We start from the raw sequence: 144,179 nt of genomic DNA, 5'->3' as shown, positions 1-144,179 counted from the left end.
GATAGATATCTGAGTAGGGTTTTTGTTCAAATGGTCAATGACGGAATACTCCTTTGCTTGTATTTTTCTCCACAGGTCATCTGGCCCTATCTCAATGACGGGCTACCTGGTAGTGGCATCCTTACTTGATCCCCCTAAATGTTCAGGTGTATAGACTCTTCCAGTCCTAGCCATTCCTTGTGCAGCATCAGATTCCTCTACCTTCGCCTTCCCTTTTTGCCGAGCTTCGGCAACGTAATCCCAGGGTATTGCTTTCGAATCAAAAGGATGTGTGGTTGACACTGTCACTGTGAAAGGTGTGACCACTTCTACTTCAAATGGAGTGGGGGTGGCCGCAGGTGGAGCTACCTATACCTCAAATGGAATCGGTACAGCTACCTCGACCTCGATTGGTGACTGAGTCTGTACCACAATAGGAGTAAGCGTGACTGAAACTTTAAAGCCATCGCCTTCTCGAATAAGCCCAATTGACCACTTAGGGTCCCATTCTTCGTTCGTCTCTATCACATGTACCCTACCACCTCTATGATCTGGGAGAGGGTTGTTGCGGACATTGAGTGCGGCCTCTTTTGCCTGTATGACCTTGTTGTCGATTAGTGTCTGGATCTTATCCTTCAATGTTTAGCACTCATAAGTGGTGTTCCCCTTCTTACCAGAATGGTACACAAAAGTTTTGTTTGGATTGACCCATTGGGATAGATTTTCTAATGCCACAACAAGAATAGGGGTGATATAACTAGCGGCTTTCAACCTTTCATACAGTTGGTCGATGGGTTCAGCAATGGCGGTGTATTGTCTGGGTGGCTTGCAATCGAAATTGGGCTTGGTCTTGGAAAGTTTTGGCAAGTTGGAGGTGACTGGAAATGAGATGGTTGGGAATTATAGGTGTGATAGACAGTGGTTGGTTGAGGATATCTAGGAGATGAGGGTTGATATGTAGGTGGAGGTTTTTGGTATGTTGGTGTGGGTGTTTGGTATGTGGGTAGAAGTGCTTGGTATGTGAGTGGAGATGTTTGGTATTTGAGTGGAGATTTTGGGACCTGAGCCACCATTACTACCCCGACGTCTTTCTTTTTTGATATGCCGCCTGATTGTAGTGCTTTGTTTATGTCCTGTAGTACCTCAAAGTTTGTTACCGTCCCAATCTTGATGCCTTCTTCGATCCTTTCACCAAGTTTGATAATATCATAGAATTTATGGTTTTTAATAACCATCAACCTTTCATAGTAATATGAATCCTGTACTCTGACGAAGAACTTGTTCATTTGTTCTTCGTCCAATGTTGGCCTGACCTTGGCCGCTTCCGACCTCCATCGAGTGGCATACTCACGGAAAGTCTCGGTGGGCTTCTTTTTGAGGTTATAAATGTAGAAAACATCCGGTGCATTTTCTGTGTTGAACCTGAATCGGTCCATGAAATCAGAAGCCATACTAACTCAGTTGGACCACTTCTTAGGATCTTTGCTGATGTACCAGGACAAAGCGTCTCCTGTAAGACTTCTCATAAAAAGTTTCATCCGGATCTTTTCATCATTTCCGACCCCAACAAGCTTGTCACAATAGGTCCTTAGATGAACCCTTGGATCACCTATATATCAAACATCTAGAACTTGGGAGGTTTGTAACCTTCTGGCAGTTCTACATCCGGCTATATTCATAGGTCTTCATAATTCAAACCCTCTATCCCTTTGCCTCCTTCGACACCCTGAACTCGACTTGTCAATTTCTTGAGTTCCTCAGCCATGTTCTTGATGTGCAGGTCCTTCTCAGTGGATTCTGGTGTATAGGAGGTTGGTTGAGTAGAGTGAGGTACAATTTCCACATACATAGGGTTGTTTTGGTGAGTGCTAGGAACCTGGATGTAGTGGTGGTCATTGGTTGAGTTTTGAGGATCGGGAATGGGTTGTGATGTGTTCTAGAGAGTGTGATAAGTAGCAGTTGGTGGGTACTGGATTGGTTAATGGTGATGTTGTGGCGAAGTTGGTACTGGTAAGGGATTGAGATTTTGGGGTAGGGTCGCGTATTGATTCGGTGCATGAGGATTTTGTGGGTGTTGGTTTTGTGGGTTTTGGGGAGGTGTTAGGTTCTTTGTGTTTTGTTGGTGAATGTCGGGGACATTTAGGGTGAGTGACAAGTTTGCCATGTTGCGGACCTGCTCAAGTTCTCCTTGCAATTCCAATATCTTTTGTTCCAGTCTCAAGACTAGATCATTTGGGGCCGGAGTACTACGATCATCTGAAATTTCTGCGTTCTCAATATTCTCCTTTTGGATACCACTTAAGTCGTCCATTTTTGCTTTTCCTCTACCTTTTGTATTGCTTGGAGGAGGAGGAGGTGGAGGGCCTCTAGATCTGGTGTGGTATGTTGATGAGGCCAGTATGAGCAAACCAACCTAAGGGGATGGGAATAATCAAAATAAGGAAAAACAAAAAGGTAACAAGTCAGTGAGGATTCTGAAATGTTTGCAGTATTTAAAAATATATTGCGGGAATGTAAATTCATGTCCTAATTTGGGGAGGCCTCGTTGTGCCCGAGGTAGGACTAGAGACAAGTAGATTTGGAGAACTTTAGATGCTAGTAAATACTTCATTTCATAATGAAAAATAGACGAATCCCAAAATGACACTAAGATAATAGAAAAATAAGTTACTACTGGCACTTGGCCTTAATACATTTTAAGAAAGCAAATAAATCTAGCCTATTTGGTCCCAGAAGGACCTTCCCCAGATTCGATCTTCCTAACTCCATCATACAGGTCCCCCAGCTTGCGCAGTCCCAGTAGCAAGTAGGCTCTGGCCAGATGTCCACCTTCAGTTCCTTTAGCGTTCTGGCAATCCTCGATCCTCTTTATGACTTTACCTTCCAGCTCCACTATTCTTCGCTCTAGATATTCCAACTTTTTGTTGGAAGTGACTACCATTTATTTCCATTCTTCGATCAGCCTCACATTCCTCTCATGTATTTCCCGATGCTCATTCTCAGAGTTGTGGACCCTCTTGCGCAGTCTGTTGTATTTGACTTGAGATTCAGCTTTTTCGTCTATGATTCTATTCCCTTGACCGGCTCCTGGCATCACCATTCCTTTTAGATTGTCCTCTAACCATGCTGGGTAGAGAGGTTCACACCCCGAATGATATATATCTGGCTCAATGATGTTCTTTTCCGCAATGATTTTGTAGTGCCACATGTGTTGAGCTTGGCACTTGTAAGGGATGTCGTCATCTTGAAAGTCTACCCTGAAATGACTCATCTCAGCAACCCTTGGTATAACCTGTTTCCTGCCTTCTTGCCTCATAACTCAGATAGGGACATAAGTGTATATCCCTCTCAACCCAATCAGTACCAGGTGTGGAGCGTCCTTGGATCCGTCTGTTGGGAACCATTCACATCCAGTGCACCTGTTCCTCTGTCAGATTGTCAAAGAACTCTACCCATTTCTTGGCACTTTTCGGCTGAGCAAACCTATATGGAATGTAAGTCATCCGCTTGGAGTGATGGAAGGCAATATGGTCATTCCAAGCCCTTCGCGGAAATTCTTGGCGATAGTGACCCTTTTGAAAATGTTCTAACAACCACAACTGCAATAACAAGTTACAACGCTCGAAATGCTTGACCTCTCTTTGACAGTGCTCAGAGCCCTGTAGATGTCGGCTATGATCATGGGGACTATAGTGTATGTCTGTCCATTGATCCCTTCCATCAAAGTCTTGGCGCCATGGCCAACCTAGTGTGGATTCTTTCCCTTTTTATTGGGAATACTATCAGGCCTAAGAAGCATACAATGAACATAAACACTGTACGGTGGATATGGACCAGAGAAGTGAGAGAGAGCTCATCATGGTAGGTATGGTAGGACTGGCTATGGCCATACCTCTCATACACATATTCGAAGGGTATGTAAGATTCCTTCAGGCATACTAGGTCAACATTTTTCTTCAGCCCCATCATCTTTAATAACCCTTTACAGGTACAGTTCTCCGGCACCAATAACCCGGGACTATCCCAAGTCAATCCCGCAAGCCCTCCAATTTCTTCTAGAAGTGGTGTCATTTCTATGTCGCCGAAACGGAACACAGACCTCTCACTGTCCCAGAACAAAGTGGCAACCTCGATCAACTTGTTGTTTGGCTCAATATCTAGCAGGGAAGGCAAGTTACCCAGGTATTTTCTTACATGTTTTTTGTCACTTGAGGAAAGGTCCTCCCACCAATCTAGTAGCAATGGTGGAATGTTGCTAACCATACCGAATCTGGGGAGCTTATGCCTCATTTTCTACAAAACAAAAAGGTTAGGCCCTTCTCCCCCACCAGATTCGATTATTTATACATTCATGATTAGCATATCGACATTTAGTTCTCCAAATTAATGCACAGAACGTGGTTGTGTCCGTTGGGATTATGGAAACCCTGGTGGACTTTTGGATAAGGCTTATCTTAGAGGATTATTATGTGGATAACATATTAATCCGACTAGGTTTGACCATGATGCATGCACAATTATAATCAGAGTAAGGTTACTATGAGGGTCTAGACTGGTACCCTCAAGCAGACAACTTGAGGGGGAAAGGCACGGAACCGTTGACTGCACCGCTGATCGACTAGTTTTACCGCAAATAAGCCCTTTCAAATTTAAGGGTAATAAATAGGAAGAGTGCAACCACTCATCAAGTGTTGCTATAGGATTTGATATGCATGAGTGGAGTATGATGCGGAGCATGATTTATCCACCAATAAATAGCATGTAGTCAAGTATTTGCACGTAAGAAAATATAAATACAGTATTTAAATAATTGAAAGACAGTTACAGAAAAAAAGAACAAGGAGACAAGTTAGTTTCAGGAATAAAGGGATCATAAATGCTTGAAAAATAGACAATTAAGTGCAAATAAGGGAAATGGTATGGGATAAGGCATGCTTGGACTAATTCATAAAATATAAGTTCGTTATGGTAAGAGCTTAAAATTTTTCCAACAGAGTCACCATGCTGTCGCGCCCCCTTTTTTTCCCTCCGCTGGGGAAAGAAGTCCGGGTTCTGACATTCATGGGGGGTAATAACTCATTTCCCTTTGGGAATTGGGTATTTGAAGAGTCGCCACCTAACGGATTATGGTGCGTCAGGGCACCTAGAGTAATTAACTTTTGTAACTAGTTTGCATTACTAGAGATTAGGGCAAGGAATCGAAATAACCTTGAAGAGAAGGTGTTAGACACCTCTCGCAGTCCACAACGGTGGGTCTGACCGAACATATACTTATGAATTAGTCTAAATAAATAGTTTAAATACATAATTGTAAATAAGGCATGTCTTTGACATTATATGACTCAAGTAAGGAGACAAAAGGAGAAAACAAATGGCATATATAGAGAAAAGTAAAGTTTAAATATCAGGAATTAGAAAAGAGGGGTCCTAGGTTGGTTAGCCTACATGATCACCCCACGCAATGCCCGGTAAACACTCCTCAAGGAGGGTCTACACGTGACATTAATGTGTATTCAACATATCCTTACTACCCAATTCCCTCCTCTTTGGTTATAGCCTAAAGCGCTCTAGCAACCTTGAAAATGTCCTATGCGTGCACTACCCGTCCCTTCCTCGTGGCCCTAGAGGTATCTTCAGACCTCTACTTTTGGATAATTCTAGACCATCCTAAGGTTTTAAAGGATAAAAGTCTAGGCGTCAATCAAGAACAATTAGGAATGCACTTGAAGAGAACAAATTACAGGCTCACAGTCACCTACACAAATATAACAAGTAAATGCACGTCTTCAAACAACAGTCAGGTATTTAAAAAAAAATCCTAGAACATGATATCTAGGTGAGCAGGGATTATACAGTATTGGATTAGGAAAAAGTTTCAAAAACCTATTTAGCTTGCCTACTGATTTAGACCCATTAAATCTGAACAGTTTTAAATAACAAAGCACAGTTTTATAGCTGCAGAATTTAAATTGCCCTAGAGGCTTGCCTAAACGCATGACAGTGACGTCCTAAAAGCATGATATCTACTTTGATTAGGGATGCAGTAAAATAGTGGACAGTTTTTTAAACGAACAACTTGAGATCCTATAGAGATGTTTTTTAGAAGTATTAATTTAAGGTAGTGTTTGAAAACTCATTTAGAGAAACGGACAGTTAATTAAACCAATTCAAACATGAATTAAACTGATTTTTTAACTAAACTAATTTTAAGTTCTATAAGCATGATTTCTATTAGAGCTGATTTTAAACCCTATAGGCATGGTATGTGGTTATTAAAGTTGACACTTGAACTTATAGGCATGATATCTAAGAAGATGAATGTGAATTTATGCTATAACAAAAGCTGAACTTCAATTACTTTATACTCTATAGGCATGATATCTAATTATAAGGCTGATTTTAACCCTATAGGCATGTTTTCTATTATTAAAACCATTTAGATCCTATAGGCATGGTTTCTAATATTGTGAAAGTATAGCAAACTTAGCAAATACGTTTGAATTAACACAACCCTATAGGCATGGTATCTACCCGATTTACCCAACATATATATAACTACCCACCCCTTTTCACTAATCATCCCAATGTTGTTTACAATAATTATTATAGACCAATGAATTAAAATACATAAATGGACAGAAGTTAATCTATAGGGAGCCTGCAGTAGGCCAAATGACTTCCAAGCCTCCAATAGCCTCAAATGCCAAAGTTCCATAGACAATCTCATGTCTAGGTGTGTCAAAGTTCCCTAAGGACCTCAAGGATCTCGGGTAGTGCTCACACCTAGACCCTTTCTCAAATAACAACTGATTTAGGCGCAGTGTGGAAAGGCCAACTCTAACATGCTAGAGTTCAGAGAGATCTCCAGGATCTCAAGGTAGTACACATGTCAGAGGGACAGAACTTAATATTTTAGGAATAATATGAGAGTGCATGATGACTTTGAAAGAGTTTGGTAAACAATAGAAAGAAGGTTTTAGTAATAGAAAGAACTTTATGAAAATCAGAACATAGTTAGAGTAGAAATAGTTTGAGAAAAACATGAAGAACATTTTTTTTAAAAAAAAATCAGAGATCAAGTCATAGAACACACAAACTTTATCCAAGGGAAAGGGTAGGGGGAACACTTAGAATGCACCTTAGTGATGACAAACAAATGCAAAGTTAAGTTGAGAACACATAGGTTTAAGACATAAATAGGATCTCATTAGTGAGATAGAACAAACTGGACTAGACAAACTCTTCATGAAATATTCAAGGTTTTTAGAAAATACTAATCATATACAGAACAGGAAGGATTTGGTCATGCTGGGTAAAATCATATACACACAATGCAGCTTGGGACATGCTGGTGAACCAATTATTTAAAGCAGGATTGGTATGCCAAACAGTATAATAGCTATAGCCTTTAATAGAATAAGCTTAAACATGCTTTGTGATACAGTGATCTAGGCATGCTGATTGCATATTAAGTAGAATAGCACATAGAACTGGAAATCACAAATTAATGAAATGCAACAACAAAGGAAACACATAGTTTGGAATATGAATTGAATCAAAACATACCAATTAAGGAGAGTATACATAATACAGAGTAGAGATGATACCAGTAGCCAGCCTTGGCTTACAACCAGCTGAACTAATAAGAATTGCAAGGAACAGAAGAGAGTATAGAGCTTTTGAGAGTATAATAGTGTAGATGAACTAGTGTTCGTTGTCCAGAACTTAAATAAAAGGGGGGTTTATATAGTAATCAAAAGCTTAACAAAAAAGGTAAGAGATTAATTAAGTAGCAAAGTAGGGAAGTCACATGTAAATCAGCAAGTCTTTCCCTTAATCAAGGGATAATTAAATTAACGGTAAAAGCATGCTAAGTATTTAAGGAAAAGAATCAAGTAAGGCTTGGTATAGAGTATGTAATTAGGGGTAAATGAATCGGGGTTTCAATTAAGGAAACAAATAAGTATGAATCAGCAAAATACAAACAAGGCAAGGGAAAATTAATTAAGGCAGGCAATTCAGTCAAATCGAGTAAAGAGGTAAAAATCGAAAGTTTAAGGGAAAATGTTCAAATTAAACCAGGAAATAAGGAATTTAGAATAATCAAGGGTTCAATCGAAGAGAAAGTCATGAAAGAGTCGTCAATTTTAGCACATAAAATAGAGCAAGACATGAATAGTCAGAAATCGACACATAACTTTAACAAAACAAAGGTTAAACGATACCGATTCAATGTGAAAAGTACAGGTCTTGACCTGAATGGTCAGGATGAACACAAGCATATAGAATCAGTGAAAGGATTGAACTTCGAGATTCAGTGGAAGCATATTAAGAAAATTACGAGAAATCACAAGAACCCAAAGAAAGAATATAGTCAGATGTACCAGTACTCAGAAACCAAACGAAGAATCCTAAAAATTAGGGCCTTCAGCACAAACGAGTTAAGGTTGTAGTAGACTTACAAAATCAGTCAAAATATATGAGAAGCATAAGATCAAACACAAAAAGTCATCAAACAATTTGTAAAAAGAAATTCCGGAAATCCTAGTTTAGAAAAAGATGAGAATCACTTAAAAAATCACTTGATTCTTGTAAAGAATCTCAAGGCTGTTGTAAAACTCACATGAAACAAACCCAAATCATTTTAGATTTGTACAGATCTAAGAGGTTTAGAAAAGAAATTAGGGTTTCGAAGAGAACCATACAGAGGTGAAGAAACATGCTTAGAAAACCATAGATCATAGTCAATATAGGACGATCTTACTCGGAATCACACTGGAATGACCTGACACAGGTGAGAGAGGAACCACAGAAAACCAACTAGCCCTGGTCCCTTGAGAGCCCTAGAGATGGCAAGAGTAACGTGAGGGAGGCTATTGGAGGCCTGGGAGGTGGTGAGAAGTCATCGGAGATGGCCATGGACGAGGGTCAGTGAGGTTTGATTAGGTTTAAGTTGAGAGCTTTTGAGAGATGAGAGGAACAGATGACGGCGGTGTTGGGTGGGAAATGAATTAGGTTAGAGGGGGGGTCGTTAGATTAATTGTGGTAAGAACGAATACGGGCCGTTGATCTCAGAGATCAACGACCAAGATTAGGGGGCCTGGGTCGGTTCTAATTGTATTTGGCCATGGGTAGGTTTAGGTTTAAAAGTTGGGCTGGGTATTGGGTAAGAATTAAGGCTGAAATTGAAATAAAAATAGGCTAGGTTTTAAATATCCACTTTTAATCCTATACAATTTATAAAAATAATAAATGATTTCTAAAAAATATTTCCGTGTACTAAAATGATTTAAAATAGTTGTTTAACATTTTAAAATATAAAATATCATTTTATGCATCAATAACGTAATTATGCGTTAGTATGGCTATTATTGCAAAGATATGCAATTTAGCCTAAAAAATATTAATGTAATTATAAAAAATGCACTAAATATTTAAATAATATTTTGGCATAATAAAGAATTTAGATGACTGAATCACCACAAAAATAATTTGAAGGATAATTATTGGAAATTTTATAAATAAAAAGGGAAGAAATAAATCAATTTGGAGCTTTAAAAATTATAGAAAAAATAATAAAAATGCTTATGCACGCTTATAACTGCATATGTGCTAATTTGAAAGTATATATATATATATATATATATATATATATATATATATATATATATGTTAAAACATATGAGGAAGAATTGGGTATCAACAGGGGGTATTGCGTCTTATGGAAAGAAAGTAGGTCCCGCGCTCCAATATGTCCCTAAAAGGAAGAAAGACGAGTGCGAATCATCTAATCTCCAAACTAACACGCTAAATGAGCTAACTCTTTCGGTAAAATGAATTGAGGCAGTAAAGTTGTCCTCGAAGCCGTTTGCAGGGTTTGTAGCCCAAAATCGTTTACAGAACGGGGCACTCCTTACAAAGCGAACAGATGAAGGTTTTGACCCTAACGCTTACAAGCTATTTGCAAAGATGGATACAATCCCAATGAGCTGTTAAAGTTAGGGAAACTCCCATCAGAAGCTGCAACGAGGCAACCACGTGAAGGTTTGGGATAGAAGCAACCGTCACCAGTGCGCATCTCCATAAGAAGGTCAAATAGCAATTATATCACTGTTGAAGACGAATCTGCGGCTTCCAATAAGCCTTCTGTCTTTGATCGACTTATAAAATCACCTGTGAGGACCTCCGTGTTTGAAAGATTGGGTCTATCAATGAAGGGGAACAAGTTTTAGAGAAATTTTCAAAGCATAAGAATACCCCCTTCACCCAAAATCCAGAAGATCTCTAAGGATTTCCAAAGTTTGGTTCCTTCTAGAATGAGGCGACAAACAAAACTTGTGGTTTCATGTAAAGAGGTACTGAAGGTAAATCCATATTCTGTGGTCTACACTAAGGAGCGCGACAAAGATGAAGAAAGTGTGGGTTATTCGTATTATGTTACTGTACAAGGCAAGAATGGTGTTCCATCTTCAATGGAGGATAATGCAGAATTGGAGGATGTTTCACCATGTTATCACATATCCTTCAACGATGGGGACCCTCAAGAAGATGAAGATGCGAAACACACTCCACCTGAACTTGAAGAAGGAGTGAAGACGACATTTGATGCCTTAAAAGAAGTTAACCTTGGCACCGATGAGGAACCAAGACCCACCTACCTAAGTGCTTTACTAGAAGCTGATGAAGAGAGCACTTATATTGAGTTACTCAAGGAGTTCAGGGATGTCTTCACTTGGAGTTACAAAGAGATGCTTGGCTTGGACCTGAAAGTAGCAGTCCATCACCTTGCAGTAAAAAATGGTGCTCGCCTTGTTAAACAGGCTCAAAGGCATTTTATGCCGGACTTGGTTCCCTTGATTGAAACTGAAGTTAACAAACTCATCAAAGCTGGCTTTATTCATGAAGTTAAATACCCAACATGTGTTTCAAGTATTGTCCCTGTAAGGAAGAAAAATGGCCAAATTCGAGTATGCGTTGACTTTAGGGATCTTAACAATGCATGTCCGAAAGATGAGTTCCCGCTTCCCATTCTAGAACTAATGATCGATGCTACTACTGGGTACGAGGAAATGTCATTTATGGAAGGTTCATCAAGCTATAACTAAATTTGCATGGCGCCAAAAGATGAATAGTTTACTGCATTCCGTACCCCCAAGGGTATTTACTGCTACAAGGTAATGCCTTTTGGTTTGAAAAACGCTGGTGCTACTTACCAAAGGGCTATGCAGAATATTTTCGACAATTTTCTCCACAATAATGTCGAATGCTATGTTGATGACTTGGTGGTAAAATCAAGAGAGAAGGGCGACCACTTGAAAGACTTAAGAATGTGTTTGAGTTGCTCCGGAGGTACCAACTTAGGATGAACCCATTGAAATGCGCCTTTGTAGTTACTTCCAAAAAGTTCCTTGGTTTCATTGTTCGACATCAATGGATTGAAATTGATCAAGCCAAAGTAGATGCAATCTTGAAAAGGCATGAGCCTCGGGACATTCACGAATTAAAAAGTCTGCAGGGAAAGTTTGCGTACCTTAGGAGATTCATCTCAAACCTAGTTGGGAGGTGCCAACCATTCAGTCGCCTTATGAATAAAGGTGTCCCTTTCAAATGGGACCAAACGTGTAGCAATGCTTTTGAGAGCATTAAATCCTACTTGATGAAGCCTCCAGTTTTGGCAGCCCCTATACTTGGAAAGTTGTTGATACTATGCGTTTCAGCACAAGAAAGGTCTGTTGGAGCGCTGTTGGCCCAAGAAAATAGTGAAGGAAAAGAAAACTCCCTGTACTACATGAGTAGGATGATGACACCAAATGAGATGAATTATTCGCCAATTGAAAAGTTATGTTTGGCGCTAGTCTTCTGAATCCAAAAGTTGAAGCACTACTTTCAAGCTCATGTCGTTCATTTGGTTTCTAGAGCAAATCCCATCAAGTTCGTGATGTCAAAACCTGTCGTTAGTGAACGACTAGCAAGGTGGTACCTCTAGTTTCAACAATTTGAAATTGTGTAAATCCCTCAAAAGGCTATAAAAGGACAAGCGTTAGCGGACTTCTTGGCAGATCACCCTATACCTGATGATTGGGAGATAACTGACGAACTACCTGATGAGGACGCCATGGTCATCAAAGTTCAGCCTCTATGGAAGATGTACTTTGATGGTGCTGCACATCGCGGAGGAGCTGGTGCTAGTGCTGGTGTAGTATTTGTCACTTCTCAAGTTGAAGTTTTGTCCTACTCTTTTACGTTGATGTAACTCTGCTCTAACAACATTGCTGAGTATCAAGCACTAATACTTGGGGTCGAAATAGCTGTCAAAATGAAGCAGTTGCAATTGTAAGTCTTTGGTGACTCTCAGTTAGTGGTTAATCAAATTTTAGGTAGTTATGAGGTCAAGAAGCTTGAACTACGCCCATATCATGATTACGCTAAAAAGTTAATGGGGTGGCTCGGTGATGTGACTATTCAGCATGCGCCAAGGAAAAAAACAAGAAAGCGGATGCTTTAGCTGCCCTAGCTTCATCTTTAACCCTGCCTGATCAAGCACAAGTTACTGCTTGCCAAAAATGGGTAGTACCGCTGCCAAACGAGGCTGAAAGTGAAGAAAATGAACTCAAGCATCTTGTCGCTGTTTCTAAAGTCGATAAATAAGAATGGAGACAACCCATTATCGACTACTTGTGCTATGGGATACTTCCAAAAAATCCGCGGAGAAGAACTGAAATTCGTCGTCGTGCACCTCGCTTCCTTTACTACAAAAATACCCTATACAGAAGATCATTCGAGGGAGTACTCTTATGATGATTAGGGGAATATAAAGCACTTCAAGCTTTGCAAGAAGCGCATTCTGGGGTATGTGGGTCACACCAGTCTGGACTAAAGTTCCACTTTCATATAAAAAAGATGGGATATTATTGGCCAATGATGGTAAAAGATTGCTTGGACTATGCTCGAAGATGCAAGGCTTGTCAATTCCATGCGAATTTTATTCATCAACCTCCTGTAGTGTTGCACCCGACTGTTGCATCCTGGCCGTTTGACACTTGGGGATTGGATGTTGTTGGACCACTGCCAAAGTCCTCTGGTGGGCACCTATACATCTTGGTTGCAACTGACTACTTCTCAAAATGGGCTGAAGTTGTTGCTCTTAAGGAAGTAAAGAAGGAAAATGTTACAAGTTTCATCCGAGTAAACATTATTTATCGCTTTGGCATTCCTCGTTACATAATAATGGATAATGGAAAGCCATTCGATAATAGGTTGATGAACAATATTTGTGATCTCTTTGGCTTCAAGCAACGTAACTCTTCGATGTACAATGCTGCCGACAATGGTCTAGTTGAGGCATTCAACACAACTCTATGAAACTTGTTAAAGAAAGTCGTCTCCAAATCTAAACGAGATTGGAATAAACGTATGGAAGAAGATCTATGGGCATATAGGACGACTCACCGCATGGAAACACAGGCGACTCCTTATTCATTCATTTATGGAGTCGAAGCCATCTTGCCACTTGAGCCTTAAATACCTTCGTTATGACTGGCTATTCAAGAAGGGATCACTGATGAAGAAAATGTTCGACTTCGATTAGAAAAGTTGGAGGCTCTTGATAAGAAAAGGTTGGAAGCTCAACAGAATCTTGAATGTTATCAAGCTCGATTATCTCACGCATTTAATAAAAGAGTTCGCCCGAGATCCTTTCAAGTAGGAGATCAAGTCCTTGTCGTACGAAGACCCATAATTACTTCCCATAAACCTGTAGGGAAGTTCACTTCAAAATGGGATGAGCCATATGTCGTACAAGAAGCTTACTCAAGTGAGGCTTACAAGTTAGTTGATGCATATGGCATGAGAATCAGCCCTATCAATGGCAAGTTTTTAAAGAAGTATTATCCTTGAAGTTGCAATGCTCCTTGATGAATGAGCCTAAACTGCATGTTGCTACACTCCTGGCCCGCATGAGTCTAAACTGTATACGACCCATACAAAAAAAGGAGTCCGCTAGGTTGAAAACTTCGAAAGAGGTGGCCTAGGAAAAGTTAGGACATAAAAAAAATAATAAAAAAAAAATAAAAAATCACCCAGTCTAAACTACGGTATGACTTGATCCTCTTCACTGAGGTACGTAGGTAGCTTAGAATTTTATTCTAAGTTCAGTCGCATAAGTTCAAAAGATACATACTGCCCCGGTTGTTATTCGAAGAAAGTATGAAGGAATGTAAGATCAAGCTGAAATGCCATCCTCCTATTGAACTTTGATCTCATTTGATTTAAAGGGGTAAACTCTCCATGGTAAATTGATATCTTCAATGGGCCGATTTTAGGAGGATATCAAGTATTTGCATTGAAGTCCAGGGATTCTCTATGTCTTTATGTTCGCCAAACCTTCAAGTTTTTTAGTCTCCAATTCCGCCCTTTGCCTTAAAAAAAGGGGGGAACAGAAGAGAGGCATAAAAAGGAAACACAAGTATAAGGAAAAGATTGCTTGAGTCTCATTCTTTAATGCGGACGGCACTTGGGGTGCTTGTTGTCCTAAAAAGCTTACTTTTCTCCTCGCAACTGGTCTGAAGCTTCCAAAGGTAACATCGAGGATGCTTTCCACATCAGCGTAGAACCTGGAGTTAGCAACCTTGGTGGAAGTTGAACCGGAGTTGATTTTCTTTGAAGCCATTTCAATGTTCTCGGACTTTGGTGATTGAAAAGTTGAGATGAGAGGTAGAGATTGTCCCACTGGGCATGCCAGAATTTGTAGAAAATAAATTGCGTCTAGAAAATAAAATCAAGACCGAAAAAAATTGCAACAATCGTAGTATTTTATTTCAAATATTTGAGTGTTACAATCTCTATGGATCCTCTGATTCTTCTTTTCAATAGTAAATAAATTCAAGGGCCTTTGAGCTTGATCTTGAATCTATATTTGTTGCCACGAACGATGATCTTGTTCTTGAGCTTGAGCTTGATTGCTTGAACTTGACCTTGATTCGTTCTTGAGCTTGAACTTGATTGCTTGAAGCTTGAAACTTGTAGAGAAATTTGCGGCGTTTGATCCACCGAGCTCTTTCTTGCTTCTTGTTTGGTGTCTTTTTTAGGTTATGAAGACCCCTATTTATAGTTGTGGAAGGTAGGAGTTGTGATAAAAACAAACTCTTTCCGACCAATCAAATTGAAGTGTGACATGACCACATTTGATTGGCCAGAACATGTCACTTGCACACGTGGTGCGATTTCACTAGCCTTTTAATGTGACTTGGCATGCCTTGTCATTTTGACACGTGGCATGATCCTATTGGCTCTTCCGCTTGACTTGGCGCGCCACGTCATTTGCCACGTGGCACCAAACTGGGCCTCTAGGAAGATTTCATCTTGGGCTTGATAAAGTGGGCTCATTACTTTAGCCAAATTAAATGGGCTAGCCCAATGGATTAAGACTTATTTATTTAACCCATATGTATTGGACTTATATAATTAATTCACTTATATATTAACCCATAATATTTATTTCGACTAATATATCTTGAATTTAAAATATAGTCCAAATTATTTTATGGATTTAATTTTAAGTAAAATTTATATGCCTACAATAATCAAACAAAACTTTTTGCTTCAAATTTTCTATTTAAAAGTAAAGTTAAAATAATAGATAAAATTATAAAATAAACATTAATTTGCAATTAATGTGTGTTCAAATACCTTTATAAATCAAACAAAAATTCTTAAACTTGCATTTGATAAAGATTCAGTATTTTGCAATACAAAACATATAATAATCATATGATATTAGCGTGCAACGCACTTCAGAGAGACTAGTCTATCTATATATAACAGGAGAAGCAAATTCATGTTATTGTGCCAAGTGTCAACACATAAAATGAACATTTGTCCAATTTCAAGATAAACCTCCAACTAATTTGGAGGTTCAAATTTATTTTTTATAAAAAACGTAAAAGACACATTTTTTTATTTTAAAATTTCAAAATAATAACTAATTCTACATGGCACAATTAAACACGTTTTTTCCTCTCTAAAATCGAAAATTAGTTTTAGTTTATTATTTATATAAAAAAAAAAACTACCAATTCAAATTGGGGATTGTAGACAATAAATTTGCGTCGAGAAAATAAGATCAAGACCGAAAAATATCGCAACAATCTTAGTATTTTATTTCAAATATTTGAGTGTTACAATCTCTATGAATCCCCTGATTCTACTTTTCAATAGTAAATAAATTCAAGGGCCTTTGAGCTTGATCTTGAATATGTATTTGTTGCCTCGAACGATGATCTTGTTCTTGAGCTTGAACTTGATTGCTTGAACTTGACATTGATTTGTTCTTCGTTCTTGAACTTGCACTTGATTTCTTGAACTTGAACTTGAAGCCTGAAACTTGTAGAGAAATTTGCGGCGTTTGATCCACGAGCTCTCTCTTGCTTCTTGTTATAACTTCTAGTCTCTTTTCTAAGTTATGAAGACCCCTATTTATAGTTGTGGAAGGGAAGAATTGTGATAAGAACAAACTCTTTCCGACCAATCAAATTGATGTGTGACATGACTGTATTTGATTGGCTAGAACATGTCACTTGCACACGTGGCGCGATTTCATTGGCCTTTTAGCGTGACTGGACATGCCTTGTCATTTTGACACGTGGCATGATCCCATTGGTTCTTCTGTTTGACTTGGCGCGCCACGTCATTTGACACGTGGCACCAAACTGGGCCTCTAGGAAGATGACATCTTGGGCTTAATGAAGTGAGCTCATCACTTTAGCCCAATTAAATGGGCTAGCCCAATAATATTGGTCTTATATAATTAATCCAATTATATTAGCCCATAATATTTATTTGGACTAGTATATTTAAATATAGTCCAAATTATTTACTGAATTTAAATTCAATAAATTTTACATGCCTATAAATGCCCCCTGCTTCAAGACTTATCGAGATATCTAAACTTTTGAAGACTAGGCTTGAAGTATACCCAATAGACATATTTGTCTTCTAAAAATTATCTCGTATTGACTCTTTACTTTCCTCAAGCTAAGAAAAGAATTTCCATGTTACTATTGGCATGTATATGTACACATAATGACCAAACCATCAATCATCACGTAAGACAAAGTATTCATGAAACGTTTCTACACTTTAAATTCCATTCCTTGCATTAAGTATACACAACGTAAACGTTTTCCATTCTTTGTACTAAGAAAAGTTTCATTTGTCATAACAATTCTTTATGTGGCCATCCAGAGTCAAAGGACTCCTATTCATATAGGAATGCCGCTATCCGCACATCACCAAGCAAATAAGGAGTGTTTGATAGTCTTCAAATCCCACTTGAACTTGAAGTAGCCAATGACTAACTAATCCTTTTAGGAGACAAATTGCATTACTGACTCCCACATCGTTAATATGTCCTTGCAACCTATCCTCGACATCTATATATATAGATGCATGCTCTCCGGTTGTGAATATCAATTCGCAGTATTTGTAAGCCACTTGAGTCTATTTTTTGTGGACTCAGAAGCATTAACGCGAAGGTAATTTCTTCTTCTTTTCTTGTGCTTTCTTCTTTGTTGTCTTTTTTCTTTTTTTCTTTTTTTTTTCTTTTTTCTTTTGTAGGTCAAGCGAGAAAGATATGTTTTTCTTCAATAAGATGATCCACGCATGAATAAGACAATCTTGGGGTGTGAGGGGATGAGTATTCATCTTTGCCCGAATATCGGAGAGATTACTCTCATGGCCCGACTACCGGAGAGATTACTCTCAAAATGGCCCGATTCTTGGAGAGATTACTCTCAATGTGGTCCAATTCTTGGAGAGATTACTCTCAATATGGCTCAACTATCGGCGAGGCCAACTTAAGGTGCAAAGGGACTTATATGTCCACCTTAAGATTGGAAAGTTATAAAGCTTCAACTCGAAGACAACATCGACTTGAACACTTGGAAAACTTTGAAGATTTGGCGAACTTTGCAGACTACAACTCGAAGATTCGGAGGGCTTGAACAATTCAACTTTAAGATCGACGAATTTGAAGACTGAAACTAGAAGACCGACGAACTTGAAGACTTCAACTTTGAGACTTGGAACGCCTAAATATTTCAACTTGAAGATCATCGAATTTAAAGACTTCAACTTGAAGACCGACGGACTTGAAGACTTCAACTTTGAGACTTGGAGGGCCTAAATATTTCAACTTGAAGATCAACGGATTTGAAGACTTCAACTTTGTTGATTTCAAGAAAACTAGACTTAAGTCTCACTGAATTTGAAACGTTGTGCCAAGCAATCCTTTCCTTAGACTTGTGTTTCCTTTTGATGTCTCTCTTCTCTTCCCCTTTTTTTAAGGCAGAGGGTGGACTTGGAGACCAACAAACTTGAAGGTTTGGTGAACTTAAAGACATAAAGAATCCCTGGACTTTAATGCAAATACTTGACATCCTCCTAATATCGGCCCATCGAAGATATCAATTTACCATGGAGGGTCGCCCCCTTTAAATCAAAAGAGGTCAAAGTTCAGTAGGAGGATGGCATTTTAGTTTGATCTTACATTCCTTCATACTTCATTCGAACAACAATTGGGGCAATATGTATCTTTTGAACTTATGCGACTAAACTTAGAATGAAACTCTAACCTGCCTACGTACCTCGGTGAAGAGGATCAAGTCATACCGTAGTTCAGACTGGGTAGTTTTTTTTTTATTTATTTTTACGTCCTAACTTTTGCATAGGACGCCTCTTTCGAGATTTTCAACCTAGTGGACTTTTTTTTTGGGCCGTACACAGTTTATACTCTTGCAGGCCAGGAGTGTGGCAACATGCAGTTTAGGCTCATGCGTCAAGGAGCATCATGACTTGCAGTTTAGGCTCGTACGTCGAGGAGCGTCATGACTTGCAGTTTAGGCTCGTACGTCGAAGAGCATCATGACTTGCAGTTTAGGCTCGTACATCGAGGAGCATTATGACTTGCAACTTCATGGATAATACTTCTTCAAAAACTTGCCATTGATAGGGCCGATTCTCATACCATCTGCATCAACCAGCTTGTAAGCCCCACTTGAATAAGCTTCTTGTACGACATATGACCCATCCCATTTTGAAGTGAACTTCCTTAAAGGTTTATGGGAAGTAATTATGGGTCTTCGTACGGCAAGGACTTGATCTCCTACTTGAAAGGATCTCGGACGAACTCTTTTATTGAAGGTGCGAGACAATCGAGCTTGATAACATTCAAGACTCTGTTGAGCTTCCAATCTCTTTTCATCAAGAGCTTCCAACTCTGATAATCGAAGTCGAGCATTTTCTTCATCAATGATCCCTTCTTGAATAGCCAGTCATAACGAAGGTATTTGACGCTCAAGTGGCAAGACGGCTTCGACTCCATAAACGACTGAATAAGGAGTCTCCTATGTTGGCGTGCGATGAGTCGTTCTATAGGCCTATAGAGCTTCTTCTATATGGTCATTCCAATCTCGTTTGGATTTGGAGACAACTTTCTTTAACAAGTTGCATAGAGTCTTGTTGAATGCCTCAGCTAGACCATTGGCGGCAGCATTGTACATCGAAGAGTTACGTTGCTTGAAGCCAAAGAGATCACAAATCCTGTTCATCAACCTATTATCTAATGGCTTTCCATTATCCGTTATTATGTAACGAGGAATGCCAAAGCGATAAATAATGTTTACTCGGATGAAACTTGCAACATTTTCCTTTTTTACTTCCTTAAGAGCAACAACTTCAACCCATTTTAAGAAGTAGTCAGTTGCAGCCAAGATGTATAGGTGCCCACCTGAGGACTTTGGTAGTGGTCCAACAACATCCAATCCTCAAGCGTCAAATGGCCAGGATGCAACAGTCGGGTGCAACACTTCAGGAGGTTGATGAATAAAATTCGCATGGAATTGACAAGCCTTGCATCTTCGAGCGTAGTCTAAGAAATCTTTTACCATCATTGACCAATAATATCCCATCCTTTTTATATGAAAGTGGAGCTTTGGTTCGGACTGGTGTGACCCACATACCCCAGAATGTGCCTCTTGCAAAGCTTGGAGAGCTTCTTCTTCTTCTCGGCATCGCAAGAGTACTCCCTCGAACGACCTTCTGTATAGAGTATCCTTATAGTAAAGGAAACGAGGTGCACTACGATGGATTTCAGTCCTTCTCCTCGGATTTTCTGGAAGTATCCCATAGCATAAGTAGTCGATAATGGGTTGTCGCCATTCTTCTTTCTCAACTTCAGAAACAACAACAAGATGCTTGAGTTCATTATCTTCACCTTCGACCTCATTTGGCGGCGGTACTACCCATTTTTGGCAGATGGTAACTTGCGCTTGGCCAGGCAGGCTAATGATGAATCTAGAGTAGCTAAAACATCAGCCTTCTTATTTTCTTTCCTTGGTACATACTGAATAGTCACATCGCTGAGCCACCCTATCAACCTTTTTGCGTAATCATGATATGGGCGTAGTTCAGGCTTCTTAACCTCGTAACTACCCAAAAGCTGATTGACCACTAACTGGGAGTCACCAAAGACTTGCAATTGCAATTGCTTCATATCAACGGCCATTTAAAGCCCAAGTATTAATGCTTGATATTCAGCAACATTGTTAGAACAGAGTTGTGTCAAGGTGAATGAGTAGGGCAAGACTTCACCTTGAGGAGTGACAAATACTACACCAGGCCCGGCTCTCCCATGATGCGCAGCACAATCAAAATACATCTTCCATGGAGGTTGAACTTCAACGACCATTGCATCCTCATCAGGTAGTTCATCAGTTAGCTCCCAGTCATCAGGTATCGCATGATCTGCCAAGAAGTCTGCCAATGCTTGTTCTTTTACAGCCTTTTGAGGGATGTACAAAATCTCGAATTGTTGAAATTGGAGGTACCGTCACGCTAGTCGATCACTAAGAACAGGTTTTGACATCACGAACTTGATGGGATTTGCTTTAGAAACAAGACGGACAACATGAGCTTGAAAGTAGTGCTTCAACTTTTGAATTGTGAAGACTAGCGCCAAACACAACTTTTCAATCGGCGAATAGTTCAACTCGTTAGGTGTCATCATCCTGTTCAAGTAGTAAAGAGAGTTTTCTTTCCCCTCAATATTTTCTTGGGCCAACAGTGCTCCAACAGACCTTTCTTGTGCCGCAATGTATAGTATCAATGGCTTTCCCGGTATAGGAGCTGCTAAAACTGGAGGCTTCATCAAGTAGGTTTTGATACTTTCGAAGGCATTGCTACAAGCTTGATCCCACTTGAAAGGAACGCCTTTCTTCATGAGGTGACTAAATGGTTGGCGCCTCCCAACCAGGTTTGATATGAATCTTCTAAGATATGCTAGCTTTCCTTGCAGACTTTTCAATTCATGCTTATCTCGAGGCTCAGGCATTTTCAAAATGGCATCCACTTTGGCTTGATCAATTTCGATCCCTCGATGTCGGACAATGAAACCAAGGAACTTTCCAGAAGTAACTCTAAAGGCACATTTCAATAGATTCATCCTAAGTTGGTACCTTCAGAGCAATTCAAATACCATCCTCAAGTCCTTCATGTGGTCGCCCTTCTCTCTTGATTTCACCACCAAGTCGTCAACATAGCATTCGACATTCTTGTGGAGAAGATCGTCGAAAATATTCTGCATAGCCCTTTGGTAAGTAGCACCAACATTCTTCAAGCCAAAAGTTATTACCTTATAGCAATAAATACCCTTGGGGGTGCGAAACGTAGTAAGCTCTTCATCTTTTGGTGCCATGCGAATTTGGTTATAGCCCGATGAACCGTTCATGAAAGATATTGCCTCGTAACCACTAGTAGCATTGATCATCAACTTTGGAATAGGAAGGGGGAATTCATCTTTGGGACATACATTATTGAGGTCCCTGAAGTCAACGCATACTCGAATCTGGCCATTCTTCTTCCTTACAGGGACAATACTTGAAACCCATGTTGGGTATTTAACTTTCCGAATAAATCCAGCTTCAATGAGTTTGTTAACTTCAGTTTCAATCAGGGGAACCAAACCCGGCCTAAAACGCCTTTGAGCTTGTTTAACAGGGCGAGCACCATTTTTGACTGCAAGGTGATGGACTGCTACTTTCGGGTCCAAGCCAGGCATCTCTTTGTAATTCCAAGCAAAGACATCCCTGAATTCTTTGAGTAACTCAATATAAGTGCTCTCTTCATCAGCTTCTAGTAAAGCACTTAGGTAGGTGGGTCTTGGATCCTCATCGGTGCCAAGGTTAACTTCTTTTAAGGCATCAACTATCGTCTTCACTCCTTCTTCAAGTTCAGGTGGAGCATCTTCCACATCTTCATATTCTTGAGAGTCCCCATCATTGAAGGATATGTGATAACACGACGAAACATCCTCCAATTCTGCATTATCTTCCATCGAAGACGAAACACCATTCTCGCCTTGTACAATGACATGATACAAAGAACCTACACTTTCTTCATCTTCGTTACGTTCCTTAGTGTAGACCACAGTATATGGATTTACCTTCAGTACTTCTTCACATTAAACCACCAGTTTTATTTGTCGCCTCATTCTGGAAGGAACCAAACTTTGGAAATCCTTAGAGATCTCCTGAATTTTGGGTGAAGCAAGTGTTCTTGTATTTCAATGATTTCTCTGGAACTTATTCCCCTTCTTCAATGGACCCAATCTCTCAAATACAGAAATTCTCACAGTTGATTTTCCAAGCTGATCAAAGACAGAAGGCCTGTTAAAAGCGGCAGATTTGTCTACTACACTGATATAATTGCTACTCGCCCTTCTTATTGAGATGCGCATTAATGACAATTGCTTGTATCCCAGACCTTCACGTGGTTGCCTCATTGCAGCTTCTGATGGGAGCTTTCCTAACTTTGACGGCTCATTGGGATTGTATCCAGCTTTTGCAAATAGCTTGTAAGCGTTAAGATCGAAACCTTCATCTGTTCGCTTTGTAGGGAGTGCCACATTATGCAAACAATTTTGGGCTACAAACCCTGCAAGCGGCTTTGAGGACAACTTTACTGCCTCAATTCGTTTTACCGGAAGAGTTAACTCCCTTAGAGTCTTGATTTGGAGATTATGTGATCCACCATCGTCTTTCTTCCTTTTAGGGACATATTGGAGTGCGGGACTTACTTTCTTTCCATAAGACGCAATACCCCCTTTATGAGATTTATTCACGTTGGAGGGTACCTCCTCAGTAACAGTTTTGGCTTTACCTATAGTCACATCAGCTCTTTTAGTTATGGGTTCGTCATTCTTGCTTTTCGTACCATCATCAACTTTCAGCTCCTTCACAATGCAGTTCTTCAAGTAGAACTTTGCATCGGCAAAGTGTGACTCAGCCTCGGTGAATGGCTCATCATCAGCGACTACCGTCTTCTCGACTTCACCTTGGTAGTATTTTAAACATTGATGGTAGGTAAACAGAACAACTTCATTCTCATGTATCCAAGGCCTCCCAAGAAAAACATTGTATGAAGTCTTCACGTTGATCACATGCAGCCATGCACTTGATTGCATATCTTCAATAGTGATTCCCAGCCTGATCGCGCCTATGGCTCTTTGCCCCCCTTGGTTGAATCATTGGATCATCACACGACTTACTGAGAGTTCGTTCATGGGAATACCATGTTATTTCACAGTATGTATTGGCAAAATGTTCACTGAGGATCCTTCATCAACCAAAATCCGATTTACCCTTTCATCGTGCATATAGCCAACCAGGTACAATGGGCGGTTATGAGGAGTGTCACCTAGCAAAAGATCGTCATTTGTGAACGTGACCTTTTCCTCACAAGCATTAACTTCTTGAGGAGTGGACTCGATGGGCTTTTCCGAAGATGGTGCCAACGGTAGGTCATCACTCTTTTCTTCCCCTTTGTCAGCATGGCAACAAGAGGCATCAATGCCCATGGAAAATCTTCGTGCGGAACCAACTTGGTAAAAACTCCTCCAAGGTCACTGGATTTCGTGGCTTTTGAGGGTGGTGCATCTTCACTTTTGCTTTCTTCAAATGCGTAACTAGATTCTTTTTTATTGGTTTTTTTACCATCATCTTCCTTGTTGTTTGTTCCACTGATTCTTTTTGTGGGCTCCTTTTATGGTGCCTACGACGAGTCACCAACGTCCAACCTTCATCATCATCAGGTTGGTTGACTTCAGCTTTGTCGCTCTCCAGTAATTCTTCATTTTTGCTTTCTTTAAAATCATATAATTCATTCGGACAGAATGAGCCAAAGGTGATAGAGACTTGGTTTGCGTTTTCTTTCTCATCTTCAAGAACGATCTTCTTTCCGCGAGTCAAGTCCATGACTTTATCCTTGAAGATAAAGCACTTCTCTAGAGGGTGGCTTACAAGTCGGTGATATTTGCAGTAGTTTAGGTCATTTGTTTTCCCAGCTTCATTTGGTCGTTTCATCTTCGGAAGCTCGATGAGTTTTAACTCGAGGAATTCTTCGAAAATGGCTGGCACATCAGAATCCAGGAATGGGTACACTTTCTCTTGCATTTCTTTTAAAGTCAGCTTCCCACTTGTCTTATCTTGAAACGAAGTGGATTTCATACTCTACTTCTTGCTCTCCTTCGTCGTGAACTTCACAAGTGACGTATTGACATTCATAGCCTCTTTGCTATCAGACTTGGGTACGAACTTGCCCCACTTCCTGATTTCTTGCTTGTCATTCACTTTGCGAGGTTCATAGATGGGCATCCTTTCATTTCCAGTGGAGGCCATGCTCAATTCCATGTCATGGGCACGAGTTGCAAGTTCTTCAAATGTGCCAGACTTGATACCTTGCAAGATGTAGCGCAATCCCCAATGCATGCCTTGGATGCACATCTCTATGCCCGAAGCTTCACTAAGCCTGTCTTTGCAGTTGAGGCTTGAATTCCTCCATCGATTGATAAAGTCAATAACTGGTTGCCCCTTTCGTTGACGAGTATTTGTAAGTTCTATCATACTCACAGTACATCTTGTACTATAAAAGCGATTGAGGAACTCTTGCTCTAGTTGATCCCAGCTGTCGATAGATCCATCCTCGAGGTCTGTGTACCAGTCAAAAGCATTTCCTTTTAGCAAGCGAACAAACTGCTTGATGAGGTAATCTCCATAAGTCCCAGCATTGTTGCACGTCTCCACGAAGTGCGCAACATGTTGCTTTGGGTTACCTTTACCATCAAACTGTTGAAACTTCGGATGTTGATAGCCAGCAAGCATCTTCAACATATCGACCCTTGCAGTGTACGACTTTGCATATGTAAGGGAAGATTTGGCAGCAACTTCATATTTGTTCTTAATGGTTCCTTCGATGAACTCCTTCAGTTGATCGATTGGAATCATCCCTTCAGATGAGACAGGGATAGCCTTAGTGGATGCTGCTTGTCTTGGAGGAGAGTCACTCTCTAGAACTTCTGGGAGCTTGCCAGATGCATGGGTAGATTCTTCTTCCATCAATATTCCCACCCTGTCTGTTAGCTTGTCAATTCTAGCCTCTTGATTTTGCATGCATTTGGTCAAGCCAGCGATTGCTTCCGTCAAGTTTGCCAACTGCTCCTCCATGAAGTGTTTGTCACCCTGGTTTGCATGATTGTCGCGGATGATGGAGAGTAGCATGGATTTTCACATAGATTGATCCTTGACTGGCTCACGCTATGTGGTGTAAGTGGGGAGGATTCATCGCTTGAAGCATCATCATCTTCCTTCACAACAGAGTGCTTGGAGCCGAAGAGGTCAAGCAGAGCAAGAGTTTTCTTGATCTTTTCAGCAACATCGCTTCCTCCTTCAGATGCGTTTGTCGAAGATCTTGCTCCTTTTGAGGATGAAGATCCGAAAATAGGGGTTGATGCAGACGGTACTTGGGGTGCTTGTTGTCCTAAAGAGCTTGCTTTGCTCCTCGTAACCAGTCCGAAGCTTCCAAAGGTGACATCGAGGATGCTTTCCACATCAGCATAGAACTTGGAGTTAGCAGCCTTGGTGGATGTTAATCTGGAGTTGATTTTTTCGAAGCCATTTCAATGTTCTTGAAGTTTGATGATTGAAAAGTTGAGATGAGAGGTAGAGATTGTCCCACTGGGCGTGCCAGAATTTGTAGACAATAAATTTGCGTCGAGAAAATAAGATCAAGACCGAAAAATATCGCAACAATCTTAGTATTTTATTTCAAATATTTGAGTGTTACAATCTCTATGAATCCCCTGATTCTACTTTTCAATAGTAAATAAATTCAAGGGCCTTTGAGCTTGATCTTGAATATGTATTTGTTGCCTCGAATGATGATCTTGTTCTTGAGCTTGAACTTGATTGCTTGAACTTGACCTTGATTTGTTCTTCGTTCTTGAACTTGCACTTGATTTCTTGAACTTGAACTTGAAGCCTGAACCTTGTAGAGAAATTTGCGGCATTTGATCCACGAGCTCTCTCTTGCTTCTTGTTATAACTTCTGGTCTCTTTTCTGAGTTATGAAGACCCCTATTTATAGTTGTGGAAGGGAAGAGTTGTGATAAGAACAAACTCTTTCCGACCAATCAAATTGAAGTGTGACATGGCTGCATTTGATTGGCCAGAACATGTCACTTGCACACGTGACGCGATTTCATTGGCCTTTTAGCGTGACTGGACATGCCTTGTCATTTTGATACGTGACATGATCCCATTGGTTCTTCCGTTTGACTTGGCGCGCAACGTCATTTGACACGTGGCACCAAACTGGGCCTCTAGGAAGATGACATCTTGGGCTTAATGAAGTGGGCTCATCACTTTAGCCCAATTAAATGGGCTAGCCCAATAATATTGGTCTTATATAATTAATCCAATTATATTAGCCCATAATATTTATTTGGACTAGTATATTTAAATATAGTCCAAATTATTTATTGAATTTAAATTCAATAAATTTTACATGCCTACAGGGAGTACTTTCAAGTTGGAGTTTCAAAAATAATTTAAAATATAAAATCTATCTATATATAATAAGAGAAGCAAATTCATGTTATTGTGCCAAGTGTCAACACAGAAAATGAACATGTGTCCAATTTCAAGACAAACCTCCAACTAATTTGGAGGTTCAAATTTATTTTTTCTAAAAAACGTAAAGGACACATTTTTTTTCTTTCAAAATTTCAAAATAATAACTAATTTTACATGGCACAATTAAAGGACACGTTTTTTTCTCTCTAATATAGAAAATTAGTTTTAGATTATTATTTATAAAAAATAAAAATAAAAAATAAAAAACTACCTATTCACATTGGGGAGTACTTTTAAGTTGGAGCTTCAAAAATAATTTAAAATATAAAACAGGTAAAAAAAAATTAAAAGTTGCCAATTCAATTAACATCAAGAGTCCATGTTCAAAAAATTGAAACCTGCTAATTCAATTAACATTTTAATACCAAATCGTTATCCCACTTTTCTGGGCAGTTTTTTTAATTTATTAATTATACTTGAGAATTTAAAATTTAAAATTAATTTAAATTATAAAACAAGTTCATAAATGTAAACCTGTCAATTCAGTTAACATGAAGAGTTCCTCCCACGTTTTTTCGGGTAGATTTTTTAATCTATTCAAATTGAGAACAAATTGGTATATTATTTCAAAGGAGGGAACATTTACGTGTTTTGGGACTGAAAAAGAAAAATCCAACTTTTACTGTACGGTTAAAGCTATTGAAAAAAAATAATCTTATCCAAGCTCTAGATAACTCTGAATTTTAAACGTGTGGCTAAAATTCTGAATCTAAAATAAAATTCCTATATACAGTTGGTTTTCTATACAATTTTTTCAGCTTTTACACTGTCCAACTTGAAAATAGTAGTAGAAAATTTTAAATATTGGTTATGTTGGAGGATAAAATAGCATCATCCATGGCGAAATCGTCCTGAATATTTCCTAAAGAAAATCACAAAAGATGGACCGAATCATTGTTGCAAATTGGAATTCAAATCGAGAATGCACACTAGAAAGATGAAAAGATATAATTAATTAGATATAGATCTACATGTGTTTATAGTTACTTTAGTTTTTCTGGAGTGTATTGTTATTTAATTTTTCTGTCCGTGTTGATAGAAGTAAGAACAGTCCAATATGTTGAATGACCCTAGTTTACGAATTCAAGGAGCCAATAAATAAGGTATGGGATGGATCTCTCACTCTAAAAAGAAGATTACATTCAAATCTATCTCTCCCGAAAGAGTTGCTAGAGGATTGCACATACAAAATAAAAATAAAATATTGAATATAATTTATTATATACAATAGTGGTATATTTGTAATTTAATATAAGAGATCATATTTACTCAAATTATTGTGGTAATCAATCAAAATAATTTAATCTTATATATTAAGTAGTTATGAAAGAGTCGCATAAGTCATGTTAATAAGAATTCAAATTATTATCAAGATATTATATTAAAAATAAAAGAGAGAAAAAATTTAATTTCTAATCGTACGAACTGTTACAATAATAAGTATTAGAATAATGCTAAAAATTTCATGAAAGGTTTCTCTGATAATAATTATTCGTATAATATAATACGAAAAAATTATTAAGTCTAAGTTATATATATTTATATTTATAAGGGTATGAACTGTTATTTTATTCCCTAGGGAAAATGCAAATATTGAAGAGAAGAAAAGGATGATTTTCTTTTTTTAAAAAATATAAGTTATTTGCAAATAATAAAATAAACAAAAAATATAATAGTCTACTAAATAAGATATGATTTTCGTTATAAAAAAATATGTTGGACAAAAAGAGATCATCCTTATCATAACGCTAACTTCATCCGAGTCAAATACCTTCTAAATTCAAACGAAGATTATTTTCTATCACATTATTATTTTATCATTATTATAAGTCAAAACGAACCATTATCTCATATTGGACTATTTCTAAATAAATATATTTTACAAATGAATTACTTTATGATTTTTACCACGAGTTACAAGTAAAAAGAAAATGATGATGATGAACAAATATCAAAAGAATTAGAAAAATAATAACTAAAACTTTTACTATTCACTCAACAAAAAGAGTAGCTGTATTGAAGTTAAACCAGGTGGTAACCTAATAAAATAAAAACATAAGGTAATAGAAAGTCACTAGGCAATTTTAAGACAATATCTATTAGGTTATATAATAAAAAATAATTTGAATTGAAGGATAAACTTTTGAATCTATTGATATAGTTTTTGAATTTGATTGAAATATAATTTTTTAAAATAAAAATATGTATATTAATTTTCTACCGCATTATTCTTTTATCATTATTATAAGTTAAGATGATTATAATCTCATATGGGACTATTTCTAAGTAAACATGTATTTATAAATGAATCACTTTATGATTTTCATCACGAGTTACAAGTAAGAAGGGATTAAAGATTGTAATGACGATGAAGGATAAATAACAAATGAAGCTAGATAATTAGTAAATAAAGAATTTTTTTATTCATTTAATTATAACGTATTCTTATTCGTTTTGGATCATGCTATATTTTCATATTATTTGTAGCACAACTTATATAATTACGATATTTGAGTAACATTCAAAAGTTATTCCATAATTATATGATTCGTTTAATTTAATTACATTGAACTTTCATTATTGAATAGATACGACAATAAAAATGATTTAGTTAAAACGTAACCTAACGTGCTCAAATAAATCAGATTATACTCTAATATGACTAATATTCTTTGATAATATTCACACATCGTACGGGTACTAATACAGTTTAATAAGCAGAATAAATTTTGTTTTATAACTTATTGGAGTTTAAATAGTATTGTAATAAAGTAGTTATAATAACATACGTAGATCTATCTATATAGAATAACAAAAGCAAAACTATAATAGGATGCCAAGTGGAATACCCACAATTCAACACATGTCAAACTTTAAGACAAATCTCCAATATAGTTGGAATTCAAAATTAATTTAAACTACAAATCAGGAAAATAAACTTGCAACCTACGAATTTCAGATAGATTGTATACTTCCTCCAATATTTTGGCAGTTAATGTATTATACTTGGAAATTACAAAAAGAAAAAAACAACTCCCACTTTTTTTGTTGGCCGTTTTCTAATAAAAACTACCCACTCAAATTTGCCAATTATTTTTATAAAGAAAAAAGAAAAATTAAAACAAAGAAAACAGTATCCTAAACCTCACGACTGATCGTGTCCCACGATTGAGTTTTTGAGTTATTCTATTCAATTATTTATTATTTATTATTACACTTACCTATTAAAAATAGAACTCCTCCCCTTTTTTTGATTGGCTTTTATAAAAAAAATAAAACCCTCACACTTTCTTAGTTTTTGTTTTTTAATCAGCAACTGCCCACCACTGAGAAAAAACGCAGGAAAGCAGTCAGTTAAAAACCCACGACTGATCGTGCTCCCAAACGTGGGCTTCCAACCAAAACTCCCTATTCTATCTACATTTCCTTAACTGATTGATTTGTGCACTTTATATTTTTGAATCCTTTTCAACTTCCTATTTTATCTACTCAGTCTGATTAAAATTGCTTTGCAATTATGGCTACACAACTTCATGATATCAAATAAATTTCAGGCAACTCGATGCAATGGAATCTCAAAGTTAGAGTCGTTCGAATGTGGATAATCCCGGATCGATTTAAGCCAGAAATACCGCTTTCAATTGAATTGGTTTTACAGGATTCGAAGGTAACATGTTATTTTTGCCTCATTCTTTTACTTACTTTATCCATATTAGTGAACGGTGTCTTAATATGAAAAAGAAAAAAATAATGGTCTTGAGATTTGGAAATACAATATTGAGGATGAGACGGAGAGAACATCACTAACTTACAAAAGTGGATGCTCCTCGAGAAGGGTAAAGAATGGCTTAATTCAACCTGAGAAGAGAAGTCAAATGAAAAGTTGCAATAGAGAGGATGGTTGTTTAACAAAGTTTGAATGTAAGATGAGATGTTTTAGGAAAATAGATTTTTTTAAGCAATTATCAAAAAATACAATTGTTTTCTCTTATGAGATTAGATAACTGGAAGTGACCCAATTATTCCCTATAATGAAGAAGGCTTTCTTCCTTTAATTGGTACTAATAGTTCCAACTTTTGTTATACATTTACCGAAATTCAACATGCTCTAAATGACTAAGACAACTTTAAAATCTTTATGGGACATTTAAAACTATATCAACTTGGAATTTTGGAAAGTATCTAAGAAGATGAATTTAACAAAGTGCGAAAATCTTTATGGGACATTTAAAACTATATCAACTGGCATATATATTACATATTGGTTGCTTTGCTTAGACTATCATCAGATGAACATACATAAACTACGCTTATATGTGAAATATGTGTACTACAAGTATTCATCTTTCTGTCTCTTAATGTTGGCTTCATAATTATGCACTAATAAGGAATATGATTTTGTAGGGTGATCGTATACATGCTTCAATCGGAAAGTATGTTGTTAAGTTTTTTAGGAACAAGATACAGGAATTTCGCTTATATCGTATGAGCTACTTTGTTGTCGGACCAAATAATTTTGAAGTTGAGGACTACAACACACAACTTGAGGCTGACATTTACACAAAAGACATTTGTTGAGGAAACAACTGATCCTGGATTTCATATGAACATCTTTAACTTGCGTCCTTTTGACCAACTAACAAATCAACATGATGTCGATGAGACAGAATTATTCGGTAAGTCTTCTTTTCCTTTTTATTTAAATGGTAGGTTTTGTAAAACTATGTTACTAACTATTATATTTATAGATGTTGTTGGCCAGGTTGTGACCTATGAAGATGTTAAGACCTACAAACAAGGAGACGACCAAAGTGTCTTTATTAATGTTGTACTCGAGGATGATCAGTAAGTCATTCGCAAATAAAAATAATACTTTACAATAAAACTACATATATTGTTGTTGATTAAGTTTTACCATAAAACGTATAGGAGGAATAGGATTTTGGCAACCTTATGGAGTGAACTTGTGGATCAAATTCAACATCACTTGACTGAATCTACAGATGAACCTTTGATTGTTGTTTTCCAACATATGAAAGCTCAAAAATTTCGAGGTTTACCATTAATTGCATGTATTTTTCAATTTTAGTTTATAAATATTATATAATTTCAGATTTATAATTATAGTAAATCTGATACACAGGTAATTACTCAGTGCGTAGTTGTTGGTATGAGACAAATATATGGATTAATCCTACGCTGCCGCAATCAACTGAGTTTAAATCCAGGTTTGTCAAGTGTACAATCCTTTTCTATATGTACAAAAAATATAAAAACAGTATTGACAAATAACAATTTTCGACTTATGCAGATTTCCGGCAGTACGTCAATCAAACTTTGAGCCGATTACTCAGACAAGTTCACAGCAAAGTTACTCTGTTAGAGATGAGTTAGACAAAGGAATTATACTGTTTAAAACTATTAGGGATTTAGTTCAGTGTACGCAGGTGAGTTTAATTTAGTGTTATAATTTTATTTACCTTATGTTTTCTGTTTTGCATTTACAATGACAAAGGAATTGTACTGTTTAAATAATTATTTAGTTAAGTGCATGCAAATGAGTTTAATTTACTATAATATTATATGTACCTTATGTTTTGTTTTGCATTTACAATAATTTTTTCTTTATCTTAAATAGGAATGTAGCTATTGAATTGCGGCAAAATTGGTGAATTTGGAACTTGACCGAGGATGGTCATACTTGACATGCAACAAGTGTACTAGAAAGGTTGACAGAGTTGGTACTACATACTTTTGCAAGAAATGCAATGAAGAAGCATGTTCTATTACTCACAGGTAATAGGCTTCAAGTTCATCTATGTTGACAAAGTTGGTACTACATATATGTATATATATAAATATGCATAAAGTTAATCAAAATTGAGTTGCAGGTATAGGCTTCAAGTTCGTGTTATGGATGGAACCGCTTTTATCTCATTATTGCTTTGGAATCGCGATGCTATGCAGCTTATAGGGAAGTCCGCAAAAGAACTTAAGGAAGGATTAGTTGAGGTATAATACTAAACTTAATTTAGTTGTCAATTATAATATTTCTAACCTCGGAAATTTGGTGTAGACCTCAATTGGGGATGCTGATTGTTCTTATCCAACTGAACTGGACGATATTCTTTATAAAAAATTCATGTTCAAGGTTATTGTTAAGAAAGAGAATATTGAGTCACAGGTCGAAATCTACAATGTTCTTAAGATTGCTGATGATGATGAACTTCTGGAGGAATACGGAAAATTCGACGACACTATCACTATAAACATTGTTATTCACAAACCTGTGAATACAAAATTAAACTATAAATATTTTTACACTCATAAGATGAATATTTTTTTGGCTTTATTTTTAACAGGATCCACAGTTTTTTGATGGACAAAGCTCAAGTGAAGAGAAGTTTTTTGGGGTAAATTTCATGAAATTAAAACTTTTATGAGATGGAGAGATCTTCCTTATCCTTTCTTTTAAGAAGATGAAAAAGATATTAGTTTAAGACACTGGTGGGCTAGGTGATGTTCTTGGTGAACTACCACCAGCCTTGGCAGTACGTATCAATATTTGGTATGGTTTTTATCTTGATCAACGGTGTGGTTATTAAGCAATGGCACATATATGATAACACAAGACATATTGATTTATGACTCCAAAAGTGATATCAATAATTAGAAAGACATACCCTAGCAAGACACTTTGGAAAAAGACAGCAGAGTCCAACCCCACATGGTCAATAAGCTTAGGTTCAGGCATTTTCAGTCCATCTGGTATCCAGTTCATGAACCTTATATACGCCCTCCAATCAACATTACTTGCTAAATTTTTTTTAGTCAAAATTATGCAATCAATGGTGGTATTGCTCTCCAACTGCTATTAAATAATGTTTACTATTTTGTAGGATGTTATGGCCGAAAGTGAGATGAAGTCTGTTTTACAAACTCCCATTGAGAAAAGTGTGTCAGAAAGTGGATCGTCCGTGTTAGAAGATGGTAATGCTTGCAATGCAAAAATATCTCCTTTGAAGACGTATGACAAGAGGAGTAGATCAGCTAATAAGGCATCAACAGTAGGACAAGATGATGACTTCAATTCTCAACTCTCTAGCAACAAGGTTCGCAAAGTCATTAAGAAAGAAAAGAATCCATGACTGGCTACTGAAATGCCTTTAGCTATGCAATTAAGAAAGTAAAGATTTTTATTATTTGCGCAAGTTATATGTGGAGACAAATCGTCTAAATATTGATCTACATTCATCTTTATTAATCATGAATTTAATCAGTAGTTATTTCAATCTTTCTATTAAGGTTTTTGATGCAACACATTAGTTACTTCAAGTTAACTGAACTTTTATGGCATGACATTAAAGGTGCTGATGATGAGGCAGCATTGTTAGCACTTCAAATTCGAATACATCATAGTAGCAGTAAGCCAAAAATATTCAATGCAATTACAGAAATAATTTTATACATCTAAAGTAGTCCCAATAGAATATGATAAACCTGGAACTCACTACTAAGAGATGAAAGGAATGCAGCAACCACTTTTACATGTCATAGTTCGCAAATAGAACACTTCTGTCAATTTTCGCGTGCTGCTACTATATGACTTCATAGCAGGCTTGAAAATAGGCCTAATACACTTGGCTCTCAGCTTTCTTTTCATCTAACGCAATTCTCAAAGGAACTAAAGAGGATGCCTTCTTCAAACAAGTTTCATAACATGGATGGGAGCAAATCTGGTGTTCTTTCAATTATAAATCATATATTCTTTCAATCAAAAACTTTATACAACTGTTTCCAAACATTCTAAAAAAGAAAATTATTATGCTATTGGAAGGTAATTATTATATTTGTAACAGTTTCTGTTTTCCTACACATGAAACAAAGAAACAAAATATACACAAACTGGACGAACATTCAGTCCAATGCCAACCATTTTTCATGGAAGACTATACAATATATGTGCAAAAAAAAAAAGGAATTATTAAAGCCTCATGCTATATATTGTATTAACAATTGTCTCTGTATCAATGACCTAAAAGTTAGATGAATTATAGAATCGATAGTGTACCATGATGCAGATTAGTGGTGAGTAAAGATATATATATATATATATGGACACCACACAATTTAGATACAATTAAAATTATCAATCAACTCTGCGTGTGAGGTGTTCATAGGTGCAACAAGGGCATCTTTCCCTTACATCCTTTCCCAAAGGTCCAGATAATTGATGCCACATTACTTTGGCTAATTACATGTTTGAGTGGAGCAGCTACAATTTTGTTTAGGCTTGATGAAATTTATACTACAGAGCACACTAAATTCACGATACACATACATAATTAGTTGGAGATGTACATTGCTTTCTCTTCACCACAAAAATAACTCAACTTCTGATGTTGCAGAAAGCTGAAATTAACGGAGACATAATACAGTAGTTAATAGTTGCAGCTTATAGCATTCATATCTTCTTCTTGCTTCCAATCATCGTACTTCGCAAATTCAACATTTCCATAAAAAAGAAAACTAAATCAACTGAAATTAATCTCTGCAGAGCACTTTGTGCACTTGAAGTTGAATCAGAACATTTCTATTCCTCAGTAGTCTGCGCAAATTGAACTATAATCATGTAGATTACCATTTATACATCACAACAACAACAAAGGCAATTCACGTTAGCCACAAAAAATAAAAAAAGGGACGTTACTGTTGATGAGCAGATTACTTCAATTTAACTAACAAAGGTAGTCAAAAAATAGGCCAAGAATTACTATCTAATCTGAAAAGGACAGGGGACAAGTATTCCAAAAATATCATCTTGGACGTCGTGGAACCAATGGAATACGTTGGATTTGTGAGTCCATGTGAGGCAAGGCACTCTCATATTCTTTATACCCTTTAAAAATACTTTTGATTGTTTCACCAACCTAAAGCATGAATATAGAGTAAATCAAATGATATTGAAAGAAAAAATATGAAAAAACTAAACCATATAGCCAATAAAGCCTATACAAAGTGAAATAACATTCTGTCCAACTGATCCAACCATTTTAATGGATTTGGACAGAATGGTATGTGTGTAAAACTTCCCGCGAAATTATTGAAGCCCTTTGTTATATATTCATGAACAACTGTAGATATGAAGACAAAAGTTAGATGAATTATACCATCGATAATGTGCCATCACTAGATAACCTTCTATAAATTTGCAAGGTATTCCAAACTCTTCTATGACGATTTCAAACTGTCACGACCCAAAATCCCAACCCGGTCGTGATGGCGCCTCTCGTGGGGACAAGGCCAGCCAACAACAAAATAATACATCTCTTTATAATTACTTAGCAGGAATAAGTCTAATTCGCAGATAATATAATCACAAGTGCGAAGTAAACATGATAGAATAATGGAAACCATCCCGACTCAGCCCGAAATCGGGGTGTCACAAGCCACGAGCATCTAAAGATCTAAATACTAATACAAGACCAGCAATATACAGAATGGAATTTAGAATCAATGAAGAAATATGGTGTCGTGAACGCTGACGGTCACCTTGCTCAGCTACAATAGTATACCTTCAGTCCGCTAATAACCCGCTACCGGGTGAACAGTACCTGCAACTGCACGCGAGGTGCAGGGAGTAAAGTGAGTACTTCCAACTCAGTGGTAATAAGAGTAAATAATAACTGAGCGATAAGAAATCACGTAAGAACACTTCATCATGCTATCTAAGACGGTACAACCCTTTTTGAAAACAGTAATTCCATGAAAATCCTTTATAAAATATCTGACTCAGTTTTAAACCTCTTTTGAAAATAATCTTTTTAACAGTTGCAAAATAATTCCAGCCATCAGTGTCACTATGCACAGAAACCTGCCCCTTGGGCAATATCTTCGTTCCTGGTCAACCACTCGGGCCCCAATACTCAAGGATCAGATAGCACCAGCAAAAGCAGATAAATATCTCCAGAAATATCACAACAACAAATAATGAACAAATGCATGAATGCAATGCAATGCATATGATGGTACATTCCAGTACCCACTGCGGCGTGCAGCCCGAGCCATCCATATTTATTTATCGTCGACGGCGCTCACTGGGGGTGTGTACAGACTCCGGAGGGGCTCCTACAGCCCAAGCGCAATATCTTGGTCAGTCATTGTTACCTGACCGGTCAGCCATTGTTACCTGACCAATTTATATCATACAGTGCCATTGTTACCACTGTTCAAGTATATCATCCAGTGTCATTGTTACCACTGTTTCAAGTATATCACACAGTGTCATTGTTACCACTGTTTCAAGTATATCACACAGTGTCATTGTTACCACTGTTTCAAGTATATCACACAGTGTCATTGTTACCACTGTTTCAAGTCACTTTATAATCAGTCCAGAAAATAATATAATAAGCCCCTTGGGCATTTACAAAATCGAAGTTTCCAACCCGAAATGCATTTAAAATATCATTTAAGTTTTCAAAACTTAGAAATACGACTGGGTTTGCAAAACAGCATTTAAAACCTTGGACTGAAGTTAGATGATATGCAAATCATGCTAAGCAGTAATATCAATCCTCGAAGGATTTTACAAGTCGACACAAGGCCCCAAACATGGCAATCAGCCCAAATTATGATGATAACAAGTAATTTCAGTCAAATACGCAGTAAAATCAACAACCGGGACGGACCAAGTCACAATCCCCAACGGTGCTCTACCCCACGCTCATATTCGGCATGCAAGTCACCTCAATACAGCACTATGATGTGCAAATTCGGGGTTTCAAACCCTCAAGATATCATTTACAAGTATTACTCACCTCGAACCGGTGAAATCTCTAGCCCGCGACGACTTTGACCATTAAACCGGCCTCCACGTGCGTCGAATCTAACCAAAATCAAAGCGAATACAGCACAATATGCTAAGGGAACAATACCCAATCGAAAACAATCGAGGAATGTCGAAATTCACGAAATTTGCAAAACCCGAGCCCCGGGCGCACGTCTCGAAACTCAGAAATTTTTAAATCAATACGATCCTTATCTCGCCACGAGTCTATACATACCAAATTCATAAACATCGGAGTCTATTTGACCCCTCAAATTACCATTTTAGAATTTCAATCTCAAGCCCTAATTTCTTATGATTTGGCTATGTTTTCATGGATTTCAAGGATGATTCTTCAATAAAATCATGTATTTAACTCATATAACTTACCTCTAATCGATCTCAGTTGAAACTCCTTTCAATCCCCGTCCAAAAGCTCTAAAAAATGACCCAAAATCGGGTATAAACTCGCTGCCCAGATTTTTCGGAATTACTGTTCACCCGCGTGATTACTGTTCCCGCGCGTGGTCACTATTCCCTATTCACCCGCGTGATTACTGTTCACGCGCGGGTACTGTTCACTGCTGCAGAAAATACAGCAGCTTTTTAAGAAATTTGCAGCACAGCCATTTTTCACTAAAATGGCTCTAACTCCATCATACGAACTCGGAATTATACGATTCTTGTTCCTATGAGTCACAAATAATAATATGAACACAACCCTTCAATCGAAACTCAATTCGGAGCTCGTTTGCCTAATTCAATACCCATTTCGCTCGTTAAACAATTAACTCACATTTCGCGTCAAAAACCCAATCGCAACTTGATAAAATTAAACCAAAATTTCCAGATCAGTCCTATAATTCATGATTTAAATTCTTGAAGTCTCGAAATCAAATTTGGATCTCTATAACTAAAAATGAACCTTTAGATCATTACATTTATGCTCAAAACGGCAAAAATCTTCCAAAAATGACCCGTTGGGCATCCGAAACACACCCGAGGCCCCCGGGACCCCGACCAATAACACCAACCAGTCCCAAAATACATTACGGACTTTCTCGAGGCCTCAAATCATATCGAACAACGCTAAAATCATGAATCAACCTCCTATCCAAGCTTTATGAACTTTAGAACTTCCAACTTCTATTTTCGATGCCGAAACCTATCAAATCACGTCCGACTGACTTCAAATTTTGCACACAAGTCCAAAATGAAATAACAAAGCTACAGAAACTCTCGGAATTCCATTCCAACTCCCGGATCAAAATTTCACCTATCAACCGGAAATCGCCAAAATACTAACTTTACCAAAATAGGCTAACTTCTTCACCGGACCTCCAAAATTACTTTCGATTGCGCTCCTAAGCCTTAAATCATCACCCAGAGCTAACCGAATCATCGGAATTCAATTCTGAGCCCTCTAACTCACAAGTCAACATCCGGTTGACTTTTCCAACTTAAGCCTTCTTAAAAGAGACTAAGTGTCTCATTTCTTATCAAAATCATTCCAAATCAATTCTAACGCACCCCATACCGGTAATGAAACATACGAAAGCAGAAAATGGGAAGAACGGGGTAGTAAATCATGAGACGACGGGTCGGGTCATCACATTCTCCCAACTTAAACAAACGTTCGTCCTCGAACGTGCCCAGAGTTGTTCCAAAAGCCCATAAATCATAGAACTACCTTTTTGCTTCTGAAACCATCGATATGATCAAAACCTCACACCTATACATTGAATAGTCCCAAACCAGTTGTGATAAACCATACTTGTACCCTCGGGTGAAATCATAGGTTCTACCGCGTAATCCAGGCACTCGAAACGATAACTTCTATTCACAGTAGTTGCCCACAACCACAAAATAACGATAGAAAATCCCTTATTAGCTAAAGTCTTATTCCAACACTTTCATATACTGCCAACGATAACTGAGACTCGCAGCAAACATAACCATCTCTCAGATCAACCACTTATGAAGCCACTCCCCTTTTGACTAATACCACAACAGATTTTCGAGTCGAACCTCGATATTATCCTTCTAACGAGCCGAAATCAAATTTGTTCGTATTCGTCAATGATCCTAATGATCACCTCGAATCCAATACACCACTCTGGTGATATGACACCTCAATACAGGCCTAAGCCTCAACTTGTGTTATACGTGCACCAATAAGAAACGGTCCGAACATACTCAAAGCAAGAAAATTATTCAACTGAGAGAGTTGTACCTCAAATTCACTAGTACTGCCACAACACAAGGTTGAGACCCTGTCTCACATCACAGAAATAGGATACACAAATTTGACCCGCAAGGTCATGTTTCCACACTTCTTTATTGCACGCGCGATCCCATCCAAATACTTATTCCACGTGAAACACCTCTGCACTGACATCCACCACGAAGGCCCAATTAAGAAGCAATCTTTCCCAGCTGTCCGCTGGTTCCTTGAAATATAAATCATTCTGCTAAAACATATTCTAACGCACTTCACCACTTAACCTGTGACATTTCCGGCGTAGCCCCTAATGCAATAGTTCAAAATTACCCAACACTAAAACAACCAGTCTGAATTTCAACATCACATCCAAAATATAACACACCAGCGAATAAAGATCCACCACCACCACATAGCCTGTACATTAGAACTCCATATAGCACACAAATCATCATACCTGATCCCAGTTTCCACTGTGCAATACACGCACATATTCGATACTCTTTCATTCCATGACAGATACTAGATACTTACATGTTCTTCCGAGCAAACCCGAATACCACTAGTGGACCCAACAAGAACATGCCGCAATACTACTGAAATATAATCAGTTTAATCACATTACCTTTTTCTGAGACATATACTCTTATCAAATCACTTCCACTTAGCAATATCATTTTCCCAAATCATCCGAAGATCATTTATCTAATCACTTAGGAGGAATCACTACACATTCCATGCTCTGCATGACATACATAGGTCTTGTTCAAATTCTTACAATACTGACACGACGGATGAGACCTGTACACATTCATAACTACTATCGAAACAACAATTCATTAGTTATATACTCTTGGCAAGAACTATCACCTCATTCTGAGCCAAACAATGGTCTTAGCTCTTTAATTTACTTCACATACTCAGATTGCACTGATCTCAAATTCAATGATCTCTCCCCGCCCAGCATGAACTGCTCGGGCAATAAGCCACTCAAGACATAATTAAAAGTCGCATATGATGCCCCAATGTGCCAATAGGATACCAGTTCGAACGCAATACAAAAGAAAACGAGCTCTGGAAGGAATTACCAAATCCTACGCACTAATACAGACTTTCCTTGGAAAACAGGAAGCAAGGCATACAAAGATAGCATATGAGAAAACTATACCTGATTTCACACTATTGCGGCGTGCAACCTGATCGGATAACATACCCATGGCGGCGTGCCACCCGATCCACATATAGATCTCACATAAGGAGATGCACATCGAGCCAAGTTTGCTCATTACAATAAGATACCGAGTATCGGTCGTAAGCATGCTAAGTGCATAATAATATCTCTGAGGGACTTATAGCGTTATAAGTTACAAAACTCAAGCACAACTGAGGTGCGATGTACAAATCTAAATTTTCAAGAGCCAAGATGCTCATATAGCGTCATTCCTACACAGATTCTCAACACATAGCAATTTCTCAAATCGCCTTACAACTCACACGGCACAATGCATCACTACGCGAAATATCTGACAATGAAACATCAACCTAACTACTCCTCCATGAGGATTGTGTCACTAAAATGCACACATCTGGACTGATATAGAGCCATTATTCACATTAAATCTATTTATCAACTTCAAGCCGATTCTGATCACACTGGACTAGTCTGATAAACTTTCAAAGGTCCATAATAACTTCTAGTTTCTTCTAAAAGCACAATAACAACCATCACAATCGGAGTAATCCTTCCCGGCTCACAACCCAATATGCCAAGTGCCCTCCAGGCATGAATCTTTAATTTAATGACACTATCACAAACTTCCTACTTGGTTTACATCTTTATTCAATCAAGTGATCACATGCCACACTTATAAAATCTTCCAGTGGGTCACACTCCCACACCCTACCACAAAATATCTGGAACGTACCTCCAAAACACCGATCGCACTAACGTTGCAGAGCGATAGAGAATCATTAACCAGGACGTAAAACCCTTTTTACAAGACACCGATCTTAGGTGACGCTGAAGACAATGCCAACTTACCGTAAACATCGAAACTTATCTCCTGCTCATCCGAGCTCATGACATCTTGTCAAAAAAAAAATTCCTTCACTCGTGCCATTCTCGGCGAAATTTCCACAACCAGAACTGACTCATCAGCATGCATCAAATTGGAACTAACATAGTACATAACCGTACAATCCGCTAACCAATAGCAAGCTCCCCAACTTGGCTCAAAGCCATAGATCACAATACTTATACTCTATTGCTGTCGTAATACCATAGTGAGATTAAACTCACTCCTTCATAAGTTCGTGGAAATACAAATCATCTGGAATTTTAACTTTTCTGCAATTCTTGCATTTACTCACACAACAGTTAAGCCCACTCTTTAGGCGACAAAATTTTTACTAAGTCCCAAATTTTTCAAAAATTTCGGCAGAGTCTCCTTTGTAATTGGGCATATCCACCTGCCAGAGAATCAACAAAACAATCCTAACAACACGTCCACAACTTGACAAAGCATCACAATGTATATCAACAACATTAATCTCAATACTACATGTATTATATTATCAAAATTGATACATGGACATGCGTTGCACCTACTTGAATCATAAGACATAGAAAAATACATTTCAATCCTCCATTATTGGGCTATTCAATTGAGTAAGAAAATATTCTTTATTTAATGTTTTCGACCTTCAAGGTGGTCTCCTTGACTCAACGATTTCGTCATAATACATTTACAGAAGCGATCTCAGCTCCCAGACTCATCTCACGTCATATAGAAACATCTCACAGTACTAACATACCCTCACGTAGCTATCCAGCCATGATTCCCACTAGTAGGGACAATACCAAACATAAAGGTTCAAAACACTTGCTCGCACAATCAGCACCTCGGTGCTCAAGCCATTGGCAAAGATTCGGCCTCAAGTCCTCCAGACTGGCCTAACGTCAAATTCACAGAGATTACACCTCGCCCCTCAATCGGGGAATCAAAAGCCATTGAGGCACATCTGATACTGAGTGCCCGTTCGTGCATACGATCACGCGGAAAGAATTTCAAGAGTTTCCTTTCAAGCTGAATCAAGGACGCACGATAAGAATTCAAGAATGTGAAGTTTTCCTAAAGGTTCTGCAGCCTCTCGAGGATAAATACAGACGTCTCCGTACCCATCCGCGAGACTCTACTAAACCTGCTCATGACTCGTGAGACCTAGTAACTTAGGCTCTGATACCAACTTGTCACGACCCAAAATCCCAACCCGGTCGTGATGGCGCCTCTCGTGGGGACAAGGCCAGCCAACAACAAAACAATACATCTCTTTATAATTACTTAGCAGGAATAAGTCTAATTCGCAGATAATATAATCACAAGTGCGAAGTAAACATGATAGAATAATGGAAACCATCCCGACTCAGCCCGAAATCGGGGTGTCACAAGCCACGAGCATCTAAAGATCTAAATACTAATACAAGACCAGCAATATACAGAATGGAATTTAGAATCAATGAAGAAATACGGTGCCGTGAACGCTGACGGTCACCTTGCTCAGCTACAATAGTATACCTTCAGTCCGCTAATAACCCGCTACCGGGTGAACAGTACCTGCAACTGCACGCGAGGTGCAGGGAGTAAAGTGAGTACTTCCAACTCAGTGGTAATAAGAGTAAATAATAACTGAGCGATAAGAAATCACGTAAGAACACTTCATCATGCTATCTAAGACGGTACAACCCTTTTTGAAAACAGTAATTCCATGAAAATCCTTTATAAAATATCTGACTCAGTTTTAAACCTCTTTTGAAAATAATCTTTTTAACAGTTGCAAAATAATTCCAGCCATCAGTGTCACTATGCACAGAAACCTGCCCCTCAGGCAATATCTTCGTTCCTGGTCAGCCACTCGGGCCCCAACACTCAAGGATCAGATAGCACCAGCAAAAGCAGATAAATATCTCCAGAAATATCACAATAACAAATAATGAACAAATGCATGAATGCAATACAATGCATATGATGGTACATTCCAGTACCCACTGCAGCGTGCAGCCCGAGCCATCCATATTTATTTATCGTCGACAACGCTCACTGGGGGTGTGTACAGACTCCGGAGGGGCTCCTACAGCCCAAGCGCAATATCTTGGTCAGTCATTGTTACCTGACCGGTCAGCCATTGTTACCCGACCAATTTATATCATACAGTGCCATTGTTACCACTGTTCAAGTATATCATCCAGTGTCATTGTTACCACTGTTTCAAGTATATCACACAGTGTCATTGAAACAGTAACTGTTTCAAGTATATCACACAGTGTCATTGTTACCACTGTTTCAAGTATATCACACAGTGTCATTGAAACAGTAACTGTTTCAAGTATATCACACAGTGTCATTGTTACCACTGTTTCAAGTCACTTTATAATCAGTCCAGAAAATAATATAATAAGTCCCTTGGGCATTTACAAAATCGAACTTTCCAACCCGAAATGCATTTAAAATATCATTTAAGTTTTCAAAACTTAGAAATACGACTGGGTTTGCAAAACAACATTTAAAACCTTGGACTGAAGTTAGATGATATTCAAATCATGCTAAGCAGTAATATCAATCCTCGAAGGATTTTACAAGTCGGCACAAGGCCCCAAACATGGCAATCAGCCCAAATTATGATGATAACAAGTAAAATGGCTCTAATTCCATCATACGAACTCGGAATTATACGATTCTTATTCCTATGAGTCACAAATAATAATACGAACACAACCCTTCAATCGAAACTCAATTCGGAGCTCGTTTGCCTAATTCAATACCCATTTCGCTCGTTAAACAATTAACTCACATTTCGCGTCAAAAACCCAATCGTGACTTGATGAAATTAAACCAAAATTTCCAGATCAGTCCTATAATTCATGATTTAAATTCTGGAAGTCTCGAAATCAAATTTGGATCTCTATAACTAAAAATGAACCTTTAGATCATTACATTTATGCTCAAAACGGCAAAAATCTTCCAAAAATGACCCGTTGGGCATCCGAAACACACCCGAGGCCCCCGGGACCCCGACCAATAACACCAACCAGTCCCAAAATACATTACGGACTTTCTCGAGGCCTCAAATCACATCGAACAACGCTAAAATCATGAATCAACCTCCTATCCAAGCTTTATGAACTTTAGAACTTCCAACTTCTATTTCCGATGCCGAAACCTATCAAATCACGTCCGGCTGACTTCAAATTTTGCACACAAGTCCAAAATGAAATAACAAAGCTACACCAACTCTCGGAATTCCATTCCGACTCCCGGATCAAAATTTCACCTATCAACCGGAAATTGCCAAAATACTAACTTCACCAAAATAGGCTAACTTCTTCACCGGACCTCCAAAATTACTTTCGATTGCGCTCCTAAGCCTTAAATCATCACTCGGAGCTAACCGAATCATTGGAATTCAATTCCGAGCCCTCTAACTCACAAGTCAATATCCGGTTGACTTTTCCAACTTAAAGAATTCAATTCCGAGCCCTCTAACTCACAAGTCAATATCCGGTTGACTTTTCCAACTTAAACCTTCTTAAAAGAGACTAAGTGTCTCATTTCTTATCAAAATCATTCCAAATCAATTCTAACGCACCCCATACCGGTAATGAAACATAAGAAAGCAGAAAATGGGAAGAACGGGGTAGTAACTCATGAGACGACGGATCGGGTCATCACACAAACTCTTCTAACCAACTCATTCTTGGGGTATCAAATAATGCAGGAACAATGGCTCCAACCACCACCCGTTGCATAACCATGACGATTTGCTCATACGACAAATGAACAACAATTACAAATTCTACCTCTCTTCATCTGAAGACTATTTAGCCATTATGTTTCTATTTGGCAATCTAAAAATCCAAAAATATGTAATTTCTTATGATATTACATCACATATAACTAGACCATATGTGCGATATGTTAATAAGATAAGAAAAAGGAAAAAACATACATATTCCAAACATACTCTTACGATCAAATTTCACAACCCACACCGGCTTTAAAATATGAAACATGGGAGACGAATTTCGTTCCTCCTATGGATATATGTACATAGACACAACGATTTGTAAATATTCACAATATTAGTAAAAATGTTAATTTGGTAAAAGTTGGAACTTGCTAAGAATTAATAACAATGGGCTAACTCATTCTTCAATGAGTTTTAAATATATTGGTAATATATAAATTAAGTTTCCTGTTGTACTTTAATTTTTAATTATTTCGAAAATACATTTATGGGATTAGGATTTAGGGGTGACTAGACGTATAGTAAACTAAAAATACTACTGCACAAAAAAAAAATTGCGAACAAAAAAGAGGCGCATCAGATATGCCCTCTTTTCGTCAACTGCTTCTTTTGTTGAAGTCTCTTCAATTTCTCAAACCTAATTCAGTTTCTTACCCCAATTTTCCAACTCCTGCCTGCCTCAGCGTCAATCATCTCTATAACAAGATGTATGTCGTAGTCCTGCTTTCATGGTTTTACGTTTGTTTACATTAGTTTTTCTTCTAAAATTATTGTAGTCAAGCCTGTTGTGGTTGCTTCAGAAATTTTCGACTTCGTCCTACACTATCAGAAGAAAATAGAGTTTGTTTTTCATCGGAATCAATAGACTGAGGGGTTGCCAAGAAGCCCTATAAAATTTCTGATAGAATTGCGAAAGACTCTACAACTTCTCGGAAAAAATTCTGTTTTTACAGCATTTTGACATGGAACAATAGAAAAAACTCGCAAGAAAAAATCGAATATGCATACAGAAGCAGAAACAGGCTAAATTTTCCTCGAACGGTATGAAAATTTAATATTATATAGATCATGAGCAATATTGCAGTTCTTAAAATAATTTGACGTAAATTCGGTCTCTTACTAAATCTTTTTGTTCTACTATTTGTTCAATTTCATAGATGCATTGGATGCTGAAATTTAAGTATATTTGTTCTACTATTTGTTCAATTTCATAGATGCATTGGATGCTGAAATTTAAGTATAAGTATAAAAAATTATGTGTCTTATATATCGTAAGAACTTTCTGATTCGTACACCATATTAGTCTCTATTATGTTGTATATCGCCTTTCTTCCGAATATGCATTATTTGATATATCATTGCATAAATTTAAAATATATTATGTCATATGTTTTATCATTTTTTATATGTTTACCCATCCCATACATCTTATGCATTTTTAAAAATTTAGAGCATTTGTAATTTTTAGGTACTTTTGATGATTAGTCGTACAGGTTTATCATCTTTATTAGTCGCTTTTATACCTGCTTTACTCAGTTGCAAGTAGAGAAAAATCACAAATCTAATCAGCATATCAAATCTTATATACTAACCTTTAATTGTGCTTTCTGAACTGTTTGCCAAGTTGGTAAAAGTTTTCGTTGGTCATAGTTTTGGATTCTATGAATTTTGGACATTTCAGCTAGCAGTCACTCCTAAGTTTTACAGCTTTATTTTTTCAATTCAGCATATCAAATCTTATATACTAACCTTTAATGATGGTTATTGCCCTTAAAGATTTGATAAATTATTTCATTATATTGGTTTTGATAGTTTCCGTACCTTTTTCCACTTATAACAGTTACCTCTTTTTTATTTTATGGTTTACAGATTGTGTCCATTCTACTACTATCAGACGGAATGCTATTGAAAAAGGAAAAACAAAACAATCATTAATGGACATAACAAATCGTCTGAATTTCCCTGAATTATATAGTGCACCCATAAAGATCTGTGAACAAGTTTCATCATCTCATTCTCAACAACAAAATCCAAATTCAACGCAACAACATTTGCGATATGATTTTTCGCCTTCAAAATTGCAAAATGATCATCTTTTACCAGATTTAAATGAGCTACCATTATTGCAAGGTAAATATTTGTGTAAATTTTGTTATATCTTAAATGAAAATTTGAGGAAGTCAAACTTCCGTGTTGCTATTCCGGCAAATAACAAAAATAAATTTTCTTTAACTTATATACTTTTATCTGATATGCGTAATGGACTGGCCAGTAGAATAATTTATAAATTAAAAGGTTAATGTGATGCTATTATTTGCTTTTGTTTATTTTATTATAAGTAAAAAAAATTTGTTATAAATATAGAATTATAATTTTTATGAATTTTGCTTTTTGTCGTTCTACTTTTGAAATTTTTATTAAGCGATTTATCTTCTCTTTTACGATGTTTATTTTTTTAAAAAAAAATATTTCTTTGGTTGATTAGCCTTAATATTTACAATACTTTTAAATGAAGATTTGTTAGCCATCTAATTTAACATGTTGTTTGATAGGCAGTTTATATTTTCATTGGAAGTATGACTAATTAAAGGCGAAGTAAGATTTAATTCATGTGATTAGTTATGCGAGTTTTTAGCCAAAATTAACCGTTATTGATGGGAGTCGGTTTGTATTTGACTTCTATATACACTCTTGACCATCTTTAATTCCATAAGTTTGCTAAGGTATTACCTTTAGTTTAACTTAATGGAATGAGGTTGAAAGTAATGATGAAACTGTTAAAACACAAAAGTCAATAATTATTTTTTAAGCTAAACCCAGCTATAAAATTATTTTTTCAAGATCAATATTGCAATAAACTTAAACTTTATCTTGACCACCATGAAATAAAAAAAAATGCTACATGTTAACTTGGTTTACATACAATTTAGTATATAAAAATTGGTTTGATAGTTTTCCTATCCTTTTCTACTTCTAACAATTAGTTTTTTTTTGTTTTTATTTTATGGTTTACAGAATTGGTTGATACTACTATCATAGGGAATGCTTCTCAAAAAGGGAAAACAAAACAATCATTAACGGACATAACAAATCGTCTAAATTTCCCTCGATTTAGTAGTACCCCAATAAAGAGTTGTAGACAAGTTTCATCATCTTATTCTCAAGCACAATGTCCAAGACCAATGCAAGAGCATAATTTGCGATATGGTTTGTCGAGTTCAAATTTGCAGAAAGAACATCTTCTACCTGATTTAAATGAGATACCATTATTTCAAGGTAAATATTTATGCTTAATTTATTTAACTTATTTTTGAAATTTGAGGAAGACAATTTTTTGTGCCCCTATATACATGTCCACATAAATAATGAAGTTTTATTTATTTATACACATATAACTTATATGCGAAATTTGGGCAACATAATTATTTAAAAAAACTAAACATTTATTTGCTTCTCTTTATTTTCTCAAGTACACCATGTTTGTTATTTTACAATTCTACTTCTATGAGTAATTTTTTTTTTGGGTTATACTTTTGCAATTTTCATTATTTTAAATGCACCCCTATAATTTCAAATTCAGTTTTGCAATATAATTTTTCTTCAATATGAAATTGAAAAAAGGCTAACAATTAATATTTATGTTTAGAATTTGAAGATGACAATATTGATGCTGATATACCAGGTATGCCATTGAACTCACCACAACTCATACTCATACATACAAGTTTACTAATTTTTAATTTATTCATCAAGGTCATATGCAATCCGATGTACAAATTCATGATGCAAATGAAGATGACGATGTTTTTGAAAGTATTCACATATAACTCATCAATGTTCGATAATATTAAAATGTATTAACAATTCCCCTTATATTAAATTTTAAATTTTAAGCACTAATTATTATTATTTTTAGATGATGAAGTAGAGAGCTGGATGACCAATGAAGGTAAATATGACATAATTTAAAGTTACATATACAACATACTTTTACTTTCTCTATAATAAGTACTTTAACTTTATCTCTTTATTTTACTCTCATAAAACCAGAATATTGGGATATTGGAGATGGCAATTATGAATGTGAATATTGTGGGGCATATTTCTGGTTTGAGGAAAGAGTTGACAAGAAGTATAAAAATAAAAAACCAGTTTTCACTTTGTGTTGCGGTCGTGGAAAAATCAAGCTACCAAATCCAAAGGAGCCTCCTTCGAATTTGAAGAATTTATTATTTGGATCAGGTTAATAGATAAATTCATTTTATTAAAATAACGACACTATAATTTTTGCATATATATACTATAATTTTTGCATATATATATCTTCTTTAACCTAACCTAATTTCATGAAGGTGCAAAAAGCAAATATTTCAGAGAGAACATTCGAACATATAATTCTATATTTGCATTTACATCAATGGGAGGAAAGGAGGATTTCTCTGTCAACAAAACAAAGGGACCTAAAACATTCAGATTGTCTGGGCAAAATTATCACCAGATTGGAAGCTTATTGCCTCCGGAGGGATCTTCTCCAAAATTTGCACAATTGTATATCTATGAAACAGAAAATGAGGTGGAAAATAGAATTCATGCTATCAGGTTAGCATAGACAATTGCTTACTCAAAATATTTTAAAATTATATTTTTTTATAAGACATAAATTGTTAGTTGAATTCAATATTTTTCTTTACAGCCGTGCTGAAATGAACAATCAATTTCATGCTGAAATTGTGAATGAGTTGAAGCAAATGCTTGATGACAACAATGTTCTTGCAAAGTCATTTAGAATGGTAAGAGATCAATTTCAAACAGATGGGACCTCAAATGTTAGACTTAGACTGATTGGGAAAAGAGGATCTGATGGAAGAAGATACAATTTACCAACAGTTTCAGAGGTAGCTGCTTTGATTGTTGGAGATTTTGAACAAACAAGGTCTGACAAAGATATCATAGTTGAAAGCCAATATGGACAACTACAAAGGATAAATGAATTAAATGCAGCATACTTAGGTTTGCAATATCCATTGCTATTTCCATATGGTGAAGATGGATACCGAGAAGATATTCCTTTAAACGATATTGATGATTCAACCGGTGGAAGGAAATATGTTAGAACGCGTGAGTACTTATCATATAAAATTCAAGAAAGGAAGGATGAAGATCCAACAATTGTGTCAGCTAGAAGATTATTTCAGCAATTCTTGGTAGATGGTTATACAATGATGGAATCTTCTCGATTGAGGTTCATTAGGCTTCATCAAAAACAATTGAGAGCACACTTTTATAAAGGGTTACAAGATGCTGTTTTATATGGGGACATAGAACCTTCTTCTCAAGGACAAAGAGTTATACTCTCTTCCATCTTTACGGGAGGTGCACGTTACATGTTGTAAAATTATCAAGATGCCATGGCAATTTGCAAATGGGCGGGGTACCCTGATCTGTTCATAACTTTTACTTGCAACCCAAAATGGCCAGAGATTACTAGATTTGTGGAGAGTAGGGGATTATCTCCAGAAGATCGTCCCGACATTTTAACAAGGGTTTTCAAAATCAAGCTGGATCGCATGATAAAGGATTTACGCGACAATAAAATTTTTGGAGAAGTAAAAGCAGGTACAGTTTTTATGTTCTACAAAATTATTATGCTTGCCCATTAATTTTACTATATGCTAATATTAAAAATAATTAATATATAAATTTAATGATCTAATTACATCTTTATTCTTCAGTGATTTATACAGTTGAATTCCAAAAGCGAGGCTTGCCTCATGCACACATCTTGCCTTTTCTTCTGAATAAATACCCAAATGTCGGAGATATTGATGGAATAATTTCAGCAGAATTACCAGATAAAAAAGTAGATCCTTATTATTATTGTCACACCTCCTTTTTCCGCACCCGAGAGGGTGAAAGGGAGTTTTTTCCAATTAAAGGACAATCGAAAAGGGATTGGTTTATTTATTTCAGAGTCGCCACTTGGGAGATTTTAGGGTGTCCCAAGTCACCAATTTTAATCCCGAATCGAGGAAAAGAATGACTCCATATTACAGTCTGCGTACCAGAAATCCGGATAAGGAATTCTGTTAACCCGGGAGAAGGTGTTAGGCATTCCCGAGTTTCGTGGTTCTAGCACGGTCGCTCAACTGTTATATTCGGCTTGATTATCTGATTTTATACAAATATGAACTTATGTGCAAATTTTAACTCTTGACCGCTTTTATTATTATTTTTTACGAGAATTGCAACGTCGTGAAAATGTATCTCGAACCACGTTACATCAATGCACCCGTGGTTATTGACATATCTCGACTCGGTTGAGATTTGGATTTGGGTCACATAAATGTGCACCCGAATTAAGGAAAATAAATTATTAAGACGCGCCTAAAGCAACTAACGTATTGTTATTTTGGGGAAGGCCGCAAAATTTGCTAAACGACCTGTCCCGAATTCTAAGTGTTTTAATATATACATTTAGAGGGCCCTGCAGCTTGTGCACTTTTGTTTGTCGAGGCTCGTCTCATTTATTATTAAAAGGAATTTACAACGTCATGGAAATGCATCTCGGGCCACGCCACAATCAATGTGCCCGTGACTAGAGACATATTTCGACCCCGTTGAGATTTGGATTTGGGTCACATAAATGTGCACCCGAGTTTAGGGAGATAACATTGTTAAAGGCGCGTCCTAAAGAGACTAACGTATTGTTATTTTAGGAAGAGGCCGTGAACGTTCATTAAACGGCCGAATCCAAAGTCTAGTCAATGGTTATGTATTTTATTGAGGGCCCCGGCGATGTGTGATTTATTTAGCGAGGCTCGTCTCATTTTTTATTTTAAAAGGATACCCTATAGCGGCTATGTTTTCTTGTCACATTTGTCTCTACTAATTGAAAATCAAATGATCCTACTCAATTATGCTTGCAGGTTATTTATAACGGAATTCCGAAGACCTTTGCAGAATAAGAAAACATGGTCACGCACATGGGCAGTTAATCGAACATTATGGGCCCGAACCCCGCTCATGCAGGATAGGCCAAGCTTGGGCCACGACTTTTCCGATGAAAGCCTACTTAGCGTTTCGGCTTGGGCCCGACCTTCGTGAGGTTGAGACTGTAACTTTGTGTTCTTTGTTCTGAAGATGGGGTTTGTTCGTTGTAACGGGGCAGACTATTAAAAGGGAAAAAATTAACTAACAATGGATAGTTTCACATTTTGACATGCATTAAAGGACATGCTAATCACAAACATAGCTAACTATCAAAACATAGCCTACTACATTGTCAATCATGTTATCTATCAGCCTATACACACAATATGACATTAAATTACCCCCACATTTACATTCACTGTGTGGGAAGGCTAATTCCAGTATCCAGGCAAAAAAAACGTAAACCATTATACATTGCATGATATTTAATGTAACAGACTATGTGTAAAATAACATCTTCAACTCTTCTCTTTGCATTCATGCTCAACTTCAAGTTACATTGACAGTATTAATTGTGTACCTGGTTGGGAAGACAAAAGTAGAAGGAAAATGATCAGCTAAGTAGTACACAGCAAACACAGCAGCAGCAGATAAACAACAACAACCCAGCAACAAACAACTAGCCACAATGATGAAGTTCACCAGTGGTCGAGCAACAAACAAGCAGTCTCAGAAACAGAATGATGAAACAACCAGAAAGCCAGAGTACTCAATATAACAGCACCAAGCAGTTCGACAAACACAAACAGCTCGGCAAATAACCCACAAACAATTAGTAAAGACAGCTTGGCCAACTTGAACTCCTAAGCAGTTTTCAGACAATGTTTGGTTACAATATTCTGAAAATTTCTTTTGTTTCTTTCTTTTTCTGAAGACTAAAAATGTCCAGCCCCCTTCTTCACTAAAAACAACTCTATTTATAACTGAATGAGAAACCTTAAGGGCTGCCTAGAACTTCACAGCCTCAGTGACTGCCCATCCCCTTCATTTCCCATGCCTAAGCATCTTCTTGATGCAAGTCATTTTGTTCCCCACGCCTGGCCTTTTGCCCTATTCAAGAGTCATGGGTTCATTCAAGTATTAAACTCCCATGCTCTTATGTTTTGTCCCCACTAATACATTAGTTTAATCCTAATTTAGCACCCTATTTGTCAGCCCACTTAAACTAATTATTTCTGTTTTTGTTAACACCCAAACTACCCTTGTTAACCCTGGTTATTACTGTATTAACTCATTGCAACAGTAGGGCATTTTTGTACTCCTAAAAGTTCAAATTCAGAGCTGCCCTGGACTGAATCTTTTCAGTTGTTTTGCAATGCAAACAAACTAATTTCAAACAATGTCGGGCATTCAGTCAATGACAGGGTTCGATCAGTCATGTGAAGTTGTTAATCCATTTGATCATTCAGTCATAGAAAATTAATCGACGACGTTTATCAGGTCGACTATACTAATTATAACCAGGTATAACAAGTCGATTAAATAAACAACACGTACGGGATCCTGATTAACTTCAGACAACTTTGCACAATATTGGGAGGCCATATGAATTATTTATGCGACGACTAATCTAATCGAACATGTATATCACAGAATGCATTCAGACATGCACAGAAAACAATCGACCAAATAAAAGGCCTTACAAAGACGAAAGAAATTGGAATGAAAGTACCAGAAATACCAAACAATCACAACAGAACATGCTAACAAACTTAATCAGTACTCAAATAAAACAGAAAAGAAAAAGGAAAACTTACTAAAAATGTTCAACCAAAGCCGACCCAGGTCTGAACTAGATTTGACCATTTGAGGCCGAACAAACTTTAATCGGGGTGTTCTCAACCGAGAACCCCTTGATTAAAGTCTACTAGACCTCAAACCCCTATTAAAACTGGTCGGATTCCCCAGGTTCTTGTGTTCTAGGGTTTGGATCTTCAGATTTGAGATTCTAGGAGTTGTGGGTAGATTTGGACCAAACCAGGCTTGGTTTGGTCACAAGGGTAGTCAGGGGACTGTCTAGTGTGAATCAGGGGTGGTTTGGTGTAGATCGAGTCTTGTCTCGAATCTTCAAATGAAGATTCGAGAAGGTGGGGGAGGATTCGAGCCAAGCTGTAAGTGGATTTGGATTCAGGGGGTTGAGGTGCCTCAAGGGTGTAAAGGGGGTGGTCACCGGCATCCTTGCCGCCGGCTTTAATGGTGAGGGAAAAGGGGGCGGCGTTAGGGTTTCGTGGGGTTCGGGGTTTGGTGAAGAAGACGATTGAAGGGGTGCTTGGATAGGGGCGTAGGGTGTGATGAGGGGTTTATATACGCTTTAGAGTTTTAGATCCTGGCCGTTGGATCAAGGGAGATCTATGGCCAGGATCTATTCCTTTAGGCAAGACGTCATCGTTTTGGTGGGAAGGGGGGTGAGACCGGGTAAGGAAATGGGTCGGATCAAATTAACGGGTCTTGAGGGAGGTCCTGGATCCGTTGGATCAAAGGGATTGGACGGCTCAGATCAAAATGCCCTGAACGACGTCGTTATGATTAAATGGGCGGTCTGATCAGGACCGTTCATTTAAATCATATCAACGGATCTAAACCAAGGCGCCGATACTTAGGCAGGCCTGATTTGGACTGGGTCTTTGCCTGGTTTTGGGCCTCATTTTGGGGCCCAATCTGATTTTCCCACAACCCTTTCCCTTTCTAATTAACCAAATTTAAACCAAATTCCTAAATAATTTGTAAAATTATAAAAAATTAAAAAGAATTACACACACATCGGTTAATACCTAACACACAAATTAACATTAAATACAAATCCCTCAATGACAAAGACATATATTTTTTGATTTTCTTTTCTTTTTGGAGTAACTTTTGCGAAGCAAAAATCACGTGCTTACAGCTGCCCTCTTTGCCCGAAGACACAAAGGGTCTTCGTGCAAAGACAAAGTGAGCGATTTTTGCTCATCCGCGTACTCCGTGTGAAGCATTTTTGAAAAAGATTTGACCGAACCTTTGCTTCAGAGGTTTTCTACATATTCTGGGCTGAACAGGAATCAGGTCAATGTAGTTCGGGAAATTTTGGTAGCTGGGACTACCGTGTGACTGTAGTGTTTGCCGTTGTTGTGTGCTGCTTACATGCTGCTGTAGGATGTTACCGCTTACCGATCTCCTTGTTACATTGTTCTAAAAGGAAAAATAAGAAGCTAAGCTAGAATGTGGATCATAAGATCTCATCTATCTTCAACTTGTTCTTGTCGCCTTGCTTTCTTGTCGGCTTGCGTTTTCCTCCGATGCTTTTATTTTGTGAACTTGAGGGATGGTACTAGCCTTTTGCTCTTCTGAGTACCAGTTTTCATCATTTTTCTTGGTCCGCTGGGGACATGGCCTTTTTCATTAAGCTTTTTAATGATTCCTTCGGTGGTACGGCTTTCTTCATCAGATTTGTTATGCTGGGGATGGTCTAATGTTCACAAGCCGCTTCTTTCAAAACGCGTCCTTTCTTCCTTTTGACTCGTGCGCCTGAGTTTGCAACCTTCTGCTTCCCGGTGCTGGGGATTTTTATTGTTTCCTGCTGGATATTCCTACTGTAACCTTCGGCCTTCCGGTGGGGTTACTGCTCTCAAAATCTGAAATATTTAAACTAAAACATGAAAAGTATTCCTCTCGTTATACAAGTGGGCGCCTATTTAAACTAAGACATGAAAATATTCCTCTCGTTATACAGGTGGGCGCCTATTTAAACTAAGACATGAAAATATTCCTCTCGTTATACAGGTGGGCGCCTATTTAGACTAAGACTGAAAATTATTCCTCTCGTTATACAGGTGGGCGCCTATTTAAACTAATACATGAAAATATTCCTCTCGTTATACAGGTGGGCGCCTATTTAGACTAAGACTTAAAATTATTCCTCTCGTTATACAGGTGGGCGCCTATTTAGACTAAGACTGAAAATTATTCCTCTCGTTATACAGGTGGGCGCCTATTTAAACTAAGACTGAAAATTATTCCTCTCGTTATACAGGTGGGCGTCTATTTAAACTAAGACATGAAAATATTCCTCTCGTTATACAGGTGGGCGCCTATTTAATCTAAAACTGAAAATTATTCCTCTCATTGTACAGGTGGGCGCCTATTTAGACTAAGACTGAAAATTATTCCTCTCGTTATACAGGTGGGCGCCTATTTAGACTAAGACTGAAAATTATTCCTCTCGTTATACAGGTGGGCGCCTATTTATACTAAGACTGAAAATTATTCCTCTCGTTATACAGGTGGGCGCCTATTTAAACTAAGACTGAAAATTATTCCTCTCGTTATACAGTTGGGCGCCTATTTAAACTAAGACATGAAAATATTTCTCTCGTTATACAGGTGGGCGCCTATTTAGACTAAGACTGAAAATTATTCCTCTCGTTATGCAAGTGGGCGCCTATTTAAACTAAGACATGAAAATATTCCTCTCGTTATACAGGTGGGCGCCTATTTAAACTAAGACTGAAAATTATTCCTCTCGTTATACAGGTGGGCGCCTATTTAAACTAAGACATGAAAATATTCCTCTCGTTATACAGGTGAGCGCCTATTTAAACTAAGACTGAAAATTATTCCTCTCGTTATACAGGTGGGCGCCTATTTAAACTAAGACTGAAAATTATTCCTCTCGTTATACAGGTGGGCGCCTATTTAAACTAAGACATGAAAATATTCCTCTCGTTATACAGGTGGGCGCCTATTTAGACTAAGACTGAAAATTATTCCTCTCGTTCCTCCGAGAAAATTTTTGACAATGGCAGAAAATTTTCTGCCCCTGCTTTGGTGACCTTTCTGGTATTCCGTCCTTCTTCCTTCATCAACCTTTATTTTCCTGCAGCAGGCAACATGATTTAGTTAGTTTTAATCACGGTGGGGCAACGGTGACTTTTCCGCTGGGGGATGATTTTTCCCTTTTCTTTTCCTTGCTCTTTGCACCAACAACTGGTTGGTGGACGACGTTGCTTGGTGGTTTTCCATTTATCCCCCTTTCTGCTTCCTCTGTGGGAGTCTGCTTTTAATTCCGAAATTACCCCCTTCGGGAGTTTACTTCCTCCCGGAACTGCAAGGCATAGAATTGCATTGCCTGGGGATATCTTGCACTGGACTGCTTTCCCTTTCTTGTGGCGTCTGACCACTTTGGATTTGGGTCCGGGATTTATAAACATTCTGCGGGGAAACCTTCTCGGAATTTGGTCCCCAAGTCCTTCACCCGTCATTTTCTGCTCTCTTTACGTCACCCTTCTTTCTACTCAATTCGTCATTTGGTTTTGCAGCCGATGCCTTTTGTCTTATTGCCTCGGCTCTTGGCCTACCCTTTTCATATCTTGCTTTTGTGCCCCTTCGGCCTCTGGTAGTAAACTTTGAAAAATCTTTTTCAACACGAATTCTTAAAGAAAAATAAAAGAGATAGAGAAAGGAGGAAAATCTTTCTGAACCAATACTTGGTGGAAAAGGAAAAGAGAAAAACTTATCTGGACGACATGACTGGTCCTTGTGATCATGACGTGCACCATAGATTCCCGACCCAGTCTATTTGTATCAATCAACTTGTCTGATGACCTTACTTGCTGGGGATAAATGGGTGTCCATTCCATTGCGAACGCGGACCCTTTTGTCGATCTATCGTGTCGCCTCATAGTGCCCTTCGAGGGGTTTTCACTAATGAGACTCTCTCTTTTCTCTCAGCTCCCGTCGCCTTATGGTGCCTGTGAAGGTTTTCACCGATAAAACTCTCTCATTTTATTTCTTCAACGGAGAATTGGAGTGTCGTCGATATGATCCTCTCTTCGGAGGTTCCTTTGGACTATCAGTTCATTTCCAGTTTTATGATCTTCTTCTTCGCCGGGGATCAGAGTATTATTCTCGACTTTATTTGCCTGACTTGGCACCTCTTGGATATTGATCGGGAGGTCTTTTGGGCGTCGATGTTGGTTTTGGTGTAGGGCTAAAGAAAGGCTATCAAAAATGAAATAACTTTGATTGGTGATCATCTACAACTTTTGGAATCAAACCTTTTGTTGGGATTTTAAAACATAACCTCTGCCCCAGTTTTCTTGCTTGGGGGATTTTATTTCTACTCTATGTTGAGCTATGTGCGTTCGCACACTGTGCCTATTATGCGTACTTGTGTACACTATGCACACTATGTACACTATGTACACTATGATGCACACTATGACCGAGCCGTGAGGCGCCTACGTATCCTCTTTGAGGAATCAGGTCGAACGTAGTTCCCACCGTGTGTGATTTTTATCTTCTTCTTCTTCTTCTTCTTTTTCCTTCTTTTTTTTCATTTTCTCTTAAAAATTTTCTTTTCTTCTTCTTTCTCTTATCATATCTTTTCCGTTAGTGATTCCAAAAGAGGGGTATGAAAGAATAACTTAAGGCTCAAAAGGGGGAAACAAGGGTAAAAAGTGTTTGGATAGAAGAAAGAATTGTCTCCGTCATTTCATTATCCAATAAGTACCAAGTACAAACAAACGAAACAATAATGGCCATAATCAAAGAAATTACGCATAATATCTCTTGACTGCATCCGAATTGATAGCCATGTCAACACATCTTCCCTCGATATCCGTCAAACACAAAGCTCCATTGGATAATACTCTGGTCACGATATAAGGCCCTTGCCAATTTGGGGCGAATTTGCCTTTTGCCTCGACCTGATGTGGGAGGATCTTCTTCAATACCTGCTGCCCTACTTCAAACTTCCTGGGGCGCACCTTCTTATTATATGTTCTTGCCATTCTCTTCTGGTACAGCTGACCATGGCACACTGCTGCCAATCTTTTCTCATCTATCAGGCTCAACTGTTCCAATCGAGCTTTGACCCATTCATCATCATCAATCTCGGCTTCAGCGACAATCTAGAGGGACGGAATCTCGACCTCCGCCGGTATTACGGCCTCAGTTCCGTACACCAACAAATAAGGAGTTGTACCTATGGAAGTCCGGACGGTAGTGTGGTAACCCAACAAAGCAAAGGGTAATCTCTCGTGCCATTGTCTGGACCCTTCCACCATCTTTCGCAGTATTTTCTTGATGTTCTTATTGGCTGCTTCGACCGCTCCATTCGCCTTGGGACGATATGGGGTGGAATTGCGGTGTGTAATCTTGAATTGTTGGCATACCTCTCTCATCAGGCTGCTGTTAAGATTTGCACCATTATCCGTGATGATTACTTTTGGGATCCCAAATCTGCAGATGATATGGGAGTGCACAAAATCCACCACTGCCTTTTTAGTTACCGACTTGAAGGTTTTAGCCTCAACCCATTTGGTGAAGTAGTCAATGGTTACTAGAATGAACCTATGACCGTTGGATGCTGCTGGCTCGATAGGTCCAATGACATCCATGCCCCATGCAACAAACGGCCAGGGTGCTGACATCGTATGTAACTCTGTTGGCGGAGAATGAATCAGATCTCCATGTATCTGACACTGATGGCATTTCCTCACGAAAGTGATACAGTCATGTTCCATGGTGAGCCAATAATACCCTGCTCGAAGGATCTTCCTTGCCAGTACATATCCACTCATATGTGGCCCGCAAACTCCAGCATGTACCTCTGCCATGACCGTCGTGACTTGACCGGCGTCTATACATCTTAACAATCCCAAATCCGGTGTTCTTTTGTACAACACTCCTCCGCTGAGGAAGAAACCATTTGACAAATGCTGAAGGGCTCTTTTTTGGTCTCCAATGGCCTGTTCCGGATATATCCCCATTTTGAGGTACTCCTTGATATCATGAAACCAGGGCTCGCCATCTGCTTCCTCTTCTACGGCGTTGCAATAAGCGTGCTGATCACGGACCTGGATGTGCAGAGGATCAACATACATTTTGTCAGGGTGGTGCAACATCGATGCTAAGGTGGCCAATGCATCCGCAACCTCGTTATGAACTCTCGGGATATGTTTGAACTTTACCGACCGAAATCACTTGCTCAGATCGTGCAAGCATTGTCGATATGGTATGAGTTTCAGATCCCGCGTTTCCCGTTCACCCTGAATCTGATGTACCAAGAGGTCCGAGTCTCCCAAGACCAAAACGTCTTGGACATCCATGTCCGCCGCCAATCGCAGACCCAAAATGCAAGCTTCATACTCGGCCATATTATTGGTGCAATAGAAGCGTAGTTGAGCCGTAACAGGATAATGGAGTCCTGTTTCAGAAATGAGTACTGCTCCTATTCCAACCCCTTTCGCGTTCGCGGCTCCATCGAAGAAAAGCTTCCAACCTGGTTCCTCGGGTAACTCCAGCTCATTTGTATGCATTACCTCTTCGTCGGGAAAATATGTTCTTAAAGGCTCGTATTTTTCATCAACTGGATTCTCTGCCAAATGGTCGGCCAGCGCCTGGGCTTTCATGGCTGTCCTGGTCACATAGACAATATCAAACTCTGTGAGCAGAATTTGCCATTTGGCCAACCTTCCTGTGGGCATAGGTTTCTGAAAGATATACTTCAATGGGTCCAAACGGGATATGAGATAAGTAGTATATGACGACAGGTAGTGTTTCAACTTCTGAGCTACCCAAGTTAGGGCGCAACATGTTTTCTCGAGTTGAGTGTACTTGACTTCATATACTGTGAATTTCTTGCTAAGATAGTAGATGGCCTGCTCCTTCCTTCCTGTGTCATCATGTTGCCCCAGTACACAACCAAATGAATTTTCCAGGACCGTCAGATAGAGAATTAAGGGCTTCCCTGGCTTAGGCGGGACCAATACGGGTGGATTAGACAGATACCCTTTGATTTGGTCGAAAGCCTCTTGACACTCTGCCGTCCAACTTACCACAGCATCCTTTTTCAGCAGCCGAAATATGGGCTCACAAGTTGCTGTGAGTTGAGAGATGAACCTGCTGATGTAATTGAGTCTACCCAGCAAACTCATTACCTCTGTTTTGTTCTTTGGCGGTGGCAAATCTCGGATGGATTCGATTTTGGATGGGTCTAACTCAATCCCCCATCGACTGACGATGAATCCTAACAGCTTTCCTGACGGAACCCCGAATGCGCATTTGGCCGGGTTAAGCTTGATATCATACCTTCGGAGTCTTTGGAAGAATCTCCTTAGGTCTGCTACATGGTCTTCCTGACGCCAAGACTTTATGATCACATCATCTACGTACACCTCAATTTCTTTGTGTATCATGTCGTGAAACACAGCAGTCATTGCTCGCATGTACGTTGCCCCGACATTTTTCAGTCCGAACGGCATTACCCGATAGCAGTAAGTTCCCCATGGCGTAATAAAAGCTGTCTTTTCCGCATCTTCCTCGTCCATTAGGATCTGATGATAACCCGCATAGCAATCCACGAAGGATCCAATCTCGCGCCCGGCGCAATTATCGATCAAGATATGGATGTTGGGTAATGGAAAATTGTCCTTGGGACTTGCTTTGTTGAGGTTGCAGTAGTCGACGCACACCTTGATTTTCCCATCCTTCTTTGGAACTGGTACCACATTAGCCAACCACTCGGGATATCGAGTGACCCGAATGACCTTCGCCTGCAACTGTTTAATCACCTCCTCTTTGATCTTTACACTCATTTCTGTTTTAAATTTCCTTAACTTTTGCTTGACCGGAGGGTATGCCGGGTCAGTGCGCAATTTGTGAACCACTAAATTGGTGCTTAATCCCGGCATATCGTCATATGACCATGCAAAAACATCTTTGAATTCCGCAAGGGTTTTGATCAATTCTTCCCTGACATTCGGCTCAATATGGATGATGATTTTGGTTTCTCGGACATTATCAGCGTCCCCTAGATTCACAGCCTCAGTGTCATTTAGGTTAGGCTTGGGTTTTTATTCAAATTGGCATAGTTCTCGGTTTATCTCTTCGAAGGCTTCATCTTCGTCACATTCAGAGTCATCTTCACAAACGACCTCTTGTATCATTGAGTCGGATTCAGATTGATTTATTAGACTAGGTTGAAGATCCGATGTGCATGCCATGTCATTAGAACCAGTAAAAAGAGAACTGTTCAGAAAGAAACAAAACAAAATTAAAATGAGACAAAAGAAGAAAACTTTATTGAACTTGCGGGATAAAAAGGGTTCACACTCTTACAAAACAGAAGTAAAATTTGGATTACACCCTGGAATAATCCGAACAAAACAGAACAAACAAAAACATAAATTAAAGCCTACTACCAAGACTCCCCTCGGACAGGAAGAGGAGTAACTGTCCAATTGTTGGTTTTGGCCTCAGGCCCCACAAACTGTATCTCTGCTCTGCTGGAACCTTCTCCAGCTTCTACCATACTGACATCAGCGAATAGCCTCTCGAAACTCTGATTCAGGTCTCCATCCATACCAATCAATGGTCCTAGAATCTTTGGGACCGGTGGCCCTTCGGCGCTTGCTCTGACAAAAGATCTTGAGAGACGTGACACGGGTTTGGGAAGATACCAGACTTTCTTCTTCATTTTCCGCGCTTGTTTTACATATGCTGCGGTTGGTTTGAACCCCAATCTGAAAGTTTCCAGATTTTTAGGCAGGGAAACAGGTTGGACAATCCCCTGAAGCTCGACTCCCAGGTCCTTTCCCGGCACAAATCCATTACCCAGCATTTCCGAAACCATCATGACTGTCGTGGCAGCTACCCTAGGGTGCGGGATGCTTTCTCCCTCAGCAATTTTGTTGGCCGACCCTGTATCAAAAATTTGGTAGACCCAAGGACCTTTGTCATCATCGGTCTCTATGAAAGGTACAATGGCGCCACCCATGGTGCACGTCGTGTCCTCACCGTGTAGTACGACCTCTTGTCTTTCCCACTCGAACTTCACCATCTGATGTAGGGTGGAGGGCACTGCTTTGGCTGCATGAATCTATGGTCGTCCTAACAGAAGGTTATAAGATACTGTGGCATCTAACACCTGGAACTCCATGGTGAACAGGACTGGACCGATGGTCAATTCAAGTACAACATCCCCTACAGTGGCTGTTCCATTTCCGTCAAATCCTCGAACACAGATGCTATTCTTGCGGATTTTTCCGTGGTCGATCTTTAACTGGTTTAGAGTGGATAATGGGCAGATATTGGCACTTGAACCGTTATCCACCAATACCCGAGTAACTACCGAGTTTTCATATTTGACAGTTAGGTAGAGAGCTTTATTATGCTCTGTACCTTCCATCGGTAGGTCATCATCTGAGAATGTTACCCTGTTCACCTCGAAAATCTTGTTGGAAATGGTTTCTAGGTGGTTTATAGAAATCTCGTTGGGCACATGAGCTTCGTTCAATATCTTCATCAAGGCCCGACGATGCTCCTCAGAATGGATCAGTAATGACAGCAGCGAGATCTGAGCCGGTGTTTTCCTCAGCTGTTCGACCACAGAGTAGTCCTGCACTTTCATCTTTCTCAGGAACTCCTTAGCCTCTTCTTCGGATACAGGTTTCTTGGTTGCAGCTGGGTTGGTTCTCCTTAACTCCACCGGAGCAAAACACCGACCTGATCGAGTCAGCCCTTGCGCTTCGCAACTAACTTCCTCCACTTGTTTTCCTTTGTACATCACTACTGCCTTCTCGTATTTCCAAGGCACAGCCTTGCTATCAATCATTGGCAGCTAGACTACGGGCTTTATGGTGACCAGTTCTCTGTATACCCCTTCAGCACAATTGCGGGTGTGGGCGGAGTCCCCAACTTGTTTGGCTCAGGTTTGCTTGTTTTGGCGGGTGGGCTCTTTCCCTATATTACTACTGGCTTGACGCCTTCTCCCTGCGAATGTACCCCCACTCCTCCACTGGTCGATCCTTCTCTCGGAGCGGCCTGGATCATCATCACTGTTTGCGAGGGCTTTCTCAACTCTCCTCCCTCATACACCAACTCGATCATATGTGTCTCGTGGTGCGCCGGCAGTGGGTTCTGATTGATGTTAGGTGCCTCCGGTGTCTGGACCTCGATTTTGTTAGTATCAATGAGGTCTTGTATTTCCTGCTTCAGTCTCCAACATTTTTCAGTTTCATGTCCCAGCATCCCTGAGCAATATTCACAGCTTATCGTCCTGTTCACATTTTGAGGCAGGGGGTTTTGCTCTCTGGGTTCGACAGGACTTACCAAACCCAAACGTCTCAATTTATGGAATACGGCGGTATAGGACTCTACCAACTCAGTAAAGGCTCTATGTTTCTGTAGCCTATCATTTTTAGCTGCTTGACTCCCTCGAAAACCTGTCCCTAGAGGGTTCCTGTATGCTCTGGGTGGAGGGTAGGTATTTTGTGGTGCTGGGTATGTATTGTGGGGAGCCGGCGCACGCCATTGTGGTCGAACCGGAGGTTGGGTGTATGTCTGGGCTTGATGGACGGTGAAATGCGGTTCTTGGGGTGGATAGTAGTGATGTGGTGGGTTGTATGGGTAATTTGTCCTGTGAGGTCTGGGTTGGTTGTAGTGTGGCCTGCCAGACCCGGACCAACTGCCTGCCTCGATCGTGGCAACTTTTTCTTTCTTTCTCCTCAACGCACCTCTCGTGCCGTTCTGAATGGCCTGGGTCGTTGCCTTGAGTGCTGAGTAATTCAGGATTTTGTCAGACCTCAGACCCTCTTCTATCATGACCCCTATCTTGACCACCTCGTTGAAGGATTTTCCAACCGTTGTCACCAAGTGACCAAACTAGGTTGGATCCAATGTTTGTAAGAAATAGTCCACCATCTCTCCCTCTCTCATAGGAGGATCGACTCTGGCCGCTTGCTCTCTCCAGCGGAACCCGAACTCGCGAAAGCTTTCCCTGGGTTTCTTCCCAGTTCTCAATAATGTGAGACGGTCAGGGACTATCTCGAGATTGTACTGGAAATGACTTGCGAAAGCCTGCGCCAAATCATCCCAAGTGTACCACCTACTGGAATCCTGCCTGGTATACCATTCTAGTGCAGATCCGCTCAGACTTTGGCCAAAATAAGCTATTAGCAGCTCATCTTTGCCGCCTTCCCCTCTCATTTTGCTACAGAATCCCCGCAAATGTGTCATGGGATCACCGTGCCCTTCATATAAATCAAACTTAGGCATCTTGAACCCAGCCGGGAGTTGGACGTCCGGGAAAGGGCATAGATCTTTGTAAGCTACGCTGACTTGGTTGCCCAATCCGTGCAGGTTCCTGAAGGACTGCTACAGGCTTTTGAACTTTCTCAATACCTCATCCTGTTCAGGGGCTTTAACTGGCTTTTCAATCTCTGTCGGTACCTCCAAGTGCGGATTGTAGGCCTGTGGTTCAGGGGCATGGAATGTAGGCTCAGGGGGATAGTATTGCATATCGTGAGCCTGAAACAATGGCTCACTGATCGTTCTTTGCAAGGTGGCTGATGTGGGTCCCACAAAAGTGGGAATATTTGGTGTTGGGAGAGGTTGATGGGGTGGTGGAGCTTGGGAATCATGAGGGCTTCTTTCTTGATGATAACGGGGATTTGGGAGGCTTGTGGAAGGGCCGGAATGAGGGTATTCCGGCATGCGCCCCAGTGGCTCAGGGCTCTTTTGTGCTTTGGCTAAAGCTAGCTGCATTGCATTCATTTCTAGTCCCATCCTTTCAATCTTTTCCATCGCTTCTTTTAACAACTGGCTCATCGGCCTTTCTTCCTCGTTACTATTCTCTGAAGTAGTCATGCTTATTGCTAACGGTCCTTTGGATCTGGTTTGGTAAGGGTGTGTTGCCAGAATTCTTTAACAACTAACTGTCTAGTTCAGACAACAACAAACTTTGTTAGCATTAGAGTTTAACAGATTTGATCACAACACATAGAGGATGCAATGTTCCTAGGCAATTAACCGTTTCTACGTGCTTTGCTTCAAACAACATGCGTCATCCCGGCTTGCTCATTTGTTCCCCCTTTTAAAACACTTTGGGAAACCCTGTATTTTATTTTATTTTTGTATTTTCTTTTCTTTCTTTATCAAAAGCGGTCGAATCTTATGGGGATTGCCTACGTATCACGTCCCCGCGCGAATCAGACCAAGCGTAGTTCTGCCTTGAAGTAAAGAAACACAAAATTCTTGTGAAATCATTAAATTCATCCTCAAAATTTTGCTATTACAAATTACTTTGAACAAGGAATAGCAATAGTACAGACTCTACAGTTCTTAACCCGTTTTGATTAAAAGAAAAGAAAACAACATATGGGAAAGCAACAAAGCCAAATAAACAAGACTTGATCAAAGATTAATTTTCCAACTTAGGGGCCCGCGAGGCATTATTCGGCCTTTCCGCGGCCCTTGGTGTGAGGTCCCTCTGCAGGCTTTTCAATTCATTCATGATTCGGTGGACGCAGCCCATGATGGAAACAAGGAGGGTCTTCCGAGGCATTTGCTCGCATGCCAGGCATCTCATGTAGATGTAATGCCCAATCTCGTCGATCCTTCCTCGAATGTTGTCCCTTTCCGTGAACAACTGCCTTATCTGTCGATTCTTTAATCCTAGTATTTGCGCATTGTTGGCAAGTTGATCCTGGAACATTTCCATTTGTCTTTCCATTCTGGTCATTGCATCGTAACACCGCCTTCTGTCGGCTTGGGCATCTCGTGTTTGCTTGAAGATCCGCTCTTGAAGAGTGGAATTCGTTTCCCTTAATGTCTCGATGCTCCGTTCATAATCCCTTATGACTTGTTGCAGGCGCTGCCTCCGGGCCATTGTACCTTTTGCCCACTTGGTCCGCAATCTTGCTGTGCTAGCCTTGGATCTTTCCAAATCTTCCTGGCATTCCGCAACCTGATCCTTTAACCCCGCTATCAATCTTTTATCCGCCCGGCTTCTCAGCTGGTTGTCGGCCTCCCTTTTCATCTTCCGGATCTGAGCTTTGAGGATCTCGCCTTCTCTGATTAATCTGTTGTTTTCTCCCTTGTGGGTAGCGGACTGTAATTGGAATTCAAACTTCATATCCTGAACTTGATGCTTTAGTTTGCCTGTCTCGGCAAGATATTACCGCTCTTTGGCCAACCAGCCCCACTGCTCTTGTGAAGACTTGGCAAATTCTTGCAGGTGAGGTCTTTTGGTCGGCCTTCCAGATGATGTCTCCCCTTTGTACCAGGCCTGATACCCGGGTGAAACTTCCCCTTTTTCCCGATTCACTACACAGGTATTCGCTTCTAAGTATTGACATTGGCTCCAAATTTGGCGAATCCTTGCTTCAGGAAACTGGCCATCGGGACTGATCTCAATCACCTAGGTGCTTAGATCCTCGTCTTTTAGCACTATCTGACACCTCCCAAGTTGACTTAAAACCCGATGTGGCGCATATGGTTGAATGCTCTTAAGTCTCATTAAGAGAAAATGGGGCCTGGCCGCTGGCATGTATATGACTTCGTCGATCGGTAACCATCCTAGCGTCCACTGTATTTGACTGGCGTCGAGGGTACGGAAATATGAGGTCCATGCCGTGACTCCTTCAGGTAGGTAGGTCTCATTAACTCTGGTATAGAACTCCTCTATGCAGGTCTTTTCAATGGATCCATGGCTGAGAAACTGGGCTCGGTGACATAGGTGTTCGGTCATCCACATTTGCAACAACAAGTTGAAACCCTCGAAAAAGCTTCCTCCGGCTTTGCAAGACGTGAGAGCTCGGAACATATCAGATACTATCATGGGCGCCAACGTACTGTCTCTCTGTGTGAGCAATGTACTGACGACCCCTGCTATCTTTATGTCGATACTCCCGTCTTTTCTTGGGAATACTAAGAGTCCTAAGAAAGTTATCATGAAATAAATCCGTCTATGTTCATCCCACTTTTGACGATTACTTTTGCTGCACAACTGGTTTTCTGGCTTGTCGAATCCTCCTATGTGACCATATCTTTGGTATATGAAACTCATAGTGCAAAAACCTTTTGCCAAGTCAGGGTTATGAATTGTTCTGACTATCTTTAAGGAGTCCAGAAACCGGTGTATTGCCACAGTTCTTGGAGCAATCAGATATTTGTGCCTCAATGGAGTCTCAGCACTGCCGATATACCCTGCTATTTCTTCTAAAGTTGGGGTAAGTTCAAAGTCCGAGAAATGGAAGACATTGTGCACAAGATCCCAGCGGGGGACTAGTGCCCTTATGATATCTCCCCGTGGCCTGATATCCAACAAACTCGTGAGGCCTTTCAGATACTTCTTGATTTCGTCATGCCCTTCTTTGCCTAAATCATTCCACCAGAGCCGCAATTGGAGGGGAATTTTATTCATGATTGAAAATGGTTCATTTGGAGTCGTGCTCATTCTGCACATTTATTAATAAGATTTTAACAAACGAAACTTATTCTGATAAAAACAAAAACATACGCGACTTTTCTCAAAAGTATTTCTGAACACGACCCCTCAGCACTTCATGAACGAAGATTTTTAAGGTTGTGTGATAAAAAAAGAGGTGGCTGTCTGTACAAAGGCAGCCTTCCGGAGTTCCTTTTGGGAACGTTTGGTTATTTATGATATAAGCGGCGTCACCCGACCTTGTGGTGGAAAAATGTACTTGGCGTTGTTGCTCTTTTTATTGATTTTTAAAAAATAGGAGGTTGGACCCGACGGAGGTTGCCTACGTATCTCACACCCTATGAGAATCAAACCTGCGTAGTTCGGGCAAATTAAATGAACAAGCATCTCTTTTTTTTCATTTTTTATTGCAAGACAAACCATTTTTGAAAATAAGACAAAATAACTCTTCATTTTTCAAAAAGATAAGATAACCTATTTTTCCAAACTAAAATAAAGACTCTTTTTTTCATTTTCTTTTCGACAAACGATTTTCCAAAAATAAAAGACTTTTTTTTTTTCCTATTTTCTATTTTTCATTTTCTAAAATAATCAATTAATACCTTAACTGTTATGTCTCTTTTTGTTTCCTCTTTTCTCCTTTTTTTCAACATTCCCAAGATTCAAAAACCGGTCAACATGCAGGTTTGAAACAAATATATGTACGTAGCAAGTAAGATGCATCAGGATGGTCTTCTCTGTTTCAGGTTGCTATTCCTAGACGGACCCAACCCCTGTGTTGAGTCCCCTAAGTCAAAATGCACATGATGCAGACAAGCGTTCCTACTAGGGATCTGGCATGAAGTCACGTTATTCTATGTTCAAAACCTGGGTCGGTGTTCTAGACAGTGTACCCGAGCGGACAACTCGAGTTGAGGAAGGAGCTCCTTTCCGGGAACCAAAAGGCCAGCCGGCTTAGAAACTTTCCGAGCCTCTTTTATTTAGGGTATGACACTAACAGAATAGGGAGTCTCAACCAGTAAGCACATCCCCGGAGGTAAGAAGAGAAAGGTTTCGGCACAATTTATATACAGTTCAGATAATATCAAAGCGGTAAAAGCAGCATTTAGCACATTAGGCTCAAAACATGTAAAAATCAGATAAAGCCAAATATAACAATTTATCTAAGCTCGAATTTCTAACCCTGAACCAGTGGTTCTGGGCCAAGTCCCCAGCAGAGTCGCCAGAGCTGTCACACCTCCTTTTTCCGCACCCGCGAGGGTGCAAGGGAGTTTTTCCAATTAAAGGACAATCGAGACGGGATTGGTTTATTTATTTCAGAGTCGCCACTTGGGAGATTTAGGGTGTCCCAAGTCACCAATTTTAATCCCGAATCGAGGAAAAGAATGACTCCATATTACAGTCTGCGTACCAGAAATCCGGATAAGGAATTTTGTTAACCCGGGAGAAGGTGTTAGGCATTCCCGAGTTCCGTGGTTCTAGCACGGTCGCTCAACTGTTATATTCGGCTTGATTATCTGATTTTATACAAATATGAACTTATGTGCAAATTTTAACTTTTTACCGCTTTTATAATTATTATTTTACGAGAATTGCAACGTCGTGAAAATGTATCTCGAACCACGTTACATCAATGCACCCGTGGTTATTGACATATCTCGACTCGGTTGAGATTTGGATTTGGGTCACATAAATGTGCACCCGAATTAAGGAAAATAAATTATTATGACGCGCCTAAAGCAACTAACGTATTGTTATTTTGGGGAAGGCCGCAAAATTAGGTAAACGGCCTGTCCCGAATTCTAAGTGTTTTAATATATACATTTAGAGGGCCCCGCAGCTTGTGCACTTTTGTTTGTCGAGGCTCGTCTCATTTATTATTAAAAGGAATTTACAACGTCATGGAAATGCATCTCGGGCCACGCCACAATGAATGAGCCCGTGACTAGAGACATATTTCGACCCCGTTGAGATTTGGATTTGGGTCACATAAATGTGCACCCGAGTTTAGGGAGATAACATTGTTAAAGGCGCGTCCTAAAGAGACTAACGTATTGTTATTTTAGGAAGAGGCCGTGAACATTCATTAACCGGCGAATCCAAAGTCTAGTCAATGGTTATGTATTTTATTGAGGGCCCCGGCGATGTGTGATTTATTTAGCGAGGCTCGTCTCATTTTTTATTTTAAAAGGATACCCTATAGCGGCTATGTTTTCTTGTCACATTTGTCTCTACTAATTGAAAATCAAATGATCCTACTCAATTATGCTTGCAGGTTATTTATAACGGAATTCCGAAGACCTTTGCAGAATAAGAAAACATGGTCACGCACATGGGAAGTTAATCATACGTTATGGGCCCGAACCCCGCTCATGCAGGATAGGCCAAGCTTGGGCCACGGCTTTTCCGATGAAAGCCTACTTAGCGTTTCGGCTTGGGCCCGACCTTCGTGAGGTTGAGACTGTAACTTTTTGTTCTTTGTTCTGAAGATGGGGTTTGTTCGTTGTAACGGGGCAGGCTATTAAAAGGGAAAAAATTAACTAACAATGGATAGTTTCACATTTTGACATGCATTAAAGGACATGCTAATCACAAACATAGCTAACTATCAAAACATAGCCTACTACATTGTCAATCCTGTTATATATCAGCCTATACACACAATATGACATTAAATTACCCCCACATTTACATTCACTGTGTGGGAAGGCTAATTCCAGTATCCAGGCAAAAAACGTAAACCATTATACATTGCATGATATTTAATGTAACAGACTATGTGTAAAATAACATCTTCAACTCTTCTCTTTGCATTCATGCTCAACTTCAAGTTACATGGACAGTATTAATTGTGTACCTGGTTGGGAAGACAAAAGAAGAAGGAAAATGATCAGCTGAGTAGTACACAACAAACACAACAGCAGCAGATAAACAGCAACAACCCAGCAACAAACAACCAGCCACAATGATGAAGTTCACCAGTGGTCGAGCAACAAACAAGCAGTCCCAGAAACAGAATGATGAAACAACCAGAAAGCCAGAGTACTCAATGTAATAGCACCAAGCAGTTCGACAAACACAAACAGCTCGGCAAATAACCCACAAACAATTAGCAAAGACAGCTTGGCCAACTTGAACTCCTAAGCAGTTTTCAGACAGTGTTTGGTTACAATATTCTGAAAATTTCTTTTGTTTCTTTCTTTTTCTGAAGACTAAAAATGTCCAACCCCCTTCTTCACTAAAAAACAACTCTATTTATAACTGAATGAGAAACCCTAAGGGCTGCCTAGAACTTCACAGCCTCAGTGACTGCCCATCCCCTTCATTTCCCATGCATAAGCATCTTCTTGATGCAAGTCATTTTGTTCCCACGCCTGGCCTATTGCCCTATTCAATAGTCATGGGTTCATTTAAGTATTAAACTCCCATGCTCTTATGTTTTGTCCCCACTAATACATTAGTTTAATCCTAATTCAGTACCCTATTTGTCAGCCCACTTAAACTAATTATTTCTGTTTTTGTTAACACCCAAACTACCCTTGTTAACCCTGGTTATTACTGTATTAACTCATTGCAACAGTAGGGCATTTTTGAACTCCTGAAAGTTCAAATTCAGAGCTGCCCTGGACTGAATCTTTTCAGTTGTTTTGCAATGCAAACAAACTAATTTCAAACAATGTCGGGCATTCAGTCAATTACAGGGTTCGATCAGTCATGTGAAGTTGTTAATCCATTTGATCATTCAGTCATAGAAAATTAATCGACGACGTTTATCAGGTCAACTATACTAATTATAACCAGGTATAACAAGTCGATTAAATAAACAACACGTACGGGATCCTGAATAACTTCAGACAACTTTGCACAATATTGGGAGGCCATATGAATTATTTATGCGACGACTAATCTAATCGAACATGTATATCACAGAATGCATTCAGACATGCACAGAAAACAATCGACCAAATAAAAGGCCTTACAAAGACGGAAGAAATTGGAATGAAAGTACCAGAAATACCAAACAATCACAACAGAACATGCTAACAAACTTAATCAGTACTCAAATAAAACAGAAAAGAAAAAGGAAAACTTACTAAAAATGTTCAACCAAAGCCGACCCAGGTTTGAACTAGATTTGACCATTTGAGGCCGAACAAAATTTAATCGGGGTGTTCTCAACCGAGAACCCCTTGATTAAAGTCTATTAGACCTCAAACCCCTATTAAAACTGGCCGGATTCCCCAGGTTCTTGTGTTCTAGGGTTTGGATCTTCAGATTTGAGATTCTAGGAGTTGTGGGTAGATTTGGACCAAACCAGGCTTGGTTTGGTCACAAGGGTAGTCAGGGGACTGTCTAGTGTGAATCTGGGGTGGTTTGGTGTAGATCGAGTCTTGTCTCGAATCTTCAAATGAAGATTCGAGAAGGTGGGGGAGGATTCGAGCCAAGCTGTAAGTGGATTTGGATTCAGGGGGTTGAGGTGCCTCAGGGGTGTAAAGGGGGTGGTCACCGGCATCCTTGCCGCCGGCTTTAATGGTGAGGGAAAAGGGGGCGGCGTTAGGGTTTCGTGGGGTTCGGGGTTTGGTGAAGAAGACGATTGAAGGGGTGCTTGGATAGGGGCGTAGGGTGTGATGGGGGGTTTATATACGCTTTAGAGTTTTAGATCCTGGCCGTTGGATCAAGGGAGATCTATGGCCAGGATCTATTCCTTTAGGCAAGACGTCGTCGTTTAGGTGGGAAGTGGGGTGAGACCGGGTAAGGAAATGGGTCGGATCAAATTAACGGGTCTTGAGGGCGGGCCTGGATCCGTTGGATCAAAGGGATTGGACGGCTCAGATCAAAACGCCCTGAACGACGTCGTTATGTTTAAATGGGCGGTCTGATCAGGACCGTTCATTTAGATCATATCAACGGATCTAAACCAAGGCGCCGATACTTGGGCAGGCCTGGTTTGGACTGGGTCTTTGCCTGGTTTTGGGCCTCATTTTGGGGCCCAATCTGATTTTCCCACAACCCTTTCCCTTTCTAATTAACCAAATTTAAACCAAATTCCTAAATAATTTGTAAAATTATAAAAAATTAAAAAGAATTACACACACATCGGTTAATACCTAACACACAAATTAACATTAAATACAAATCCCTCAATGACAAAGACATATATTTTTTGATTTTCTTTTCTTTTTGGAGTAACTTTTGCGAAGCAAAAATCACGTGCTTACAATTATAATGCTGTTAGAAATTTTATGATGCATGGTCATTGTGGTACTGCTAGAAAATCTTCTCTGTGCATGCAAAATGGTAGATGCACAAAGCACTTTCCAAAAAAATTTGTGTCATCAACCACAATTGATGAAGATGAGTATCCAATTTATAGAAGAAGGGATGATGGTAGAACTGCAAAGAGGGTAGGTATTGAGTTGGATAATAGGTATGTTGTACCGCACAATAGATTTTTACTATTGAAGTATGGTGCACATATTAACGTGGAGTGGTGTAATCAATCACGATCCATTAAGTACTTATTTAAGTATGTTAATAAAGGTAATGATCGTGTCACCGCAGCTTTTTCTCAAAGTGTAAATAATGAAGACTCGAGGGTTGTTGATGAAATAAATATGTATTGTGATTGCCGATACATATTGTAGACACCGGATTTTTGACCCTCCCCGAGAATTTTCACATTTTTAGCGTGAATATGTGAAATTGGGTCTAACATAGCCATTTTAACTATTTTTACTTTATTTCGTTGCAAAAAGAAAAATTACAAAAAAAATATATATATAAATTTTAGTTTATGTATTTCTCATAAACTTTAAAAAATACAAAAAATTGCACTTTATTTTTGTACTTTATATAATTTCGAAAATAACCAAAAATATAGTTTTATTAATGTTTTGTAGTCATTTTAATTTTTGAAAAAATACAAAAAAATATTACTTTATATTTTAGCTTTATATAAAAAACGAAAATTACAAAAAATAGTTTTATTAATACTTTGTAGCTATTTTAAATCTTAAAAAATATTTTAAAAAAAGATATAGTTTTGTTTTAAATAACTAGTCTTATTTTAGTAGCTATTTTGCTTACATAGGATTAGTAAACAACGTCGTGTTCTTATTCTCGGATCCGGGCAAAAGAATAATATTCAGGTTCAAACTACCCGGTTTTAAGCCTAATTTTCGGGCATAGCCCATAATAAACCGAGTCCATGACACATGGGGAACCCCACCACGCGTGGGGAACACAAGCCTCGAACCCCACCACGCGTGGGGCTCATTTTTCTGGGCAAATGGGCACAAATACACGGACTGAAAGTTTTGAAAGGAGGACTTTTTGAAAAAATTGAAAACGGACAGATTTTGAAAGAAGAAGCACTGTTCATGCTTCTTCTTCCTGAAGAAAGTAAAACAAAAACCCTACGCCCCTCCACGTCCAAAAACGACCACTCCCTCACGTCCTAGAACCCTACCCCGAAAAACCAGTCGAAACCCCGTCTCCTCCCAAACCACCACCCAAACCACCTCCGACCAGCTCCCCCTGACGCCTGAATGGCCGGACCCCCCTTCGCTGCTGCTGCTGCTTCACATTCATCTTCTTCCTCCTTCCCTCAAGAAACCCTAGCAAAACCCTACACCAAGCAGAACCTTCCACCACCATAAACAACACCGTCGCAGCTGCTTCTGCTTCCTCCATCACCACCATCAACAAACCACCATTGTTACCTACCCAGCGACGCCCCAGCTGACCCAACTCCATCGTCGTCACTGTCCCGCATGCCTCATGTCCGAACGCCACCACAAACGACGCCCAGCTCCTCCGAACATTCACCATCGTCGTTACCACCTCCGAACTTCCCCACCTCCGTGAAACCACCGTAGTTGCTCCTTCCTCAAGCCAAACGACCCACCACCACTGCTTCAGCTGTTCTGTCCAAAACACGACAACCAATCAGCCATGTTATCGCTGTTCTTTCACTGTCGTTGTGCAGTCCGTTGAGGTCGTCTTTGTTCGTCGAGGTCCGGCGCGTCGAGGTTGTTCGTTGAAGTTGATGTTGAGGTTTGGTCCATGGCTCTATGCGTTTCTGTTTATTCAGGTTAGTAAACCTCGATGTATTAGATAAAGAAACTTTACGTTAAATGTTCGAAGATGCAAAATATAAATTGATATGATAATTTTCTGCTTATGTTTTCATCGTACGCATTTTTGCTCATTTTGCGTTATGTGATTCTTGTTTATTCGATGTCATTCAATTAAGTTGGACTAGTTGTTTTATGACACAAGTTTGACATTAATTTGTTCGTCCTTTCCTTCGCTTAGTTCATTCGGAAAAAAAAATTATTATTAGTATATGTTGTTACTACTCCCGAAACACTCATTCGCTAAAACTCTTTTTATTAAACTTCCACAAGTTATGAGATTTTAGTTGTAAAGAAGCTGTAAGGTTTTGTATGGTTAAAGGCATAAAAACGGCATCCTTTAAAAATAAAATAAAAAAATAAAAAAAAATGAGACGAGCCTCGCCAAATAAAAGAGACAAATTGCGGGGCCCTCACAAAATATATGTATTAAATACTTAGATTCCGGGACGGGCCGTTTAGCAAATTTCACGGCCCTACCAAAAAATAATAATAATGCGCTAGTTGCTTTAGGCGTGCCTTTAATAATGTTATCTCCCTAAACTCGGGTGCACATTTATGTGACCCAAATCCAAATCTCAACGAAATCGAAATGTGTCTCTAATTACGGGTACATTGACTGTGACGTGGTCTGAGATGCATTTCCATGACGTTGTAAATTCCTTTTAATAATAAAATGAGATGAGCCTCGACAAACAAAAAATGTAGAAGCTGAGGGGCCCTCTAAATGTATATATATTAAAACACTTAGAATTCGGGACATGCCGTTTAGCGAATTTTACGGCCTTCCCCAAAATAACAATATGCTAGTTGCGTTAGGCACGTCTTTAATAATTTATCTTCCGTAATTCGGGTGCACATTATGTGACCCAAATCCAAATCTCAACCAAGTCGAGATATGTCAAACAACCACGGGTGCATTGATGTAACGTGGTTCGAGGTATGTTTCCACGACGTTGCAATTCTCGTAAAATAATAACAATAATTGATAAAGCGGTAAAAAGTTAAAATTTGCACATAAGTTCGCATTTGTATAAAATCAGATAATCAAGCCGAATATAATAGTTGAGCGACCGTGCTAGAACCACGGAACTCGGGAATGCCTAACACCTTCTCCCGGGTTAACAGAATTCCTTATCCGGATTTCTGGTACGCAGACTGTAATATGGAGTCATTCTTTTCCTCAATTCGGGATTCAAATTGGTGACTTGGGACACCCTAAATCTCCCAAATGGCGACTCTGAAATAAATAAACCAATTCTGTTTCGATTGTCCTTTAATTGGAAAAAACTCCCCTGCACCCTCGCGGGTGCGTAAAAAGGAGGTGTGACAGCTCTGGCGACTCTGATGGGGAATAATGGAACCCAGAATCTCTTGTTCAGGGTTCAAGAATTCGAGCTTAAAATAACTGTTATAGTTGGCTTTATTTATTATCTGAATTTTACATGATATATGCTTAATATGCTAAATGATGCTTTTACCGCTTTAATATTATCTGAATTGTGTATATAAAACTGCTACGAAACCCTTCTTTCCGAGTCTTCTGAATTTATGGTGTACACGTGCGCGTGGCCCACCTTTCTGTTAAAGTCATACCAAATAAGACGAAGTTGGGACAAGTAACTAGGCCGGGTAGACTTTCGTGCTCCCGGTACGTTGCCCCCACTTCGGCTCAAACTGTCCGTTTGGGTAAGCCAGGTTTAGAACAATATGCCTCAGGTTTTTACCTAGAATAACTCAGCCATCATGCCGGATCCCTAGTAAGAGCGTTTATTTGCATCATGTGCATTTGACTTAGGGGACTCAACACAGGGGTTGGGTCCGTCTAGGACAAGCAACCTGAAAATAATAGACCATCTTTCGGCATCCTATGTGCTACATGTTGTATTTAGTAAGGGCGAATGGGTCATTTGGTCATTTCCAGCATGGTGTTATTTTAATCAAAGCATGGGGAACATTTGTGGAATCCAAGAAGCCTTGGAATTCCATATGTCCCCCACGCTGCATTTTTGGGAAAAACACATGGGGAACATTTGGGGAATCCAAGAAGTCTTGGAATTCCCTATGTCCCCCACGCTTCATTTTTGGGAAAAGCACATGGGGAACATTTGCGGAATCCGAGAAGTCTTGAAATTCTCTATGTCCCCCATGCCACATTTTTGAAAATATAATAAATATAAAAAATAAAATATATATGTATATATATAAAAAAAACATTGAAAATTCAAAAGAAAGATTGTGTATGTTTTCATCATCATCATCCACAAATTAGAAAATAGTGGAAAAGAGGAGAAAATAATAGTGTAGAGATGTGACTACTTATTGTTAGGAAAAAAAAACAAATGTCCAAGTAGTGTCGAAACTCTGCCGGAATTTTGAGAAAATAAAAAAAATATATATGTCTTATTAGTTTGTTTTATTAAAAGCAAAGGAAAAGTAGAAAAAATCATAATTCTTTTGTCTTGTTTTTCTAAATAAAAAAAAGTCTTGTTTTTAAAATAGGTTTATTTATTTGTTTATGAAAATGCCGAAATTAAAATAATCCAAAAATATTTTCCATTAATGACTTCTTTAGAAAGTCTTTCTAATTGTTTTAAAAATTTTAATTATTTTAAAAAAAAATATAATAATAAAAAAATCCGAAAATATTTTGATTCTTCTTTCAAAATTGAAAAGAAAATTCAAAATTCAAAAACATTTTAAGAAACATTTCTTTTATCAAAAGTAAAATTCCAAAAAATACTTTCTTCTTCTTCTTTAGAATAAAAAAAAAGCAAATGAAATTCAAAAAATATATCTTAGAAGTATTTCTTTCAAAAAGAAGATCAATCAAAAATCCAAAAAAAAAAACACTTAAGTTATTCTTTTAAAGTAGTTCTTTCACAAATTCACAAAAAAAGGGAGTTAGTTCATCTACTTATTCCTGATTGCCCGAACTACGCGGGTTTGATTCTCACCGGATGTGAGATACGTAGGCAACCCTCATCGGGTCCAACCCCCTTTTTGCTAAAAAAGCCAAAAACGAATAAATAATAAAAAACATGTCATAAATAAGTCGGGTGATGTCCAACCCACTTTTGCTAAAATAGCTAAAAACAAATAAATAATAAAAAAAAATGTCAAGATTTTTAATTTTGTTATAAATAAGTCAGGTGATGCTGTTTTGTCATAAATAGCCGAATGTTCCCGAAAGGGACGCCGGAAGGCTGACTTTGCATAAACAGCCACCTTTGGGTCATTTTTTAAGACTTGGTCCAGTTGACCCCCACAGCCTAAAAATCTTCGTCCCCGAGACGTTGAAACGTCGTGTTTGCAATATTGACTTTTCTAATTTGAAAAACGATAAAAAAGAGTTATAAATAAGTCAGGTGATAATGTTTGGTCATAAATAGCCGAATGTTCCCGAAAGGGACGCCGGAAGGCTGACTTTGCATAAATAGCCACCTTCGGGTCATGTTTAGGATTTTTGGTCTAGTCGACCCACACAGCCTTATAAATCTTCGTCCCCGAGGCGCTGAAGGGCCGTGTTTGCAACACCACGTTTTTATTGTAGTTTGGAAAAAAAGTCAGCGGTCAGGTGAATACCTTTGGGTTTTGTCAAAAATAAGCCAAGCCAGCTTCAGCCGCGTCTTAAACCGTTCTTGCCGAAATAGCCTTAGAGTATCTTTCAGTTGTCGAAAGGCTATTTTCGTAAAAGAACGGACAAGTTTGTAAAGTGTCATAAAATAATCCTCCTCGGCCTCAAAATTCATGTGAAATTTGGAAGGGGCCACATTTGCAAAAATAGCCGTTTGGTTGCATTTGACAAACGGGGAAAGGAAGCTAGCGTTTGTTTTTGAGTTTGTAAATCTTTTGATTAGAATATGCGGGTTGTTTGATTTTCAAGTTTGTAGGTCATCTTTAAACCTTTGAAACCCAGTTTGTTTTAATATGAAAATAAAAAAAAATGTTGAGTATTGTTTATCTTTATTGGTCCGAACTACGCAAGGTCTGATTCATGCGGGGTCATGATACATAGGCAATCTCCATAAGATTCGACCACAACAAAAAAAAAAAGAAGCAAAAAAAAAGAGAATGAAAAAAAAAGAATGAAAAAAACGAAATGAAAAAAAATGAAAAAATGAAAAGGAAAAAAAAGAAGAATGAAAAAAAAAGAAAGAAAAAAAAAAGAAAAAGAAAAGATGTTGTCAATAATGAGGACCGACTGAGTCCATTCTAACCTGTTTGTTTTGCAAATAAGTTAAGGTGGTTGGTTTGTGGTAAGCCGGACAATGACACCCGGAATCCTTTACTTGCACCTCATGATGCACACTCTGCGGGGATCAGGCCTGATGACAGAAGCATTCGAGTCCTATTGGGAACTTGTTGACTAAGGGTAATGATATTGAAGTTGGCAATGGTCATTGCAATACTAATGCAAAGCTCAGTGGCTACGATGCCAAGTTTGATAAAATGGGAGGACGCTCTGTTCCTTGGTTAACAAGAAAGAAGCATTTGGTGGCTTATTTTGTTGTCATTTCTGTTGTCCGGATTATTAAGGTTGTAATTTGGATTTTGTCCTGTGTCAAACCTTCTTATCTTTCCATTTTGTCATAGCAGTTTGTTTAAATTTTGTCCAGTTTGTGTTAGGATTTTATTCTGGTTGTTTTGTTTGTTTTATTATTCAAACCATTTCGCCGGTAGTCTAATACAAAGTCGGTCTTTTGTTAGTTCCAGTCGTCTTTTGTTTAGTCCTTTTATCATTTCGTTCAATGCCGATTCTAGGGACATGACATGCGCACCCAGTTTGGGCCTAATCTTAAAAGTTAATCATAAAACCCCGGAAAGGCGATCAGACCATTTAAAGAAAATAAGGACGGTTTGAGATTATTCAGGGCTCGAGTCATGTGGAACTGCGGCAAGTTAAGCACAAAGAAAACCGTTAAAAGCAAGATTCACCAAGATGGCATGAGGGTTGTTCAAGATAATGAGAGTTAGAGTGTCGCCCAACGGTGCGTTAGAAGTGACAAATGAACAAACAAATGTTGAATATAATTGTCAAGTCCAGCACCATCAGAAGAGACTACAAATTTAAATCGTGTTGTTTGCACTTGGCATATTTTGAAGACTGGAATGACGAAGGCATTTTGTTCTGCTATCCAAACACTTTTATCCTTCGTTACCCCTTTTGAGCCTTATTTAGTTTTCTTTCATACCCCTCTTTCGGAATCAGTGGTAACGAAAAAAAGAGAGAGAAAGAAAGAAAACGGAATCAGTAGCAACGAAGAAAAAAAAAGGAAAAGAAAAGAAAAGAAAATGATAACAAAGAAAAAAAAGAAAGTCAAATGAAAAAGAGGAATTGGGAACTACGTTTGACCTGATTCCTGAAAGAGGATACGTAGGCGCTTCACGGCTCGGTCATAGTTTTGAAAAATGAAAAAAAAAATCAATCTATTAAGATATCCCCAAGCAAGAAACTGGGGCAGAGGTTGCGCTCGTTGTAAATAAATCTGGTTCCGAAGGTTGTAATTAATAACCCAGTATCGATGCACTTTTGAGCCTTTAATACCCTTTCTTTCTAGCCCTATCCAAAACCCACATTACGGTCCAAAGAAAGACCTTCTGATCAGTCTTCAAAAGATGCCAAGCCAGACAAATGAGAGTCTTACCGGCGAACATAACATTCTGTTCCACAGCAGAAAGGACTCTAATCTCCAACAGAAAGAGTCATACCAGCAACACTCCAAATCCCCAGCTGGAGAGAGATATAAAACGAGAGAGTCTTATTGGTGAAAACCTTCACAGGCACCATAAGGCGATGAAAGCTGAGAGAAGAACCCAAAAATGAGAGAGACTTGATAGTGAAAACCCTTCGGGCACTACAAGTCGAATAAGATTGAGAATCAGAGGGGGAATCGCCAATTGAAGATCTTAAAAGATGATTGACGGCAGAGGATAGGCCACATACGCATGTCATGGCCATTAGAGTCGGTATCTGCGTTTGATAGATTTTTATTTATAGTTTCTTTTGTAAAAGAGTCATTCGTTTCCTTTGTCTTTTATTTTGTTTCTTTTATCTTTCTCCTTTCATAGAAAAATTCCCCAATAGAGTCTGTCGGGCCAGAACAAGTATGAAATGACTTCAAATATGCCATCAGCTTTTCAAGATGAGATCTGACTAGTACATCCAAATGGTATAGTCAGCAAGGAACAAGCGCGAGGCCAGTGTCAATAAAGATATCCCCAGCAAAAGGGAATTGACAAAAGGATTGACGAGCGTCAAGAGGGATATCCTTGCCAAAACCAAGGTTATAAACCTCAAAGACAAGGCCCGTGAACAAAGCAAGGAGAGCAGTGAGCATGATTTGGCGAAATCCATACTAGACTAAAAGGTCGGGGAAATGCCAGTTTCCAAGCTATGCCACAAAAGAAGAGGGATATCCCCAGCAGGAAGGGATTATCCCCAGCACATAATATCATCCCCAACAAGTCGTGGAGCACAGCGCAATGAAGGAGAAAGGGAAAGCAATCCCAATAGGAGTATCACAACCAACCACCATGTTTTAAACTAACAAATTTTGTTTGATTTGAAGCAGGTAAAGGAAATGGCATTGATGCCAGAACTGCATGCCACAAGGGATATTATCAAACTGGGGCAGAAAATTTTCCTTCCATTTAGAAAATTTTCTGGAAGTCAGGTACCCCCAGCTGATAACATTTTGCCCCCCCCCCCGATAGGTAAGTAAATAATCCCAACAGTATTATCCCTAGTAGGTTTGAGGAGTCCAACACAAGTTTGGTGAAAATCGGTATCCTCAGCGGTTCCTTTCAGGTTAAGGCAAAACAAGTCTCAAAGGAGTTAGTCTTCAAAGGAAGAAGCTAATAATAATAATGATAAAAAAAAAATAAAAAATAAAATGGGGAAGGTAGAAAGGGAAATCCATCCCAATCCCCAGCAAGTATTCGGGGTAAGACATTTTCAAGTCTTAAGGATATGTTGGGTTCATCCACCCTCAAATAAGATATTTTGGGTTCATCCGCCCTCAAATAGGATATTTTGGGTTCATCCGCCCTCAAATAGGATATTTTGGGTTCATCCGCCCTCAAATAGGATATGTTGGGTTAATCCGCCCTCAAATAGGATATGTTGGGTTCATCCGCCCTCAAATAGGATACTTTGGGTTCATCCGCCCTCAAATAGGATATGTTGGGTTAATCCGCCCTCAAATAGGATATGTTGGGTTCATCCGCCCTCAAATAGGATACTTTGGGTTAATCCGCCCTCAAATAGGATATTTTGGGTTCATCCGCCCTCAAATAGGATATGTTGGGTTCATCCGCCCTCAAATAGGATACTTTGGGTTAATCCGCCCTCAAATAGGATATTTTGGGTTCATCCGCCCTCAAATAGGATATTTTGGGTTCATCCGCCCTCAAATAGGATATTTTGGGTTCATCCGCCCTCAAATAGGATATTTTGGGTTCATCCGCCCTCAAATAGGATATGTTGGGTTAATCCGCCCTCCAATAGGATATGTTGGGTTCATCCGCCCTCAAATAGGATATGTTGGGTTAATCCGCCCTCAAATAGGATATGTTGGGTTCATCCGCCCTCGAATAGGATATGTTGGGTTCATCCGCCCTCGAATAGGATATTTTGGGTTCATCCGCCCTCGAATAGGATATTTTGGGTTCATCCGCCCTCGAACTGGATATGTTGGGTTCATCCGCCCTCGAATAGGATATGTTGGGTTCGTCCGCCCTCGAACAGGATATGTTGGGTTCGTCCGCCCTCGAATAGGATATTTTGGGTTCATCCGCCCTCGAACAGGATATTTTGGGTTCATCCGCCCTCGAACAGGATATTTTGGGTTCATCCGCCCTCGAACAGGATATTTTGGGTTCATCCGCCCTCGAACAGGATATTTTGGGTTCATCCGCCCTCGAACAGGATATTTTGGGTTCATCCGCCCTCGAACAGGATATTTTGGGTTCATCCGCCCTCGAACAGGATATTTTGGGTTCATCCGCCCTCGAACAGGATATTTTGGGTTCATCCGCCCTCGAACAGGATATTTTGGGTTCATCCGCCCTCGAACAGGATATTTTGGGTTCATCCGCCCTCGAACAGGATATTTTGGGTTCATCCGCCCTCGAACAGGATATTTTGGGTTCATCCGCCCTCGAACAGGATATTTTGGGTTCATCCGCCCTCGAACAGGATATTTTGGGTTCATCCGCCCTCGAACAGGATATTTTGGGTTCATCCGCCCTCGAAAAGGATATTTTGGGTTCATCCGCCCTCGAATAGGATATTTTGGGTTCATCCACCCTCGAACAGGATATGTTGGGTTCATCCGCCCTCGAACAGGATATTTTGGGTTCATCCGCCCTCGAACAGGATATTTTGGGTTCATCCGCCCTCGAACAGGATATTTTGGGTTCATCAGTCCTCGAACAGGATATTTTGGGTTCATCAGCCCTCGAACAGGATATTTTGGGTTCATCCGCCCTCGAACAGGAAATTTTGGGTTCATCCGCCCTCGAACAGGATATTTTGGGTTCATCCGCCCTCGAACAGGATATTTTGGGTTCATCCACCCTCGAACAGGATATTTTGGGTTCATCCGCCCTCGAACAGGATATTTTGGGTTCATCCGCCCTCGAATAGGATATGTTGGGTTCATCCGCCCTCGAATAGGATATTTTGGGTTTATCCGCCCTTGAATAGGATATTTTGGGTTCATCCGCCCTCGAATAGGATGTTATTTTCAAAATTATTGATGAAAACAGGCGCCCACCTGAATAACGAGAGGAATACATTTTGTCTTTTCATTTTTGATCCAGGCGCCCACCTGTATAACGAGAGGAATACGTTTCAGTCTTTAAATTTCATAACAGGCGCCCACCTGAATAACGAGAGGAATACTTTTATGTCTTAGTTTAGACAGGAGCCCACCTAAATAACGAGAGGAATACTTTTTGTCTGTGCATTTCATATTTTAGGCGCCCACCTGTATAACAAGGGAATACATTTTGTGTCTTTACCATTAGGCGCCCACCTGTATAAAAAGGATAACATTCCACGTCTTTACCCATAGGAGATGCATTTCCTCCTAAGTTTGTTTCAGTTTCACCCATAGGAGATGCATTTCCTCCTAAGTTTGTTTTAGTTTCACCCATAGGAGAGGCATTTCCTCCTAAGTTTAGTTTTACCCATAGAAGATGAATTTCCTCCTAAGTTTGTTTTTTACCCATAGGAGATGTATTTCCTCCTAAAGTTTATTTTTACCCATAGGAGATGCATTTCCTCTTAAATTCATTTTACCCAATAGGAGACGCACTTCCTAAGCTTATTTCACCCAATAGGAGACGCACTTCCTAAGTTCAGTTGTACCAATAGGAGACGCACTTCCTAAGTTAAGTTTCACCGATAGGAGACGCACTTCCTAAGTTAAGTTTTACCAATAGGAGACGCACTTCCTAGATCCATTGTACCAATAGGAGACGCACTTCCTAAGTTTATTTCATCAATAGGAGACGCACTTCCTAAGATAAGTTTCACCAGTAGGAGACGCACTTCCTAAGATAGGTTTCACCAGTAGGAGACGCACTTCCTAAGTTAATTTCACCAGTAGGAGATGCACTTCCTAAGTTAATTTCACCAATAGGAGACGCACTTCCTAAGAATAATTTCACCAATAGGAGACGCACTTCCTAAGGAGACGCACTTCCTAAGATAAGATTCACCAAGAGGAGACGCACATCCTAAGATAAGATTCACCAAGAGGAGACGCACATCCTAAGTTAGTTTCACCAACAGGAGACGCACATCCTAAGTAAGTTTCACCAAGAGGAGACGCACATCCTAAGTTAGTTTCACCAACAGGAGACGCACATCCTAAGTAAGTTTCACCAAGAGGAGACGCACATCCTAAGTAAGTTTCACCAAGAGGAGACGCACATCCTAAGTAAGTTTCACCAAGAGGAGACGCACATCCTAAGTTAGTTTCACCAGAGGAGACGCACATCCTAAGTTAGTTTCACCAACAGGAGACGCACATCCTAAGTTAGTTTCACCAACAGGAGACGCACATCCTAAGTAAGTTTCACCAACAGGAGACGCACTTCCTAAGAATAGTTTCACCAATAGGAGACGCACGTCCTAAGGAGACGCACTTCCTAAGAATAGTTTCACCAATAGGAGACGCACGTCCTAAGGAGACGCACTTCCTAAGACAAGTTTCACCAATAGGAGACGCACTTCCTAAGTTTAGTTTCACTAATAGGAGACGCACTTCCTAAGGAGACGCACATCCTAAGTAGTTTCACCAATAGGAGACGCACTTCCTAAGTTTATTTTCACCAATAGGAGACGCACTTCCTAAGAATATTTCACCCAATAGGAGACACACTTCCTAAGTTTATTGTACCCAATAGGAGACGCATTTCCTTAAAGTTTAGTTTTGCCCATAGGAGACGCACTTCCTAAGTTTACTTTTACCCCATAGGAGACGCACTTCCTAAATTAAGATTTCACCCATAGGAGACGCACTTTCTAAATTATTTTCATTCATAGGAGACGCACTTCCTAGTTCAAAATTATTAAGGTTTCACCCATAGGAGACGCACTTCCTAAGACTATTTTACCCCTAGGAGACGCACTTCCTAAGTTTAATTTCGTGCATAGGAAACACACTTCCTAAATTAAGTTTTCATTATTAGGAGACACACTTCCTAGTCTGGTTCGCTCAGTTTATACTTTTGCTTTAGGAGACGCACTTCCTAGTCTGGTTCATTTGAGATTTCATCCTTAGGAGATGCACTTCCTAGTTTGATTCATTTTAAGTTCGACCATAGGAGACACACTTCCTAGTCTAGTTTATTGAAGTTTACCCGTAGGAGACGCACTTCCTAATCGAGGTCTTTCAAATTTTTAGGAGACGCACTTCCTAAATCGAGATTTTATTCATTGGAGACGCACTTCCTAGTTCTAGTCACTGAAGTTTTCACCCTTAGGAGACGCACTTCCTAGTTTAGCTCATTCCGATTCAACCATAGAAGACGCACTTTCTAGTTTGAGTCATTGAGGTTTTTATTTTAGCAGACACATTTGATAGCAAGAATTTTGGTTTTACTCATAGGAGATACACATCCTAGCCTAGTCTTTAGTTTACTCTCATCATTGCATCAGTAGTGTAAGTGAGTTACAATTTTGCTAACGACTCACAAATCTTCCCAGTACAAACTAGGTTAGGAAATTTTGTTAGTTTTGTTTGTTTTGATTGTCAGGGACCCGCCTGTAGAACGGAGTTTGGGGTATGTCAAAGATCGAAGAAGTCAGGAGTCCGCCTGTAGAACGGAGGAACAATTTTCAAGATCAAGCAGTGACCCACTGGAAAACAGAAGGTTACAACAGAAATCCCCAGCATTCAATCCAAGTTAGAAGCTCGCCTCAAGAATGCGAATCAATAGTCTGGGATAATCAATAGAAGCTGGTCACAAAAAACAAAAACAAGAAAAAAAGAGGAAAAAAGAAAAAGAAAAAGAACCCAAATTACGAAAGTGGAGAACAAATGTGGTCTGCTCAAGAACTAGCACCTACAACTAGCAAGTATCAAGGTTCAAATCCAAAGTCTGTATGAAGCACCATTCAAGACTCAAGACCAAGTTTCAGAAGACTTAAAGATAGGAATCCTTGTAACTAGTAGCTGATAGGCTTAGTTAGTCTTTTTCAGTTTTCATTTTTGTTGTAATGACAGGACCGCGGACCGGAACCTCAACGGAACGGCACCTCGATCGGCTCTTCACCTCGATACACTTTACCATCTCTCTCATTTCCGAACTACACGTGGCCTGATTCCTGTATAACCAAGGATATGTAGGCAGCTCAGATACCAGGGCTCGGTCACATTCCCTTCCTTTCCTTAGTGTAGTCCGTCCAAGTAATGGTCGGGTCAAAAACATGTCTAGTCGTTCTTTGTCGGAAAACTCTTCGTGTTTCCAGTCAAAGAGGGGCAGCTGTAGACACCGGATTTTTGACCCTCCCCGAGAATTTTCACATTTTTAGCGTGAATATGTGAAATTGGGTCTAATATAGCCATTTTAACTATTTTTACTTTATTTCGTTGCAAAAAGAAAAATTACAAAAAATATATATATAAATTTTAGTTTATGTATTTCTCATAAACTTGAAAAAATACAAAAAATTGCACTTTATTTTTGTACTTTATATAATTTCGAAAATCGCCAAAAATATAATTCTATTAATGTTTTGTAGTCATTTTAATTTTTGAAAATATACAAAAAAATATTACTTTATATTTTATCTTTATATAAAAAACGAAAATTACAAAAAATAGTTTTATTAATACTTTGTAGCTATTTTAAATCTTAAAAAATATTTAAAAAAAAAGATATAGTTTTGTTTTAAATAACTAGTCTTATTTTAGTAGCTATTTTGCTTACATAGGATTAGTAAGCAACGTCGTGTTCTTATTCTCGGATCCGGGCAAAAGAATAATATTCGGGTTCAAACTACCCGGTTTTAAGCCTAATTTTCGGGCCTAGCCCATAATAAACCGAGTCCATGACACATGGGGAACCCCACCACGCGTGGGGAACACAAGCCTCGAACCCCACCACGCGTGGGGCTCATTTTTCTGGGCAAATGGGCACAAATACACGGACTGAAAGTTTTGAAAGGAGGACTTTTTGAAAAAATTGAAAACGGACAGATTTTGAAAGAAGAAGCATTGTTCATGCTTCTTCCTGAAGAAAGTAAAACAAAAACCCTACGCCCCTCCACGTCCAAAAATGACCACTCCCTCACGTCTTAGAACCCTACCCCGAAAAACCAGTCGAAACCCCGTCTCCTCCCAAACCACCACCCAAACCACCTCCGACCAGCTCCCCCCGACGCCTAAACCGCCGGACCCCCCTTCGAGCAGCAGCAACAGCTGCTGCTGCTGCTTCACATTCATCTTCTTCTTCCTTCCCTCAAGAAACCCTAGCAAAACCCTACACCAAGCAGAACTTTCCACCACCATAAACAACACCGTCGCAGCTGCTTCTGCTTCCTCCATCACCACCATCAACAAACCACCATTTTTACCCACCCAGCGACGCCCCAGCTGACCCAACTCCATCGTCGTCACTGTCCCGCTTGCCTCATGTCCGAACGCCACCACAAACGACGCCCAGCTCCTCCGAACATTTACCATCGTCGTTACCACCTCCGAACTTCCCCACCTCCATGAAACCACCGTAGTTTCTCCTTCCTCAAGCCAAACGACCCACCACCACTGCTTCAGCTGTTCTGTCCAAAACACGACAACCAATCAGCCATGTTATCGCTGTTCTTTCACTGTCGTTGTGCAGTCCGTTGAGGTCGTCTTTGTTCGTCGAGGTCCGGCGCGTCGAGGTTGTTCGTTGAAGTCGATGTTGAGGTTTGGTCCATGGCTCTATGCGTTTCTGTTTATTCAGGTTAGTAAACCTCGATGTATTAGATAAAGAAACTTTACGTTAAATGTTCGAAGATGCAATATATAAATTGATATGATAATTTTCTGCTTATGTTTTCATCGTACGCATTTTTGCTCATTTTGTGTTATGTGATTCTTGTTTATTCGATGTCATTCAATTAAGTTGGACTAGTTGTTTTATGACACAAGTTTGACGTTAATTTGTTCGTCCTTTCCTTCGCTTAGTTCATTCGGAAAAAAAAATTATTATTAATATATGTTGTTACTACTCCCGAAACACTCATTCGCTAAAACTCTTTTTATTAAACTTCCAACAAGTTATGAGATTTTAGTTGTAAAGAAGCTGTAAGGTTTAGTATGGTTAAAGGCATAAAAACGGCATCCTTTAAAAATAAAATAAAAAAATAAATAAAAAATGAGACGAGCCTCGCCAAATAAAAGAGACAAATTGCGGGGCCCTCAAAAAATATATGTATTAAATACTTAGATTCCGGGACGGGCCGTTTAGCAAATTTCACGGCCCTACCAAAAAATAATAATAATGCGCTAGTTGCTTTAGGCGCGCCTTTAATAATGTTATCTCCCTAAACTCGGGTGCACATTTATGTGACCCAAATCCAAATCTCAATGAAATCGAAATGTGTCTCTAATCACGGGTACATTGACTGTGACGTGGTCTGAGATGCATTTCCATGACGTTGTAAATTCCTTTTATTAATAAAATGAGATGAGCCTCGACAAACAAAAAATGTAGAAGCTGCGGGGCCCTCTAAATGTATATATATTAAAACACTTAGAATTCGGGACAGGCCGTTTAGCGAATTTTACGGCCTTCCCCAAAATAACAATACGCTAGTTGCGTTAGGCACGTCTTTAATAATTTATCTTCCGTAATTCGGGTGCACATTTATGTGACCCAAATCCAAATCTCAACCAAGTCGAGATATGTCAAACAACCATGGGTGCATTGATGTAACGTGGTTCGAGGTGTGTTTTAAGCGATGTTCATATTTCTTTTAAAAACAATAATAATAAAGCGGTTAAAATATAAAATTTGCACATAAGTTCATATTTGTATAAAATCAGATAATCAAGCCGAATATAATAGTTGAGCGACCGTGCTAGAACCACGGAACTCGGGAATGCCTAACACCTTCTCCCGGGTTAACAGAATTCCTTATCCGGATTTCTGGTACGCAGACTGTAATATGGAGTCATTCTTTTCCTCGATTCGGGATTCAAATTGGTGACTTGGAACACCCTAAATCTCCCAAGTGGCGACTCTGAAATAAATAAACCAATCCCGTTTCGATTGTCCTTTAATTGGAAAAAACTCCCCTGCACCCTCGCGGGTGCGTAAAAAGGAGGTGTGACACATATCACCTTGTGAAGATGCTTGGAGAATTTTTAAATTCCCAATACACCATAGAGAACCACCTGTAGAAAGGCTATCATTTCACCTACCAAATAATCAGACGGTGATATTTTCAGATGATGATCCAATTGATGCAGTTGTCAATAGACCAACCGTTAAGGAATCTATGTTTTTAAGCTAGTTTGAAGCTAATAAGACATTTCGTGAAGCAAGAGAATTGACTTATGCAGAATTCCCTCTAAAGTTTGTGTGGAAACAAAACCTAAAAAGATGGGAAAAAAGAAGAATATCTGCATTTTCTATTGGCAGAATATTCTTTGTTCCACCTGGCTCTGGCGAGCAATATTACCTTAGATTGTTGTTGAATGTCATTAAAGGTCCAAAGAGCTATGAGGATTTAAAAAAGTCAACGGTTGTGATCATGAGACTTTTAGAGATGCATGTTATGCTCTGGGTTTATTAGATGATGACAAGGAATACGTGGATGCTATAATGGAAGCAAGTAATTGGGGAATGACATTATATCTTAGGCAATTATTTGCTATGCTACTTTTATCAAATTCAATGTCATGTCCAGAAAGTGTTTGGCAAGCAACATGGCATTTACTATCAGAAGATATCCTTCATGAAGAAAGAAGAATATTGGATCACTCAGGTACTTATTTAATGCTTACAATTTTGAGTTATGATATGATACTTATGAAGGATGGCCGATTTGCTTAACTTTATTAATTAATTTTCTTTTTAATTACTTCATTCATATTAATCTGATTGTTCATTTCTTTCTACTTTTTTATTTTCCAACTTCATTCAAAATTCACTCAACAACTTAATGTTCGTTAAACAATATTTTGTTGTGTTGTTTTTTTACTATAGTGTTGTGTTTAGCTCATAGGAATAATATTGGTACTAATTAATGTACTTTTCGGACATAAATACTAATAGAAAATTAATGCATGGTATTTAATGCCCTAAAGCTTCGGAAAAGCCTATAATCGCTCTTATGCATTCTCTACTTTAATTGAAAATATTGCAATTAATTTTTTTTGGATAGCAAAATTGATTTTTTTGATACATTACGAATAATAAAATGCATCTTCACATTATTAGTAATTTTTAAAAATAAAATGAACCACATGGTTTGGACTATATTATTACTTCAAATTCTATATACGTTAAATGTGCTTTAAATTAACGTAAACTACTATTTAACACTATGCTTTTCGTTAATTTTATTATTAATTTGATGTGGCTAAACTAAACTTTACAATTTCATTGTATTTAATTCTTTTATATTTTAATGTTATTTCAGAAGCTGACCTAACAGATGAAGAATTGAAAAATCGTTGTTTGCAAAAGCTTGAATTTTTTTGAAAGGTTGTGGAAGAAGTTTTCAGGATTTTCCAACAATGCCAAGGCCTGTTTATAATATGGAAGAAGTTGACAACAGTAACAGATTAATACGGGATGAATTGCGTTATAATAAACGCACTTTGACAGAGGAGCATCAACAATTAGTAAAGAATTTGACAGATGAGCAAAAGTTAGTTTATGAAAAAATAATAAGTGATGTGAATGAAGAGAAAGGTGGATTTTTCTTTTTATATGGTTTTGGAGGAACAGGCAAGACTTTTATTTGGAGAACTCTATCTTCTGCCATAAGATCTAAAGGAGATATTGTGTTAACTGTTACATCTAGCGGGATTGCATCTTTGTTATTACCAGGTGGTCGAACAGCTCATTCAAGATTTGTGATTCCTCTAAATGTAACTGAAGATTCAACATGTAATATCAAGCAAGGTACTCCTTTAGCAAATTTAATTATTAAGGCAAAGTTGATTATTTGGGATGAGGCACCCATGATGCATAGATATGTTTTGAAGCTCTTGATAAAACTTTAAGAGATATTCTTAGGTTTAAAGATGCATCCAATTTACACCGACCATTTGGAGGTAAAACAATTGTTCTTGGTGGTGACTTCAGACAAATATTACCTGTCATTCCAAAAGGTAGTAGACAAGATATTGTTAATGCTTCTCTCAATTCTTCTTATTTATGGCCACACTGTCAACTCTTAAAGTTAACAAAGAATATGAGATTGCAAGGTAATGAAATAGGGACACATCTAGATGAGTTGAGAGTTTTTTCAGATTGGGTTTTGGCAATTGGTGATGGTATAGTTGGTACTTCTGTTGAGGGCAATGAAAAAGTCCTAATACCAGATGATCTTTTGATAAAACAATCTGTTGATCCAACATCTGCAATTGTAGAAAGTACATATCCGGATTTCAACAGTCGTTGCAATAATATAGGATACCTCCAGCAAAGAGCCATCCTTACTCCAACTCTTGATATGGTGGAATCAATCAACGAATATATGATTTCTCTTAATCAAAGTTATGAGAAATCTTATTTGAGTTCCGATACAATCTGCAGCTCTGACAATACTTATTCAGCACTGGAACATGTACACACTCCTGAATTCTTAAATACAATTAAATGTTATGGAGTTCCAAATCATGCTCTTACTCTAAAGGTTGGTATTCCAGTAATGTTATTAAGAAATATTGATCAGTCAGCAGGATTATGTAATGGAACAAGGTTAATCATAACTAAACTTGGAAATCAAGTTATTGAAGCCAAGGTATTAGCAGGACAGATGGCCGGACAAAAAGTGTTTATTCCAAGAATGACATTGACTCCATCTGATGCTAGAATTCCCTTTAAATTCCAGCGAAGACAATTTCCAATCATTGTTTCTTTTGCCATGACAATCAACAAAAGTCAAGGACAGTCATTGTCTCACGTGGGTTTATTTTTGAAGAAACCAGTTTTTACACATGGACAACTATATGTTGCTCTTTCTCGGGTGACAAGCAGAAAGGGATTAAAAATTTTGGTTTGTGATGATGATGGGCAAATAACTAATGAAGCTACAAATGTTGTATTTAAAGAAGTTTTTCGAAATTTAGTCTGACACTCGAAAGATAATCAATGTCTTTTTTGAGGTTTAAGTACTACTTTTGTTGCTGAGATTCATTAACCAAGTGCGACAATAGTTGTTGATAAGATATCTGAAACATGTAATACGCTTTACTTTTTTGTTCTTTTTTTATATCTTTCTCTATTTCTCTATTCTATATATAAATTAACATTTCATAAAATGTTGCAAATACAGATCTGTCAGGATTTGCCATAACATGGATTAACGGGACTTCTTACATCGCATTTGTGAAGAAGCACAGAATGTCATGTACGAATTTTTTCTTTTTCCCTTTCATGTTCAGTTATGTTAATTACAACAGAATATATGCTGGATTTTACAATATTCTATTCACAATGACTAAGTAAATGCAATTTGTTTTCGTTTTCTTATTCTCTGCATTTTTTAGTTTTGTAATGTCGATTTCAAAGAGGGGATTGTCACTGGAGATTAAATTTGGCCACTGCTTCAAATTTGGCATTAGTACTGGAGATGAAGTTCAATGTCAGCTTTCAAGGTGATTGGATATCTACCTTCTGTGTGTACTTATGATATCATATCCTCATTATAAGATAGCTAGATGTTTTCCCTCTTATTTTTCTAAAACATAATTAACATTTTAATTTTAATTCGCGCCGTCTTTTCCATTCACAAACCTTATTTTGCTAGGTGGAGTGATGTCGTTTAATGATGGTGGTCCTTCATTTAAATCCCAAGCCCAGATTCTCAAAGGTCCATTTCTCCATTTTCTATATTTAATTTCTGAATATTACATTATGCGGCATTAAATTGAGTGAAGAACATGTGTAATTCTCTGTGTCGCTACTTCGCGATTCAATACATGTGCTTTTATGTCATTTTTAATTGTTAAAAGTAGTATATTGAAGATTAGCTGCAACAAAATGCTATAAAAATGTAGACGATAACTTGCTCTGGCATCCCATAGAGAATGAGGATGGGGAATTATGCATTTGCATAAGTAATTACCTGTGTATCAAATAGTATTGTTATTTTTATATCAACGAAAGTAGTTACCTATGTCATTATGTATTTACTTTTGCTATTTTTATTTTTGAGCTGGAAGAAGCAGCATTTTGGACTTTTTTGCAGATGTTTTGGGGCTGAATTTAGGTGTGCTTTCATGGATATTTGCAGGTCGTTTTACTGCTGCGTTTTCGAAGAATTTAAGCTGCGTTCTTGGCTGATTTTCAGAAGTTACGGGGGTACGGGGGCTATTTTGAGTGATGTTTTGGGGTGAGTTTTGCCGCAGATCTTATGGCCATTTTTCGCTAAGTTTTGACTGCTCTTGGTCCAGATTTCTGGACTGTTTTTGAGCGATTTCGGCAGTAAGTTTCAGCTGGAATTTTTTGACTATTTTTGGGTGAGAAAGTTGCAGCGTTTTGGACTGTTTGCTGCTGATTTTCACAGCTTTTTGGAGTATTTTGGGGCTGTTCTAAGGTGGAGTTTGCAGCTGGTTTGTGTGGGTTTAAGGTGGAAGAAGAAGGTTGTGAAAATGAACGATTTTTGTGCTCCTCAAACAGTTGTTGTTGCTGCATTTTTACTGCTACAGATTGGTGTTTTGGGTTATGTTTTGCTGAGGTTTTTGGCTGTATGTTTAATGGAGATTTCATGATTTTTTCTCACAATATCTCGAGGGATGATTCTTCTGTATAGTATATGCATCTTTCGAGTTCAAAGAGTAAGCTTACGTGCAATAAGGTTTATATGTTGGGTTGCCTTTGCACTGTGTATGCTGAAGTATTTGTCAGAAGTACAATCGAGTTTAGTTTGTTTCACCTATACTTATTACTTACTGTGTTGTAACATCTTCCTCGCATTATCCCTTGCTTAATTTACATCATTGTCTCTCTTTTTTTCTTTGTATATAGAGTCTATATTCAAGGACAAGTGCTGATTCACATTACGTTTTGGTTAGTGATGTCATTCAATTTATCTATGCAGATTACATCTTCATTTAGAGCAATGGGTCCTTTAATTAATTTCATCCATACTTTTGACCATCCTTGCGAACAGTTCCATCTTTTTTGGTAGAGTTCATCACACCAATTGCGAAGGTGAATTTTTTTACCTTTTCTTAAATAGTCAAAGTACCTCAGTCATGTTCAGAAGTAGTAAACACATTAGTCTACAAATTGCTATTTTGGAGGATACTCATTAAAGTGGGAAGATACTGTTATTTTTTAACATGTCTGAGTATGAGTCATGAAGATAGAGTTTAGGTGCCAATTGTACAACAGTTATTGAGGAGTAGGAATGAAATGCTTTTATTATAAAATGCAACGTCAATATATGAAAAGAAAGGAAACTGACTGAATCCATTCTCGGCGAGGAAATTGAAAGTGTGATTTAATTTGTCTTTTGGTTTTTATTTTTTATTTTTTTAATACGGTCAATAAATTTAGTCTGCAATATATATCCGTTTCTAATATTTCTTCCGCATTACTCAAATGTCTAAGATGTTTTCATATACTCATATTTTGAGTGATAATCGATCTACTCATTTTTTTTTTGTCTTTTACTGTTGTGATACAACAAGATTCTTTCTCAATATGCTAACTCCTAAGTTCTACTACTTCATTATTTGATTCTGTTCTTTTTTACTTTGATAGGAAATGTATGATCAAAGTCACTAATACATTGCTTATGACTTCTCCAATTAATGTTCGAATTGTTAATTTGTTCTCACGGCTGGGAAAATTTGTTATTTGGTTATCTGATCGAAATGAGGAGCAAGGGAGAAAAGATTATTCATCATGTAGAGCTCTGCAGTTTGGTGGTAGAGTAATTACCTGTTATCAAATATTGTTATTTTCATATCAACAAAAGTAATTACCTGTGTCATTATCTCTTTAGTATTGACATTTTTATTTTTGCGTTAAACTATTGATTAGAGGTGCAATATTTTTGTTGATTATTACTTGGTTACTTAAGAGAATTGTAGTGTCCTATTATGGACTTGAGTATTTCTCGAGGGATGATTTTTTCAGGCTATTGTTTAGCCATTATATTTGCTATTGCACATGTTCTATTTGTTGTGTGTGGCCTACTTTGAAGGATGGGAATTTATCAAGATTAAAGCCACTATGTGGTTTCTGTTGGAGCTACTTAAAATAATATTTTGTGCAAGTTGGTGCACCCATATTAACCTTCGTTCGAGACAGGAGCTGAAATAAGATTTTAACCAAATGTGATGTCCTTTGTGTTTCTACTTGAGTCAAAAGTTTATGCATTTTCATGTGGACTAATCCTTTTAAAGCCAAATATTGACGTATCATTTCTCAGGTATGTTAAAATAGCTTTTGAGGATTGATGGTCCCTAACAACAAATTCATAGACATAACCCGATAGAATTCACCTATTTTTCTTTTCATTTAATTTTTTTATTGCAGTCATTAAATATAGTCTGTAATATGTATCTCTTTTTAATATTTCTCTATGCTCTTTTTTGTTTAAAATGATCCGCGCATCGCGCGGGTAAGTATACTAGTTTTGTAGAAAAACGCAGACACGACAACCAAGTCATACGAATTACAAGAGGAAGATTATTCCGTGTTTTTAGATATTTGTAAAATTGTGTGCGCTTTATTTGTGAGAATGAAAAAAAAATAGACAGGAATGAAATACAAAGCGTTGCAGGAGTTATCAGAGTGTAGGGATGGCTCGACATAATATGTGCCTAATAGCCCGTTTGGTCAAGCTGTAAAAATCAGCTTATTTTGAGAAGTGCTTTTTTTTCAAAAGTGCTTTTCTCAAAAGTATTTTTGGTGAGAAGCAGTTTGTGTTTGACTAATTAGTTTGAAAAGCACTTCTGAGCAGCGATTAGTGTTTGACCAAGCTTTAAAAAACTACTTCTAAATATATTTTTCTCAAAAGTGCTTCTCAAAAAAGTGCTTTTGGAGAGAAACTACTTTTTTCTGCTTCTCCAAAACTGCTTTTGCTTCTCCTCAGAAGCACTTTTTTTACTTTCAAAAGCTTGGCCAAACACCTCAATTTTTGGCCAAAAGTGTTTTTGGCAAAAAAAAAAACACTTTTGGCCAAAAAGAAGCTTGGCCAAACATACTATAAGGCGAAAATAAAAGTGAGGCTTTACATTTTTTTATAATTTTTTTACTCTTATAATTATCGAAATCTAGAGAAATTATAATTAATTTTAATTATTGTCAATGTCTAACCAATTTGTTTAATCTCTCTTATGTTATCATGTTGAACTTTATTGATTTAGTTTTGAATTTTTTTTCAACCGAGGCAACTGATATAGAAATTATTACCGATAATTGAATTAACACATTTTTTACCTGATTGAGTTTGCCAATTAGAGTATTCTACTACTTATAAAGTTTCTCTTAGCACTTTTAATTCTAAATATAAGTTGAGACAAATAATACGATAGTAACTACTATGTTTCAAGAATCATTCAATGTTAAGGATGAATATTAATAGTTATTTATCAAAGTAACTTAAAAATTTTCTACAAAGAACTCAAAGAATTGAGAAAAATTGTTCTAAACTAACATCGTAAGAAAATCGATTTAAAATTGGGATAAACTAAAGACAAAAAATAACTAATAACTACAATGTAAAACTTTTAGCTATAACTATTTTAACCAAATAAGTTAAAAATTCTATTAATAATGTATAATTATTAAATATTATATAAATTTTGGGGCCCCTAGGTATTTTGGGGCCTAAGGCCATGGCGTTATGCTGTGAGGAGCATTAAGGTGTGTAATAACCAAGTTTCGTTTCACTAGTATTTCTACTTTAGACCAAAGAGAAGAAAGAAAAAGAAGACGAAAATAGTATCGATTGAACAATGGGTTTATTTGGGCCAATGAGAGAGGGAGGTAAGAAGCTTTTGCAACATTCTACAGGTTTTACAAAGAATCAGAGAAAAGTAAGTCTGTCTAGCTTCTACAAGAAGCTTCCCATATTCTCTGGAAAATCAAAATCAAAAGGCCAGAAACTGACTCAGTCAGGGAGAGGTTTATGCCATAAGTCCTTTGAGCGATTGGTAAGTAGGGTGCAAATGGGTCAAAAACGGATAAATTATTCCATCCCAACCCGTATTTTAGGTGGATAAAAAATAAGTTATCCGGCCATGACTTCTAATTTCTAGTATCCCAAAGAACCCCAAATTTAAGACTTTACAAATATAAAAATTAAACACACTAGTTATCTATTTAGTTAACTATTTTTTAAATGGATAATATGATTCTTATCCATATTCGATCCATTTTTAAAAAGTTTATTATCCACACATTTTTATGGATAATGAGATAACTGATTTTTTTTAACCATTTTTTTGGCTAACCACAAATTTCCATATTGCTGCAAACACAGAATCACAATACATACAATAAATACACTGCAGCTGAAAGCAATTAGGAGAAGGAAATTAAAGGAAATTGAACAACAAAAAACCAAATCCCAAAAGTAGGTGAAATATCTTAATTAGATTGCTACTTAAAATCATTGTTAAAAAAGTGGAATTCCATACCACCATTAAATCTCCACACATAACAGTGGAAAATTAAAGATTCAAATGTTGACATTGGCAAAAGCTTCAAGGGCCCCACCAGTCAACCTACAAACCCTCCATTCCTGCAAAATTTGAGCCCCCATTTCCTCATAAAACTTGATCGCATTCACGTTCCAGTCCAGAACCACCCACTCCACTCTCCCATACCCCATCTTAGCCGCCTGAGCCGCCACAGCAGACAATAACAACCTCCCAAAACCCTTTCTCCTGTAACACTCCATCACAAATATATCCTCTATATAGAACCCAGGTTTCGCTAAAAATGACGAATAATTCGGGAAAAACAACACAAAACCAGCAACCACTTCATCATTTCCGCCTGATTTAAACATCTCAGCTTCCGGGTCGGATATCGGGAGATCCAGATTTATAGTCTTATGTATGGGGCTGAAATTGGTGCAGTTTTGGTTGTCGATAGGAAGGAAAGGGTTTTGGGAAACTTCGAGGAGGAAGATGGTGAAGGTAGTGAAGGGAGGCGGGGAGTTCTCAGGGAAGAGAGTGGCGGAGAGAGAAGATTCTGTCGCGGAGAAGAGGTGGGTGAGCCGCTCGAAGACGGCCATCTGGTGGATGAATTTGTGGATATGGGGAACGTCGGCGTTGGTGGCGAGGCGGATTCGGGAGAAGACCTGGTGGCCAGTAGGAACTAAGTCCTCACGGATGACAGCGGGAGCGGGTGTCGGCGACGGCGGAGGTGCAGCGGCGGCCATTTTCTAGGGGAAGTTGAAAAGAGAGAAAATTTTGTTCCGGTGAATTTGGGGGTTAATGGTTAGTGTGAATGTTGTTGTGGGATATATAGGGCGGTAAAATACCTAGAAATTGAAGGGAGAGAGAGGTAAAATAGAAAGAAAAAAAAAGCTTATGGATGTTCATTTAGTACTTCGTTGTAAATAATCTTCCTGAATAAGCTTATTCATATGAGATTCCACCGTAAATATGTTTATCTATTTAGTACTCTATTGGAAATACGGGTATAATAAGCTTATCCTTTCAGTACCCAGTTATGGATAAACATTACCCCCGGTAGAAGATTATCCATATCGGGTATAATAAGCTTATCCTTTCAGTACTCCGTTATGGATAAACATTGCTCTCAGTAGAAGATTATCCATATCTGGTATAGTAGCAGCTTACACAACAGCTTCCTTTCTTCTATAAATAGAAGAGATTTCAGTTCATTATGTACATCAGTTTGAATTCGAATAATATAACAGTTTCTCTCTATACTTGTCTTTACTTTACAGTCTTTATTTTATAACACGTTATCAGCACGAGACTCTGACATCTCGAGCAAATACTTTGAAAGTATTAGAGGTAAGAACTTTCTTTTCCTAAATAATGTCAAATCTTTCTAAACTTGAATTTGTAGCCCTGGATATATCGGGCAAAAGCTACATGTCTTGGGTGCTTGATGCTGAAATTCATCTTGATGCGATGGGTCTGGCAGACACCATCAAGGATAAAAATCAGGCATCAAACCAAGACCGTGCCAAAGCAATGATATTCCTACGCCATCACCTTGATGAGGGCCTGAAAATGGAATATCTCACTATTAAAGATCCAGTCATACTGTGGAATAATTTGAAAGATAGATATGACCACCTGAAGATGGTCGTTCTTCCACAGGCACGTTATGATTGGACTCATCTAAGGCTACAAGATTTTAAATCTATCAGTGAGTATAATTCTGCTATGTTCAGAATTATTTCCCAATTAAAATTATGTGGTGATAATATTACTGATCATGATATGTTGGAGAAAACTTTCACCACTTTTCATGCCTCGAATATGCTCCTGCAGCAGCAATATCGAGAGATGAGATTTAAAAAGTATTCTGAACTTATCTCACATCTTCTTATAGCAGAGCAACATAATGGGCTATTAATGAAAAATCATGAAAGCCGACCTATTGGTTCTTGTCCATTCCCTGAAGTGAATGAGACGAACTTCCACCAAGCTAAACGTGGAAGAGGTCGTGGCCCCAGTCGTGGTCATGGCCGTGGTCGGGGAAGAAACCCCAATCATGGTAATAATAATGCACCAAAGAAGCCTCCTCACCACCAGCAGTGGAAAAGGAAGGAACAAAAGCATGAAGCGGTGCAAGCGCCAAATGCAGAAAATGCATGCTATAGATGTGGAGGAAAAGGGCACTGGTCACGTACTTGTCGTACGCCAAAGCACCTGGTTGAGCTTTATCAAGCCTCCCTGAAGAAGACAGAGAAAAATGCTGAAGCAAATTTTATTTCTGAAGATAATTTAGACTTCATGCATTTGGATGTAGCTGATTACTTTGCACTCCCAGAAGGAGAAACAAGTCATGTAATCGGTAGTGAATCTGTAGAAATGTAAATATTTTAATTTTTGTTGTTTGTAATAGATAGTATGGTTATGTAATTGTTGTACATAAATAAAAGTTATGCTTTGATAATGATGTTTACTATAATATATTTTATTTATGTTATTTTGAAGAATATGGATAACCCTCAAATTATGTTTGGATCAAAGACAAATCATGAAGATATTTGTGTTATTGATAGTGGAACAACTCATGCCATATTCAACGATCAGAAATACTTTTCTTATTTGCATAAGGAAAAAGCAAATGTTTCAACAATTTCTGGTAATATAAGTTTGATTGAAGGCTCCGGAAGAGCCATAATATTTCTGTCTAAGGGAACAAAACTTATTATAGACAATGCATTGTTCTCCTCCAAGTCCCGAAGAAACTTGTTGAGTTTTATAGATATCCGCCGAAATGGGTATCATGTTGAGACAATAGATGAAATGAACAGGGAATATCTTTGTATTACAAAGAATATTTCTGGCCAGAAATGCATTGTAGAAAAGTTACCAACTTTATCTTCTGGCTTATACTATTCAAAAATTAGTACAATTGAAGCACACTCTATCGTAAACCAGAAGTTTACGGATTCAAATACTTTTGTGCTTTGGCATGGCCGTTTGGGCCATCCCGGATCAATAATGATGAGACGAATTACTGAAAATTCGAGTGGGCATCCATTAAAGAACTTGAAGATTCTTACAAATGACGAATTTTCTTGTGATGCTTGTTATCAAGGAAAAATGATCACTAGACCATCACCAATGAAGGTTGGTATTGAATCCCCTGCCTTTTTAGAGCGTATACATGGGGATATATGTGGACCTATTCACCCACCAAGTGGGTTGTTTAGATATTTTATGGTCCTAATAGATGCATCTTCAAGATGGTCTCATGTGTGCCTACTATCATCTCGCAACCTGGCGTTTGCAAAGCTATTAGCCCAAATAATTCGATTAAGGGCACAATTCCCAGATTATCCTATAAAGGCTATTCGCCTTGATAATGCTGGAGAATTCTCATCTCAAGCTTTTGATGATTATTGTCTATCCGTTGGGATAAAAGTTGAACATCCTGTAGCTTATGTTCATACTCAAAATGGCCTTGCAGAGTCATTTATTAAACGCCTGCAATTGATAGCAAGACCACTACTTATGAAAACAAAATTGCCCACTACTGCTTGGGGCCATGCTATCTTGCATGCAGCATCACTTATCCGTCTCAGACCGACACATTATAATAAATATTCTCCGTCACAATTAGTTTTTGGTCATGAACCAAATATTGCCCATCTACGAATTTTCGGATGTGCTGTATATGTGCCAGTAGCACCACCACAACGTAGTAAGATGGGACCACAGAGAAGGATAGGAATATATGTTGGGTTTGAATCACCCTCTATTATTCGCTATCTTGAACCATTGACAGGAGATTTATTTACTGCTCGATTTGCAGATTGTCGGTTTGATGAAACAAATTTTCCACAATTAGGGGGAGAGAAAAAGGAAATCAAAAGAGAAATTGTGTGGAAAATTTCATCATTATCTCACTTTGATCCCCGTACCCCTATATGTAATCAGGAGGTCCAGAAGATCATCCATTTACAGAATATAGCAAATCAAATGCCAGACGCATTTACTGATTTGAAAAGGATAACTAAGTCACATATCTCAGCAGAGAATGTGCCTATCCGAATTGATGTCCCAGTAGGACCATCTACTAGCATGAGAGATAGTGAACCTAAAGCACGCCTAAAGCATGGTAGGCCTTTGGGTTCTAAGGATCGAAATCCTCGAAAAAGAAAATCGACAAATGATCAAAACGATACTAAGAAGGGATCTCCTGAAGAGACCCAAAATCTGATTAGTTCTGAGATTCCTAAAGAAATTAATGAACCCGAAACTCATGTGAGTGAGGAACTTTTTATAAGTTCGATCGGTGATGGGATTAATTTAAATCGATCTGAAATAGTGGTGGATAATATTTTTGCATATAATGTTGCACTTAATATTATGCAAGATAGTGAGGATCTTGAACCTCGATCTGTCGAAGAATGTCGACAAAGATCTGATTGGCCAAAATGGCAAGAGGCAATTCAATCGGAATTGAAGTCACTTGCTAAAAGAGAGGTCTTTGGACCAGTAGTCCAAACACCTGCTGGTATAAAACCAGTTGGTCATAAATGGGTTTTTGTGCGAAAAAGGAATGATAAAAATGAAGTTGAAAGATACAAAGCTCGCCTTGTTGCACAAGGATTCTCACAACGACCTGGAGTCGATTTTGATGAAACATATTCACCTGTTATGGATGCCATAACATTTCGATATCTCATCAGTTTAGCACTACATGAAAAGCTTGAAATACATCTAATGGATGTAGTTACAGCTTATCTGTACGGTTCACTTGATAATGAAATTTATATGAAAATTCCTGAAGGATTTAAAATGCCTGAAGCAAAATCTCAGGAAATGTATTCAATCAGATTACAAAGATCTTTGTACGGTTTAAAGCAATCTGGGCGCATGTGGTATAATCGCCTTAGTGAATATTTGCTGAAAGAAGGTTACATAAATGATGTTATTTGTCCATGTATTTTTATAAAGAAAATGGCATCAGAATTTGTTATACTTGTTGTTTATGTTGATGACATAAATCTTGTTGGAACTCCAAAAGGCAATTGAATATCTTAAGAAAGAATTTGAGATGAAAGATTTTGGAAAGACAAAACATTGTCTTGGTCTGCAAATTGAACATTTAGCAGATGGGATCTTTATCCATCAATCTGCCTATACAAAAAGGGTCTTAAAACGCTTTTACATGGACAAAACGCACCCATTGAGTACACCAATGGTTGTTCGATCACTTGAAGTGAATAAGGATTTGTTCCGACCTCTAGAAGAGGACGAGGAACTCCTTGGTCCCGAAGTACCCTATCTCAGTGCAATTGATGCACTAATGTATCTTGCTAATGCTACAAGGCCCGACATAACATTTTCTGTTAATTTACTAGCAAGATATAGTTCTTCTCCTACACGGAGACATTGGAACGGGATTAAGCATATATTGCGATATTTAAAGGGAACTCTTGATATGGGTTTGTTTTATGCTAACAAAGATAGTGCAGACCTTGTTGGTTATGCAGATGCAGGTTATTTATCTGATCCCCATAAAGCTCGATCTCAAACCGGCTACGTATTTACATATGGAGGTACTATCATATCATGGCGCTCCACAAAGCAATCTATTGTTGCTACTTCTTCAAATCACGCTGAGATAATAGCTATTCATGAAGCAAGTAGGGAATGCGTATGGTTGAGATCAATAATTCATTTTATTCGAGAAAAATGTGGTTTGGAATGTGAGAAAAGACCCACAATTTTATACGAAGACAATGCTGCATGCATAGCCCAATTGAAGGGAGGATTTATAAAAGGAGATAGAACGAAGCACATTTCACCAAAATTATTCTACACACACGATCTTCAGAAAAGTGGTGACATTGATGTGCAACAAATCCGTTCAAGTGATAATCCAGCAGATTTATTCACTAAATCTTTGCCAACTTCAACTTTTGAGAAGATGGTATACAAGATTGGAATGCGGAGACTCAAATATTTGAAACAAGGTTTTCATCAGGGGGAGTAAAATACGCGATGCACTCTTTTTCCCTTACTAAGGTTTTTTCCCATGGGGTTTTCCTTATAAGGTTTTTAATGAGGCACCTAGCAATGCGTATTACTAAATATGTGTACTCTTTTTCCTTCACTAGGATTTTTTTCCCACGTGATTTTTCCTAGTGAGGTTTTAATGAGACACATTATCTTTTAATGAACAAGTGTTATAAATATATTATATTATGGATGTTCATTTAGTACTCCGTTGCAAATAATCTTCCTGAAGAAGCTTATCCATATGAGACTCCACCGTAAATATGTTTATCTATTTAGTACTCTATTGGAAATAAGCTTCCTGAAGAAGCTTATCACTTCGGTACTCGGTTATGGATAAACATTACCCTAGGTAGAAGATTATCCATACTGGGTATAATAAGCTTATCCATTCAGTACTCCGTTATGGATAAATATTGCTCTCAGTAGAAGATTATCCATATCTGGTATAGTAGCAGCTTACACAGCAGCTTGCGTAACAGCTTACACAGCAGCTTACACAGCAGCTTGTAATAGCAGCTTACACAGCAGCTTGTAGTAGCAGCTTACACAGCAGCTCGCGTAGCAGCTTACACAGCAACTTCCTTTCTTCTATAAATAGAAGAGATTTCAGTTCATTATGTACATCAGTTTGAATTCGAATAATATATCAGTTTCTCTATATACTTGTCTTTACTTTACAGCCTTTATTTTATAACAAGGCAGAGTTTGTACATCCGTTTTTACTTGATTGGATAACTGTTGATATTATTGAGTATATTTTTCGATGATATTATTATTGACTATTGACTAACAGGAAAATGATCAATTTATTAATCTAACATTCAAGATTTAACGACTTTAAGCCCGTTTGGACTTAAGACTTTTTCACGTTTTTTTCAAAATTAGTGTTTGCCCATAAAATTTTCAATTTTTACCTGAAAATGAATTTTGAATTTTTTTAAAAATTTTAAAAACTCCAAAAAGTTATTTTTCAAAATTTTTCACTTAGATCACTCACAAAACTTCAAAAACAACCCAAAATTTTATTCATGCCCAAACACAACTCTAATTATCAAATACTATCATTTTCACTTGAAATTTTTCTTTCACCTTTTTTTTTTTTTTTAGAATTTTATATTTTTTATGTCCAAACGCCCACTTTATATGTCGTTAGACATTAGGTCTAATAATACCCAGTGGTCTAAAAAACTTATTCTACCTCATAATGAAACTCTAACATGAGAATACTTTTAAATTATAGTCAAAAATTGAGGAATAAATTTAAAAATTTAAGCTTTTTAAGAAACGTATTTAGATATGTGTAGTTCACCCATTTCATGCTAGAGCATTGTACATAGCAAATGCAAAAGTACAAAATGATTTGCTAAGTAATAAATGAACCAAAAGTGAAATAGGAGCACAATATTGAACAATTTCAAATAGTACATAGACAAATTTGAAGTTTTACCTTGGATTAAAATTATACTTAGGTAATTTGGTTGATCGCACAACATAAAATGATTAATGCTTAAAATTGTGTATGGCTAATATAGAATATAGAGTTCACGACACAAAACTCCTGAATTTCTTAATTTAATCTCTATTTAACTAACACAATATCGAGTTTCTGGAATAAAACTTGCATGACTGTTTGGTTAATTTGTGGCATGGCACTCGACATTATCGTTATTACTCATTTTGATTATGCGACAATTTATATATTGTTAATCAAAATATATTATATCATGAGAAATATACCAATTTGACAGTCACATAAGCAGAGGCGGATATAGGATTTAAGTTATATGTGTTCAATTTTTCAAGATTTTTATCCTTAAATCTATTATATTACTAAAGTTATGGGTTTATATATAATATTTATTATAATTTTAATAAAATTTTACCCATAAAATTATACTTTACAACAAAAGTACTAGGTTCAGATTCAGTATCTCAAAGCTCCATCCGTCTTGCACATAAGATATTTATGGGACTTTGTTCCCTATAATGTTGGCATGTTAAGAACTCACATATCCAAAAGATGAAAGTAGCAGAAATAAGGATGTTGAGGTGGATGTGCGCCCTAGGATGGATAATATTAGGAATGATGATACTCGGAAGAAGGTGGACGCGGCTCCCACTGATGACAAGATGCGGGAAGCGAGGCTCAGATGGTTCGGGCACGTACATAGGAGAAGCCAGATGCTCCGATAAGGAAGTATGAGCGACTGGCTTTGGAAGGGATGAGAAGAGGTAGAGAGCGACCTAAGAAGTATTGGGGAGAGGTGATCATGCAGGACATGGCGAGACTTCAGATTTTCGAGGACATGACCCTTGATAGGAAGTTGTGGAGGTCGAGTATTAGGGTTGTAGGTTATGAGGTAGTTGAGTCTTTTCTTACTTTGTACCTTTGTGAGGCTAGTCTAATAGGATTTTTGTTTGAGACAGCTAGTGGTTAATGTTGTGTCTTACTACTCTCTCGTTTTTCATAGTGTCGAGTCATATTTAATGGCTATGGCTTTTGCTTTGTATCTATTTTCTGGTTTTCATGATACTGTTATTTTTCCTATGCTATCTGTTGGTGATACTGATATTGTCTTTTTTCGTCTTCTTGAGCTGAGAGTCTTCGGAAACAATCTCTCTATTCCTTCGGAGTAGGGACAAGGTCTGCGTATACACTATCCTCCCCAGACCCTACTAGTGAAATTTTACTGGGTCGTTGTTGTTGTTGTTCCTTATAATGATTTGTATTTGGCAACATTCGAAGTTATGGAAAATTGGATACTAAAGAAAGAAAGATCAAATGAAGAAAAACAAAAAAGAGACCACTCAAAACTCATTCAAATAGTACTCCCTCTATCTCAAATTATCTCCCGTGTTTTCTTTTTATACGCTCCTTACGAACATTAAAGCAGGAGAAGGATTGAACTATTTTACTCTTATTTATGTCTTAAGATATAATTTCTTTTATTGAATATTTATTCTATTTATGTGTTATCTCTATCTTCAAGAACAATTTCTATAAGGGTAAAATGAAAAAAATATAATTTATTTTGTCTTGAACTTCTAAAAATGACAAATAATTTAAAACAATTATTTTTAGAAAATACGACAGATTATTTGAGACGAACAGAATAGAACTTAGTTACATAGCTGAGAAGTGATCATCTGCCATCGTAATTGTGTTATATAGCTTTAAGTAATACCCCCAAACTATTGGCAAAATGCTTTTTACATACATATTCTACCTGTTTAGTGTTTATAGTCTAGTTGAAAAGCTTTCTTTACTTTTGATGCAGCTTGGAAAAGGAAAACAATAATTGGCAGCACTTTGATGCAATTTAAAGCAAATTGTACTTGAAAAAAGAAAATATCGGGTCAGGTCTAAATTAGTAGGATGACCCTCCTTCCGTATAGAAGTAAGAAGGGGCATATTTATGTCCTCTTTTAAGTTATCTGTTCCAAATCTCAACTTAGTTTTCAATTACTGCTTCTCTGCCAGTAACAACTGACAGGGGTGTTCAAATCGAACCGGAAAATCGTACCAAATCGAAAAATCAAATCAAACCGATTAAAAAATCCGACTATGTTCGGTTTGACTTGGTTTGGTATTGAGTAAAAAAACTCAAACCAAACCAACATATAAATATATAAATTTTATTTATATTTTTAAGACTTTATAGTGAATTTTCTTTAGAAAATGTAGAAATATTTGGGATCCATGTATTAACCTTGAAAATATAAATTAACGAAAAATTATTGTTAGACGACTAAGAAAATAACTATCATGTGTTATTAAAAAAATTCTCCCATTAGAATATTTTAATAGATCATACGTTTGTAATTTTTTTTTTCCATATTTACTAAACATATGTTCACTTATCAAAGCTTTATCTATAATTTTAACAAAGTAAGATTGAAATAATATTCATGTAACAAAAAAAAACTCGAAAACCCGAAAAACCCGACAAAACCGAACCAATCCAACCGATATAGTTGGTTTGGTTTGGTTTTGATAAAAAGCGAACCAACCCGGTCCATGTACACCCCTAACAACTGCTAAAGAACAGAAACAATTGTAGTCCTCCAAATTTAGAAAATCGTTTTAACTCTGCACATATTAACACTCTCAACTAGAATGAAGGAACCTAGTGTCATGACCCACCACATCATCATGCTACATAGGTGCCATTTGATATATATTTTTATAAGGTGAAAAACTTATATAGAAAGGAGGCTAGCACTTGTGAGAAGATTGTAGAGAAATATGGAGATTTTCCTTGGAAGATCCTAGAATCCTATGAATTTTCTAAAAAAGTCCTCGAAAGATTCTAACTATGTAGATAGTTCTAGAGAAGAAAGTTACTTGTAAATAATAAGGAACTTGTGTAGTAATTATTATTTACCCACTAGTCCTTACGAGAATAATATAAAGAGGGAACTATTCTTTTGTAAATCACCAAGCAAATCATCATGTTCTCTACGATACAAAAAGCTTTTAAAATTCTCTTATCTTTCTTATCCAACATCTCCTTAATGATCCTAAGTATAATATTTTAGACTGACTTGGCATAGCAAAATCGCGAGCAAGTTGTACAAGAACATGAGCGAGTTGTCAAGTACCACACGTGCACTTTATTAAGACTAATAATGTGACAACGTAATATCAGAGCAAAGGTTACAACTAAAGGAATAACAAACGACGAAGAAATTAATATTGCTAACACCCAAGCCAACATCATTCAGGATGCTGTTGGCAAAGAGGATCGTAACAATAAGAGGAATGCTAGCAACAAGGGCTACAAGGTACAATCAAGCTTGTATCAAACGAAAGGCTTATGTCCCAAGAACCATATGCTACTAAGGTGAGCGAGGATGAAGTAGAAGTCCTGCCTGAGGACGTCTCGCTCGATAAAAAATGGGTTATGAAGGTGAGGGGGGAACACAGTGGAGATCTTTGGCCAACACTTAGAGAAGGTGGAAGGCACCCTTAGAATTCTTGATGGGCACACATTTGAAGAGAATGAGAGCATCTAAAATGAATTGGAGGGGTGTACGCATGCCAAGATGGAGTTAAGGCAAACCATCACTACCTTAGAACGTAGACTCATAGAGGTGCTGAGAACTATCGATGCCATGAAGGTTAAGATAGAGGCACTCGAGGAGCAGGTTGATGTTGGCATGATCGAGGCAGCTACCAATATTATTGTGATGAGGGAGGCTAAGATCGAGGCTCCCAACCACCAATGTTCAAAGGTGTTCATAATGTAAAAGAAGTAGAGAACTTCATTTGGCACTTGGAGAACTACTTCAAGCACAACAAAGTGAGGTAAGTTGAGTCCAAGATGAACACCGCTGTGTTGAACCTCTCAGAGTTTGCCGCGATGTAGTGGTATCATAAGTGTTCTCACTTGGAGAAAGGACTATGCAAGATTGAGATGTGAGAATAGTTCAATAAGAAGTTGAATAAACAATTCTACCCGATGAATATAATGTGATATACGAAGCTAGGTGGAAGCTAAGGGAGCTCCGACAGATGACCACAATTCAGGAGTACATGTGCGAGTTCACTATCTTAATGCTGCAAATCTCGACATTGTCCGATGAGGATTCTCTCTTCTACTTCATGGATGAGTTGCAAAATTGGGAAAACAAGAGTTAAGAAGATATCAAGTAGCTAATGTGGAAGAGGCCATAGCGATAACTGAGTTGCTCGTTGACTTCAAGATGGAGCACGCCAAGTCCAAAGGGGGCAACACCGAGAGGGGTGATAGAGATCACGTTAAGGACAATGGAAAAGACATGAATAGAGGGGGCCATCCCATAATAGACACCGGTCCAAAGGCAAAAATAAGAGGAAGAACAACAATGGCGAGTACTTGCCCAAATGACGGTGCTACTTTTGTAAAGGGACACATCAGGCGAGGGAATGCCCATATTTGAGGAAGCTTGCAATAATAGTCAAGAACTTTACACAGAAACACTATGGTAACATAGGAGAGATTGCCTCCATGGAGGATACACGCTTGAAATCTAAGCCGAAAGTAGGAAATTTCAAGTCCTATCTTAGCATCATGCAAATGGAGCATGTCATCATCAAGAAAAGTTGGGAACATAGTTGAATAAGATAGCGAGTTACAAAGTGATGGCATGCTATCGAACTTAGATGATGCATCAAGTAGAGGGCTCAAAATTGCTAGCAAGGTTTAAACCATGGAGGGAATCCAAGTAGGGAGTGGAAACATGCATGGGATGCTTGGGAAGCTATCAGACTTGGTTGAGTCATGGGGAGATTCAGGCCAAGAGCAAGGGAAAGCATCCGATGGGTGGAGTATCGAGGCTGTCATGATAAAAAATCCCAACCAAGGGGTCATGATGATGCCTAACACTGCTTGCTAGGAAAGACAATATATAACATAAATAAAGGAATAATATTGGGCATAAAACAACATGAAATCATAAATAAAGGGTAAAGCTTGATAACGTATAACACAACTAAGCCACAACCGTCTAATACCTCCCAGAACTGGAGTCACTGAGAATATGAGCTTCTATAGAGTTACACTAAATACAATCTTAAATAATAAATACATTGTTTGATGTGAATAAACTGTAAGAAGTCTAGAAGATGGGTGACATCAAAGCCTGCAGTTGAGAGTGCAGTACCACCTCGAGTTTCCGCAACCAAGCAAGCTAGTCTGTCCTTTTAGTGCCACTAGGTTAGATTCTAAAATCTACACAAGAAGCGCAGAAGTTTAATATGAGTACATCCAATCCAATATCCTCCGCAAGTGTCAAGCTAAACCCTATAAATAAACATGTGCAGTTAAGTAACAAAAAAAATAATGGCAGATATAATAGTTAAGAGAACAAGAAAAGTAGAAAGTAAGATAAAAAAAATGAGTAACAAGTGAGATAACAAATATAGTAGCAAGAAGAAATAATACGTGAAATAATGAGAGGAGTAACTAAAAAATAACAATTTAAGTCCAAGTAATCTGGCAATGCAACCATGATATAACATATCCAAGCTCTCAATCTATATAGTAAAAATAAGGAACAAGAAATATTATAAAATAGTACGACGTCACTCTTCGTGCTTTAACTCTCATCCTCACAAATACGAAAATATCCTTCGTGCATATTCGTTCTTTCTCACAAATACGAAAATACCCTTCAATGCAATAGTAATAATATACAGAAGCACGGAAATATCCTATGTGCAATTCACTATTCATCACCAAGAATAAACATGTAAAGCAGTACCAAATAAGGTGGGAAGCACAAACAATATCAACAAAAGTGATTAAACATAAGTTTCCACATGGAAAATAGTCATCACTTTGCACCAATAACCAAATCAATATTTCAATAGTCTTACTAACCAATATTCCAACAAGCTCAATATGGATACCAACATGAATAGTCTACACGATCCTACCTTTACCATATTGGTCTTAACATTGGTCCTTTATGTCCTGTTTGTAAAAAAGAAAATGAATCCATTGAGCACATATTTTTAAACTGCAAGGCTGTCCTGAATTTTTGGAATTTGATTGGTTTAAATAGGTCCTCTCTTATTAATTCCCACCATTGGCTACACAAGATAAAGGATCTGGGCAACCCTAATCGCTATACTCACCTTGAATGGGAGGAACTTTTCCCTTTTATTGTATGGGGGTTTTGGCAAAACAGGAACAAAAACAACCATGAAAACCTTTCCTATATTTATAATCCAAATCAGGCCCTAAACCTAGCGTTAGAATACATGCTTCTCACTCATAAGGAAAAAGCTATTGTTCATTCCCATGGAATTAATGTTGCATGGCATAAACCCCTTCCATCTTTCTTTAAACTAAACATTGATGGTGCTTCAAGGAAAACTTCAAGTTAGGGGGAGTAAGGAGTGTTTAGGAACCAAGCAGGGGATTGGATTTTGGGTTACCAAAGCACTGTCCCAGCTACCTCACCATTACAAGTGGAACTGGAGGCTCTCAAAGAAGGCCTCAATTTAGCTCTAACCCAGGGTCTAACTCTTCTAGTCGTAGATACTGACGCAACTGAGGTAATAAAATAGCTCCTATCAAATTTTGTCCCTCACAATTCTATCTTACAATCATGCAGGTGGTTAATGCACCAAATGAAGGAGCCATCAATCATCCATAATTTCAGAGAAGGTAACAAAGTGGCACACAATCTGGCATGACATGCACTCAATCAAGCAACTGCTTATCAACTACTATATTCACCAACCCTTTTGTTATAAATAATCTGGAAATAGATAGGGTGACCCATGTTTATCTTGTTAAGAACATTAGTTTTGGTGTATGCTTTATGGTAGCTGATCTGGGCAATATCAATGTTCTTAACGTTGTTTCTATTTTGAATGATGTAAACGACAATATTCCGTAAGTTTTAATATATATTATCCCTAGTTATAAAAAAAGAATAGGAATAGTCAAGTCTCACAATCTAATTAAAGCATAAAGACACAATACATGGAGCAATAAGATGTAAATAAACTAGTTCTACCCACATACTTAATACATAGCAAACGCATATACACTCACCATCTTGCATATGCACCTCTCCCAAAACATGTAACACGTAGAAATTAGGCACAATTATATCTTAATTCCCTTAAATCAAAATTAACTAAGACACTTACCTCTTTTCGACTTAAATCGACCCTTCAATATTGTATCTAGAACAAGCTTCCAAACCACTCGAATCTAGCAAATTAATACTCAAATAAGTCAAAACAAGCTCTAGAAACTACCCTAGTATCAAAAAGGTTCGATCATTAACATATTTGAGAAAGTCAACAAAAAGTCAGCCCACACAGTAATAATCCAAAATTAAGACGAATTCTCATTTATCCATTCTCTCCCGAGTCAAAATATGTTATTTGTCTCGAGATTTGACCTCAAATAGAGGTCCAAATCCCAAAAATTAGCACTCATAATTTTTTTCCCAAAAACCCAATTTCTACTCTTTAAAGTACTAGGTTTAGGGATAAACTTCTATGAATAATCACAAAAATAAATCAAAAACAAGTTAATTTATTAATCTATGAAGTTGAGATGAAAATCCTCTCAAATTCTCCTCAATCCACGATTTAGGTTTCGAAAATGGTGAAAAATGACTAAATACCGATTTTCAACTCTTTTTATACATGAGCATCAGGTGTTCTTTGCGTTCACGAAGCACCTGTTGCATTTGTGAAGGTCAATGACCAACTAGCCATCACATTAGCGAATGCCTTTTCGTGTTTGTGAAGGATATAGCCCCCAAGCCTCCGCATTCGTGATCCATTAGTCGCGTTCGTGATGAAGAACCTTCTGCCAACCCCCAAGAACCCATGCCTACGCGTTCGCGTGAGGGCTGCCTCGTTTGCGAGGGCTTGTCGCGAGCTTCCCCTCGCGTTCGCATAGTGTAAAAATCCCATGCCCCAACTAAATCTTCGCAAATGCGAGACTAGTTGTGTTCGAGATGCTTAATGCACCAGAAACACATCAGTTGCTGCGAATTGTGTAAAAATAACCAAAACCACCCTGAAACTCACTCGATCCCCCCGGGCCCCACTCTAAATACTCACACAAATATATAAACATCATACGAACTCCCTCGTGAGCTCAAAATACAAAAATAACATCATGAATCAAGAATCACACTTCAAAACTCAAAGATTTCAATGTTCATAAGTTCAAATTTTCAACTTTTCTAAATAAACATCGAAACAACCTCGAGTCACCAGGATCAAACATGCGTACAAGACCAAGATCATCATACGAAGCTACATGAATTGTCAAAATATCAATCAGAGGTTATTTACCAATAATATTAACCGTGGTCAACTGTAATAACTCTAAGTTTCAAAATCAAGTTTTCTATGGCAAATCACATTTAAACTTTTCAGAAATCAAGACGGGCTATGCACGCAAGTCATTACTCATCAAATAACGCTATGTAAGGTCTCAAATAATGAAATATGAAGATAGAACTCAAAACTACCTATCCGGTCGTTACATTCTCCATCACTAAAAGAAATGTTCTTCCTCAAACGGACATAGAAATATATCTCAAATGGGCCAATAAACTTTAGGCTAAACTTGCCCTTATTCTCAAAGCTCATCACTCCCCTCATAGGTGAAAGTTTCAAAATCACCTTTTCATCCTCCATGTAAGCCACATCATGAGCCTTCTTGTCCGCATAACTCTTCTGCCTGCTCTGTGTTGTCTGAAGGCGATCCTGAATCAAATTCACCTTCTCCAAAGAATCACGAACCAAATCAATATCCAACATATTAGCCTCACCAGTCTCGAACCAACCAATAGGAGAACAACATAGCCTACCATATAAAGCCTCATACGACGCCGTCTGAATGCTAGACTGATAGTTGTTATTATAGACAAACTCCGCCAATTGTAGGAATTGGTCCTACTGGCCTTCGAAATCAATAACACAAGCCCTCAAGGATCTGGATAGTCCACTCGGACTTGTCGTCCCTCTATAGGTAAAATACAGTATTGAGCTCACTTGCATGCCCAACTCATGCTAAATAGCTCATAAAGTGTGAAGTGAATTGCGTGCCACAGCCTAAAATGATAGAAATGGGCACAACGTGCAGACAAACAATCTCTCTGATGTAGATATGAGCCAATCACTCTGAAGTGTAAAAAGTCATCACCGGAATGAAATGCGTGAACTTCGTCAATCAGTCCATAATAACCCAAACAACATTGAACTTGCTCAAAGCCTATGGTAAAGCTACCACAAAGTCCATAGTAATGCGCTCCCACTTCCACTCTGGTATCACTAACCTCTGAGTCAAACCACTTGGTTTCTGATGTTCATACTTCACATGCTGGCAATTCAAGCACCATGAAACATGCCCAACAATGTCTTTATTCATTTTCCGCCACCAATAATGTTGTTTCAAGTCATGATACATCTTTGTGACACCTAGATGAACAAAATATCGTGAGCTATGAGCCTTCATAAGAATCAACTCTATCAAACAATAAATATTTAGAACACATATACAACCTTGAAGCCGCATAACACTATCATCTTCAATCACAACCTTCTTAGCACCACCCTCTTGCATCGTGTCTTTCAATAGCAACAAGTTAATATAATCAAACTGGCGAGCCTTGATGTGCTCCAACAAAGATGATTGTGCAACAACACAAGTAAGAACCCTACCAGGCTCCAAGACGTCAGCCATCATATTAGCCTTCCCTAGATAATATAATATAGTGATATCATAGTCTTTAACAACTCAAACCATCTCTGTTGCCTTAAATTCAAATCCTTCTACTTGAACAAATGTCGAAGACTCTGATGATTAATGTAAACCTCACATGATACACCGTATAAGTAGTGCCTCCAAATCTTGAGCGCGTGCACAATAGCTGCCACCTCCAAATCATGTACGAGATTGTTCTTCTTATAGGACTTCAAATGGTGAGACGTGTAGGTAATTATACTACTACCCTGCATCAAAACCTCACCAAGACCAATACGAAAATCATCATAATACATAATATAAGGCTCTGAACTTGCAGCAACAAATATTGGAGCCGAGTCAAAGCAATCTTGAGCTTCTGATAGCTCTTCTCACACTCATTAGACTATCTAAAATGAGTACCCTTCTGAGTCAAATCGATCAATGGGGATGGAACAGATGAAAACCCCTCCATAAAACGATGATAGTAGCCCACCCAACCTGAGAAACTTCGAATCTTTGTAGCTGAAGTGGGTTTAGGCCAACTGTGAACTGCCTCAATTTTCTTAAGATCAACCTTGATACCTTCACCAGATACAACATGCCCCAAGAAGGCAACTGAGTCCATCCAGAACTCACACTTCGAAAACTTAGCATAAAGCTAACGACCCTTCAAAGTTTGAAGTACAACCCGCATGCTCATGATCCTCTCTACTTCGAGAGCAAACCGGAATATCATCAATGAACACAATCATGAAGGAATCCAAATAAGTCTTGAATACTTGGTTCATCAAATCCAGCTGATGGAGCATTAGCCAAACTAAATAACATCACAAAGAAATCACAATGACCATATCAAGTTCTAAAAGTTGTCTTATGGACATCTAAAGCCCTAATCGTTACCTAATTATAGCCCAATTCAAATCAATTTTGGAAAACACCTTGGCTCCCCTAAAGCTGATCAAATAAATCATCAGTGCAAGATAATGGATACTTGTTCTTGATAATAACCTTGTTCAACTACCGATAATTAATGCACATCCTTATAGAAACACCCTTTTCCTTTACAAACAACACCATCACACCCCAAGGAGCAACTCTCAACCTAATGAATCTTTTATCAAGCAAATCCTGCAACTGCTCCTTCAATTCCTTCATCTTGCTTGGACCCATATAGTACGGTGTCATGGAAATAGGCTGGGTGCCCAAAACCAAGTCAATGCAAAAGTCAATATCCCTATCAGGCAGCATGCTAGGTAAATTCGCTGGAAACACCTACGGAAAACTCTCTTGCCACCAGTACTGAATCTATAGAATGAACCTCCACACTAGAATCTCAAATGTAAGCCAAATATACTAAACACCCCTTCTCAACCAGGCGCCTTCAAGAATGACACCACCATACTAGTAGAATGGCCTAGGGTCCCTTTCCACTTTATTCTCGGCAACCCTAGCATAGATAAGGTAACAATCTTGGCATGAAAATCCAAGATAACATGATGAGGGGACAACTAATTCATACCAAGAATAATCTCAAAATCCACCATATCCAACAATAAGAGATCAACAAGGTATCAAAATCGTTAATAGTAACAACACAAGGCTAGTACACCAGATCAACAACTATGAAATCCCTAATCGGTGTAGATAACATGTTACGCCCCACAGTATTAGGTCGATGTTATGCTCCGTAATATTATATTATAATGATGTTACGTCCTGCAGTATTATATTACGACGTTATTACACCCTGTGATATTGTACGTTGAATTTGTCATAAGATAATTGACATCAGTTCAAGGACAAGATTATTTGTAGATTATAAGTATTATGCTATTAAAACAAGAGATAAGTAAATTTGTGAACGTGAAAGGGTGTGCAAATCGAAGAAATAAGTTTCATCGAAGTTTGTCATTTTGAGATAAAATACGGTCCAAGCTATAATACCCCGTATTTACAGACTAGTATCATACAAGGTACCACATAATCATGATAGCAAGATATATAAAGTGTGTTAAAAGTGAGTAGTATTATAAATAATTTGAGATAATTCTTAATTATGTGGGTAATTAGTTAAATATTGGTTAATAGGAGATTAACAAGTTGATTAAAAAAATTGGTGAAAATTAGTTAAAATCTTTGGATAAGCTTATGGAACCGTTACGTTACAAAAAAATCTTTAGTCAATTAGTGACTCTTTACTCATGTAACAAAGGTGGAAAATGTACAGAAAAGTTTGGCTAAGTCGTCACTAAAAAGGGCCCACTCCCAAAAGGTTAAGAGACCCTCTTTAATTCATTTTTGAATCTGTACATATCAAAGAATGCTTTAGCAAACTTATTCAAAGTATTATCAACGTAATTTGCTACAAAGTTCATACAAGACTACTTATCAATGTGAGAATTGCGATTCTAAGGGAGTACAGTGTAATATTTCTCAAGAATATTATACGAATATTTCCCTACTTCGAACCGTCATTACGTGATTTGTCGCAATTGACATGTGTTAGAGGGATTGTCAAGAGAATCGGCTTAGGTATGTTAAAGCTATCCCTTTTTTCCTTTTGGCATAATCTATACGACACAAACAAAACGAGCAAATGCATACTTCCATAAATGATTCTATTCATAGAAGAATTAGAGGTGCATATGTTCTTCAATTCCCATGTGTCTTATTATTACATCTTTTGTTCATGGGTCTCAGAAAAATACGTAAGTCGGAAAAAGTTTACTTCATGATATTGCTCAAAGGCATAATGGTCTTATGACATTCTGAGAGAATTTATTGACGTACTTCTCATGCATTGCATTCATTTATATATGTGCATTGACCCATGACCAGATGGAGTTATATATGCATATATATATATATATATATATATATATATATATATATATATATATATATATATATGTATATTATATGTATATATATATGTATATTATATGTATATATATATATGTATATTAAATGTATATGAGATATGGGAAAAGGTTACAGCGTTATATACACACCACCACCTGATCAGCTTGTATACGTTGATGATTTCGCCCACAGTAGCCGAGATGATATGATGGGATGACCTCAGAGGCTTGATGATGTTATGAACACATGTACGTATGTACGACATGACATTCATATGCATATGCATGACATTATAAGTATTTAATGAGTTACAGAGTTATCCAGACTTACAGGTTAAGTCATTTACTCCATGTTTCTTCTATGTCTTTTATATACTTATTTATGTAAGTTACATACTCGGTACATTATTCGTACTGACGTCCTTTTATTGGGGACACTACATTCATGCCTGCAGTTATAGACAATCAGATTGACGATCCCTCATAATAGACGAGGTTAGCATTCAACGAAGGATCGGTAAGACTCCACCTCATTCAGAGTGCAGCTGAGTCTATGAGTCATCGTGTCAGAATTTTGCTACAGACTTATGGGTAGGCCGGTACCCTGTCCCATTTGATGTTTAATACTCTTAGAGGCTTTGTAGACAGAGGTTTATTTTGTACACTATGTCAGAGGCCTTGACGGCCCATATGTATTTATGTTTTAAGAAAGATGGTTTATTGATACAGTGCTTTCCCACTTATAGTCATACATTATGAGTTGTGGCCATGTTGGCCAGTTACCAATGACAGTACGATAAGAAAGATATATTACACTGGTACTCGATTGAGTAAGGCATCGGGTGCCCGTCGTGACCCATTGATTTGGGTCGTGACAAAAGTGGTATCAGAGCAGTTCTGTCATAGGGAGTCTACAAGCCGTGTCTAGTAGAGTCTTGTTTATTGGTGTGATGTGCACTGCACTTATAAGTAGAAGGCTACAGGGCATTTAAGATTGTAATTATTTCTTCTTACTCTAGATCGTGTGGTAGAGCTCAATTGTAAGAACTCAATTTCCTAAACTCTATCTTATTCATAATACGATGATGCCTACATCTAGAAAGACAGTTGGTAAGAGATTGTATGTAGATGTGGAAGAGTTGAGTCAGAGGAACTTGATTTCACATCATGCTTATGATGAGTAAATGTGAGGTATTCAGCAGATTATGTGTTTACTAAGACGTGTAAGCTTCTTTATAAGGAGCTTTAAGGCAAGAACATCTATCCACCCATATGGTAAAAAACAACGATAGAATCAGAAGGTACAAGTTTCAACAAGTAAAAGAAGTAAGGTAAAGAAGGGTACAAAACGCCCAGTTAATGAAGATTATCAGTATTTACAATTCAAGCAGAGAAATATAAGCATTTTGAATTACCTTCAATAGTGATATATGTATGTACAATTGGCCACACCCATCTCATTTATGCCCTATGGGAGCTAACAGATATGGTTTAAGAGAAGGAGGGGATACCAAGGCCTGGCTGGGATTAGAGTAACCCAAAATGATAGATGGATTGTTTGCATTAGTTGACATTTCCGAAGGACATTGCAAATGTGCTAATAGATCTCCTTGTGAGACACCCAGATGATGCACTCTAAAATAGTACAGCTAGATATGAGTACTACAAAGACGGGCACTAGAATCTTGGAAGGGATACGTATTACCTTATTATGGCTCCCATCCCAAGTAGAGAGAGAATGTTAGGCAACCCGATCTCCCATCCCAAGTAGAGAGAGAATGTTAGGCAACCCGAAGAGCTAATGAATGGAGCAAGGGGAGCTAAAAGCATAAAAATGTCTTGTTCGAGTTTTCAGAATAACGTGATAGACAGAAATATTAGCAGGGAAATAAGAAGATAGATAATAAAGCATTATGAGTAAGTTGTGATACATGGATAACAACGGTAGAGTATTACAGAATCTATAGTCAAATGAAGGAAGAGACGAGAGGTGACAGGCCTTAAGACAACAAAAGAGTATAGGCCATACAGTCATATCCTCATTTCGAGAAATAAGTTCGCGACCCTAACGCGATTACCAAAAAGAGAAGTTAGACCCCAAAGTAATAGTAATCAGTATGGATTATTGAACAAGATAAACTAAGCATGAATTAAGGACTGAGTGATTTGATAAGGGTCGGCATCAGGAGAATTTTAGGTTGCGTTCCGGTGATAATATAATGGACAATAAAAGAAAATTCATGAGAAATTCAGAGAATGGTCATTCAGGAAGACGCTTCCCTGAAGCAAGTTATGTGAGTAAACTTAAGCTTAAGTGATTGTATGTGGCAGTGACACTAGGTGTCTCCCTCGTGAGTAAGAAATTTTGTTATCATTGGTACAGAAGGATTGCCGCGAGGCGAGTAAGGCTCATCGATGATGTGAAAAGACGCCAAAGATGAAGAGGTAAAACATCTATACTTAGATCATTATAGCACTAAATCTTAGTACTATCCTAAAGGGGGAAATTTGGAGTAATGTAGCATTAAGTCAAAATCAAATAATTCTAGTAACTATGGAATGGTAAAGGAAGAATGCGATAAAAATGAGAAAAGGGATGAGATTGCGCTTATTCAAATCCTATAGATATGCTACAATTCCAAAAAATTATGTAAACACGACGTCAAGGAGGGGTAATAAAGGTTCATGCAAATAAGGAGCCAGTGCGAGACGTAAGTTAAGCCAAAGGAAATAACCCAAGAAAGATTACACAGAATATTGATATGAGAATGGGCCAACGAGTAGTTAGTAGTTGATTCAGGAAGAGCCTTGTTATGGCTAGATAAGAGGATACAGATGAATCAACAGATCATGTAAGATAAACATAGTGAACCCCAATATGGGGAATTCAGTCTCGCAAATATGACATTGTAATACTTGGGGTATATGCAGATAGGAATTGGAGTGGTTAAGGGTACCGTGTGAGTGTTACTGTCACGACCCCGGTTCGCTCTCCGTGAACCCTCGTGATGGCACCTAGTCTCTACGACTAAGTAAGCCTAAATTGCAGAAGATAAACCAAAGTGTGGAATAAAACAATTTAACATAGAAATAGAGTGATATAACAACGTTTAAAAGTGCCTCTCGGCATACACAATATTTAACTCACAAAACTAATACATATGCCCAAAACCCGGAAACCCATGAATCACAAGCTACGAATATAATAAAATGCTCTAACTCCGGAATGTCTACATCAAAAGAAAAGATAGAAGGGTTGTCACTACAAGATAGAATGGAAAGGGACTCCTCGGTCTGCAGACGCAACAGATGTACCTCAAAGTCTTTGTAGTAGTCGCCTCGCCTCAAGGGTGATAGAACAGAGTACACCACACCGGTACTCAGTAAGTGTCAAGCCTAACCTCGGTCGGGTAGTGATGAGGAAGGTCAGGGCCCTACTGAGATAAAATAAAAATATAAGATATGACAGTATAAGATAAGCAGTACAGTTGAAAACTAACAATAAGAAATTAATATGGGAAAGCAGGGAATTCAATAACTGAAATAGAGGCAAAACAATCACAAGGAAATAACCGGGGATCCCTCAGTATCCCGAGGATCTCTTAGTACCCTCAATATATGTCAGGGATATCTTGGTATCCCAAGGATCTCTCGATATCCTCAATATATGCTAGGGATCTCTTGGTATCCTGAGGATCTCTCGGTATCCTCAATATAGGCTAGGGATCTCTTGGTATCCCGAGGATCTCTTGGTATCATCAATATACGTGTTAGGGATCTCTTGGTATCCTCAATATCCGTGCTAGGGATCTCTCAGTATCCTGTACCTCAGCTCAAATTCATAAATACATGCAGGGGATCTCCTGGGATGTCGTCCCGTAGTCCCAAAGTAAAACACGCAGCAACAACACAAGGAATACTCGTTTTAGCCCAATTTCGTACCAAGTAAACAAGTAATTCTAACCTAACATGCTTCACGTAATACAATTAAGGCAGGTTAAGCAAGTAAGCAATTAAGTCAATTAAACATCCTTTTCTAGGCTAACAACAGGCTAAATTTGCAGGTAATATAAGACAGGAAAAAGGAACGCAATTAAAATTACTTAAAGAAAAATCGGATTTTCAACAATTAGCTCAAGTACGCACTCGTCAGCTTACGTACAAGGCATTTCAATTATCAAATATACCAAATTCTAAGGGGAAGGTCCCCCACACAAGGTTAGGCAAGCCACTTACCTCGAACCGGCTCAATAATCAATCCGAAACCACGCTCTTGCCACGCGTAATCGACTCCAAATAGCCCAAATCTATTCAATTTAATTTCATAATATAAATAATACTTCAAGTAATTGATTCTACAAAGAAAGTCTAAGCTAATACGCGAAATTAGGTAAAATGACCAAAATACCCCTTGGGCCCACGTCTCAGAATCGGGTAAAATTTCTAATTTCAGAGTCCTCATACTCTCACTAGTTCAAGCATACCAAAATTATCCAAATCTAAGGTCAAATTCCCAATCAAAAATCAAATTTTAGGTCTAAGAACTTTCTTCCAACTTTTCCCCAATTTTCATCTCCAATCCAAAATTAAATGGTGAAACTAACTGTAGATTGATAGAATATAAATAGAAAGGGTTAAAGAATTGTTACCCACTGATCTTCTCTCAAAATCGCCCTTTTCCTGAGCTCCAAATCGAATTTCCAACTTTTGAAACTAAACCCTTGAAATTTCATATTTCTGCGCAGCTATTACCACATATGCGGTCCCGCTTTTGCGGACCAATGGTCGCACCTGCGACCTTTCACTTAAGACCAGTTTCCGCTTCTGCGATAAACCCTCTGCACCTGTAGTTTCGCAGGTGCGATTCCCTTCTCGCACCTGCGATCTCGCAAGTGCGATTCCTTTCTCGCACATGCGGCTCCTGCTGGACCTCTCCAATTCCGCTTCTGCGACCACAGAGCCGCTTCTGTGGCGCCGCACCTGCGTTCCCACACTCGCAGGTATGGTTATGATAGAAAACCAGCTAAAGCTACAACTCCAAACTCCAAAATTCCTCCGTCAACCATCCAAAATCATCCCGAGGCCCCCGGGACCTCAACCAAAAGCACAAACAAGTCTAATAACACTGTCCAAACTTATACCAATCCTTAAAACACCTAAAACAACGAATCAACCCCGGATTCAAGCCTAAGAACTCCAAAACTCTAGAAATACGCTTTCGATCAAAAAGTCTATCAAACCTCGTTCGAATGACCTGAAATTTTGCACACACATCACATTCAACACTACGGAGCTACTCCAACTTTCGGAATCCCATCCGAACCTCGGATCAAAATCTCACTATCGAACCGGAAACTTCAAAATTTGACCTTTCGGCATTTCAAGCCTAAATTAGCTACGAACCTCCAAAACACAATCCGAACACGCCCCTAATCCCGAAATCACCCAACGGAGCTAACGGAACCATCGAAATTCCATTCCAAGATTGTCTTTACACTATTTCAACTACGGTCAAATTTCCAACACTTAAGCTCTCATTTAGGGACTAAGTGTCCCAAAACTCTCTGAAACTCAAAACCGAACATCCCGGCAAATCAAAATAGCAGAAATAAACACGGGGAAATCAGTTAATAGGGGATCGGGATTCTTAAGACGACCGGTAGAGTCGTCACATCCTCCTACACTTAAACATTCGTTCATCCTTGAACGAGCATAGAGACATACCTGAAGTAGTGAAAAGATGAGGGTAATGGCTGTGCATATCCTGCTCGGTCTCCCAGGTCGCCTCCTCGACTGGCTAACCCAACCACTGAACCTTTACTGATGCAATGTTCTTTGACCTCATCTTTCTAACCTGCCTGTCCAATATTGCCACTACCTCCTCAACATAAGATAGATACTTGTCCAACTAAACCAAACTGAAATCCAACACGTGCGATAGATCACCGTGATACCTTCGGAGCATCAAAACATGAAATACCGAATGAACTCTTGCCAAGCAGGGAGGTAAGGCAAGCTCATAAGCAACCTCCCCAACATGCCTCAATATCTCAAAAGGGCCAATAAACCTCGGACTCAACTTCCCTTTCTTCCCAAATCTCATAATGCCCTTCATAGATGAAACCCGAAGCAGAACCCACTCTCCAACCATATAGGAAACATCACGAACCTTTCGGTCCGCGTAAATCTTCTTTCTGGACTGGGCTGTACGGAGTCTATCCTGAATCACCTTAACCTTCTCCAAAGCATCCTGAACCAAGTCTGTGCCCAACAATCTAGCCTTACCTGGCTCAAACCAATCCACCAGGGATCTACACCGTCTCTCATATAAAGCCTGATATAGTGCCATCTGAATGCTGGACTGATAGCTGTTGTTGTAAGAAAACTCTGCCAATGGCAAGAACTGATCCCAAGACCCTCCAAACTCAATCACAGACGCACAGAGCATATCCTCAAGAATCTATATAGTGCGCTCGGACTGTCCGTCCATCTGAGGGTGAAATGTTGTACTCAACTCCACCCGAGTATCCAACTCATACTGAACAGCCCTCCAGAATCGTGATGTGAACTGAGTACCTCTATCTGAAATGATGAAAACCGGAATACCATGCAGACGAACAATCTCCCGGATATAGATCTCTGCTAACCGCTCCGAAGAATAAGTAGTACACACAGGAATGAAGTGAGCGGACTTGGTCAGCCGATCCACAATCACCCAAATAGCATCGAACTTCCTCAAAGTCCGTGGGAGCCTAACTATAAAGTCCATAGAGATCCGCTCCCACTTCCACTCCAAAATCTCTATCTGCTGAAGCAACCCACCCGGTCTCTTGTGCTCATACTTCACTTGCTGACAGTTGAGGCACCGAGCTACAAATCCAACTATATCTTTCTTCATCTGCCTCCACTAGTAGTGTTGCCTCAAATCCTGATACGTCTTCGCGGCACCCGGATGAATGGAATACCGCGAGCTATGGGCCTTCTCCAGAATCAACTCCCGAATTCCTTCAACATTGGGCACACAAATCAGACCTTGCATCCTTAATACCTCATCATCACCAATAGTCACATCTCTGGCATCACCGTGCTGGACCTTGTCCTTGAGGACAATCAAATGAGGGTCATCATACTGACGCTCCCTGATACGATCAAATAAGGAAGACCGAGAAACCACGCAAGCTAGAACCCGAATGGGCTCCGAAAGATCCAATCTCACAAACTGGCTGGCTAAGGCCTGAACATCCATCACCATAGGCCTCTCCGATGCTAGTAAATATGCCAAACTCCCCAAACTCTCTGCCCGACAACTCAAAGAATCGGCCACCACATTGGCCTTGCCCGGGTGATACAAAATAGTGATAGCATAGTCCTTCATCAACTCTAACCACCTCCTCTGGCGCAAATTTAGATCCTTTTGCTTGAACAGGTGCTTCAAGCTCCGATGATCAGTATAAATCTCACATTGCACACCGTATACATAATGGCACCAGATCTTTAGGGCGTGAATAATAGCAGCTAACTCAAGGTCGTGAACTGGATAATTCTTCTCGTATACCTTCAACTATCTGGACGCATAGGCAATCACCCTACCATCCTGCATCAACACCGCTCCAAGGCCTATCCTCGAGGCATCACAATAGACCGTATAAGACCCCGAACCTATAGGCAGTATATTGGTGCTGTAGTCAAAGCTGTCTTGAGCTTCAGAAAGCTCACCTCACACTCTTCCGTCCACTGAAACGGAGCACCCTTCTGGGTCAGTCTAGTCATAGGGGCTGCAATCGATGAAAACCCCTCAACAAACGGCGGTAGTAACCCGCCAAGACAAGGAAACTACGGATCTTTGTAGCTGAGGATGGTCTGGGCCAACTCTACACAACCTCTACTTTCTTCGGATCCACCTGAATACCCTCACTCAATACCACGTGGGCTAAGAATGCCACAGAATCCAACCAAAACTCACATTTCGAGAACTTATCATATAACTTATCCTCTCTTAGAGTCTGAAGCACAGTCCTCAGGTGCTGCTCATGATCTTCCCGACTTCGGGAATACACCAGAATATCATCAATAAAGACAATGATGAATGAGTAAAGATATGGCCGGAACACACTGTGCATCAAATGCGCTGAGCTTTAAGGAAAGAAATAACTCTACTGGGAGTGTGATCTAAAGTACCCCTCCACTCAACACGTGGTACACATGGCATAGCCAGCATTATAGTTTTGGCATGAATATCAAGGATAGCATTGTAAGCACGTGATTTTTCCTTCACAAACAATCACTCCAAAAGAAATCAAAATAATTGCAAATGGCCTCGCCGTACAAATTTTCAATTTTTACGGGACATGTGCTGGTAGTCCTTTGTGTTTCTATCCATTTTTCATTGAATTTTATCAAACAAAAATACAAAATAAGTATGTCGTGTGTAATTGGGGTGTAATTCGGTCTTTAAAAGAAAATTCACAAAAATATGCAGCTTTTTATTCTAGGCTGTGATTTAACCATTTTTAAAATTTTAATATGTGTGTGATGATTGTTTAGGTGTTGATTAATGGGTGTTTTAAATTCATTTTAATTTAGTTGTATTTTAAAAATCAGAAAAAAAGAAAAGAAAAAAAAATCTGAGTATTGGGAAAACAAGCCTGGTTTGGTCCGAATCTACCCACAACTCCTAGAATTTAAAATCTGAAGATCCAAACCCTAGAATACAAGAACCTGGGGAATCCGGTCATTTTCATGGGGATTTTGGGACCTAATAGGCTTTAATCAAGGTGTTCTCAGTCGAGAGCACCCCGATTAAGGTTTGTTCGGCCTCAAATGGTCAAAATTGGTTCAGGTCTGGTCCGTCTTTGTTTAAAGCTCTAACAGTAAGATTCCCTTTTCCTTTAGTTTGGTTTGAATACTGTTTGAGGATTGCCAGCATGTGTCGTTGTGTTTGTTTGGTATTTTCTGGTATTTTCCTTAATTTCTTCCATCTCTGTCAAAGACCTATTATTTGGTCGTTTGTTCTTCTGTGTATGTGAATACATCTGGTGATATACATGCTCGTCAATTAGATTAGTCGTCCAATAGTTGATTCATATAGGTTCCCAGTAATTGAACAAAAGTTGTCTGAAGCCATTCGGGACCCTGAACGTGTTGTTTATATGAACGACTGATTATTACCTGTTATAATTAGTATAGTCGACTCGATAAACGTCGTCGATTAGTTTCCTACGACTGAATGTTCAAATATTCTAATTCATACAACTTCACGTAAGTGAACGAACCTGTTGATTGTTAATTGGATGCTCGACATTGCCTGAATTTAGCTTATAACTGCATTACAAAACAACTGAAAAATTCAGTCTAGGGCAGCTTCGATTTTAAACTTTCAGAAGTTCAAAATGACCCATTGTTGCAGAGGGTCAAGACAGTAATAACCAGGGATTAACAGGGGTAATTTGGGTATTAAAAAGAACAGAAATGATTAGTTTAAATGAGCTGACAAATAGGGTATTGGATTAGGATTAAAATAAGGTAATAGTGGGGAGCCAAACTTTGTGGCATGGGGATGATTGAATAAAAAAGGGGTGCCCATGTTGTTGGGCAGAAAATACAGGCTAAAAGCCTGTCGAATGGATGGGTATGGGGAATATTTTGATTAGTTTAGAAAGGAAATTATGGGCCGGAAAGAGGAGAGGGGTTCAAGGCAGCTGAGTGCTTGCCATTTCTGCCTATAAATAGAGCTGTTTCAGAACATAAAAGGGGGCTGAACATTTTTTAGTCTCGAGAGAGGTTTTAAGTTGAAAAAGGCTGAAAGAAAGAAACATAAAGTCTCAGAGTATTGTAACCAAACACTGTTTGAAACTTACATAAGAGTTCAAGCTGGTCAAGCTGTCTTGGCCAATTGTTGTTGGTTATTTGCCAAGCTGTTTGTGATCATTGGATTGCTGTTGCTATTGCCTTGAACATTCTGGTTTTTCTCGATTGTTTTCTACTCTATTTCTGGGATTTTCTGCTTGGTGCTCTATCACTTGTGGGCTTCATAATTGTGGTTGGTTATTGCTGTTGGTTGTTGTTGCTGTGTTTGCTGCTTGATTGCCCGTTGCTGACATCTTTCTTCTTCTCCTGTTTATTGTTCAAACATCCAGGTACACGACTAATACTGTCAATGTAATCTGAAGTTGAGTATGAATACAAAGAGAAGAGTTGAAGATCGTTTATTTTATGTATAGCCTGTACACTGAATGTTATGTGATGTATGATAGTTTACATTTTGGCTCGGATACTGAGTTAGCTTTCACACATAGCAACTGTCAATGTAGGGTAACTTGACATCCAATTGTGTGTGTAGGCTGTTGGATAAAAAATTTCGACCATGTAGTAGACTGTAGCTCAGAAATTAGTTGTGTTTGTGACTAGCATGTCCAGTAACGCACGAAAACTATTCATCATTAGTTAACTGCTTTTCACTTTAATGAACTTTCCCGTTATAACTGATAAACCACGCCTGTAGAACAAAGAACAAGTTCACGGCCTCAACCTCACGGGGGTCGAGCCCAGGTCGAAACAGACCAAGCAGGCCCGCATCGGACAAACAGTGGCCCAAGTCCGGCCCATCCCGCATGAGTTGGATTTGGGCCCATAATGTTCGATCAGCTGTCCGTGTGCGTAGCCACGTTTTCTTATTCTGTTAAAGCATTCTGAATCCTACTATAAATGACCTGCAAGCATATAATTAACTAGGACTATCTCTGTTTTCAATTAGTAGAGACAAACGCGACAAGAAACGTAGTTGCTATAGGATATCCTTTTAAAATAAGGACGAGATGAGCCTCGACAAATAAAAACGCACAAGATGCGGGACCCTCGTTAAATGTATATATCGAAGCATTCAGTTTCCAAGGCGGGTCGTTTAGCAAATCTCACGACCCTCCCGGAATAATAACGCGATAGTCTCTTTAGGCGCGTATTTAATAATCTATTTTCTTAAACTCGGGTGTGCATTTCATGCGACCCAAATCCAAATCCCAAAACATCAAATAAAATATGTTCCTGATCGCGGGTGCATTTCATGTGACGCAATCCAAAGACATGTTTTGAACGATGTTCACTTTCCCTTTAAAAATATGATAAAGGCGGTAAAAAGTTAAAAGTTGCACATAAGTAAATATTTGTATAAAAATCAGATAATCAAGCCGAATATAACAGTTGAGCGACCGTGCTCGAACCACGGAACTCGGGAATGCCTAACACCTTCTCCCGGGTTAACAGAATTCCTTATCCGGGGTCATTCTTTTCCTCGATTCGGGATTAAAATTGGTGACTTGGGACACCCTAAATCTCCCAAGTGGCGACTCTGAAATAAATAAACAAATCCCGTTTCGATTGTCCTTTAATTGGAAAAACTCCCTTGTACCCTCACGGGTGCGGAAAAAGGAGGTGTGACAGCTCTGGCGACTCTGTTGGGGACCTCCTGACCCAGAACCACTAGTTCAGGGTTAGAAATTCGAGCTTAAATAAATTGTTATATTCAGCTTTATCTGATTTTGTTACATGATCTGTGCTCAATGTGCTAACTAACTGCTTTACCGCTTTGATATTTTGTGAACTGTATACAAATTGTGCCGAAACCCATATCCTCTCTGAGTCTTCTAAATCATGAAGAAGGGCGTACTTCGTACGACTTCTTTTCTGTATAGTGTCAAATCCCAATTTAGAACGAGGTTCGGACAAGTTGCTAAGCCGGTGAAGCTTCTGTATTCCCGGTACGCTGCCCCCCTCGGCTCGAGCTGTCCGCTCGGGTAAGCCAGGTCTAGAACAAACACCCAGGTTCTGAACCTATAATAACTCAACTTCATACCGGATCCCTAGTAGGAACGCTTATTTGTATCATGTGCATTTTTGACTTAGGGGACTCAACACAGGGGTTGGGTCCGTCCAGGAATAGTAACCTGAAACAGAAAAGGCCATCCTGATGCATCCTGCTCACTACTTGTGCATTTATTTGCTTCGAACATGCATGATGGCCGATTTTGAATGTTGGAAATTTTTACAAAAAAAATAAAAATAAATAAATAAATAAATAAATAAAGAAATAAAAAATGACAAAGTTCAGATAGAAGAGAAAATGGGTATATTTATTTCAATAGTTTGTTTTACTAAAAACAAAGGAAAAGAGAAAAGAGAAAAATAGCAAGGTGAGAATGAGGAATGAGTTTTTATTTTAGTTTACTTTATTTTCAAAATAAAAATAAAAATAAATAAACTAGTTAGTTTATTACCCGAACTACGTCGGTTTGATTCTCACCGGATGTGGGATACGTAGGCAACCCTCATCGGGCCCAACTCCTTTTTTCATTTTACCAATAATGATATACCATAAAGTATATATGTATATATATATATATATATATACACACATGTATATAAATACATATATTGTTTTTTTCAAAGATTTTTTGTTTGGAGTCAAAATAAAGGTTTTTGTTTTCGCCTAAAAAATCACCTTAATAAATGTGCAGGATGAGCACAGAGCAAAATGAACCGTTCTCGGCCCTTAGCGAGGTCCCTCTACAACTCCACATGTGGTGGAATGATTTGGAAGCCGACAGCAAAGAGATACTGGGAAGAGTATTGGGAGGTTTTGTCAATTTGCTGAGTATTAAGCCAAAGACAGATATTCTTGAAGCTCTAATACCATTTTGGGACCCAACCCGCAATGTATTCCGTTTTGTTGACTTTGAACTTTCACCGACACTAGAGGAAGTCGCCGGATATGCGGGATTGAATGGAAGGTTAAGAGGACAATACCTACTTTCGCCAAGGCCAGTATCTCCGCACGCATTCCTGGATTTGCTAAGCATCAGTCGGAAGGTACAACACGACGATTTATCGAGAGGACGTTGTGCTCTCCAATTCTTGTATTAACAATACGGAACTCCGCAAGGTTTCGAGGAACCAAACCTTGGACTAACTCATGGCGGGAACAGAAACAAATGGGAAGCAAAACGTACTTTGGCTTTCATCACAGCATTCTTAGGAGTCGTGGTCTGTCCACGGGAGGATAAAAAGATAGAGATAGGCCTTGTAGGGATGGCCGACATTGCAATCAAAAGAACCGACAGTACTAATGTTCCTTTGATTTTGTCCGAAATCTACCGAGCCTTGACGATATGCCGAGAAGGAGGCAAGTTCTTCCAGGGTTGCAATCTGTTACTTCAGCTATGGATGCAAGAGCACCTCCATCACCGAGTAGGATACATGAATCACGGGTTGACCGGGAGGAATTGTATCAGCGGCTTTGAGAAGCGCATGACAGGCGTCAGGTTTCCTGAAGGTGTCGAAGCATGGTTTACACGATTAAGGTCAACAACAGCTGACCAAATTGAATGGGCATTCGGCTGGTTGGTTGATACAGAGGTAATATACATGGCAGCTGAAGAATGTCATGTTCTCTTAATGGGACTTCGCAGCATCCATCCATATGCTCCTCATCGGGTATTGCGCCAGCTGGGCAGGTTTCAAGTAATCCCTACTGATGAAGACCTGAGCAAGAACGCCATTGAGCTAAGCCCGGGAGTCATATTTCCCGAGGGAAAGATTAGAAAGCTGTGGCACGAATGTAGATTCTTGAAACCCAAGACCATGGTACGAGGACTAGCTAAAGGTGAGGTAGACCCAAAGTACGATACTTGGTTCGAAAGAAGGTTTCAGATTCGGCAAAGACCTGCTAAAAGAGCCCACGTCCAACAGTTCACGGATGATTCACAAGAGCAATGGGGATGGTTAAAAAGGGAGGAAGGATACCGGATTGAAATCGGGAAGCTAAAACAACAAGTTGAAAGGCTTGTATTTGAGAACAACGTGCAAGTCGCCTCGGAGCAGGCCGAAAGAAACAAGCTAGCCCAAGAGAACCAAACCCTGAAGGCCCGCCTTCGCCAAGCCAGCAAAAGTAACATTGACCGACAGAGACGTCGCTCCGACGAAAGGTTGATAGCAGGTTTGAAAAATCAGGTCGTCCAAAGCCAAGAAGAATTAGAACAATCAGAAGCTCGCGTAGCCAGGATGAAGGACAGATGGGCAAAATGCACAATGGCCCGGAGGCAGCGTCTGCAACAGGTCATAAGGGATTATGAAATGAGCATCGAGATATTAAGGGAAACGAACTCCACTCTACATGATCGGATCATCAAACAAGCACGAGATGCCCAGGCCGACAGAAGACATTGTTACGATGCAATGGCCTGCATGGAAAGACAAATGGAGTTGTTCCAGGATCGACTTGCCGACAATGCTCAGGCACTGGGATTGAAGAACCGACAAATCAGGCAATTGTTCATTGAAAGGGACAACATTCGAGGAAGGATTGACGAAATTGGGCATTACATCTACATAAAATGCCTAGCATGTGAGCGAACACCTCGGAAGACCCTCCTTGTTTCCATCATGGACTGCGTCCACCGGATTATGAATGAGTTGAAGAGCTTGCAGAGGGACCTCACACCAAGGGCCGCGGAAATGCAGAATGATGCCTCGCAAGCCCCTAAGTTGGAAAATTAATCTTTGGTCGAGTCCTGTTTATTTGGCTTTGTTGCTTTCCAAAATGTTGTTTTCTTTTCTTTTAGTCAAATCGGGTTAAGAAGTGTGGAGTCTGTACTATTGTTGTTCCTTGTTTGAAGTAATTTGTAATAGCAAAATTTTGAGAACGAATTTAATGATTCCAAAAGAATTTTGTGTTTCTTATTTTATGGCAGAACTACGCCTGGTCTGATTCGCGCGGGGACGTGATACGTAGGCAATCCCCATAAGATTCGACCGCTTTTAATAAAGAAAGAAAAGAAAATACAAAATAAAATAAAATACAGGGTTTCCAAAATACTTTAAGGGACAAATGAGCAAACCGGGATGACGCATGTTGTTTGAAGCGAAACATGTAGAAACGGTTAACTGCCTAGGAGCATTGCATCGTCTATGTGTTGAGATCAAATCTGTTAAACTCTAACGCTAACAAAGTTTGTTGTTGTCTGATCCAGACAGTTAGTTGTTAAAGAATTCTGGCAACACACCCTTACCAAACCAGATCCAAAGGACCGGTAGCGATAAGCATGACTACTTCAGAGAATAGTAACGAGGAAGAAAGGCCAATGAGCCAGTTGTTAAAAGAAGCGATGGAAAAGATTGAAAGGATGGGACTAGAGATGAATGCAACGCAGCTAGCTTTAGCCAAAGCACAAAAGAGCCCTGAGCCCTTGGGGCGCATGCCGGAATACCCCCATTCCGGCCCTTCAACAAGCCTCCCAAACCCCCGTTATCATCAAGAAAGAAGCCCTCATGATTCCCAATCTCCACCACCCCATCAACCTCTCCCAACACCTAATATTCCCACCTTTGTGGGACCCACATCAGCCACCTTGCAAAGAACGACCAGTGAGCCATTGTTTCAGGCTCACGATACGCAATACTATCCCCCTGAGCCTACATTCCATGCCCCCGAACCACAGGCCTACAATCTGCACTTGGAGGTACCGGCAGAGATTGAAAAACCAGTTAAAGCCCCTGAACAGGATGAGATATTGAGGAAATTCAAAAGCTTGGAGCAATCCTTCAGGAACCTGCACGGATTGGGCAACCAAGTCAGCGTGGCTTACAAAGATCTATGCCCTTTCCCAGACGTCCAACTCCCGGCTGGTTTCAAGATGCCTAAGTTTGATTTATATGAAGGGCACGGTGATCCCATGGCACATTTGCGAGGATTCTGTAGCAAAATGAGAGGGGCAGGCGGAAAGGATGAGCTGCTGATAGCTTATTTCGGCCAAAGTCTGAGCGGATCTGCACTAGAATGGTATACCAGGAAGGATTCCAGTAGGTGGTACACTTGGGATGATCTGGCGCAGGCTTTCGCAGGTCACTTCCAGTACAATCTCGAGATAGTCCCTGACCGTCTCACACTATTGAGAACTGGGAATATACCCGGAGAAAGTTTTCGCGAGTTCGAGTTCCACTGGAGAGAGCAAGCGGCCAGAGTCGATCCTCCCATGAGAGAGGGAGAGATGGTGGACTATTTCCTACAAACATTGGATCCAACCTACTTTGGTCACTTGGTGACAACGGTTGGAAAATCCTTCAACGAGGTGGTCAAGATAGGAGTCATGATAGAAAAGGGTCTGAGGTCTGACAAAATCTTGAATTATTCGGCACTCAAGGCCACGACCCAAGCTATTCAGAGCGGCACCGGAGGTACGTTGGGAAGAAGAAAGAAAGAAGAAATTGCCACGATCGAGGCAGGCAGTTGGCCCAGGGCTAGCAAGCCACACTACAACCAACCCAGACCTCACAGGCCAAACTACCCATACAACCCACCACAACATTGCTATCCACCTCGAGAACCACATTGTTCCGTATACCAGGCCCAGACATATACACAGCCTCCGGTTCGCCCTCAATGGCGCGCGCCGGCTCCCCAGAATACATATGCACCACAAAACACCTATCCTCCACCAGGGGCATATAGAAACCCTCCAGGGGCAGGCTTTCGGGGAAATCCAGCTGCTAGGAATGACAGGCTGCGGAAACAGAGAACCTTTACTGAGTTGGGAGAAACCTACACCGCTTTGTTCCACAAATTGAGGCAATTGGGTTTGGTTAGTCCGGTCGAGACTCGAGGACCAAATCCCCTACCCCAAAACTGGGACCAATCAATAAGCTGTGAGTACTGCTCAGGGATGTTGGGGCATGATACCGAAAAGTGTTGGAAATTGAGGCATGCCATACAGGATCTTATCGACACCAATAAGATCGAGGTCCAGACACCAGAGGCTCCCAACATCAACCAGAACCCAGTGCCAGCGCACCACGAGACTCACATGATTGAGTTGGTGTATGGGAAGGAGAGTGGAGAAAACCTTCACAGACAGTGATGATGATCCAGGCCGCCCCGAAAGAAGGTTCAACCAGTGGGGGGACGAGGGTACAGTCGCAGGGAGAAGGCGTCAAGCCAGTAGTGATATTGGGAAAGAGCCCGTCCGTCATAACAAGCAAACCCGAGCCAAACAAGTTGGTAGTATGAGGGACTCCGCCCATACCTGCAGTTGTGTTGAAGGGGGTATACAGAGAACTGGTCACCATAAAGCCTGTAGTCCAGCTGCCGATAATTGATAGCAAGGCCGTGCCTTGGAAATATGAAAAGGCGGTGGTGATGTACAAAGGAAAACAGGTGGAGGAAGTTAGTTGCGAAGCGCAAGGGCTGACTCGATCAGGTCGGTGTTTTGCTCCGGTGGAGTTAAGAAGAACCAACCCAACTGCAACCAAGAAACTTGTATCCGAAGAAGAGGCTGAGGAGTTCCTGAGAAAGATGAAGGTACATGACTACTCCGTGGTCGAACAACTGAGGAAAACACCGGCCCAGATCTCGCTGCTGTCATTACTGATCCATTCTGAGGAGCATCGTCGGGCCCTGATGAAGATATTGAACGAAGCTCATGTGCCCAACGAGATTTCTGTAAACCACCTGGAAACCATTGCCAACAAGATTTTCGAGGTGAACAGGGTAACATTCTCAGATGATGACCTGCCGATGGAAGGTACAGAGCATAATAAAGCTCTCTACCTAACTGTCAAATGTGAAAACTCGGTAGTTACTCGGGTATTGGTGGATAACGGTTCAAGTGCCAATATCTTCCCATTATCCACTCTGAACCAGTTAAAGATCGACCACGGAAGGATCCGCAAGAATAACATCTGCATCCGGGGATTTGACGGAAATGGAACAGCCACTGTAGGGGATGTTGTACTTGAATTGACCATCGGTCCAGTCCTGTTCACCATGGAGTTCCAGGTGTTAGATGCCACAGTATCTTATAACCTTCTGTTAGGACGACCATGGATTCATGCAGCCAAAGCAGTGCCCTCCACCCTACATCAGATGGTGAAGTTCGAGTGGGAAAGACAAGAGGTCGTGCTACACGGCGAGGACACGGCGTACACCATGGGTGGCGCCATTGTACCTTTCATAGAGACCACTAATGACAAAGGTCCTTGGGTCTACCAGATTTTCGATACAGGGTCGGCAAACAAAGTTGCTGAGGGAGAAAGCATCCCGCACCCTAGGGTAGCTGCTGCGACAGTCATGATGGTGTCGGAAATGCTAGGTAATGGATTTGTGCCGGGAAAGGGCCTGAGAGTCGAGCTTCAGGGGATTGTCCAACCTGTCACCCTGCCTAAAAACCTGGAAACTTTCGGATTGGGGTTCAAACCGACCGCAGCAGATAGGAAGCAGGCGCGAAAAATGAAGAAGAGGGTCTGGTTTCTTCCCAAACCGGTGCCACGTCTCTCAAGATCTTTTGTCAGAGCAAGCGCCAAAGGGCCACCAGTCCCAAAGATTCTAGGACCATTGATTGGTATGGATGGGAACTTGAATCAGAGTTTTGAGAGGCTATTCGCTGATGTCAGTATGGTAGAAGCTGGAGAAAGTTCCAGCAGAGCAGAGATACAGTTTGTGGGGCCTAAGGCCAAAACCAACGATTGGACGGTTACTCCTCTTTCTGTCCGAGGGGAGTCTTGGTAGTAGGCTTTGATTTATGTTTTGTTTGTTTTGTTTTGTTCGGATTATTCCAGGGTGTAATCCAAAGTTTACTTTTTGTAAAAGTGTGAACCCTTTTATCCCGCAAGTTTAATAAAGTTCTCTTCGTTGGTCCCATTTTAATTTTGTTTTGTTCTTTTTCTTTCTGAACAGTTCTCTTTTTACTGGTTCTAATGACATGGCATGCACAGTGGATCTTCGACCTAGTCTAATAAATCAATCTGTATCTGACTCAATGATGCAAGAGGTCGTTTGTGACGACGAATCCGAATACGACGAAGATAAAGCTTTCGAAGAGATAAACCGAGAACTGTGCCAATTTGAAGAAAAACCCAAACCTAACCTAAATGACACTAAGGCTGTGAATCTAGGAGACGCTGATAATGTCCGAGAAACCAAAATCAGCATCCATATTGAGCCGAATGTCAGGGAAAAATTGATCAATTACCTCGTGGAATTCAAAGATGTTTTTGCATGGTCATATGATGATATGCCGGGATTAAGCACCAATTTAGTGGTTCACAAATTGCCCACTGACCCAGCATACCCTCCGGTCAAGCAAAAGCTAAGGAAATTTAAAACAGAAATGAGTGTAAAGCTCAAAGAAGAGGTGATTAAGCAGTTGCAGGCGAAGGTCATTCGGGTCACTCGATATCAGACCTTAAGCAGTACGAAGAAGACCATGTATGATCACATGGATGATCATAAAGTCTTGGCGTCAGGAAGACCATGTATCAGACCTAAGGAGATTCTTCCAAAGACTCCGAAGGTATGATATCAAGCTTAACCCGGCCAAATGCGCATTCGGGGTTCCATCAGGAAAGTTATTGGGATTCATCGTCAGTCGACGGGGGATTGAGTTAGACCCGTCCAAAATCGAATCCATCCGAGATTTGCCACCGCCAAAGAACAAAACAGAGGTAATGAGTTTGCTGGGTAGACTCAATTACATCAGCATGTTCATCGCTCAACTCACAGCAACTTGTGAGCCCATATTCCGGCTGCTGAAAAAGGATGCTGCGGTAAGTTGGACGGCGAAGTGTCAAGAGGCTTTCGACCAAATCAAAGGGTACCTGTCTAATCCACCCGTATTGGTCCCGCCTAAGCCAGGGAAGCCCTTAATTCTTTATCTGACGGTCCTGGAAAATTCATTTGGTTGTGTACTGGGGCAACATGATGACACAGGAAGGAAGGAGCAGGCCATCTACTATCTTAGCAAGAAATTCACAGTATATGAAGTCAAGTACACTCAACTCGAGAAAACATGTTGCGCCCTAACTTGGGTAGCTCAGAAGTTGAAACACTACCTGTCCTCGTATACTACTTATCTCATATCCCGTTTGGACCCATTGAAGTATATCTTTCAGAAACCTATGCCCACAGGGAGGTTGGCAAAATGGCAAATTCTGCTCACAGAGTTCGATATCGTCTATGTGACGAGGACAGCCATGAAAGCCCAGGCGCTGGCCGACCATTTGGCAGAGAATCCAGTTGATGAAAAATACGAGCCTTTAAGAACGTATTTTCCCGACGAAGAGGTAATGCATACAAATGAGCTGGAGTTACCCGAGGAACCGGGTTGGAAGCTTTTCTTCGATGGAGCTGCAAACGCGAAAGGGGTTGGAATAGGAGCAGTACTCATTTCTGAAACAGGACGCCATTATCCTGTTACGGCTCAACTACGCTTCTATTGCACCAACAATATGGCCGAGTATGAAGCTTGCATTTTGGGTCTGCGATTGGCTGCGGACATGGATGTCCAAGACGTTTTGGTCTTGGGAGACTCGAACCTCTTAGTACATCAGATTCAGGGTGAATGGGAAACACGGGATCTGAAACTCATACCATACCGACAATGCTTGCATGATCTGAGCAAGCGATTTCGATCGGTGAAGTTCAAACATATCCCGAGAGTTCATAACGAGGTTGCGGATGCATTGGCCACCTTAGCATCAATGTTGCACCACCCTGACAAAATGTATGTTGATCCTCTGCACATCCAGGTCCGTGATCAGCACGCTTATTGCAACGCTGTAGAAGAGGAAGCAGATGGCGAGCCCTTGTTTCATGATATCAAAGAATACCTCAGAATGGGGATATATCTGGAACAGTCCACTGGAGACCAAAAAAGAGCCCTTCGGCATTTGTCAAATAGTTTCTTTCTCAGCGCAGGAGTTTTGTACAAAAGAACTCCGGATTTGGGATTGTTGAGATGCATAGATGTCGGTCAAGCCACGACGGTTATGGCAGAGGTACACGCTGGAGTTTGCGGGCCACATATGAGCGGATATGTATTGGCAAGGAAGATCCTTCGAGCAGGGTATTATTGGCTTGCCATGGAGCATGACTGTATCTCTTTCGTAAGAAAGTGCCATCAGTGTCAGATACATGGAGATCTGATTCATTCCCCACCAACAGAGTTACACACGATGTCAGCACCCTGGCCGTTTGTGGCATGGGGCATGGATGTCAGTGGACCTATCGAGCCAGTAGCATCCAACGGTCATAGGTTCATTCTAGTAACCATTGACTACTTCACCAAATGGGTTGAGGCTAAAACCTTCAAGTCGGTAACTAAAAAGGTAGTGGTGGATTTTGTGCACTCCCATATCGTCTGCAGATTTCGGATCCCAAAAGTGATCATCACGGATAACGGTGCGAATCTTAACAGCAGCCTGATAAGAGAAGTATGCCAACAATTCAAGATTACACACCGCAATTCCACCCCATATCGTCCCAAGGCGAATGGAGCGGTCGAAGAAGCCAATAAGAACATCAAGAAGATACTGCGAAAGATGGTGGAAGGATCTAGACAATGGCACGAGAGATTACCCTTTGCTTTGTTGGGTTACCGCACTACCGTCCGGACTTCCGTAGGTGCGATGCCTTATTTGTTGGTGTACGGAACTGAGGTACCAGCGGAGGTCAAAATTCCATCCCTCCGGATTGTCGCTGAAGTCGAGATTGATGACAATGAATGGGTCAAAGCTCGATTGGAACAATTGAGCTTGATAGACGAGAAAAGATTGGCAGCAGTGTGCCATGGTCAGTTATATCAGAAGAGAATGGCAAAGGCATACAATAAGAAGGTACGCCTTAGGAAGTTTGAAGTAGGGCAGCAGGTATTGAAGAGGATCCTCCCGCATCAGGTCGAGGCAAAAGGCAAGTTCGCCCCAAATTGGCAAGGGCCTTATGTCGTGACCAGAGTATTGTCCAATGGAGCTTTGTGTTTGACAGATGTCGAGGGGAGATGTGTCGACATGGCCATCAATTCTGATACAGTCAAGAGATATTATGCATAATTTCTTTAATTATGGCAATTATTGGTTCGTTTGTTTGTATTTGGTATTTATTGGATAATGAGATGACGGAGGCAATTCTTTCTTCTATCCAAACACTTTTAACCCTCGTTTCCCCCTTTTGAGCCTTAAGTTATTCTTTCATATCCCTCTTTTGGAATCACTAATGAAAAAAAAAATAATATGAAAAAAAAGAGAAGGAAAAAGAAAATTGTAAAAGAAAATGGAAAAGAAGAAGATAAAATCACAAGAAAAACAAAACCGGTGGGAACTACGTTTGACCTGATTCCTCAAAGAGGATACGTAGGCGCCTCACGGCTCGGTCATAGTGTGCATCATAGTATACATAGGATGCATAGTGTACATAAATACGCATAATAAGGCACAGTGTACATATGCACATAGCTCAACATAGAGTAGAAAATAAAATCCCCCAAGCAAGAAAACTGGGGCAGAGGTTATGTTTTAAAAAGTCCAACAAAAGGTTTGATTCCAAAAATTGTAGCGGATCACCCATCAAAGTTATTTCATTTTTTGATAAGCCTTTCTTTTAGCCCCACACCAAAACCAACATCGACGTCCAAAAGACCTCCCGATCAATATCCAAGAGGTGCCAAGTCAGGCAAATGAAGCCGAGAATAATACACTGATCCCCGGCGAAGAAGAGGTTCATAAAACTGGAAATGAATTGACAGTCCAAAGGAATCTCCAAAGAGAGGGTCATATCAACAGCATTCCAATTCCCCGCTGGAAGAAATAAAATGAGAGAGTCTTATCGGTGAAAACCTTCACAGGCACCATAAGGCGACGAAAGATGAGAGATATAAAACGAGAGAGTCTTATCAGTGAAAACCTTCACAGGCACCATAAGGCGCCGGGAGCCGAGAGAAAAGAGAGAGTCTCATTAGTGAAAACCCCTCGAAGGGCACTATGAGGCGACAAGACAGATCAGCAAAAGGGTCCGCGTTCGCAAAGAAATGGACGTTCATTTATCCCCAGCAAGTAAGACCATCAGGCAAGATGTTTGATACAAATAGACTGGGTCGGAAATCTATGGTGCACGTCATGATTATAAGGACCAGTCATGTCATCCAGATAAGTTTTTGGTTCAGAAAGATTTTTCTCCTTTTCTACCTTTTTCATTCTAAAAATTGGTTTTGAAAAGGATCTTTCAAAGTTTACTACCAGAGACTGAAGGGGTCCAAAAGCAAAGTACGAAAGGGATAGGCCAAAAACCGAAAATAAGACAAAAGGCGTTGGTCGCAAAACCAAAGGACGAATTGCATCGAAAGAAAGGTGATGTAAAGAGAGCGGAAAATGACGAGTGAAGGACTCGTGGACAAAGTTCCGAGAAGGACTCCCCGCAGAACATCGATAAATCACGGACCCAAGTCCGAAGTGGTCAAACTCCACAGGAAAGGGAAATTGATCCGATACAAGATAGCAGTCCCAAAGGTTATCCCCAGGTAGTAAAGTTCTATGCCTTGCAGTTTTGGGCGGAAGTAAACTCCTAAAGGGAGCGGTTTTGGGAGTAAGAGCAGACTCCCACAACATGTACTGTAAAGAGGAAACAGAAAAGGGGATAAATCGAAAACCAATTCCCAGTAGAGCGGACACCCCAGCAAGCAACTTTGTCCACTAACCAGTTGTGGGGGCACAGAGCAAGAAAAGGGAAAGAGAGGGAAATTCATCCGCCGGAAAGACACCTTTTCCCCCATGAGTGAAACTAACTAAATCCTTTTTGTCTGCTGTAGGAAAACAAAGGATTGAAGATGGCAGCAAGATGCGACGCCAGGGAAATCACCAAAACCGGGGCAGAAAATTTTCTGCCGATTGTCAAAAAAAATTTCTCGGAAGAACGAGGAAACAATTTTAATACTTTCAGTTCTAGGTTGCCCACCAGTAAAATGCGGGAATACATTTCAGCTCTAGGTCGCCCACCAGTAAAATGCGGGAATACCTTTCAGTTCTAGGTCGCCCACCAGTAAAATGTGGGAATACTTTTAGTTCTAGGTCGCCCACCAGTAAAATGCGGGAATACCTTTCAGTTCTAGGTCGCCCACCAGTAAAATGCGGGAATACTTTCAGTTCTAGGTCGCCCACCAGTAAAATGCGGGAATACATTTCAGCTCTAGGTCGCCCACCAGTAAAATGCGGGAATACCTTTCAGTTCTAGGTCGCCCACCAGTAAAATGCGGGAATACTTTTAGTTCTAGGTCGCCCACCAGTAAAATGCGGGAATACCTTTCAGTTCTAGGTCGCCCACCAGTAAAATACGGGAATACTTTCAGTTCTAGGTCGCCCACCAGTAAAATGCGGGAATACATTTCAGCTCTAGGTCACCCACCAGTAAAATACGGGAATACTTTCAGTTCTAGGTCGCCCACCAGTAAAATGCGGGAATACTTTCAGTTCTAGGTCGCCCACCAGTAAAATGCGGGAATACATTACAGCTCTAGGTCGCCCACCAATAAAATGCGGGAATACTTTCAGTTCTAGGTCGCCCACCAGTAAAATGCGGGAATACTTTTCAGCTCTAGGTCGCCCACCAGTAAAATGCGGGAATACTTTTCAGCTCTAGGTCGCCCACCAGTAAAATGCGGGAATACTTTTCAGCTCTAGGTCGCCCACCAGTAAAATGCGGGAATACTTTCAGTTCTAGGTCGCC

At 39.0% G+C, this 144,179-nt stretch overlaps 5 protein-coding genes across 7 annotated transcripts; 3 read left to right on the top strand and 2 right to left on the bottom strand.

Moving 5' to 3' along the window:
* Positions 1 to 30,329: 30,329 nt before the first annotated feature.
* On the top strand, positions 30,330 to 34,291 carry LOC104232604 (uncharacterized). Of its 3 annotated transcripts, XM_070174077.1 has the most exons (11): positions 30,330 to 30,385; positions 30,554 to 30,666; positions 31,404 to 31,675; positions 31,748 to 31,844; positions 31,929 to 32,053; positions 32,143 to 32,227; positions 32,311 to 32,446; positions 32,638 to 32,795; positions 32,891 to 33,011; positions 33,362 to 33,412; positions 33,899 to 34,291. In XM_070174077.1, exons 3-8 carry the CDS (start codon positions 31,603 to 31,605, stop codon positions 32,650 to 32,652), a joined length of 531 nt encoding a protein of 176 aa, XP_070030178.1. In that variant the 5' UTR covers positions 30,330 to 30,385; positions 30,554 to 30,666; positions 31,404 to 31,602; the 3' UTR covers positions 32,653 to 32,795; positions 32,891 to 33,011; positions 33,362 to 33,412; positions 33,899 to 34,291. The 3 variants fall into 3 exon arrangements, with proteins under 3 accessions (XP_070030178.1, XP_009784152.1, XP_070030179.1); XM_070174078.1 differs by lacking the exons at positions 30,330 to 30,385; positions 30,554 to 30,666 and adding an exon at positions 30,870 to 30,920; XM_009785850.2 differs by lacking the exon at positions 33,362 to 33,412 and having other exon boundaries at positions 30,337 to 30,666.
* Positions 34,292 to 47,784: 13,493 nt separating this feature from the next.
* Positions 47,785 to 94,744, top strand: LOC104213222 (uncharacterized). Its single transcript, XM_070146645.1, has 11 exons — positions 47,785 to 47,980; positions 48,866 to 49,126; positions 49,497 to 49,532; positions 49,604 to 49,663; positions 49,767 to 49,799; positions 49,901 to 50,092; positions 50,203 to 50,449; positions 50,544 to 51,466; positions 94,200 to 94,274; positions 94,414 to 94,521; positions 94,674 to 94,744. Exons 1-8 carry the CDS (start codon positions 47,785 to 47,787, stop codon positions 51,241 to 51,243), a joined length of 1,725 nt encoding a protein of 574 aa, XP_070002746.1. The 3' UTR covers positions 51,244 to 51,466; positions 94,200 to 94,274; positions 94,414 to 94,521; positions 94,674 to 94,744.
* Positions 92,431 to 95,637, top strand: LOC104220053 (uncharacterized). Its single transcript, XM_070146644.1, has 3 exons — positions 92,431 to 92,821; positions 92,905 to 93,965; positions 95,320 to 95,637. Exons 1-3 carry the CDS (start codon positions 92,431 to 92,433, stop codon positions 95,635 to 95,637), a joined length of 1,770 nt encoding a protein of 589 aa, XP_070002745.1.
* A 3,760-nt stretch (positions 95,638 to 99,397) lies between these two features.
* Positions 99,398 to 100,311, bottom strand: LOC104231519 (GCN5-related N-acetyltransferase 8-like). The gene has a single exon (XM_009784533.2). The coding sequence runs from the start codon at positions 100,269 to 100,271 to the stop codon at positions 99,564 to 99,566; it is 708 nt and encodes a 235-aa protein (XP_009782835.1). The 5' UTR covers positions 100,272 to 100,311; the 3' UTR covers positions 99,398 to 99,563.
* Positions 100,312 to 115,250: 14,939 nt separating this feature from the next.
* LOC138869055 (uncharacterized) lies at positions 115,251 to 117,411 on the bottom strand. The gene is made up of 5 exons (XM_070146643.1): positions 117,207 to 117,411; positions 116,603 to 116,797; positions 116,328 to 116,518; positions 115,567 to 115,945; positions 115,251 to 115,348 (listed from the first exon to the last, which is right to left on the bottom strand). The coding sequence occupies exons 1-5, from the start codon at positions 117,409 to 117,411 to the stop codon at positions 115,251 to 115,253; spliced, it is 1,068 nt and encodes a 355-aa protein (XP_070002744.1).
* Between the last annotated feature and the right edge of the window lie 26,768 nt (positions 117,412 to 144,179).

The sequence above is a fragment of the Nicotiana sylvestris genome, chromosome 5 (assembly GCF_000393655.2).
Source record: "Nicotiana sylvestris chromosome 5, ASM39365v2, whole genome shotgun sequence".
Taxonomy (NCBI): domain Eukaryota; kingdom Viridiplantae; phylum Streptophyta; class Magnoliopsida; order Solanales; family Solanaceae; genus Nicotiana; species Nicotiana sylvestris.
This window is presented reverse-complemented; position numbering and strand designations above follow the sequence as displayed.

Bases quoted from the DNA above. Each gene is read 5' to 3' on its own strand.
- LOC104232604 (XM_070174077.1), top strand. From the start codon at position 31,603: ATGAACATCTTTAACTTGCGTCCTTTTGACCAACTAACAAATCAACAT. The intron at 31,845-31,928 runs GTAAGTCATTCG...TAAAACGTATAG, and splicing joins GTTGTACTCGAGGATGATCA to GAGGAATAGGATTTTGGCAA. The intron at 32,228-32,310 runs GTTTGTCAAGTG...CGACTTATGCAG, and splicing joins TCAACTGAGTTTAAATCCAG to ATTTCCGGCAGTACGTCAAT.
- LOC104220053 (XM_070146644.1), top strand. From the start codon at position 92,431: ATGCCAAGGCCTGTTTATAATATGGAAGAAGTTGACAACAGTAACAGA. The intron at 92,822-92,904 runs GTACTCCTTTAG...TATGTTTTGAAG, and splicing joins AACATGTAATATCAAGCAAG to CTCTTGATAAAACTTTAAGA. The intron at 93,966-95,319 runs GTATTTAAAGAA...CTCTTGGTCCAG, and splicing joins CTAATGAAGCTACAAATGTT to ATTTCTGGACTGTTTTTGAG.
- LOC138869055 (XM_070146643.1), bottom strand. From the start codon at position 117,411: ATGGACTCAGTTGCCTTCTTGGGGCATGTTGTATCTGGTGAAGGTATC. The intron at 116,519-116,602 runs GTTGTATATGTG...TTGTTCATCTAG, and splicing joins TAGTGTTATGCGGCTTCAAG to GTGTCACAAAGATGTATCAT. The intron at 115,349-115,566 runs GTAGTTTTGAGT...CAATTCATGTAG, and splicing joins AGAATGTAACGACCGGATAG to CTTCGTATGATGATCTTGGT.
- LOC104231519 (XM_009784533.2), bottom strand. From the start codon at position 100,271: ATGGCCGCCGCTGCACCTCCGCCGTCGCCGACACCCGCTCCCGCTGTC.
- LOC104213222 (XM_070146645.1), top strand. From the start codon at position 47,785: ATGGACATAACAAATCGTCTGAATTTCCCTGAATTATATAGTGCACCC. The intron at 49,533-49,603 runs GTATGCCATTGA...TTATTCATCAAG, and splicing joins TATTGATGCTGATATACCAG to GTCATATGCAATCCGATGTA. The intron at 49,800-49,900 runs GTAAATATGACA...TCATAAAACCAG, and splicing joins GAGCTGGATGACCAATGAAG to AATATTGGGATATTGGAGAT.